The sequence below is a fragment of the Athene noctua genome, chromosome 14 (genome assembly GCF_965140245.1).
Source record: "Athene noctua chromosome 14, bAthNoc1.hap1.1, whole genome shotgun sequence".
NCBI classification, from domain to species: Eukaryota; Metazoa; Chordata; class Aves; order Strigiformes; family Strigidae; genus Athene; species Athene noctua.
This window is the reverse complement of record NC_134050.1, coordinates 18,800,341-18,944,519: the sequence shown is the minus strand read 5'-3', so window position 1 is coordinate 18,944,519 and position 144,179 is coordinate 18,800,341. Positions and strand designations below refer to the sequence as shown.

General features: G+C 40.3%; 2 protein-coding genes across 2 annotated transcripts; both read left to right on the top strand.

Annotated features, from left to right (window-relative positions):
• Positions 1–31,288: 31,288 nt before the first annotated feature.
• Positions 31,289–82,931, top strand: MUC2 (mucin 2, oligomeric mucus/gel-forming). The gene is made up of 51 exons (XM_074918645.1): positions 31,289–31,358; positions 32,995–33,259; positions 35,723–35,837; positions 36,536–36,626; positions 37,027–37,136; positions 37,375–37,591; positions 38,045–38,170; positions 38,886–39,003; positions 39,321–39,459; positions 40,104–40,214; positions 41,236–41,305; positions 44,457–44,594; positions 45,196–45,360; positions 45,964–46,058; positions 47,010–47,136; positions 47,804–48,059; positions 48,896–48,948; positions 49,227–49,336; positions 49,769–49,920; positions 50,375–50,513; positions 51,083–51,193; positions 51,472–51,651; positions 52,684–52,923; positions 54,167–54,323; positions 55,602–55,730; positions 57,500–57,647; positions 58,568–58,611; positions 59,161–59,358; positions 59,746–59,775; positions 60,148–60,633; positions 63,177–63,623; positions 66,699–67,145; positions 69,942–70,642; positions 71,800–71,974; positions 72,404–72,651; positions 73,751–73,934; positions 74,066–74,270; positions 74,887–75,065; positions 75,308–75,310; positions 75,711–75,780; positions 76,101–76,201; positions 76,367–76,398; positions 76,574–76,751; positions 77,357–77,461; positions 78,054–78,094; positions 78,742–78,864; positions 79,312–79,410; positions 80,066–80,194; positions 80,820–80,859; positions 81,151–81,280; positions 82,685–82,931. The coding sequence occupies exons 1-51, from the start codon at positions 31,289–31,291 to the stop codon at positions 82,929–82,931; spliced, it is 8,274 nt and encodes a 2,757-aa protein (XP_074774746.1).
• An 11,594-nt stretch (positions 82,932–94,525) lies between these two features.
• Positions 94,526–140,263, top strand: LOC141965789 (mucin-5B). The gene is made up of 47 exons (XM_074917781.1): positions 94,526–94,607; positions 96,171–96,426; positions 97,889–98,003; positions 99,471–99,558; positions 101,504–101,637; positions 102,040–102,265; positions 103,015–103,140; positions 103,854–103,971; positions 106,023–106,161; positions 106,763–106,864; positions 107,898–107,967; positions 108,229–108,366; positions 109,060–109,224; positions 110,088–110,182; positions 111,706–111,832; positions 114,925–115,177; positions 116,214–116,266; positions 116,652–116,752; positions 117,046–117,197; positions 119,049–119,187; positions 119,922–120,032; positions 120,801–120,980; positions 121,378–121,614; positions 122,524–122,680; positions 122,867–122,995; positions 123,435–123,519; positions 123,721–123,758; positions 124,820–124,975; positions 126,187–126,279; positions 126,967–127,208; positions 127,685–127,862; positions 128,066–128,307; positions 128,718–128,901; positions 129,454–129,646; positions 130,322–130,500; positions 131,004–131,073; positions 131,221–131,342; positions 131,713–131,744; positions 132,171–132,348; positions 133,280–133,384; positions 134,686–134,726; positions 135,272–135,394; positions 136,324–136,419; positions 137,589–137,717; positions 138,590–138,629; positions 139,382–139,505; positions 140,089–140,263. The coding sequence occupies exons 1-47, from the start codon at positions 94,526–94,528 to the stop codon at positions 140,261–140,263; spliced, it is 6,318 nt and encodes a 2,105-aa protein (XP_074773882.1).
• The last annotated feature ends 3,916 nt before the right edge of the window (positions 140,264–144,179 follow it).

The following is a 144,179-nucleotide window of genomic DNA, read 5'->3' as shown; positions in this document are numbered from 1 at the left end:
ATGTCATGGGTTTAAACAAAAAATATGCTACTTGTCTCATGGGTGAGTCATTTCTTTTCGTGGTTTCAAGAGCATAAAAACAGCACTAGGTATCTGGAGCTGATACTGAGTCAGGGTTTTAACCTCTTCCCCAAGTGTTTATCTCTATTGCTTTAACAGACAGCAACTGTTCTGTAATCTTGGTGTCAAACATGATAAGATTCTTTAATTTTCCCTAACCACCCTAGTCATGTAGCCTGCAAGTATGATTTAGTGTACAGAAAAATGAAAAAGAAAAATATAAGAACTGTTCTTGTTTTCATAGTGATAAAGTTTTATGGATAAACTCTTGCTGTGTGTAGAGTTCGAGTGAGCACACTGTATGTGTCACGCTTTTGCAGAAAATGGGAATGGGCTCTCCCCTGCCAAGGAGTACAGCAGCTCAACAAATACTCTGCTCATTTATCAGAGCTGGAAATGCAAGTGAAGGAATTTACAACAAGAAACTCCCAAACGTAGGCCAATGAGCAGTCTTACCACACCTAGAAGAGACGGGTCACAGATGTGTGTTAACACTTCTCTCACTGCATACCATGTGCATGGAATAAATGGGGAAAGCTTAGTCTGAATCAGGCAAGTTGCTCTGCATTCTTACTTAGCGTTTTTTAAAAAGGCAGTTTACAGCTTCTCAAAAATGTAGACTGTAGATTTCTGTCAGCTAGTAAGAATTGTGCTATTACTCATTAACTAAAAAACATTTGGAAGTTAACTTCAGCTCAGCTGAACAGGATTTTAATTGTAAATAGTATTTCTAAATAATAGAAATAACAATATTCTGCTATTTCTGTTTGTGGTTTAATAGGGCCAGTAATCCACAGCAGTATCTTATTTTCTATGTGATGGCAGTTTGGGAATAATAAGTATGCAGGAAAAGACAGAAAAAATCATTTTATCCAATTTTTATAATTACCCCTAATAGATGAGCAGAATGACTGTTCGTAGTGTCAAGCAATGCCAGGCAATCTGTTCTGGGACATGGAATAACCCTTTGTTGTTTTTTACTGATGGGAACATTTGTCATTTGCAATTGCCAGACTGTACATATGTTGGCATTAGATAAATTCTCAGCATGTTCCTTGCATATTTTCTGCCTACTGAACGATTTGTGACTGAAAGCAAATCTGAGGAACTCCTGTCTTCTCTAAGAAGTTAATCAGAAAGAGAGTTCTGTTTCCTCCTGAGCCTGTGGGAATACAAATCGTCACCTCTTACAGTTCAGCGGGGTGCCCTGCTCACCATTGCGCTGCCTCCTTGCCTGTGGAGCAATACCCCTTTTTCCTGTCTTATTGATGCTGTGACACTGTGCAGCAAGAGTCATGGCAACAGAAATAAAACAAATGAAAAGGAGCACAGTCCTGTAGCTTCCTGAGATAGGGCACTCACCTGAGAGGTGAAAACATCTACATATTTGGCCCTGAGAAATTCTAGTTTGTTATGCCATCATTGACACCTAGCATTAATTGGGGAATTTGTACCCGTTTTACAGTGTCATCGGCATTATTATAATTTCACACATCTTTGGATGCAGTTTAGAAAGGATTGAATTGTACGTCCTAGTGGACTTCGCATAACCCCAGAGTAGGGAGGTTGATCAGCAGGGCTCATGGCCACATTCCTGTGTTTGTTGCAGTCCTTTGGAAAAACAGAAATGTTAAATGCTTGCAGATCTCACTGCTTAAACCCCCAAACCAATAACTTGAAAGATGTGTTTACAGATAATTTGTCATTGTGGATGACTCTGAATGGAGGCAGTGTTTACTTTTATGTGCATATCTCTTTTCCACCAATGCTTACCTCAGGAAACTGGAACTTCAGATTTCTGAGGGCTACATTGTAAGAAATGACTTGTGTAATTAAATCAATGCAGTTATCTTGGTGGGTTTTCTACTATGGCAGGTTTTACTGACTGGCAAAAAGAAAGGGAAAACTTATTCCTGATAGCTATGTGAAATAAATGATCTTTTTCTGTGTTATTTAAATAGTCCCACTGTGATGTCTGTGACTTCCACCTGTAACATGCCAGGGCAAGCAGTACATGCAAAAAGTGTGGTAGAGTTTTCTTCATGCCATTTTCTTTCCATCTTCATTCAAGGTCAGCTGCATTTCTGCCTTCTACAGCTCACTCTCTGAGCTAGTTCTGCATGCTCACATTGCTTCTAATTTTCTAATGATTTTTAATTATAACTTCGTTGGGTTGCTGTAGAGTTCCTACCATTTTGGAATTGCCATCGTGTTGCTACTTCAGGCATGTCACGATTCCAGAAAGTAAACCCTGTGCTTGCTTCCCTCTGGGAGTAGCAGCTCTTTCCTGTTTTGGTGCAAAGTCAGTCTCACCTTTAACATGTACAGTAGCATCGCATGATTTTCACAACCAGCATTATTTGTTTTTACACTTTGATGGCTCTTTATTTTTATTTTTTTTTTTCTTCCTCTGAGACATGTTCATCTCTCCTGGGAAACAGCTATCCTATATTTCTGCCTACTATGTCAGGTAGAAGGAGAAATTGAAAACCTTCCAGTCATCATTATTCTTCCATGTATCTGGGGCAAAAATACACTGGAGTAACTTAAATTCTATAATATAAAGAAAACACTCCAAGTTAGATCATGATTTCTCAATGAACACTAATTAGGTGTCTCATCGCACTGAATCATTGCATGAGGAAATGTCTGCAAAGCTTAATTCTGGATCCTTAACAGGCCATATTTGAAGCCATCCTGTTACTCTTATTTCAAAGAAGTCTGTGTAAACCAGCTTTCTATACTGGTAGTACTCCAGACTAACTTCCTGAGATAAGCTGGTTGCTGGTGATTACAGCAGGCTTACAGCAGTTTGTGGCTGTAGAACTGTGAACAATGCCAAAAGAGAAAGTTGGTTAATAAGTTACAGTGCCCTCAGGTTAGTTTATTGTGAGTGACCTGGATCATGGTGCATGCTTTACAATGCAGCAGTTCTCAGCGTCTTGTTTTGAGTGCCCACTTTGAAGTATGTTGGAATATATGCAGGGAAAACCCAATGGGAAACCAGCAGTTCATGCACTGCAGAAAAGTAAATAGCAAACTTTTTGGAGGTCACAGACTGTTTTATTGGGGCTTTTTTTTTCAGTATTCTGGAATTTGGGCAGCACAATTGGCTGACAGAGGAGCTCATTTGAGGTCACACAGGGCATGAGACTGGCAAGTGTCACCCTCCTATGGGAACAAGCTTGGGTCTGTATTCTTTGGGCTTGCCCAGGAATAAAGAGAGCAAACATGATGATGAAGAGAGACTAGTATTACTGTTCACAGACTTCCTGTCCTTTCCCTCTTTCTTTGGTCAAAAAATTCCTACCGGGGGAAGGTCCTTCCTATTATTTTCCATTTCCTGAGCAATGCCTCTATTTTTTCAGCCCACCATATGTTAGCAGTGAATTTTGACAGGATTATGACAGCTTAATGTTTATTCAGTTTGTTTCATCTTTGAAACACAGTATAAAGGCTGTCTGCTACTTGCACCTTCTCACAGGGCTAGGGAGGCAAGTGGTATTAGTTTTGCTGTAAGAAACAGAGAAGTAGTGACTCATCCAAGATTACAAAGCTTGTTGGCATTACTGCTAGAGAGAGAGCTCTGTACAGAACTGTCTCTGAAAATGGTACCTATAGGAGAGGAATTTACCTTTTCATTAGGAAAGTAATGGAGTTCTGATCAGTCCCTTGGAAGAGCCTTTTCAAGCTCCTCCTCTTCCCGCTAATCAACTCCATCCCCACATGGCAGACACGGGTAATTCTCTGCTGAAACTGAGGACTCTGTCTACAGTGGTGCTTTTGCTATTTGTTTTCTTCCAGTCAACCTTTTCATCCATCTTGTCTTGCTCCATGAGCTCATTTTCTTCCTGTCTTGTGGGATGAGAGATGTGCACTGCAGAGCAGGTAGCTGCCCAATGGGAGTGCTGGAGTGCATCGGGTGACACGGCTGCTTGACCTGCGTTCTTGGAGATTGGGTGCCAAGATAGGAAGAACTTCGTTCTTAATTTTACAGTTTAGAAATAAGGTTATAATTTCAGCGATTCAGTGGATTTGCCAACATCGGCTGATCTTTGAAAATCATGTTCCTAGTTTGAGGCAGTGCAAGGTAAAACAGATTAGCTTAAACCACTGCATAAAGTGTACAATTTACTGTATAAATTATAATATTGTATAAATGGCTGTGTATTACCTATGCTTTCCATCAGACAGTTACTGTGGCTTCACTCAGTCAATTTGTCCTGTCACCTAGCACCTGTCCTTCGCTGGTGGTGTGTGTGGGAGAGGCAGAAGAGCACAGCGGAGAAGTGGTGACAGCAGAGCTGCCTATGGAGCGAGCACAGCTGCAGCGAGGAGCTGAAAGCAGCTACTGCAGCAACCACGGTGCTGCAGCGAATCAGTGACCTGAGCACAGCTAATCACAGCGAAATGCTGTGTTTATGGACCATGAGTAGGGACACCCTCACTCTGCCACCGTTGTTGAGGGACTTGTAGTTCTTACTCAGCAGAACTGGGAGTCCCAGCTCTTGCCTCCACCTGAGCAGTGGGTCCTCTCAGTTTGCAGAGAGAAACCAGGGTGGTTGCAGGAGGGTTCAGTTGTGAGGAGGCTGTATGGGCTTTGAGAACCATTTCTTTGAGCTCGGGGCTGGAGGCAGGAGGCCCACGGAGGAGCTGCAGAAACTCATGCTCTGGTATGCGGAGACAGATGGAGCTGATTGCTCAAGTACCTTTGGCCTGGAATGATCTTTAAACATCACAAATAACATGTTTTCTCTTTGAGTAGTGAATTAGTGTCCTGGTGTAGCGAAAAACATGCCTGATAGGGTTCTGTCTTCTGGGGCATTGTATTCTTCTGTCTAACTAGTCCTGCAGATGGATATATATTTTCATATTACTGCCAGAACTGTTTTGTATTATTGTTCCTTAGGCTTGAATAGCTTCTACATTTCATAATGGATCTAACTATGTCTCAGTGGTGGGTAAATAATCATTTTATAATACAGAAATTACTCCTAGCAGGAAGTATTTTAAAAAATATTTTCTGACTTCCTATTTGATAGTTATTCAAATATTTCTAAGCAAAAGTAATGACTGTAGTACTAGTGAAATAATTCCAGCTATCTGAATAAAAGATAGTATGTAAAAGGATTTAATTGAACATGTCTGCAGGAATATGTGGGTGTGTACACATACACACTTCTAAAGAAAAAAGTAATCTAGGAGCTCATCTAAGAAAGACTCATGATTTCCCTTGTATTAGCTGAATTTATTGGCCCCACCCAATGTTGAGACATAGTAAGCAGAAAGGTTCATTGCATCTGTGTGCATCCAGCTTTGGAAGTACATTTCTTCAGCTGCGTGCATGCGTGCAGGCTTCTTCTGTATTGTACAGTTGGGAAATTATTTCAGTGCTGAAAACCAGAAAGGTCTCTGGTTGTTTGTATCAGAGCAAATTAGATGCCAGCATTAATATAAAATGTTTTTCTGGAGAGCCTGACATAAAAGCATAGTTCTCCCACCTCCTTTTTGTCCAGGCTGGCTTACTAGTTTGTTTTTATTCTGTCTTTCAGGGAATTTGGCAGGCTCAGGTCTTCACACCTCTCAGCCAAGTATTTGAATAGATTCAGAACAGTATTGTCAAACAGTCATTTTAGAATGGCTTTGTGTATTTTCACAGGCTCGGTTCCAGTAGTTTGTCTGATCAATCTATGGTAGAGGAAAATTAAATATAAGGTAGTAAAATGTGTGCTGATCTCCACTGGGTTTTGTTCCTGGAGATGGAGAGGGCTCTGAAGCAGCAATGTATGTTTGGTATTTAAGCAATGCTTTGGAACAGATCCTCAATATTGCAGGAATACTGTGAGGCCACATCCCTAACAAGACCTTAGTTATTCCCAATGTTCAGCTTAGTCACCCTCTGTTGCCGTTACTGAGATATAGGATAAAACATAGGAGCTCTATGGGCCTCAGGAAAAAATGTCAGCTGACAGTCTGTAGATGTGGTAGTTGCTGCAAATAAATAAGGCAGTTGAGATACTGGATGCAAAATTTGTGGAGATATGAGAAAAAATGGGGCCTTTTTTTTAATGAACACTGACTTACAGATACGTTTTTTTTTCTCTAACCACTGTTTACAAGGATCATTTAGGATTACGACCTCTCCTAAATCAAGTATATTTCTTACTCTTTCTCTGTTTGTCGTTATGCACTGAATATCGATGTTGCTGTACAGAACATCACTAAAGTTTGCTTAATTTTATGTAGTGAATAAAACAGGAAATAACAGACTAATGATTCTGCAATGGTACAATAAATATGACTTTGTGTACAGTATGCCAACTTTAAACTGTCTGTTATTGTCATGTAGGGGTCAAGACCCAGAACACATTAAAGAATTGCTATCTATCAGGTATAAGAAAACGTCGAGTTTCAGATGGAGCGGCAAATACCTTTATGCTAAAATCTGCAGTTATAGTATATCTTCTGGAAAGTAGCAGAGAAAAAAGAATTTAAACCAAAAATTCCAAAACAATGAGACAATAAAGTACTTTATGCACCATAGTTATTTTTTTACCAAACTGATTCTGACATCCTATTTTATTTCAGTGATACATGTATATAAACTATTAGTATAGAATTGTAATTTTTGTTTGCAAAAATACTTTCCTAGTGTGCATTTCTTTATAAAATATTGTTTTATGCAGAGCCAAACCTAGAAATTTCCAGTTAAAATTAACTTATACTAGAAGATTGTTGCAACCCTTTTTAGATGTAGAGAGCTGTAGTTGTTTAATATGTAATATTAAATTTTAAATAGATATTCATACAAATCATAGGATCATAGAATATCTTGAGTTGGAAGGAACCCATAAGGATCATTGAGTTCAACAGCCTTCTCCTTGCATGGCTACCTAAAACTAAACAATCTGACTAAGGACATTGTCCAGATGCTCTTTGAACTCTGACAGGCTCCATGTCCTGACCACTTCCCTGGTCAGCCTGTTCCAGCGACCGACCATCCTCTCAGTGAAGAACCATTTCCTAATGTCCCATCTGAACTTCCCCTGGCACAACTTCATACTGTTATGTATTATGTAGGGGCTGCAGTTCTGTTTAATAGAATTAGTCGTGAATAGTTGCATCACCACCTATTTGTAAAAACAGAAGAGTTTAAAATTATTGTGATTCAGGGCCTGAGTCCATCTTAATGGGAGGATTAGAAAAAAAAAAAGAGTACAAAATAGTTTTTGTAGGTGAAGACGTTGTAACTAATTGTTCAGTATCTAGAAATATGTAAGGGTTTTGAATTAGATGCAGGACTGTTTCTGCAAATTCTCTCTACACACCTTTTTCACAGGCACAAAATACTAGATCTTTAGCCTGCCATTACAGTGAGATTCAACATTTTCTGTGCCTTTCAGCCTCCTGGTGTGGTCAGGTTGTGTATGGTCTTACTTTTGTCTGTTGCTGTCCACTGGAATACAAAAACAGCACCTAAGGCAAAGGATTCTATTTTATGTGAAAATAAAAGAACAGAAATATCTACGTAGTGGCTATAGCTTTTGTTAAGAACACGGATGTTTTTCCTTGATCTCTTTTCCTAATGAGAAGTAATGATGCCATCTCCTGGCAGACACCAGACTGCCTCTGGATTCTGGTACTTCCTTGATACAGCCTGTGTCTTCCCCTGGTGAGCTACAAATCCTTTTTTTCTTCATGTTTAATTAACTGATCTTGGTCATATATACCACACCAAGGCAGCTATTTCTGTGTGATGTCTGTGGGTTATGAAGAGTTGAATCAGAAAACCATACACACAGAAACTTTTCCTTCCAAGTACCCATTGGCCTTGTCTTAATAAAGGAGTTTAAGAAAACATTAATAACATAATCCTCATTATAATTTAATGAATGTGTGAAACAGTGTGAATGCAAATTTTCCTATGACAAATGGAATAAACTTAGGCCTTTGTTGTAAAGCCAGGAGGTCTTTTTCATTACTACATAGATAGTAAACTGAATTTCCAAACTCTTCTAACCTCAGTCAGAGGTCTCAGCAGTAAAGCCAAGAGGAAGAGCCAACAGGACCCTCAAACCCTCCTGGTCTTTCTTGTAACGCCTAGTTCATGAATGAATATCGTAACATAACTCTCCAGGAAGGTGTGACTATGTGGCTGCTTTGCAAGGACAGGGACACCAGAACAAGGTACTGATCCAATGGCAGATGTCATGTTCTTCTTTGCTGTTGAGATATGTACTCTTTAGATATGCCTGACCCATGGCCCTGTCTGGAAAGACACAGGAAAAAAAATTACTGTCTCTCTGACTCTTAATAGCCTGATGCCACACCTGGCCGGTCAATCCTAGGGCTTTTCTTAGTTTATCTTGGAAGAGCAGTTCACAATCCTCTTCTCATTGTGAGTCAAACCTCTTGAGACTGACTTCACTTTAGTTTACAGAAAGCATTTGATATTAAATATTTTCTTTCAAGTCCTTTGCAAAATGACTCTGTCTTTAACTCGTAAACTTGGATCCATTTTATAATCCCATTCTGTTTATTTCCCCAGGTATTAACTGTTACCTCAGTACAACTCCTGGAATTGGAGAAGTGAAAAATCCTGTGAATGCACCAGAGTACTGTGTCACCTGAGGACATCTGAAGTTCTGTTCATAGTATGTACTCAAAATGACCAGGTGAATCTGGGAAACATTGAAAATGTATAAGAACTATATTAAAAAGAAAGGGATTCACTAGAATAAGATTTATAAACAGCCTTTTTTTCCTTCTCTGAAATATATTTTGCTTTGTTATAGTCCCATTTGTCTTTGCTTTCTGCCTTCTGAACACAAAGTAAATGATACTCTTCTTCCTCTTTCCTGAAAACTGCTGATCCTGAGGAGACACAAGGTGGAAGTTTCCTGTTTTGACCTTGCTTAATGTTACAGATTTTATTTAGGTCAGAGGATGCTGGTGGTTGAAAATCCAGGCCTTTTGAAGGTTTTGGGAATGCTTTTTCATGAGTAACCACAGAGGGGCTCTGAAGATCGTGTGATGTTACACCATTCTCTCTGGAAAAGAGCAGTATTTCTGATGTTGATCGTCTTCACCAGCTTCAGGGTGAAGCAAGGTGCATGATGGTTGGAAATGGAATGTTATACCTTTCTCCTCTGTGTAAACAAATGCTATGTCTCATGCTAAGGCTGTTAAGAAGTGTTTTATTTTTGTTGGAGATCAAATGCTGTGGACTAGAGGAAGCACTTTTCAAAAAATAGAAATAATCTCATTTGTATGATAAAGTTGTTTTACAGGATGGTAAATGCACAGATGTCTAGAGAGTAAAGATTCTGACTTCCTGGGGTTTTGGCAATTAAAGGCCAAGTTGTGGTAAACTCTGCTTAAGTTCAAGGAAGGAGGAGGAAGGAAACCTGATAAGAATTTGCAAAGAACCCTCTATAGTTTAGGCCTAAACTGATGTCAGCGTAGCCAGATCTTGATAGATCTCAGATCTCAGCCTTTGCATGACTTGCAGGCATTGTTTGTATTGAAAGCTTTCCTCCTTCCCTGTCTCCAGACAAAAGCAACCCATTGGGGTTGTTGCAGATAACAGAGCATATTTGACATGCTTCTAATGAACAGACCAGTGTTTGGATGGGTGTACATTGGAAAGTATTTGTCAAACGTCCTCTAGAAGAAAAAGGGATTAACGCAGAAACTGAAAGGTAATCCTACCTGCCCCAGTGGCTGAAACTGGATCAGACTTCCCATTGCTTCTTCATCCTCTCAGTTTTATAACCCAGGAAGAGAAAGGGGAAGAGGCGACTCCCGGGACGTAGTTGAGGCACAGAGCTGTCTCCTCCCATTTCATACCTAGGCCCAGGAGGAAGGTTAGAGGAAAATAGGAGCATGCATCGGAGTTGAAGCAGGAAGCTAAAGCATGTATAGTTAATTTGGGGGGTTGAAGGAGTGGAGTGAGGTGAACACAAAGGGAATGAATTAGAACTTGGGGAATGGGAGGGACTTGGATGCCCTGAATCCTAGGGCAGACTTTTCTGTAACCTAGGTTACTCCCTGTAACCTAATTTTATATTGAGAGCTCTTGTATTAAAATCCAAATCACCTTATTTCTCTATGTTTTGGAGAATTGTTTGTTCTGCAGACATGTTAAGTCTGAGTACTGGGGACTTGGGAAAAATAAAGATAAACCAAAAGAGTGATTAAAAACTCTGTCCATGAACTCTCCATGCCTTGGGTTTTCAACAGGTTAGACTGACAATAACACATACCTCTGTGAAGTGATACTGCAACTGAAATTCTTGTAGAGCTTTATGGTTATTTGTTTTTTTTTCTGATTATTTTCTCACTGTCTCAGCTGGAGGCACAGCTGTTTTGGATTACTGCTTGTCACTCAGGTTTGTTCAGCTTGTCTTCCCGTTCAAGCACAGTTAAACTTCCAGACACACTCACTATTAATTCACTGAAGGATGTGACCTTAATGTAAAGTCTAATGGGATTACTTTTATGTATCTTTCCAACAGCTAGCAGTAGTAATATCTATTACATTAACAATAACATTAATGAGGCTGAGAACTACAAACTCAGTGAGAAGACTCCGCGTATTAATCTTTTGAGAAGGACAAATTCTTGTAAGAAACAACCCAAATGTCTTAATATGAATGAATGACAGTTACATATCATATTACATAATTTTCTTGCTTTTTATCTTACATCTCATGCCAGTGCTAGCAAAGCTAGGGTGCATACTTAAGCTTTTGGCTCGACTTTGTTCCTGTTCTGTCTGTGTCTTTCAGAATCATAGAATCATTTAGGATGTAAAAGACCTTTAAGATCACCAAGTTCAACCATAAACCTAACACTGCCGAGTCCACCACTAAACCATGTCCCTAAGTGCCACATCTACATGTCTTTTAAACACCTCCAGGGATGGTGACTCCACCACTTCCCTGGGCAGCCTGTTCCAGTGCTTAACAACCCTTTAGGTGAAGAAATTTTTCCTAATATCCAATCTAGACCTCCCCTGGTGCAACTTGAGGCCATTTCCTCTTGTCCTATCACTTGTTACTGGGTAGAAGAGATGGACACAGAAGTGAATCCGTAACTGACCACAGCAAGCATGTTTAATACATGAACTCTTCACCTACATTTAGAGGACACTGTACTCAATAAAAGCATCCTTAGTATCATCCACTTCGTTAAAACAGTGTTGGAACTTGTTATCACTCAAGTACAACACTTTAAATGATTCTTTCATGGCAGGCCAGCAAATAGGTTTATTCTCTTCTGGGGAAATAATGTACTTGTTGGAGTATAGAACTGCATCACCCCGAGTTTTTTAAGGTTTGTTGCGATGTTAGAAAATAGCATTAGAAAGCAGATGAACTCTACAATAGCACTGGGGCATCTAAATGAGATCAGTCCAAAAAGTGTTGCCTGAAATGCTGTGTTGTGCCTGAGATTTCCAGCAGAAAATTCCCGAAGTGCCTAAAGATATTTTAATGTGCATGCTTCATGAAAGCGACTTTGCTTTAAGCTGTCTACTACATGTCCCATCTCCTTCCTTGGCATTATAAATCCAGGACCTAAGTGACCTTGCATTTAAACTCTCTGAAGAGACTGGCATGTTTGGCATGCTCTGAACACACCTAACTCCATCTGACTGCTGAGTCAGACTTAGGCCAACACTGACTTCAAACATTGCTGCACCCTGAAAAGGTTTAAATGTGAATTTTAAGAGTGTCTTCACTACCAAAGTTGTGGGAATGTAGGGGTGGATATCCTTCCTTTCCTGCTGAGGCTAAATAACTGTGAGAAAGTCAGCTAGTCAATCAGAGGGAGCCCTGATAGGAAAGAGGGAGCCCAGACAGCTGAGAAGTGGAGGGACCCTGAACACAAAGCTTACATTGTTTTTTGGATCTAATGCCTCCTGGTGATTGTAATGTGATGCACAATAACCGCACGTGCCGAAGTGACTCTGTGAACCCATCAATATTGTGATTTATGGAAAATAATCTGAAACAGCTTAGTTTCTATATCAACTTGAATGTATTTCTTAATCATGTTAAATCTCTGTGTTTGCCATCACACTTCTCAGATGCTTAAAAACAGTTGTGACCCAAGTGGGACTTCAGCGGAAGCATAGCTGTGGAACAGTAAGCTTTACTTTTCATGAGTATTTAATTACATTGCATGCAAACACTCAGAGTGCTACCTCAAGGCAAAGTCTACAGAAGAGTGATTTGAAATTGGCACTAACACTTTAAAAAAAAAAAGGTGAAACAAAGTGCTAGAGTAAGTGTACGGCTGGTTAAGAGAAGTTTTTCTTACCAAAACTGTCACTTCTCCAAATGACAGATGTTCTTTTTATATAAGATGTGAGAAGTTCCAAAATATGTTACATTTTTATTAGGGACATTTCTACCACAACTCCTTAAATGCCCTTAGAGTTCCAGTTTTCTTCTCTTGTTGCGTTCATCCTGAATCTTTTATGAAGTTTCTCAGCTGTCAGTCTTGGCCACAACAGCTAAGCTGCCTTAGGTAGATCTAACCAAAATGCAGCATTCATTCCTACTTGAGCAAAATAGTTTGTTCTAAAAACATAAGATTTTTGCTGGATTATTTGGAATGTGTAAAAGTAATTTTTCACTCAGTGGTGATAATTGCCATCAGATTAATGAATTCACATTTATAATGAAAATGTTACGTTTGTATGAATGCCATTAAGGTTAACATTGAATTAAAAGATTTTTGAGCTGAGGAATATAATTGCATGAGAAGTTATTTAGTGCTCAGCAAAAGAGGTTCATGTCTGGGTGGACAGATCTATGCTACTGCTATAAAGTGAGAGAGCTAGACCTTTAAAAGTTCTTTGTCTTGGTCTAAGTCTGCTCCCAACAGCTGTAGTTACAAAGCATTCATTAAAAAATAATGGGAAATCTCCCATAAACTTAAGGATATAAATTATTTTAAATTAATAGCAGTAAGGCACATGGATTAAAATGTTGGAAAATAAAATATATTTATGCACTTAATTAGATTAAATAGAATGTATTTAAGTGGACAATATATTGTACTATAAAGCCTAAATGTAGAAACATAAAGTAAATAATATTGGGGGTTTTTCCACATTTTAAAGTTATGTTTGTAGCCCTGTTTTCAATTCAGATGCTTTAACAGTCACTTCATTTCAGTATGATGATTATAACAAAATATACCATGCAACAGAATATGTGGCATTTTAGTGTACGGTCACAGTCAAAACTCACTGACCTTCTCTGTTGCATGCAAACATGATATAATATCACCATGTTATCATGTATGAAAACTGTCTATTTTTATGTTACAGGAAGAGGCTAATTTTCTTAGGAAATGGTTAGTAGAATCCTATATTCATACAGTTGTAAAAAGGGCATTTGTTTACAAAACCGGAACTCCCTTTCCTCGCACCAGGAACTTGCCATATGTAAGGTCACAAATGTGAAGATGTGTGCAAACTCCACATACATGCAACCTCATAATCGTTATTTTTTTATCAGCCGTGGCAAGCAGCTGTTGTTAATTCTTCAGCTCCTCCCAGAACGTTTATTGTTTGTTCCCTTCAGAAACTGGGCAAAGATTAAATAATGACTGTCCTTACTGGATGTTTATCTTGGGCCAGGCAGCTACTTTAATGAGCGTGCTGTTCTTTCTCTATGATAAAAAGAGTTTTCATTTTCAGTATCTCCTTATTACTACAGTGTTTTGAGAATTTAAAACTACTTCTTCAGATCCATCATCTTCTCTTCAGTGTTTTTTCCCAGAGCCGGTCTGAGTTTTCTCTGAATCAAACTGATCCAATTTCAAAGATGCTTTCGTCCACAAAGAGCAATCACTGACTATTAATGGCCTTATCTTTTGACTGAGGATCCAGTTAATAAAAAATAAATGTGCTATGTCCAATAAATTGAAAGTGTATGTCTGTGTTGTGATGAATGACTTGTAGTTCACCTGTTGAGCTGCATGTTAGCACAGCTTGTTGCAATACAATTCTTTAGAAGGTAGAAATTCCTTATTGAGGATAGACTTAAGGTGTTTGGTAAGTTGTACAAGCAGCAGGCTGTATTTGTGGGATTGGAAGAACACTCAGTGCACAGAGGTGGTAATTATTTTCTAATTTTCACTGTTCTGAAAATGGATGTGTGCACTGAAACATGGTGTGAAGTATCTATTTTTAAACTGAGAAAAATACTTCAGTACTTAAGGAGTAGAATAAATGTCTACACCTGGGGCATAAAGTACTTAATATAACCACAGAGTTGATATAACTGTCAGTACCAGTTTGTGCTGATTCACCTTGTCTCATGACAGTTTTGCTGATGCAGAGTGACCATTGGCAGTAATGAAAAAGATATGAATTATTGCTGCATTTGATTATGATTTGAGTCAGATGAATGCCTGCCTACAGAAGCTATATAGAAAACAGCACCTTCATGTGCGTACTACTAAAGCTATAGTGATTTCACCTCAGTACCATTATCTAAGTTTGTTTTCAATTTCTGGCCAAGTTATAAAAAGGCTTTAAATCCCATTTAAAAATATTAAGAAGATTGTCTACAGTGTACAGTACTATGCAAACCATGATACCTGTTTCACGCTTCATGCTTTTACTTCCTATGTGCAACCTTTATTTTTTGACCTTTTTTTTTCAATCGTGCTTACTTTTATGTGTGATCACCAGAAAAGTTACCTTACTTACGAAGGTTTCTTTTCAAACTGGGTGTGTGGTGACTTTGCTGTGACTTTAAGATGGCATATAAAAGGAAAAGGCTAAGCTGTAATGACATGCTTTTATTTATTACCCCTTAAACTCTGCTTCCCACATCAATGTATTTCCTTCTCTTTTTGATGAGGAATATTAGATTGTCCCCGACGATCTATTGCAGTGCAGGTATTAACAATATATGTTAGTTTTGCTACTGTCGAAAAGCGTGTGTTTATTACACACTAAAGATGAACATACATTTAAGAAGGGCATAACTCATGCATGTTTAATAGTTGTCAGCATGATTAACACATGAATAAGGAAAAATTAGAACTGTAGATAGCTACCAAGGGAAACCTAATACTTCCTCACACTTGCTCAAAGCCTATAAATGTCAAGAAGGGGAATATAAATTATTTCTGGAATTTAAAAATAAGAGAAGGAAACTGTACAGTGGAAGCTCCTGGAAATGTAATCATTTGAATAATTTACAGCTAGATTTAAGAAAATAAAAAGTATATTCCAGAAGCAAACATGTCTGCAAAAAGCAGAGACAAAAAAAGTGTCTGTCTCCACATTCAAATAAATTAGGCAATATCTTTGAATCGCATCTGACTGTATTCTTCGACAGGAAAAAGCAACATGTGCATGATTGATCAAATACAGTTTTATATTCACTCTTTCTTATTGTGGCTTTTATTTGTTGGCCTTTTTTTTTGCAATACCTTGAAATAACTTTTATGACGTAAGAAGGAACTAGAACTAGTGTCTATAAAACTATTGTGTACATAAGCAAAGCAGTTTAGTTTATAAAAAGGATACATTTAAATAAAGTAGGTAAATAAAGGTGATAAGGTAAGTCTTGTCTAAGAAATGAACCCTGTAAAAGAAGTCTACCAAGTACCCATATATTACATCACATCTTACTGCAAAACTGATAGGAAGAGACAGTAATAACCAGCCAAGCCCTCAGAGTGAGAGGATTAGTTAGTGGTTCTTATTTTGGGTCAATTGGGGGCTTTTATTTCACAAGTTCAGGTATTTCACAAGTACACTTGGTAGAAAGTGTAGAATATTGGTGTATCTTTTCCTTCCTGCATAATACATTTTCCTGATAATGGCAAAGAAGAATTCAGAGCGTTTTCTGCACTGAACAGTGTTTATAACTGAGCAAAAAATCACTGTACTAGCATAAATCACGGTACTAGCTGTAGACACAGAATCCTATCTTACTTTAGGAAAGCTGCTGGTTACATGTTAGGACTATGTTAATGCACTTTTGACTATACATACAACATAGGAAGAGGCAGAAGTGGAGGAAGGAGTGAGAAGAAGGAGAGAAAGCAGATAAGGCCGAAAGAACAGAGTATGTGCTTCTGCACACACACAAGTTATATGTTCAAAAGAACTAGCACTGGTTTCTCTCACACTTTTTTTTTTTTTTTTTCCCCAAAGATTGTGGACTCTTGAAAACATACATGTAGGAAAAAAAACCACCACCACCCCCAAAACCCAAAAACCTTTAAAAGTAGTTTGAGAAATGAATTACTGACTAACATGCTTTCTGCAGAGTGCTCTCTGTGAGTTCTCAAGACAGTCAGTCTAACTAGTTATGGAGCTGTACTGCAAATACTAAATTGCTGTATTCTGGCTTGCTGAATAAAATACTTGAAAGGAATACTCATCAAAGATACCATTGTTATGTGAGATACGACTATCCCAAATATTATGTTACCCTATTAGGGTGTCTGTATTCATCACCACCTTTATTGAGAGGCTCTGGGGGTTGCATAAATAGAATTGGCCAAGATAGGGTACTTAGAGTGTGTTGACTTACCTCTGTCCTTGAAATGTATTATTCGTTATGTGCCAGTGACTGTACATCATTCTGAAATCTTCCTTCAGAAGAATATTGGTTACAGAGGAGTTAATATACTTAAGGCCTTTGAATGCAGCATGTTGTGGAACAGTTGAGGTCCAACAAACTTTGCTCTTTTACTTCAGCTGAGATTTTGGCCCCACACCACCGCAGGTGAGGAAGTTAAGCTCCACTCTTGCAGTAAAGAAAACCCTGAACACACCCGCCTGAGCTAGTTTTTGTTTTCAGCACCACGGCCAGTGCATGAGGCGAGGAATACGTAATACTAGAGCTTTAACAAGAACGTGTAAAGCATTTGTAATAAAAATAAATTTACCGTGGAAATGTTGGCTGTACTTTCAATGGATAATCAATAAGATATGGTCAGCTAGATTAGCCAGGCATGAAACTGCTTGATTTCCTCCTCCTCCTGATAGTCCACCACTAACAGTGTGTTTCTTTCTCCTGTAAATCAGAGCAACCAGCAAGTAAGGTAAATTGCAACATTATTTGTGATCTCTTAATCAGAAATGAAAGATGTTATTGATTTTTCCAGATTTTAAATCAGTCCCAAAGGGAACTACAATCATGTCCTCTTCAGTGGTGTCTTACTTGGTTTCTTTCTTAGCACCACAAGTCAGGAATTCAAATGTTTATTCTAGGAAATATATGCCAAGTGTTGAGAAAAACACAAACTAAGCATAAGAAACTCAAAACTGGATCTGAACATATAGTTTAGCTTCAGGGAGTGAATACAGCATATGAAGGATGTGCATGACTGTGCTTCTCTTTCTGTCTCTGAATTGCAAATATAAAAATAGTCGTCTTAACTTATGCTCCCTGCCCCCAATCGGTTTGGATTCAGCAGCATATCACTCTGTAAGAAAAATTGTGTAATAAAATTAAATGTGGGATCTTATGGTAAAGGAGAGCAATATTTATTTACAAAATATCTAAATTAGTATATTTTATCTTCTTACATTCCTTCTCTCCTAAATTTCACTCATTTGCCCTTGCACACCCACAGAGTTACAAGCATCGAGCCTGGGATACCAAGTCTGGCCAGGATTGTTGGTGGGCTGAGGACAAGAGACACTGCTGTCAAGTCCCCATTGCATTTTTTTCTTCTTGGTTGGTCTTGACAAACTACTTTGGACAGATCTTGTAGTCATTGGCTGTTAAGATGTGGTCCTTTGCCACAGAATATGGCTTATTTAAGCTTTCATAAATCTTAGATCTAATTACTGCTCATTGCCTGTTTTTCTCCATTTGAATGATATGTTTTTAATCTTTTTTCTTGGTGAACTAATGGGAAAATGAACGGTATATGTAACATGCTGCTGCTTCATTGCCATCCTCCTGCTATCAGGATGAATGGTCTTCCTCTTCCACGGTCATCCGTGCTGTGGTCTTAAGAGAGTGCAGGCTTTTCTGGATGTAAACAACACTCTTCCACTTTATCCCTGGGAGCCGTGTCTTGGGAACAGTGTTCTTCATTATAATTGTATGCTGTTCTTTCAACCCTTGTTCTGCTGATTCTTCCAGTACTTAAACACATACACATTTCCATTTGTATTACATTCACATTCATACCAGTCCCAAATCATGTGCCATTAATTCTGAAGAAGTTTTCATAGGCTGAAATGAATCATTACTTTCATCGGTCATCTTGAACGGTTTTTTTTCAGAGTCATAACTAGTGACTGAATGGACATTTCTGGTTTGGTCAGGCTGTAGAATTCATCTGTCTCACGTACATTGATGTTAATGTTAGCTGTCCATGGCCAACAGAAGCAAAAAGCTGTGTGAACAAATACAGTGTCACAATTGCAAAAGCAAATCTGAGGAATGTGCTGATGCTCTTATGATACCTTTCAGGATAGAAACATCATTTAAGCATCTCAGGAGTACTCAGCAAGAGATGATCTGTTTCATGGTGAACAAGCCAAGCACATAATAAGATTTTCCAAAGCTTAATGCTTTACACTTCCTCATTTTAAATATATTGTTTAATATGCATGTCTTGTCCTAGTGGCATTACTTGATGAATTAGTAATGTTGTTTCAGACACATGATTGTGCCTCTGCCTACTAGCCTGCTGTGTCCTACGCTAAAGTGAATTTATTCAATTTTCAATTTCTTTAAGAAAAAAGTCTTTAAAGACCAAATTTGTGGTTTTTAGAATCGACTACCAGAAAATTAGTGGATCTTACCATTATCTAGTTCTGGAAATCATTGCCTTTTAATAGTTTAACCCTCACACAATGGCACTTAATATATAACATATACACTTAGCAATGGAAAAAATGGGGTAGAAGAAGACATGCAACCATAGTCGTCCACATTCATAGCTGTCCATATTTAGTCCATCAGATGTATCTGAAAACATCGAAGGTCCTTGTAAGTGGTTAACGGATCATCACTAGAACCTCACAGGTGAACTTTTTGATACTTTCAGGAATGCATCCCATCCTGACTCTTGTTTTTCTTCTCTGTACCCTTTCTAGTTTTAAAATATGCTTCTTGGAATAGACTGACCAGAATGGGAGGTAAGGGTTTTTTTTAAAATGTAGTCCCTCCATGAATGCATATAGAGTATTACAGTGTTACTTTGTGTTTTGTTATCTATGCCTTTACTAACACTATATTAAAGTTTTGACTGTCACTGGTCACTTAGATGCTATTATTCTGATACATGTCACAATGGTTTCAAGATATTTTTCCTGAGAGCTGATGACTAACATTGTGCTTTTTTGTGTGTGTGGGTGCGTGTGAGATAGATTCACTGCTTTATACTGGTAGTCACTGACTTTTTTCTATTGTTTTATTCCCTCTCAGTATTGCAGGCCAATTCTGCAGTTCTCTTTTAGTTTAGTTTCGGCTCACCTGGATACTCTAGGATCTTAACAAATCATGTAACTTCACAGTTCACTGCTCTTAAACTTTGATGGAGCCCATCGGTTAATTCTATCTATTGTGACAACTGACTTTCTTACAGTTTGTTTAAATCTTTAAGAAAGTTGCTAATCCAGGAGTTGACCACCTACAGGAGCTTGTCCTTTTAAGAGCTTTTGTTGAAGCAGTTTTAGACTTGAGCTTCTTAAAAACACAAGGAATGCCATCCAGCCTTGGCATTTTTTTTACTGTTCATTTTGTCAATTTATTCTAAAAATCTCCTATTTTCATACCCTGAATTGCAAGAATACCTCTGACTCATACTCCATAAAAAGTGGCCGTTATGTAGTACTATCTCTGTGTAGCGAGTTATCACCTATGTAGTGAACAGTGGTAGAAAATCCTCATTTAACTACTGTCATAGTTTCTTCCTTGAACATTGTTTTTGTCATCTTCCACTTCATTAAGTAGCAATTCTCCTGCTTTTAATAGAATTGAATATTATGTTATTGTTTTCTAATGACTCAAGGAACTAACTGTTCCTTAAAGCCTTTTTAAGCCTGTCTTATGTTAAAATTCATATTTTTGTTATTATTTGGGTCTTACTTCCTTGTATTTGTTTGTACTAAGAGGTTATTTTGCCTCTATTACTGTGTTGTTTGGCCATGCTGGCTTTTGTTGTTACTTCTAGTCCTTTTAGGTCTGTTTTGACTGGTGCTATCCACCTATTCTGAACCTCTAATACGATGCCTTTAAACAGTGACCAGGATACTCTTTATTTTGACTGTTTCACTTGTTCATGGGCATTTCCTATTTTTAAAGTTAATTATTAATCTGCTATTAATGGCTTTATTATACCTATAAGTGTTGAATTATGTACATTAAAGCATTATTATAGCATCTCATATCTCCATTCATACCTATAGCAGACAAGTCCCCACATAAACACATTGCAAACCCCATTCTCTCTTCACTTGATAGTCAGATTCCCAACGTTGTAGCTCTGGTTGTCTCTGCCTTATTGAAAATCTTATTCTTAGCTAATGTCCATGTGCAAGAAAAATAAAAATTCCCCCCAAACAACCCTACCCCTTAACATTAAAAAATAACATTATAAATGTGTCACAATAGAACTTGTGAGTCTAAGCAAAAAAAAGTCACCTTTAAAAACACATGTTGATAATGTAGACAAAAATGACTCCTTGACTCAAAACTGCTGCTGTTTTAGTACCTGCAATACATCCCACAAGGATAACCCATAAGCCTGCAAAAGAAAGAGGCTACTGTGTCAACTTTCTGAAAAAAACATGTAGCATATGGCTAGAGGTATTAGGCCTGTGGGTGCTCTAGATCTGTCTTTTCTAATATTGTGTCCGGGACCTATGTTACAGAGGAGATACACAAACTAATGAGTAGCAGCACTGGGGAGATATAGAGAGATGGGGCTGTGTCCCATGGAAATCTGTTTGCAACTAGCAATGCTCAGAATCATTTGAATATTTTCGTTAGGTTTTCTAAGAGTCAAGAAAAAGGCTCCTGGGAAATTGTGCTGTTTTTTGCTGGGATAGAGTTAATTTTCATCCTAGTATCTGGTATGGGGTTGTGTTTTGGATTTGTGCTAAAAACAGTGCTGATAACACAGGGATGTTTTTGTTACCGCTGAGCAGGGTTTACACAGAGCCAAGGCCTTTTCTGCTCCTCACCCCACCAGTGGACAGACTGGGGGTGCACAAGGAGTCGGGAGGGGGCACAGCTGGGACAGCTGACCCCAGGGAAATCCCACACCATATGGCATCATGCTCTGCATATAAACCTGGGGGAGGAAGAAAGAAGGGGGAACGTTTGGAGAGATGACATTTGTCTTCCCAAGTCACCCTTACGCATGATGGAGCCCTGCACTCCTGGGGATGGCTGAGCACCTGCCTGCTGATGGGGAGTGATGAATGAATTCCTTGTTTTGCTTTGTTTGCTTGTGCAGTTTTTGCTTTACCTATTAAACTGTCTTTATCTCAACTCACTAGTTTTCTCACTTTTACCCTTCCAGTTCTCTCCCCACCCCACTGGGGCGGGGGAGTGAGCGAGTGGCTGTGTGGGGCTGAGCTGTCAGCAGGGGTTAAACCACAACAGAAATACAGCTTGAGTGCTGTATTTTACACAGTATTTTACATGGTATTTTACAGTACTGACCAGACTTTTTTTTTTTTTTTTTAATAGATATTGCTTTTTTTACCCTTTTTTTTACAAATTTTGACTCATATTTGTTTAGTGATTTTTGCATTGAAGCAGTTCCAGACATGTGAGATATATTTGATTACTAATAGGAAATGAGAAGATGAATGGTGGCACTGAAAGATATGAAGGAACTAAAACCCTGTGTATTTTTCTATCCAAATCACAATATTTAGGCAATCATTATTCTGACATGACTTTCTTGGATTGAATGCAACTATCTGTTTATAGATTGTGTAGAAAGTTAGAAATTTAAATCTTCTATTATTTTCAATTTCAGTATGTATCCTTGTCTCTGTTCAAATAAGAAAGCTTTTTCCGAAGACTCACATAAGACTGTGCACATACTCTTACTTAACTTATGCTCAGTGACTCAGTAGTATAACTAATCTTATGTTCACATCAGATTCCTGCTATATTTTTAAATTTACTTTGTGAAATGGGAGTTACCAGATTGTATGGTAGTGTCTCAGCAATCACACAAAGAGGATACACCTTCTTAGTCAATTAGAGAGCTTATTGTGAAGGTAAATACCATAAGTTAAGCATCAATCACTTCCAAGTTCATTCAGGTGTGCTTTGTTTACTGGCTTATTTTAATATTATTTATATAACAGGAATCAAGATAACATACAGGATTATTTAAATACTGTTTGTCTTCATAAAACAAAAATCTGTTAGTTCAAAATTACTGCCTGCACCCTTCATGAAAATCTCATCTAAGCATCCCAGTTTAGGATGAGGTGAATTGTTCTTTCCAAGTTCACTGAATTCCCCTCAGATAAAAACTATTTTTTCTCTCTGCAATTTATTTTGGCTATGTTCCACATACTAGCTTGCATGAGAGAGATCTGGCAAGTTCAGGGTCACACCATGAAAATGATGGTTTCATCAAAAGAGGAAGTTTTTCCTACAACAGTTGCAGAGTAGCTCCTCTTAAAACTCAGATAATCCATGTTTTGTAATCTGTTTACTCAGATCATATTCTGTGTTTTTGATATAGTTTTGTGTATAATCAATACTGTCCCTTGTACACTTAGTAGCAAATTAAAATCTCATGCACCCTCAGGCAATTTAGGGGGATTTTTTGCTTTGATTTGTATGACCCAATCTGAAAAGATTCCTGTGATGACAAAAGGCTTTCAGACAAGAGGTGAAAGAGTCGAAAAATGAAAAATTTCTTTAACATATTTGTATTACCATAAATTTCTTGTGAAGAAAGGGAAAAGTTTACCCCGAAATGTATTTAACATTAACAGAAAACAATATTTTTTTTTAGATGATGGCTAGAAGTATGATTTACACTCTGTAAAGGAGGAAGAAGCATCCTATTGAGGAGGGGGAGTGTGAGAGCTGATGGGTGTGAGAGAGCTGATGGGTGAGGACTTGCAGCCAGCCAAGGTTAACCCAACACAGCAGGAAAAATACTCCTTTTATCTAATTACAGGTTTGCCTGACTGGAGCAAAGCTGAATGCAGTATTGATGAAGTACTGTTCTGAAGTGGAAACTTTATTCTGGTCTCTGTCTTGGGAAAGTACAGAGAAGATATTATCACTTATCTCCTGGACCTGCTTTCAATTTAGCCTTTTTATTAAGCTATTTGCTTACAGCAAACATCTCTTACAGAGTTGTTATGAAATAGTTTCTCTGTAATGTTTCTAACATACGGAAGCATTGCCGGAAAAATAACTGTTCTTTAGACTGGGCAGAGAAAGAGGATTTCACTCTGTTATCTACATTCTGCACGCTCTTACACATTCTGTTGTGGTATGTTCAACTAAGTCTTACTGTCTCGGTCAAGATAAGAATTTAACTTTTTTATTTTAACCTTTGTCTTTGCATAAACTGAGAAACATCTTTGTAAATGACCTTAAACAATTTGGGCTTATATCCATACCCAAGATCCTATTCCAAGGACATGAGCTGTATTTTGTATCAAATGTTTGGATTAACTGAGACCATGCCCCTCCTCCCTCTTCTCAACAGCAAGTCCCTCTAATTTCTGCACTGTAGAGCCATGCTCACTCCTGCTTTCCTTGTCTTTGGAACACTGAAACTCTTAAGTATTCTGTGAAAAGTTGAAGAGTTTCAAAAGGACAAGGGAGTCTTAAGCCCAAGGATTCAGGCATTAGAGTAGAATTGTTTAGTTGGAAGGGACCTACAACAATCATCTAGTCCAACTGTATTCTCACAGGAGATGGGAATGTGAGTCCCCCAAGACAGATTTAAATATGTCAGCCCTCACGGAATGTGAGCTGTAGAATGAAAAAATGAGTCCTCCTCCGGCATCATTTTGACAAAAGGATGGGTTTTGACAGGCACAAAGCACTCATGCTCATGAAGAGAGTCATGTCTATGAAGGTATTTGTCATGATCCACAGAAAAGAGATAAAATTCAGATATAGTCCTTTTTCCAAGATCTTCTTTTTGCTTGGTCCAGGCAGCTCCTTGCTCAGAATGATGGATGCGTACATCTTGTTCTGAGCTCTTGCTGCATAATGCCTAAGTACTTTTGTGGTTCTGTATCTTTGGCTGTGTGTTTAATTCTGCAGTTGTAAATATTGGGACAGGAGTTCTGTGGAGACACATACAGTAAAACTGTGAGGTATTCTGATACTCTGGGAAACAGTTCTTCTGGACATCAATTTGAAATTATAATCAGAATTTTTTTTTCCAAATTGTTTTTATCCAGCCCTTCCAAAAATTGAATGTAGGTAGTCCTAGTAGATGCAACATATCACTGTATGACATGGACTGTCAGTCTCACTGCTGGTGTTTTATAGTGCAGATGATCTGCTTCTGACAATTGACTTCTAAAAGAGCAGTAATTGAAAAGAAGCAGCATTAAGGAATGCTCAAAAGCATTTTTTTGGTTTTCCACCTGGTTCTGTTCTCTATGTTTTTTCCTTTCAAAAGGCACCTTAACAGATGATCAGATTCAAGTTTTGAAAATGAGTGGAAAATAAACACAAACAGTGAAAAATGTCATGGAAGTGTGTAAAGGAAAATATTTCTCAGGTTGTCTTATTCATCTTACCCTCTCCTTTGCTGTGTGGGAGGTAGCAGCTCTCAAAGTGTTCTTCAGTATACACTTATATTCACAATACAGATTTCTATATTGACAGTGTTGTCTTTTTGATGATTCAAAAGTTAATTATAAAGTAATGTTGTTAGAAAATGTGCATGGCAGCTGGAAGACTTGGATATGAGTCAGATGTATTCTTGCATTTGACGTAGTTTTTCCCCTCAAACACAACAGAAGGCATTATTAATTATGTAACTGCTTGTTTAACATACAGAAAAAAGTTAGTTTACCATAACTATGGCAAGTGTAGTAAATTGTACCAGTAGAGTCATAATATTTGATGGTAGGAGGAGGAAGACTAAAGATTCTTAGCTAAATGGTCATGCAAGTGAACTCAAGTTTCTGTAGTGTCCTGTGGAACCATCACCATAGTTATAACATGGCTCAAAATATTGTGTAACTCAGCTATTTGATATTAAATATTTTAAATTTATGAAATTCTGCCAGATCAGTTGAAGTATTGGCTGCATGCCATTAATTAAGCCTTTCCATCAAGAGTCGAACAAAATGGGAAAAGTTTATTCTATCAGCCAAGTGCCTAGACTGGACATTTTGTAAAATAGGAGGATATACTATATTGAGCAGACATTCAGAGTAATATTTGGAGGGTCATTCAAAAATTTTTGTTTTGAAAGCTAAAAAAACCCTCATAGCAGGTCTTGACTTGGAGGCCATATCTGTATTCTGATGCAAAAAGGAAGGGAAGAGTGATGGGTCTGCTCTCTAGATTTGTTTGTGACAGTAAGGTGAGTCTGATTTCCCATATGGCATCTGAAAATATTAAATAAATGCAAACTTACTTCATTTCCATCATCAGTGTCAATAGGAATTTTGGGACAAGGAGATGGTAGAATATATTAATAGAGGAAAATGGCAATAAAATCAAGTATGCTCACTTTGTTTCATCTTCACACTCTCTCTAACATCTCCTTGATATGTGAACTCCATTGAGAGAACACCTGTTTAGGTACACAAGCTTTGCCTAAAATGTTTTCCAGCTTCTTAGAGAACTGTGTTTTCAGAAAGAAAAACTTCTTCAGAAGATAGAGAAAAAAAATGCACATTTTGCTAGTATCTTTCTTGCCAGTGTTTCCTACAGAGAAAATAAAAATTTTGGAAAATCCCACTCCACTGGGGCAAAATTGCCAGAGAAAAGGGAACGTAGAGTGCAATTCCCTTGATGCCTTTTCCATGTCATCTTTTCTTGGCTCTGCTCATTGCCCTATAGTAAATCCCATAGATGCCTGAGCAAAGAACTGTTCCAATCTTTTTTTTAAAGAATCAAATATTTTTCCATGTGTATTGATATAGAAACTGTCGTGCTGAGGCTTTTTGCAGACATTTTCTAGATTTTTCTAGAAGGTAAGTGTTAGTAGGAAAGTTTACTAAAGTTATTACATTTATTTCTGATCTCCAGTAATTGTGTGTCACATGTTTATCCCCATTTGTACTTAAATGGAAGAGAAAGAAATGTTTTGCAACCTTAGTCTCAGAGTATGAGCTACTGACAAAAAGAAGGAAGTATTATGAGTGGAAAATGGATGCTAATCTTAACATTTCTGTGCCAAACCATTTAAGGAAGGGCATGTGAGAATGTTATCCTCCAGCTAGCAGCTAGCATCAGCAGATACCTTACAGTATTGTATTTGTCTGAATAAAAAAGAACGCAAATAACCCAAAGACTTGCTCAAGGTCATAACAATTAAATTAGTGGTAGGGCTGAGATTAGTCCAATCAGAAATTGAATACCTTAGGGTAAAACGATAGGATAGAAAATTACACGATATCAACGTGTTTCCAGAAGGGACCTAGGATCAATCAAAATTATGTGGATTTTTGTAACATCTCCTTAAATAAAAGCTTGACTGTTGAATACCTTACTTTTTGAAAAAGTCCTTTTTGTAAAAACAGTGATTAGTGACTTCCCACTAGAAAGTCTGAGAGAGCAATAAATTGGTTATAGCCATGGGGGTTTTGCCATTTTTTTCTAACTTTTTAGTACCATAAAACCTATAAATTAATAGTTTTGGTAATTTTATCCCAGTTGCACATCTATATAAACACTGGCTCCTTTTGTGTTGATAATTTTAGGTTGGTCTGTTGGCAGCATACATACCAAAAGGAAATGCATCCTCATTACTTCTACATTATTGCTTTGAAACTCTCTTTCCTGTACTCTTCAGCATTCTGCTGCTTGTCTCTGTGCTTTCTTAAGATTTTGTCAAGGTGTATTATGGAGTGCTTACTGGTGTCTCAGTCAAGGAACTACCGTGATTATGTGTCAGACATCTCTTAATTCATAATCTGCCTATATTTTGCCAGAGCTCTTTTAGAATGGCTGCAGGGGAGTTCAAACAACCCATCTCTGTGCTTGAGACAAAGGGAGTGATGTGTATATTGTGCAGTTGGATGGTCATGTGGAAGGCTTTGTGTGCTCTGGTGAAATGCTGGCATGTAGAAGAGTGGCAGAACAAAATGCAGTGGCTACTTCTGCAGAGCAAAACCACCAACAGAACATTGCTTCTTGGTTGAAGAGCCTGTGATCAGCAGCAAGTCAGGAATACACAAGCAGATACGGAAAAAATTTCAGTCCCCAGGTATAATTGTACTTTCTGAGGTAGTTGTACAGTGGTCATGCTGGGATTGCTGTGATAAGACTGCAGTGAGTTTTCCTCTTGGTATATTAACAGATAGAAACAGACCCCAAATTCTTGAAAAATATTTTATTCTTCCTAAAACAATAAACATAGTCAGGCCTCTGCTTTATTTTATTTTAAAGTAATAGAAATTTTCCATCTAGGCCATTTTCTTCTACAGTGTGAGTCAGAATGAAGATAATCTTCTGTGTAGGTTCTTTTTTTAACAGCAAAATAAATTTACATTGTAATTAATATGAACATTAAAAGTTAGTTATGCTGATCGAATGGTTAGAAATAGTCTCATAAAAGTTTAAGGGTAGGGAGGCATTGAATGCATTGACATAACTATGACTCAAAATACATTTTTCATCTCTCCTTCTGCATCTGCTGCTATAACAAACACACTTGCCATGCAATCAACTTTTTCTTTTAACTCTGAATTTTAGCATTGGCTGCTGTAGCACTGGTATGGGGGCTCCGAGGTCAGGCATATAGTGAAAAATTATGGGAACGTGTATTTCTACTCATGGACTTTGGGAACTTTTAAAAAACTATCTCTGTTAAGACTCAGCAGTAGGACCTAAATATGAAAACATTCCTTCTCATCTCATTCTGGTGATGCCACTTGCACAGTGAGAGCTTTTACCCATTTCAGGTTCCATATGTTTTCAGCTGTGGTGTTCCTACTGGGAGAGGATTGAAATGCATTCAGAATTAAGAAGTATCATTGGTATTAAAGGCAAATGAACACCTCGTATTGGAAAGAGGAAGATGACTTCTGATTAAGATGACCAGAAGCAAGGAATGGCATGAAGGTCCACAAACAGGCCAACTCAGATGTAGAGAACTGATGTAAGCTTAAAGCAAAGATGTTAACGTTAAAGCAGAATTATCATTGTTCCAAAATTGATTGATTACTTCATATTGTCAGACAATTTATAGTAGATAAATAATGCATACATACGGATGCAGAGTTGTCTGTGTATTAACAGTAAGATTTTTCTGAATTAAAATTTGTAATCAGATAAACTGTAAGGTAGCTGTCTACCTCAAAGACTGATTATTCCTGAAAGTTATATAAAGCAGATGGTAGACAGGATCATTACCCTTCTGGCAATAAGGAAACAGAGATGGTATAGTTTAGGACACTTTCTAAGGGAGCAAAAGTACAAATACTTGTGAATTCTGAAGATAAGGGTCTGTACTTGCTTCTCCTCAGATCAGCACAGCCATGTAAGCTTGAGTAAAAATTCTGTAAGAGTGGTCTCAGTGCTCAAAGGCATGTTGCTTTCCCTTATTCTTCAGTTTGGGATACCACAGCTATATGTCAGAAGAAGGGTCAATGATAGATGATGGTTGGTTATTCTGAGAAGAAAAGACTGGAGAAGGAAAATAGTCCTGTTTTATAGCTCAAGAAGGAATCATAGTCCCTGTAGGGAGGCCAGAGCTGGAGCAGAGAAAATCAGTCACTAAAATTTAGCAGTGCTTGGCTAAGAGTAGCTCTACAAGGGGTTAGGCCTATCCACATCACCCAAAGAAAGGTACATCTCTCACCTGCATAGGAGAAAAACACCAGCATATTGAACTGCGGGACGGTGCATCTTTAGGTAAAGGATGATTACCTTGCACAGTCCCAGCAAATGGTAAAAAGGCTGGTTCCAGACCCAGAAATTTCATGGCAAAGAAACCTGAAAGGAGAATATGCAAGCTTCCAACTTACACCTGTGAGCATACACATCCAATTTAATCTAAAAAGGGGTCAGGTCTGCTGTGTACATGGAGTTGCTGTTACAGTTTGCAAAAACTGTATATGAATTAAGTCATGGAGACTCTTTTTTCTGGAGCAGTAATTGTTTCACACAGGAGACTATCTGGAAAAACATGAAAGGAAAAGAAAAGCTCAAAATAAATTCCTTCAGGAATCACCTAAATATTTTTAGAAAACATTTCTGAACTAGGAGTTTTGGTGGCATAAAATACAGAAAATTCCAAGACAGCAGATATCTCTGAGGTATTATAAAAAGGTAGACCTGTGAAAGTAACCATGGGGGAAAGGTCTCTGTAGACAGTGTTTCTTCTTTTTTACTCTATTTTTTTCCCCACTGGTTATTACTGGTCTTATTTTCCAAGAAGGAAAATAAATTTTTATTCTTCTAGTGGTATACTCTCAAAGGAGAAAAGGGCAACTACTTAGTTTCAGACATGAGTGTTGTGTGTCATGAGTTCTCCCACCTATGTAAGAGTGAGATTAGTGCAAATCTGTATCCTCAAATAGAAAAAGCAGAAAGTATAAAAACTTTTGAGATGTATTGAGAGATAACAGGAATATATTCAGGTTGAGGCTAAAAAAGAGATAAAAATAGCAAATAAAAGAAAACCGCAGCTAAAGACGATGCCTTTATAAGAAAAGGGTGTTTCTAGTTGGGTAGAGCCATCAAAAGGGCTAAGTGAAGAGTTTCCTTGGTGTTTTGCAAAATATAAAAGTTCTACTTGTAATTTGAGCAATGAAAGTAAGAAACACTCTGAACAATTAAGAGGATTAGAGATTTCTAGACACTGCACTGAGAAACTTTTTATGAGAAAATACAGAACCTGGGCTGGGAGCTTTAAAAAGTAAACCCTGTCAGTGTTACGAAGCAGCCGTGTTAAAAGATCTGTTGAAATAAGTGTCTTTTACCTCAAGGAGTCTGTGTTTTGACTTTCTGAAGAGAGCTGCAGAAACACCTTCTCAAAGGAATTTTTCAGAGTAACAGTGCGTGTGGAAATCTTGTATTTCTGAAGCAGCATTCTGAACTGGTTCTGTTTTGTGCTTCTTCTCCCAAAGACCCTCATCATCTTTCTCTGCACAAAGCATAGCTGACCCTATGGCTTTTGCAGGATCTGACATGGAACAATAGACTGTAAATTTATCATTCGCATAGAAGGTAAGCAAGAATGAGCTGTTTAGGGGGATTCTGTCTCAAAACAATTGTTATTCAGTCTGAACAGCGATGTTTTCCCCTTCCCCCCACCCCCCCCAAAGCTTAATATGTTGTGAGAATCCCTACAACTTTTTTGATGGACATTCTGTTGCACCGGGACATTGTTTGATAGAACATCTCTTTTGCTGTGGATTCCTTGAGCTTAACTTGTCACCCCATCTCAATTATCGTTTGGGCATAATATGCTGGGCTATACCTTGTTTTAGATGCTCCCCAGTGATTTACAAATGAAAGGAATTCAGCAATTGCCTGTAAAATAACTTTACAATGATGGTGTATAATTTTTTATTTCTAAGAGTTACTGTTGTCTACGAGGAGCTTCACAAGCATCATTTAATTTTTACAGAAATCATTCTATGTGATGGTGAAAAATGTAAAAATCCTTTGTCTTTGAAGCCATTGTTTGAGGGTATCATATCCTAAGCTTCCTTCAAGGGATTTCTTTGTTCGGCCACTCCAAAATTCATTATTTGTTATAGGAGTTACTGAAGGTTAAACTTGACGTGAGCATTTGAAGGATTTAAAAGCATAGCATCCTGTAGATGAAATAGAGCAATAAAAAAATTGCATGATTGCTGAATCAATATTATACCATTTCCTGTATACTGAATTCCTTAATTTATGGTTAAAAATACCTGTCTGTTTACTTCTTATCTTCTGTAAATATCACGCCTATTTTTTTTACCCCTCCTCTTTCTTCCTCCCTTTGTATCTCCTCCTCTGTGATAGAATCAATTGCAGCAGTGGATATTATATAAAGAAAAGTTTTCAGTGGAGTTCCCAGTTCACCCACCTTAGCCACCATGGGGCTAAGAGTTGCCAGCCTTATTATGCTCTGGCTGGCTCTTTCCTATGCAAATGAAATAAGAAAAGGTAAGCTCTAGAAATTAAATGGTAGCAGATTGCCTCCTGTAAAAGAGGGAAAGAATTAAAATACCACTGCAGGGGTAGAAGGAGACAGTGCATTTAAATAATGCACTGGATTTTTAAGGTGCCTTCAATTTCTTAAACTTTCAAATGCTGGGGCTACATGGGTGGCTCAGCCAGCATAGATAGATACTGCTCTCTTTGGAGAAATTAGTACCTATAGCTACTGCATTAATCTCTAGTTTGATGCGTTTGGAAAATATTTTCAGTGTTACTTTTCTTTCCATGTGTTGATACGTTTCTAGGTATGGCAACTACTTGGCAGAAAGCAACTATAGGAGTTTGGGAGGTTCATAGCTACAGCAATGAAGAAAGCGGATGATTAAGCCTTCTGTTACTTTGGAATGTATAAATACTTTCTTCAAAAGTGAATGTAGTAACATTGGACAAAGCCCATTTTGTCATTCCAGACTTAATAACCCTTCTGTATAGAAGCTCTATTTTTTTGGTTATCAACTTTGTTTGAAATGTTGAAACGGAGCTCTCATACTGCAAACTATTTTTGGAGGAATAGGTGATGAATTTTGTGAAGTGATCAGGTCTGGGGTATTGGTCTTGGTCTGCTGCGTCTTGAATTCAGCAAAGGGAGGAAAGCATTTGTTATCCCAGCAGTGAGCTCTGGGAGAATCCTGATGTAGCCTTTTCTCTGGGGACACAAGCATGCCAGCTTGGCTGGATGTGTCTGCTGTGACTGATACCACCGATGCACAATAACTTAGAGGCCCACTTGGTAGTTTTGTCTTCTCAAATTAAACACTGCAAGAAAACCTTGTGAGGATGAATGGCACGTGTGGTTTTGTACCTTAGCAAGCTTCCCAAGTGTGCTCAGGTTTTATGTTGACCCCTAATTTACAGCACCTTGAGATTTATCAGATACTGTTAATTTGTATTATTTGTTGGTATAGATGTCTGGGAAGGGAACAAATATCATTATCTTCACCTTTTGCTATTGCAAAAAAAATTTTAAAAAAATATTTTTTTTTGCTTCTACCATAGCTATTTTCTAACCTATCTTCTGAAGAATTTCTATTCTGTACTAATTCACTGTTAGGAAAAGAAGGAATTCTTTAAAAACTCCCGTTGTGCACAAGTCCTTTCATAACATTTAACCTATTTGTCTTCCAGAGTAGAAGTGGTACTTTCTTGGTTTCCTAACTGTTTCCTTTCTAGTGCATGTTGCATCAGGGCAGAAAATAGCTCTTAGAAATATTTAATATTGCTAAAAATAATACTGTGATTCAGATAAATTCATGTTTGGCAAAGCAGCTCCATTGCACTGATGAACCCAGCTTGTAAGTGATCAGAGGGTTGTTTCCCCACCTCATGCAGAGAACTTCCTTCACCTCAGTGAGGAGTATGAGACATATCTAGGTCTCAGCCGTTGTTAATGTCTTATTTTCCATCAGAGATTCACATCTCTTCTGCCTAAGAGGCAGATACTTGACCAGGCTTGAGATGTGTGGAATCACTGTGCACATAATTGCAAGTGGATTCTACTGTAAAATATACCACTTACTTTTTCTTGATGTTAGCTCATTCATTTCACTTTTTTTATGCCTTTATCTTTTTCATCACTTAACAGGAAGGACAAGAAACCATGGCCACTCTGTCTGCAGCACTTGGGGAAACAACCATTTCAAAACTTTCGATGGAGACATCTATCAGTTCCCTGGCATTTGCGAGTATAATTTTGCTTCTGACTGCCGAGAGTCTTACAAGGAGTTCTCTGTCCACATTCAGCGTGCTCTGAATAGCAATAACCACCCTGAAATCCAGTATATTCTGATAACAATCAAGGACTTTACGATGTACCTCAGGCCAAAACTGGCTGTGGTGGATGGGCGGATGTAAGTACCTTTAGTGCAATAGTATTTCAGGGAAATGTGCTGCGAAGATAAAAGCAGGATTGATTCTTTACACAAGTGTCTGTCTACCATTAAGGTAACTGCTACAAGCATTTTCACAAGGAAAAAAAAAAAAAAATCCCTTTGAAATCCAGCATAAAAATTGCTTTGAGGAGGAGCTTTAGTATTAATTGTCATTTCTACACTGATATAAGGGATTATTTAAATGCAAGTCAGGAAGAGATTTGGGTGAATTGTTCTTCTGATTGTGCAGGAAACAATGCAGCTAATGAAGCGGATCTTTCACTGACATAAAATGACACAGCTTCATCTGTTTTATGGCATCACCTTGAGTTTACCTTAGCAGATGGTCTAGAAAATCCTCAAAAATGAAGATGCATTTCTCCAGAGTCTTTTTATGTTATGTTGTGGCAGAAGAGAGGTGTTTTTTTCTGATCTTCATAAATAATTATTTAAGGTCCTATGGCCATTCCTCAAGCTATTATAATGTAGGTCAAAATCGACATTCATTTGTGTGTGGCAATATGTACTTTTTCACAGTGAGCTGTAGTGGTTTTGTCCGCCTGTAACAGGGTCGCACAAGGAACTAGTACTGGTGCTAAGTAGTGTCTTAACCTAACCTTTCCTATTGCTAACCTATCCTTTCAGTCTGTGCATATATATACACACTGAAACAAGTGAAGTAACTCATAGCTTTAGACATAGTTCTGAAGATGGAATTGGCTGTTAGTCTGTCTTAGCATAATTTAAAGAAAAATCCGTTCTATTGTCATGGTAAGACTGGGTGTTGCCCATAATTCAGCTTTTACTCTGAAGTTTGGAAGATGCTGCAATGAAAATCTGTTCATATATAGAAAATAACATTCTGTTTTCCGAGGATCAAACCAGAATGCGTAACAAAATGACATGAAGTTATAAAAAATGCATTCTTGCCCCAAACTGAAAAAGTGTACTCAGAAAAGAAATCCATGAAAAAAAATATAGAAATTGTTTTAAATGGTTTTGCTTAAACCAATCCTCTTTTTTTCTTAGGTAGTGTTCACAAAACAGTAGATGCCTTCTGAACAGGTGTTTGCTGCATGAGGAATTTAGTTTTTTTGTAGAACTTAATTTCCCATATTAAATCCCATTTAAATGACATATGATCCATTGACATATAAAATATTATTTTACCCTTCTGAAGTGAAAACTGTAAAGTAGAAAAGTGTATGAATTTGCCTTTTGATACCTGATCCACTGATTGATTGAATGTCTTAGTATTAGAAAAAACCACAAATATTCCATGTTGTGATAGCTGAAAGATGAAAGGCTGACGAATGTTTTATGATCCTTCTCCAGAACAACGATCTCTCAAGGTCTCATTGTCCAGAGGATGAACAATGCAGCCAAAAGTAACAATAACGGCTTCTGAGTCCCCACTTAGTATGTAGATGTATAAGTCATTTGGCCATGTGAAAAATGCCTGAGGTAAATAGTTGGAAGAGTCCCAGTGACAGGAAATTAGGAGATAAAATTCTCCCAGCCAGATAGTAGTTAAGAGAAGATGTGCGTAGACAGACATGAATCCTGATAGGTAACAATTATATTGGCAAATCTGTAGAAAATGAACTGGTTATTTTGACTGGATTCCAGTTTACACTACTTCTGTTTGAACAGACTCTAGTTTATTTTATAAGTTGAGGCTGCTTGCCACAATCCCTCTATTGCTTTCACAAATTTGACTTGTTATGTAGTGCACTGTAAGACAGACGTACAAGAGCAGGAGAGAGATCTAGTGAGTTGATTCTTTAGCAGACAAAAACATTTATATTCAAACTTCTGCAAAATACCTTCTGTCACCTTAACATGCCTTGCTGTCACCATTAACAAACTTGGTCCTGTCAACCCTAAACCAATGAAACAAACTACTGAATTCCTCTTCACATACTGCTTTCTTTTCAAAATTTTGTTGGCAGTCCCTGTATATGCTTGTGCTTTTTGAACTCTCTCTTGAGAAGGAAGATACTTGCAAAGGAACATTCGTTCTTTCTGAAACGGTTGTCAGAACTTTTGGTAAAGAAAAGCTTCCATTTATGTTGTTACTTCTTTCATGGAAGTAAATTATTAGTGAGTGTTTGAATGTCCTCTGATAATACAACAATGATGATGGAATTTCCTTTGATTAAGTTGAAGACAGCTGAAATTTTGCCTTTTTTCTTGAAGAACCCATATCCTTGAGGAGGTTTGGCTTTTGAAATTGGTTTGCCTTTTAAAGGCAATGAGTTATTGCATGAAGTGTCAGAGAGAGAGGATTTTATGCCTCATTAGGACACGGCATCCTGTGCAGGTGGGATCAGGTAGACAGAGCCTGATTTCTCTGTTCAGTAGGGTATTTGGCTCATTACAGACATTCATGTCACCTCTTATGCTTCTGTACTAAAGCAGAGTGTCTGAATTTCTTCCTAGTGTGAAGACTCCTTACTACAGCTCTGGTGTGCTCATTGAGAGCGATGACATTTACACTAAGGTTTATGCCAAGTTAGGCCTGACTCTGATATGGAATCAGGAAGATGCACTGATGGTATGTATGATCCAAGTATTTTTTTTTTTTTTTGGTGTTCCCTGGGTTTAACAGACTGCTGTATACTGAACAGAAGTAGAATATCACAAACCGAACAGAGCTAGAGTGTTAGGCTGACTCATCCAGCTGACACTAATAGTACCTTATTTTTAAAACCGAAGGTGTCTTTCTCTGCAGTGTGATGGAGTATGATGCAGTATGGCATGCAGATGATCTTACTGCTCTTAAGAAAGGGAAAAGGAGCTTTCTGAGAAATAGCTAATGTTTTTGCTATAGTACCCCTGAAATCCAATCTGCATTTTCCTTCATTTGTCTTTTAAAGGACTGCCATCATCGACTTTCCTAATTCACAGCCTTAAATTTTGTCCTAGAAGGGAAAAAAGGAGGAAAAAAAAAGTCCTCAATTTTAAGAATGCTTTCCTTTTCATCTTTATCACCATGATGGTTACTGCCATCATTGAAATACAGGACCTCCAGTCACTTATTTCTATTTTCCATGTTACTTTTTGCATCTAACTGTGTACTTATTAACTATGTTACAAATTCCCTTGCAATAGCTACTTCCCTAAGAGTTTTGGGTTCACCATCACTTCTGTCATTTAGTGACTTCCCTTTTGAGTAAACATACTTGCTTTGGAAAGTCTTCATGCTCCAGAATTTATTTTCCGGGTTTTTTGTTTTTTCTTTCCATTATCTAGGTGGAGCTGGACAGCAAATTTAATAACCATACATGTGGTCTCTGTGGGGATTACAATGGAGTTCCAATCTACAATGAGTTTATCAATGGACGTGAGTTATCCTACCATACTGACAGTTATCACAGAAGATAGGCTGATAAGCATTGTGCATAGGAGCATCACAGGAAAGCAAATTTCACCTGAGAGATTTTTGTGATTGCCCCAGAATAAACGTTATACTCCAGTGCTGCAGTCCTGGTCTAAGGTTATTTTATTTCAGATGAATCATCTTGGTTTTTTTTCTCTACTAGCCTTCTTTTCTTGTTACCACTTTAAATTTTTAAGCACACTTAGACATAATAAACATATTTCAGAGTAGAGATCTATGTCTCACAGGCATAGCTGATACTATAGTAACTGTTTTCCTTGATCAGTAGAGTCCCAGGAATCAGATGCTCCTTGTTGTCAGTTTTTGGGGCTCAGCAAGACTTCTTTGTAATTTTTTCTCATAGTTGCAAGCTACAATTCAATTACATACGGGAATTTACAGAAGATCAGCAAACCCAACGCCAAATGTGAAGATCCTGATGAAACTCAGGCTCTTCCAAACTGTAATGAGCATGTGAGTATTCCTCGTTGTGAACTTCACTTGCACAGACACATAGAGATGTCCTTGTACTATGGGGAGTTAGTGTGTAAGGAGCTGAGAAGATTTTGCCCCTTCCAGGGAAAATGGTTTCTTCTTCCTGTCTTGATTAACTGTTGCTGTTCAAAAGATGACAGTTTTTATGACCAGACAGGAAGCATCTAGAAGCTTACGTGCTTACGTGCTCTTAAATAATATTACTCTTCCTCCTTAGCGTGATGAGTGTGAGAGGTTGCTGACTTCCTCTGCATTTGCTGATTGTCGGTTACGTCTTAATTTGGAAATATACATCCAAGCCTGCATGCAGGACAAGTGTGCATGTAATGGACACGAGGACTCCTTCTGCCTCTGCAGCACCATCTCTGAGTATTCTCGCCAGTGCTCACACGCAGGTGGCCGGCCGGGTGAATGGAGGACACAGTACTTCTGCCGTAAGCAGCTATATGAATTTTACAAAGAAACAAATATTTCATGGATGTGAATGCTGTGAAACATTTAAATTCATTAATTCTTTACAAAACTATAGGCATATGTTATACATTTCATACCAGTAGTGCGATAAACTACATACTATGTTCTACCTGTTTTCTTCTATTACCCTTGTTATTAAGAAATTTTTTCATGAAGGAGAAATTCTGTTCCCATTGAAAAACTGTGAGGTCTGATGCTGCATGTGGCTGGGATAATCTGATCTATTCAAAACCAAAAGAAGAAAATATAAATGACAGAGGAAGCAGTTCAGAAATAGACAAACATGCTTTACCAGATGGAGTCTGGCTTGGGTTGCTACTGCCTTGAGGGGAGTGGGAGATACGATCTGTGGTTTCTCAGGAATGATGGACTTTACACTCAAATAACTGCTGGTGTCTTTCTCATTCTTTCAGCCAAGTCCTGTCCCAATACCATGGTCTACAGAGAAAGCAGCTCACCCTGCATGGACACTTGCTCACACTTGGAGATCAGCAGCCTGTGTGAGGAACACTACATGGATGGTTGTTTCTGCCCCGAAGGCAAGTGTTATTCCAACTATTGTACATGGAACAAAACCAAGAGCCCTGGCAGAGGAGATCACGGTTAAAATATCAAACGTAGTCAAATTAAAAATTAGTACTGTTACTCATTATTTTCCCCTCTAGGGGAACATAATTATAAGGTGGGTTTTTTTTAAAGGAGGTCATAATTGATTAATTAATCAATGATTTTATAGTTAAATCATATTAACACAATGACAGGTAATAAATCTGCTTTTTACTTCTCAACAAATGGACTTCTGCTAATATATAGAAAATTATGCTTTCTAGGTTGAATAGTTCTGAGACAAAGGACATCATTTGCTCAGAGAGTGATAATGAGGGACAGCGAATAAAATTCTCAGACTTGCTGTCAGCCTTAGGAAAAAATGTTACAGTGATAGTCTACAGAGTATACCAGAAGGACTTAATATCTAAACATGCAAAATTCTAAGATTGTTCTTGTATATTTATATTAAGCTTTTCATCTGTGCATGGTTATATAAATGGATAGATTTAGATTTTCAAAGGTGGATAAAGGGTTTTCCAGGTATTTTATGTTACAAAAGGTAGAAACTGTATTCTTTACAGTTTTGATAATCTCAGTTTCTGCTTTCTGTGTCAAGTTGAAAGCATGCCTCCTCTGAGAGTTTATCCTCTGAGGAAATTGCTTATTTCAGAAAGAGCTGGAGTAGTTTACCGTTGTGCTTTACAGGAACTGTGTATGATGATGTTACGGAAAAAGGCTGCATACCTGTTAGCCAGTGCCACTGCAAGCTCCATGGAAAGGAGTACTCACCCGGAGAAAGCATTACCAATGAATGTGAAGAATGGTAAGAATCATGGTTGTTTATCCACCTTTCTTTGAGTGACTGTAAATGCGTCTGCATTTTTCAACCTTCCAGTTAGTCATAGGAGACTTCCTGAATACATTCTGAACTTAATATTTATGTTGCGTGTCTACACAACCGATTTTCTGAAAAGTTTTCTTATATCTATAGTAGAGGGGAAATCTTAAAGGAAACAGTCAAAGATGCAGTTTTAAAACACCTGGGGATATCTTGCTTTTTGCTAGGTATACGGATGCTTTCAGTGCTCTAGGATCCTGTAAAATCTACAGGCATTTATTTAATTATTTGTCTGTTTATAGCACCTGTAATTCAGGCAGATGGACGTGCAAAGATTTACCCTGTCCAGGCACATGTTCAGTTGAAGGAGGTTCCCATATCACCACCTTTGATGGGAAGAAATACACCTTCCATGGAGACTGTTACTATGTGTTGGCCAAGGTACTGTGTACTGTAGGGCTTTTCTCTTGTAAATACAAGTGTCTGGGTGCTGATACATAGCAGCTGTGAAATGCTCTTTTATTCCATTTTTATGGGATGAGGGAAGCAGAAATGTTAAAAGCTCTACTGAAAAATTCAGGATGGGCTGTCATATCCCTGGGGGGAGTCGGGCACTTACTGCAATGGGTAGTTAACTTAGAAGACTACGTATGCTGCCATTATCCAGTGGAGTCCTTCATCTATAAGAAATCAAAGGATCCCTCTGGCTTCATGGATAGGTAGACTGCAAAAATTGGCAGTTCTCAAGATTAGAAGCTCTCAGCCAGATCTGTAATAGCTGTTTCTGTGTCTGAGTGTCAAAGTCAGCTGGGAAAAGGAGCCTAGGCAGCTATTTCATTCATTCGTCCCTAAAATATCTGGTGCCTGTTCTTCTGGAGAATGGCAAAGATCTTGTTGAACTAGAAACCATACCACTGAAATTGTATGAAAGATGGTTAAGCTTCCAGAGCTAGTGCTGAAATGGTGGTCTTAATAGCTAAGTTCTATAGTAATTGTTATTCTAACTGATTACTTGTCTTCGTTTTGGAAACAGCCTGTGAGATTTTTGATTCAACTAATGGACATCTATTTCTCTGTGACTGTAGGGTACTGTGAGTGACAGTCATGCTCTCCTGGCAGAGCTGGCTCCCTGTGGCTCCACAGACAGGCAGACATGTTTGAAGACTGTTGTGTTGTTGGTAGATCACAAAAAAAATGTAAGTGTTCTGTGGGTTCTGCTAGCTGTGTTGAAAATTAGCATATTTCCCTTACCGTGAAGCAATAACTAATTCTTATGGAATCGCTATTGTGGATAGATAAGGCACCTCAGACAGGCTGAAAACCAGCTCAAACTTCTGCCTCGAGCACTCAAAATAGACCTGAACAAAATATGAGATTCAAAAAATCTGACATTTTCCCCTCTTCACTTCCCTGCTCTGTGCTATATGATTATTCTCAGCGTATTCCAGCCTAACTGGAAGTAAGAGCACCGTTCTTCCTCATCTCACAGTATTTTACTTTATTCAGAATTAATTTTATAGATCTATTTAGGTATTTTTGTACAATTTAGGACTTTTTGTACAAATTTTTTTGGTACAATCCAACCTTCTTAAATATTTATATTTGCATTCACTTTAGTATTCTGTTTGGTTATGGGAATATCTAGAATACATTTATAAATAATTTTACATACATACACATAGTTTCCTTCTGTGATTCTGGTCTTCCTTGTCCTTGCCAGCACAACTAGAACCAAACCAAACCAAACCAGAAATCCATCATTTTACGTTTCTGTATGTACAGATTACAATTTTATGAGGAAGTTTAGCAAACTGCTTTCTTCCCATGCCAGAGTCATACTAAACCATTACACTGAAGGTGTGGCACATGCTTTTATAGGGAATAGGAGCTTGCTGTAGACCCTGAAGGCCCAATATTTTCTTTTACTTCCTGAAATCAAAGTGCCCAATACAATGAAGCTTTACATTTCATTACTGCTATAAATTGTTGTAGGCAGGTATAAGTGAAACACTGAATACCAAGGTGAAACCTTACTTGTATCCTACAGGTCTACTGCCACTTTTCATTTTCATACTGATTCTTCCTTTCAAAGTTTTAGTCACAGTCCAAATGTACAAAATGTCTCCTCTCTTTCTTTTTCTTTTTTTTTTTCTTCTTCAGTAGTTCCTTTTCCTCCCAGTACCTGGAGCCTCACTGATTCTCTTTGCTGTTATACAGGTGGTGGTTTTCAGATCAGACGGCAGTGTGTTACTGAATGAGATGACAGTGAACGTGCCTCATGTGTCAGGTAAGGGACATAGCCTTGTGTGTCATGTGTCACACACCGGACCTCATGTGGAGGTGTACTTTTTCAGAGGCAAAAGAGGAAGAGAGGCATATGAAATTTGTTCAGATTTTGGAACACTTCGGGGATTAATGTGATTTAATAGTCATCACTGAGAATTTAATGGGCAGACAGGCTCTGTATACAGTGGATGACTGAAAAAAAATGTCCCTTCAGGTTTTTTTATACATTTTGAATATACTTCAGCACATAGCCTGGGAAAGAGGAATTGTCATGGCTTAAATACAAAGTAGATAACCTGCCTATAAAGAGGGGTATTTAGCACTTTCCAAGTCTGGCTACATGATATGGGCATGCCCTGGCTCTCAGTTATGGTGAGGCTTGGGCATATCTACCCCACCTGACTTCTCCATGTATTTTTTTTTCCTGTGGGAAGAAAGTCTGGCAGAAAGTAACTGCTGTATTTTCTGGTCAACCAGGGCAGGAAAGAAAGATGTACCATGTAGCACCCTCTCATCTCTCAGATCACTTGAGACATCAGCATCTTTTTATATAATTAGTGGATTTAGACAGACACTTTCACAGGCTGACTCAGATCACCTGATTCAGAAGATTAACTTGTGGTGGAAGGTTGCTATCAGACAGCAGCTGTGAGCTCCGGGAATGCCTTTTGAAAGGAATGTAGAACCTCTCTTTATCACTCCTATTTAGATATGTTTTGGCACCATACTGACGCAGTATGTGTTGCTTCTTATTTACTGGCTTATCTGCAGATGGCAAATTACTTGCAAGAAAATAATCCTTTATCAGAAAGGACAATTATTCACGGGATGATACATTCATGAATGCTTGTGCAAAACCAATCACAGTGTGTAGCTGATAGTTTAGATAAGTTAAAGTGTTCTAGGCAATAAAATAGACCATTTAATAGTGGATTAAATAGATAAATAGAGCATATGGTAATAGATTTCTAAGACATTGGTTAACCAGTACATATTTTTTGGACATTAGCAAAGCTTTTGATACTGACTCTCAGAGCATCCTTCTGGACAAAATATCCAGCATACAGTTACACAAGTCCAAAATATGTTGGGTGAACAATTGGCTGATGGGTCGGGTTCAAAGAGTTACAGTAAATGAGGTTACATCAGGTTGGCGGCTAATCACCAGTGGGGCTCCCAAGGGCTCAATTTTAGGGCCAGCACTCTTTAATATTTTTATAAATGGCCTGGATGCAGGAGTCGAACGTACATTAAGTTTGCCAATGATACTAAATCAGGAGTAGCTGTGGACTCCCGCAAGGGAAGAGACATATGGATAGACTGGAGAGCTGGGCAATCACAAACCGTATGAACTTAGCAAGAGCAAGTGCTTCATTCTGCACCTAGGATGGAGTAATAATGGTTATGAGTACAAACTGGGGGATGAGAGGCTGGTGAACAGCTGCAGAGAATGAGATCTGGGGGTTTGGGTTGATGGCATGTTGAATGAGTCAACAGTGTGCCCTGGCAGTCAAAAGGGCCAACCATGTCCTGGGGTGCATCAAGCACAGTACAGCTAGCTGGTTGAGGGAGGGGATTGCCCCACTCCGCACTGGTGCGGCCCCACCTCAAGTACTGGGTGCAGTTTTGGGAGCCTCAGCATGAGAAGGACATCAAACTATCAGAGTGTGTCCAGAGGAGTAGGGAGATGAGTCCCCCTGTAATTTGCACTGGTGAGGCCACACCTTGAGTGTTGTGTCCAGTTTTGGGCGCCTCAATACAAGAGAAATCTTGAGGGGCTGGAGCGAGGGCAGAGGAGGGCAACGAGGCTGGGGAAGGGCCTGGAGAATAAATCCTGTGAGGAGCCATTGAAGGAGCTGGGAGCGTTCAGTGTGAGGAGGAGAAGGCCGAGGGGAGCCCTCATCCCTCTCTGCAGCTCCTGACAGGACATTGCAGAGAGGCTGGGGCTAGGCTCTGCTCCCAGGGGATCAGGGACAGAACAAGAGGGAACGGCTTGAAACTGCAACAGGGGAGGGTCAGGCTGGGCATGAGGAAAAAATTTTCCCAGAAAGAGTGGTCAGAGAGTGGAACAGGCTGCCCAGGGAGGGGGGAGTCCCCATCCCTGGGTGTGTTTAAGGGCCGTTTGGATGAGCTGTGGGGGGATGTGGGGTAGGGGAGAACTTTGTAGGGCTGAGGGTTGGACTCGATGATCCCAAGGGGCTTTTCCAACCTGAGTGATTCTGTGATTCTGTGATGGTGACCAAGATTGTGAAAGTTCTCAAGGGCAAGACTTGTGAGGAGCCATTGGGATCACTTGTCTTTTTCAGTTTAGAGAAAAGAAGGCTGCAGGGTGACCTCATTGCCAGCCTACAACTTTCAGCCTACAAGAGGGAGGTGCTGATCTCCTCTCTCTGGTGACCAATAATAGGACATGAGGAAATGGTATGAAGCTGTGTCAGGGGAAGTTCAGATGGGACATTAGGAAAAAGTTCTTTACTGAGAGGGTGGTTGGTCACTGGAACAGGTTCCCCAGGATGGTGGTCAGGGCACCAACCCTGTCAGAGTTCAAGAAGCATCTGGACGACGCTCTTAGTCATATTGTTTAGTTTTAGGTAGTCCTGTGAGAAGCAGGGAGTTGAAGTCAGTGATCCTTATGGGTCCTTTCCAACTTGAGACATTCTGTGATTCTAATTAGGAAGCCTGGTTCCTCCTCTCTGCTGATTTTGTATGTCAGTTCTGATGATTTTTCTATAATGGCTTGATTATCTTATGTATAAGCATCTAACATTTTATTATTAGTAGTATTTAGCTGTGTATTGGCGTGTAGAGTCACGCCTATTACTTATTGCATTCAACAGTGCTGAGATAATGTTTTCTCAGAAGATCTCTCGCTCTTCAAATTGCTCAGAATTAATGAGAACACTGAAGCTGTATTGCAGAAAATATGAATTTGATTCTGATCCCAGGGATGGGTCATTATAGATAATCAACATGTTAAGTAAGTGGGGACCAGCATTGTATCTAGATGGCCAGCAATCTTCAGAAGAAAATTAGTAATTTGATCCTGATCTCAGGGTTTTCATGGCAGGTGATACCTTAGAATCTAATAAAAAGTGTTTCTTTCAGCAGCTTAAGGTATGTTTTTTCTACACAATTCATGTTTTGTTTTTCAGCCAGCTTCTCAGTATTCAAGCCATCTTCCCACTACCTTATCGTACAAACTTCTTTTGGGCTTCAACTGCAGATCCAGTTGTTTCCAGTCATGCAGCTGTTTGCGACTGTGGATCAATCAGTTCAAGGAAAACTTCAAGGCAAGTGTCTATTCAAATGGGAAGCAAATCCATGCTGTTCCCAGCTGAAGGGTCATGTATTCTTTTCATGAGTGATCATTTGTTCTACTTATTGATCCAAGAGGAGGAATCTAAAAGCAGAAACCAAAACATTGAAAGAGAATTGACTCAAGCAAGCTAGAAATCCTTTGTTATTATTTCATATTGGAGTGACCTATCACTCTGATGCCAGCACATGAATATAAGTATTATATATATATATAAAATATTAATATATATTCAATATTTTTTACTTTTTAAATCACTTTAATTTTTAACTATCCACAAACTCAGGCATTCAGTGCATTTTGTGGTTTTTGTATTGTCATAAAACAAGAAATACAGATTAGGTCAATGATCTCCTGAGGCAGAGATATCTTCATAAAGACTATTCTCAGGAGGTTGAAGATTTAAAACAGGGTTGCTAAATCTTCTGTACTCATAGTGTGCATTAATAGTGTGGAATAATCAGCTGTATGAACTTCTGTTTCTAATGATTGTGATCAGTTGTCCCTTTCCCTTTAACCTTTTAAAATGAAAATGAGTAATAAGTGGGTAAAACTGCTACCCTCTTTTTCAATAGGTCTTTGTGGAAACTTTAATGGAATGGAGGGTGATGACTTTAAAACTACTAGTGGGCTGGTAGAAGCTACAGGATCTGCCTTTGCTAACACATGGAAAGCTCAGTCCACCTGCAAAGACCAGGCAGAAAAGCTGGAAGACCCCTGCAGTCTCAGCATTGAAAGTGGTAAGCACACTAATAAGTCAGATGGTTGGCTTCTGCCAGAATGAGTAGCATTTGCTTTATATTTCTGCCACAAGTGTATAACAGTTGTAGTGTGGCATGGAAGTTTTTTTAGAGGACTGTCAAATTAATAATTTCTGCAAGTATGTACACAGATCAGTACTGATTTCCCATCAAACTGAAGTGAGAGTTTAGAGGATGATTGTAGAGGAAGCCTGAGCTGGGAGATAGGGAAGCGAAGTAATTCATTTGTATTATCTAGAAAGGCAGCTTGTATTTCCTAGTATTATTTATCCCTATGTTTAACTTAACTTTATGGTCCCCAGACGGAAAGAGCTGTCACAAGTCCATGTAGATAAGTTACAGCAGTAAGTTATGGTTTTTGATTTTATGGTTGCATGTCTACTGCTAGATAACTGGATTAGAGAATAGAAATGTATGTACAGTGATTGCATGCAGTTTCTTCACTTCCCAAAGTGCACACAGTTCTCTCATTTGTACTGTTGCATTGCAATTTTCTGACAACTAACTAGACATGTCACAAGAAAGATAAGTGAATGGAATGAATATAATGACATAGTTTGATTTTTCTCCCTTTTTTTCCAGAAAATTATGCTGAGCATTGGTGTTCTTTGCTGAAAAGACCAGAGGGTCCATTTGCAAGATGTCACTTAGTCATCGACCCTTCAGAATACTATAAGGTATTGTACTCTTGCATCATTTTCAGTACTGCTTTATTTCAGATGGATGACTGTAAACATTTCTCATTCTTCAAACATTTGAGACATTACTGAGTAGCTTGCCCATGAGAGCTGGTGAAGTTTTTGCCGTGATTAACTGAGGCAGCATGGCATGCATCCAAAGATTCTCCTATGATGAGATTCTTATGGAGTGCTGCTGAATAAAAAGGTAAATTTGTTCTGGTTTCTTATGTTTTGTATTTAGAGTACATTTTTATTGGACTGGATATTTGAACTGGAAAGATGATTCAAGAGATTAAGGTGTGCACAGAAATTTTAAGGTTACCCTTACACATTAGTTGCTATTAAGTCAGGGAAAAAAAAAAAATTAAATTTCCCGGATTGGTTGGAATGTAACAACACCAAATCATTTTTATGATAGAATCTCTATGTTTTTTTTTTTTCCCCTGTGCTAATCACTGTTGAGTGGTAAGCGAGGCTTACCTGATCAAAAAAGAAGAAATTCCTAAGACTTTGGTCATACCTAGAACTCAGTTTGAGCTCAAATTCTGTGAAGATCTTCATAGATCTGGTTAATATTTTGCCATTATGATTTTTAATATTTTTATTTTTTAAAATGTTTTTATTTTAATTTTTAATTTTGATGGTTCTCTGCATTTCTAAGTTGTAGCTAAGAAAGAATGGTACCAAAATCCTTTAAGAAAGTTGCTGTTAGGAGCTTGGCTACTTTTTAAAGGTTCAAGAGGCTTGGCCTAGGTTAGGATAAGCATCCAAACATTTTCATTGTGTATGAAATGAAGAAGCACTTTCAGTCTCTGCTCTTTGGCTGTTCCTTCCATTGTTCTCTGATTATAGCAATTAACATCAGAAAAATGGACATTTCATAGCAACTGAGTTACAATTGCCCATTGGTTTCCCGTGGGCTTACTGACTCTTTTGTTGTTTTTTCAGAAATGTAAATACGACACCTGCCTCTGTGAAGACAATGAAGAATGCTTGTGTGCTGCCCTGTCCTCTTACTCAAGAGCCTGTGCTTTCAAAGGGATCATACTGGGAGGCTGGAGAAAGAGTATCTGCAGTAAGTAGTGGAACTGTAATCCCTATGGAATTAATTAGCTATAAGAAATAAGAAAGTTCCTTCTGAATTTGGTTGTCAGTGATCTCAGTGTTAAGGGATTTGGAGTCTCTTAGAAACATTTAATGGATCTAAAAGAGACAATGCTTATAATGGTTACTAGCTCACGTTATATTCTTTAGTTGTCATTTGTTCATGACATATTTAAAATTAGAAAGCAGTATTTTTCACTTCCACCTTCTTTCCCCAGTTTAAATAATAATGCTGTTTCTATCTTTGACTAATGGAATCCCAGCTATCATAGCTTTTACATTGTCTTTGCTTATCAGTGTCTTTGTTTATCATTGTGCTACCTTTTCATGAGCAGTACAATACTGTTGAGACTGGGAGTTTATTATATTGTTCTCTCTCTCTCTGATTATTAGTATGTGAAACAAATATGGCTATGAAAGTAGAAACTGTTAGTAGCAGTTAAAAAGAAGTCTGCAGCTGGAAAACAAGGTTAGGCTATCTTTACTTGTGACTTGTGATATTTTTGTACTTTAATAAAATCTAAGGGAGTATTTTTACCATTACATGCTGCACAGCCAGAGAAACAAAAACGGAAATGTCGAGGTTAAATTGTCCATCCTGCATCCCTTCTTTATCAGTTTGTTTATTTTCCTTCCAGCTAATGAAGTGTCTGCCTGTCCAGGAAATCAAATCTTCCTTTACAATCTTACAATGTGTCAGCAAACCTGTCGTTCCCTTGCTGATGGTGAAAAACATTGCTTGCAAGACTTTGCTCCTGTGGATGGCTGTGGCTGCCCATATAATACATACTTGGATAACCAGGGTACCTGTGTGCCCATCTCCAAGTGTCCCTGTTACTACAAGGGATCATACCTGGAACCAGGGGAATACATCAGAAAAGATGGAGAACGTTGGTATGTTTTATTGTGGCTCCTTGTTTGTGGGAAAAAAGTCCTTTATAAATTTGCTTATTAGGTATAAGTGGCTTAGCTTTTTTTTTGTGTGCTTTAATGGGCATTTGTAATATGTTTCACAACATCTTCATCCTGTTGCAGGATAATTTATTAATAGTTGGGAAGTACAGCTTTGTTTGGAGGTGTGAGTACTGGCCTTCACAGATAAATGTTACCCTGAAGCTGCACTGTTAATAGGGCAGAGGGCTAAAAGGAAGATAAAAGACCATCTATAATGTTATATTGCTGTTTCCTTTTCTGTAAGAGTCAGATTGCTTGTGTTTTGCACTGGAGGCAGGTCCCCTTGATATGTACTTACAGTAGCATAGGTGTTTGAAAGTAACTTTCACAGTTCTGGTATTTTTTATCATGAATTCTTACAACTGTTTGCTGCATGAATCATCAGTACAAACCGTGAAATTCTTCCTTCTCTCATCTGGCAGATGAAGCATACAGGCCAATAAATTTGCAGCATGTGAACTGAACAGGCATGAAAATACACTATGTATCTAAATGAAGGCTTTGATTTAAATTATCATTATTAACTGTTTCATTATTATATGTTTCCTGAGTCATCAAAAAGCATAGTATTAAGTATTAATAGCATAGCTGTCATTCCTTAAAACATAAACTTTTCTCCAAGTGAATATTCATGAGTGTACCCTGAAATATCAGTAGAAATTATGAAGGATCTCTCTGATAAATACTTTCGAATTTATATAAACAAATCCTTAGATTTAAATTGAAGACACTGAACTTACTTTTTAAAAAAATTTCTACTACTTCTTCTTTTCTAGTGTTTGCCGAAATGCAAAGGTCCATTGTACTTCAGTGACAACAGGAAAGAAAAGTAAGTGAAATTCTATAAAATAAAACAAAAACCATAGCCCATGCTCCAAAGCCAAACCTACACTTTCCATTTGAATTCTCCACTTACTTGTTTTGCATGTTTGTTTTTTCTCTTTATGCGAAACAGTTAGGCATTTTCACTTTCTTTTGTCTTCACTGATCCTCTTTTTTTCGTAAGGATATACATACCCTGAAATTTCTGTCTCAGTAACTGCAACTTTTCATGCACGTTTCTTTTGTCTTTTCTTGATGCATCTAAACCAACAATGTACCTTTCAGGTACAACAGTGTGTTCTTCTAACAAGAGGTACTTTGACTGCAGCACATCCCCAAAGTGGACTTCGCAAACACCTGTACAATTTAGCTGTCATACTCCTCGAGCTGATCATGTAAGGATTCAATTTTTCTCCATGTCATGTTTCCTTTATTCATTTTTTATGCTTTAAATGACACAGTGCAACACAGAAAATGTTGTTGTAACTAACAGTTTATTTCTCTTTGGTAAAGTTTCCTGTATTTTCTCCCCAGTGATATTACTCTGTTGCCAATTTCATGATGATTCCCCTTATGGTCTCCTTCTCCTTTTTCTTTTTACTGTGTCTTCAGTAGAGTTGTACCTCCCAAGTGGAATATGATTTGGGTTCTTAGACAATCAATAAAGAAAATAAAAACATTAGAAGCTTAGAAAGAAGAATCTTATAAAACTAATCAATATTATTCTGTTTGGTTATAAATGCAGTTTTTACCAGAATTTTTATGAAGAAGTGGAATTAAAATGCAGTGTTTTTCGTAAAGTAACAATTTCTCCCTATATTCCCTAGTTCCAGTCAGAGTGTGTCTCAGGCTGTGTGTGTCCTGAAGGTCTATTTGATGATGGCAAAGGCGGCTGTGTTGAGCAGAAAGACTGCCCATGCATTCATAACAACCAGTGGTATTCTCCTGGACAGCAGATAACAGTGGACTGCAACACCTGGCAAGTTATAATTTGTACTCTCTTCTAGAGTATTCTCTGCAGTAAATTAATAATCGTGTCTAAGCTTATGTACTACAGTGGCCGTGATAGCTGCAATTATAAACATTTTCAGACATACTTTTGATACCTGAGGAAATACAGATTGTATTGAAAATATTGGGATAATAACTACTTCTGTTTTAAGTAGGCATCTCATATTGGGAAAGCGCACTCATTTTTTAAATATAAACACTATCAGATCTAAAAAGCATATCCAGCCAGATGTAAAAGGCATGTTATAGGTTTCAAAGCAGGCTAAACTATTGAAGTTAAGACTTAAGACACTCTGTAACACCGAAATGGATTTTGTGCACATTATCACGTTGTGTTATGTAGCTGTTGGTTTGTTCTGCAGTTTTCCAAACAGTACGCTCTTGGAGAGACATGAAAATAAAATTCGTCTGCTCTCTTCTAGTGTCTGCCAAAAAGGGTCTTGGAGCTGCACTGAATATGTGTGCTATGGGACTTGTACAATATATGGAAGTGGCCATTATATCACCTTTGATGGAAAATTCTACGACTTTGATGGAAGATGTGACTATGTGGCTACTCAGGTAATGCTCATCAAGAGGGCTGAAATGGCATCTGATTGCCCTGAAGATCTACTTTCATCTTTGGTTTTGTCATTTCTTACTGCTTGTCATCACTGTTCCTGAGATGTTTTCACATTCTGCCACGATAAATTTTGTATTTTCAGTGCAGGCAAGCTGTGTGAATGTGTTGGTGGTTTTTTTGACACAATGGTCATAAATTGTATGTAACAGGACTATTTTATAGTGAGAGCTAACAGTTCGTTATCAGTTCTGAAATAAATGAAAATTCTAAGTTTACAGTACAAATATATTTATATTTAAAGATATATTCCTCATTTTGTTTTACTGTCCCCCTTGTTTCCCTGGTTTTGCCACACACGAGACTGTATTAACTGTCTATGTGTATGTAGAGATGCATGTGTATATATTGGTGTGTCTGTAAAAACATGTGTATGTAAGATTTCATATACGAAGCAGCAATAACAATTTATACATTGTGGAGATTTAATTATTTAAAATTTTTAAAATCATATTTAAAAATTAAATATTCTACCTAGTTTTCTTATGCTCACTTTTATCTTTTGCAATAGGATTTTTGTGGTGACAGGAATTCCAGTGGCTCGTTCAGTATCATCACAGAGAATGTCCCTTGTGGAACTACAGGAGTCACCTGCTCAAAGGCTATTAAAATGTTTCTAGGGGTGAGTAATGATGCTCAGTAAGTATACATCAGTATTCAAGTACTTCAGAAAAAGTAATGCTCCAAAGCCACATCCAAAAAAGTAGGTATAACAAGTGAAGGTTAGAGGCCCTATCAGACTAATTTGTAAATGTAGAGATTCTCATTCTACCAAAGGTGTTACACCACATTCTGTCATCTTGGCTTTGCATTCAGAATGAGTTGTATTTGTACGAGCGTCTAATATTTCATCTCAATCATAAAAGTTAGTGTTATAATATTTTTCTTTTTATCTTTCAGAAAACTGAACTGAAATTGGAGGATAAAGATTATAAAGAAATTCAGCGAGATACTGGTGATGATGTGCGTTATTGGAACAGGACAGTCGGCCTCTACCTCGTTATTGAGGCTAGCAACGGTGTGATGCTTATCTGGGATAAGAAGACTACTGTTTTCATCAAGCTGACCCCTGATTACAAAGTTAGGACCTGTCTGTCTTTTTTTTTTTTGAAGTAGTAGTATGAATAGATAAATGAGATAAGGAAACATAAATGTTCTTTCATTCTGACTCTGTTTAATTCCTATATCCTCTGCACATTAATCATTAGCTTGCATCATTACTATCACAGCTTGCAGAGCTGCCAGAGCTCCTTACAGTCTGTCACAATGCATTGCAGAGGATGCATAACATATGTTTGCAGCAAAGCTAAATGTCTAAGGCATTCTGAGTTTGTGAGCATTAAGAGCCAAGCATCCAAAGTAATGGAGGGGATGAGAACTGACTTGGAAACCTGCATGGAATCTCAGCTCTGAGTTGAAACCAAACTCCGTGTGCAATGTATGGAGGTGGTTCTGATTTCTGAAAATCAGCATGCTGAATTATAGAGTACTGAATTCACTGGGCTGAATGAGGAGCTGTGGGGTTGTATAAACAGGGACATGCTGTTGCTTGACGGGGCTGATGTACCTTAAATACCACTACCAAAAATTCACTATTGTGGGTAAGCTGCTAAATTATTTCTTTCAAGAAAAATGAGTCCCTGTATTTTATTTTTCCCATGGGTGAAGAAAAGGCACTCATTATGTTAGAAGCTTTTAATAAAACCATTTTTAATCAGAATGAAATTTCCTCAGGCTTATATTAATAGCTGAGTTATGCTAAATTGAGAAGAATGGAAAACAAATCAATTCTTCTCAGCTGAAGGATGCTTAGCCACCCTTTAGTGTTGTAAGTTGAATGAAGGGCCACCACAGAAACATGGAAATACACTAGATATAATTGGTTTCAAGGAAGGAAGTCATGGGAGCTGAATAGTTCACTGAGTACACAGACAAATAAAGGTTTGATTTCTGTAGAAATTATTTGGAAGTAAAATGGAAATATGTAATTTAAATGGAGAGTCAGTTTTCCTTTTAAATGTCAATGTTTTGCTCTTATTTACTAGCCTGTTTCTCACTTCCATGGTATATTTAAAAGCTGTGGATTTAAAAGCTGTTAATTTTCTTTTCCAGGGCAAAGTTTGTGGTTTGTGTGGCAACTTTGATGACAAGTCTAACAACGACTTTACAACAAGGAGTGGGGTGCAGGAGACTAATGCTCTGAAGTTTGGGAATTCCTGGAAACAGTCTGCCACGTGCCCAGATGTCACAGAAGAGATTAAGCCCTGTGATGTGAAACCACACAGGGAGTCCTGGGCAAAGAAAGAATGCAACATCATCCGGAGTGAAGTCTTTGAAATTTGTCACTCTAAGGTTTGTAGAGGGCAGCAAATGATGGCACAGCACAGTGCATTTCTGCTACTACAGAAGCAGAGGGACCCTCAGAAATGGATGAAGAAATGGTTAAATAGAGTGATCTTCGAGTCTATAGGTGTCATCACATTTCATCTAGCCTTAGTCAAAGGAGTTTGAGTATCTGTGGCAATGGGACTGTGTCAGTGGTGGTGCCAGCCACGGCCATACAAGCCCATACTCAGTTTCAGTTCTACTGCTGTGCAAGCTATCTTCATAAATCTACCCTGAACAGATCTGTGTGTGCTGAACAGGTCTGCGTTGTGCCATTTCTTGTTGAGAGACTCTCACTACTTTAAGTTCTAAATTCTTGTGATCATGAGATCGCACTTCTGACAGAAATGCATACGATAATTGGAAGATGGCTGTTGAACAGACCACTGCTCTTTGTAATATTCAACCCACAGAAGGGATCTTCTTGGCAACCACTGACACTGCACAGTTTAGACAGGCTTAGCTGCTAGTACTGCGCCTCCAAACTGCGATAGCATACACTATGCCAGGCCCACAGCTTTCAGAGCACAGTGCAGAGAGCACTCCTCTCTTTCCTGTCTCTTTACTAAAGTATGGTAATATAACAATTATTATATTATGTTTCTGTTATATATAACTATTCTTAACTCACAGTGGAAAAGTCACAAAGAATGATTAATTTAATTTAATTAGCATGTGTTTCTATGTTGATTCCTTCAGCAGCTAAAATCCAGTCTCAGTTTCTCCTCTTGCAATCCCAAGCAAAAAAGTGGATTTTAAAATATTTTTTTTTGCTAATGTGTGATTGGATAAACTCCAAAACCTGGCAAGCACAAAATTATCTGCTTCATATTTGCTGTGAAGTGCAGCCTTTCACACTTGGTTGTTCTTGCTCACCACTTGGTTGACAAAGCTTGTTGGAAGATAAGTCTTCATTGACATGAGAGCAGTAAAATGGAGCTCTGTTAGAAATTGTGGGCACTTCCAAGAACTCTTATTTTATTTTTTCGGTCACAACAAATTACAAAGGTAGTATATTACTTTAAGTCTATTATTATCCAAAATACATGAAGCAGCTTCAAGCGTATAATGTTTGTCTGTGATATGGTAATCCTTAGGAACAGCCTCATTCCTGCTCAGCTCAATTCCCGTATCCCAAGAGCTCTCTCAAGCTTACTAGTTTGAAAGCTACTTTGGAGATGAACTGGGGCATCATTTCTTTCCCCAACAGGTGGACCCAAATCCTTTCTATGATGCCTGTGTTCATGATGCCTGCTCTTGTGACAGTGGTGGAGACTGTGAGTGCTTCTGTTCCGCGGTTGCTGCATACGCTCAGGAATGTACCAAGGCTCAGGCCTGTGTTTTCTGGAGAACTCCTGATATATGCCGTGAGTAACAGTTAAACACAACTGTATCTTTCTGGCTGCTATCAGAAAGTCTGCCGAATAAAATAATACTATAACTGCAAGGTTATGCTGGCAATTAAATGCAATTTATTTTTGGAGCCTATCAGGGAATAATGAGAACTAGTAAGTTTGTATATTTCAATTATCTTTCATTCAGACTGGCTTTTTCTTTTTTTTCTTCTTTTTTTTTTTTCCCTTTTTAAATTTTTCTCTTTCTTTTTCCTTTTTTTTTCCTTCTTTTTTTCCTCCTTTTCCTCCTTTTCCTCCTTTTCCTCCTTTTCCTCCTTTTCCTCCTTTTCCTCCTTTTCCTTTTCCTTTTCCTTTTCCTTTTCCTTTTCCTTTTCCTTTTCCCCTTTTCCCCTTCTCCTTTTCTCATTTTCCTCTTTTCCCATTTTCCTCTTTCTTTTTTCCTTTTCCTTTTTCCTTTTCCTTTTTCTTCTTTTTCTGTTTCTGTTTCTTCCTGTTTTTTTCTTTCAGAATTTAATTTTAGCAAAATTATATAGAAGTACTCCTGTGTAGATTAACTCAACCAGTATTGAGTATATTAAGCAGTGTCCATTAGCAGTGCTAATGCTCATACCAGTATGTCATATAATAATGTAAAATAAGATTTAAATTAACATTTCTCAAAGAAGTGCTCAAATCAAAATTTTGAGATTCTAAGTGGCAGAAACGTAAAATTTTTCTTTAAAAAAATTCATTCTGATTTGGAATTGACTACTTTTAGATTTTAAGTGTAAGAAGGCAGTGAAACAGAAGTTATGTTTCAATCAGTTCTGATACAAGTTTATAAAAGCTCCTTCCTCTGTCCGTAGTCATCTAAATGAATTATGCTTGCTCTTGGCCTGTCCATGTGATACAGCCCGTGTGATACAGCAAGACAGAACCATTTTGAATGTACTGCAAGAGCTTTTAGGTGTTTGCTAGTAATTAAGGAACAAAAATGCTCTCAGAAATTTACCCTTAATTTTAAATTAAAATAAACATTTTTTTTTTTTTTAATTTGTGTGATTTGGATCAAACATTTTCATCCTGAAGCTTGAGTGTTTAATATGAAAATCTTGGGCCCCAGAGTTTTGATCCTAAATTCTGATGAACCTTATGTTTAAGTACAGTAGAAGAAAGTCGAGGACTCATATGTCATGAGAAATTTTGCTGTCTTAACATGTCGACTCACATAGCTTGTACCTTTAAAGACCTCATCAGAGCTGCATTCTGTCAACCATGTTTTGAATCAGCTTCTCCTTTTTTTCTCTTCAGCGATATTTTGTGACTACTACAACCCTCGTAATGAGTGCGACTGGCACTATGAACCTTGTGGCAGTAATGTCACAACCTGCAGGATGATTAATAATGTCAGCACCAACTTTACAATGCCATACCTGGAAGGTAATAAATTCCTTGTCATTTTTAAAATTTTATTTTGTATCACTTTTTCCACATATCACTTAATGAATATAGAATAGTCAGTCAGCTTGACAAGTTGTTCCTATATCTGTTATGTTGAATTTGTCTCCAGTCTTAGATAACTGTTTCCTATAATATAATTTATTATTTATTAATATCAGTGACTGATGGTTGCGTTATTGTGAGCCATAAAACTAGGTCTCTGCTTGGATAATATCCTGAAACATGCAAGATTATTACACCATTCTTATTTTGCATCCCATCCCAAGGGCATTTCAGGAGAAGGAAAACCTTTTACATGGCAAAGAAGCAAGTTACTGATAGTTGAGGGTTTTTAACTTTATCATTCTTTATGTATCAGATCCATCTTGACTTTATTAATGTGCAACATCCTCCTATCTTTACAATGGAAAATATCTTTGATATCAAACATACTGATGCTGCTATATGTTGAATTCTTTATGGAGACCACAAAATGATGTCAGAGGGCTACAGGGAGCTACCTGTATTTTTAGTGTATTTCATTTGTAGATATGATATTAATAGGTTCAAGTTCTTGTGCTTGATAACTGAAAAGGAATCTCACGTCATAACTGCATTGCATAACTGCAATGATCCATTCATTGGATGGAATGACTTTATAAACGTATTTCATTTACCACATGATAAAGTTGGAGAAAACAGCCATGGTTTCAGCCATGCAGTCTTTTTGGTCTTGACTGGAAGCAGTTATCTCCAGTTTAGGGACTGTAAAGAAATGCCCAGAGTTTGACTTTGTTATTTTAATCCCCGATCTTCTGGTAACAAAACAAAAATACCCCCAAAACCTAGCCAAAATATTTTTTAAAAACAAGTTAATTCTGTGTTTTCAAATAGATTGTCTTAGATTATTAGAAAAATTTGGGAAGTATCAGAAGGCAGATTATTATATAACTAATTCTCTTTCTAAATTATTTTTTATTTTTATCTTCAGTGGAAATATAGATCATGCTTACTTTTGTTAGGACATCTTTAGTACAGTCTGGCAGTGTGAAGTAACTTTTAAGTACCAGTTACTTAGAATGTCATTCAGTTCATAAGCTATTTAGAGTTCCAGTACAGTACAGTTAGAGTAATTAAGAACTGGATTTCATGAGAGTTTATTTGGAAGCAAGACACAATCATTTTTTTAAAAGTGTGTTTACATGAAAAATGGAATGAGAATTGACAGGTGGGGTTTGGGTCACTGGCCAAAGGTATGGAAAATGCAGATAAAATTATCTGTTTGGGTGGAGATACCTCATTTATTAAAGGCACATAAACAAGGTCTAGTGTTCCAATAAATGTAGTGAAAAACCTGTTTGTTAATGAATCCAATTCCACATTCTTCACAAAAGTATTATTGATGTAGTGATCACATTTCAATATCTATAGAAAAATAAGGAAGTTTCTTTCTCTTAAATTACTAGCTGCCCATAGAAATTAATACAAATTAGGGCTTTCTCCAAGATCTTAAACTAGGAAAAAACAATACCCTAGTTTTCATGACTAAACTTTTATTCAATCCTCCACACTCCAGCATTATAAATGAGAATTCTGTGATTTTATGTCTTTTGGAAAGACTAATTGTCCAATGATTAATTTGCACTGGAAATTCTCAATTTCTTTCACTGTGCTTGATTCAGTGAGAATCATTTACCTTCAGAAGCTATCCTATCAGTTAACTCTGTACACCTTTTCTTCATCCTGTATTCTATTCTTGTCATCAACAGGTTGTTACCCCAGATGCCCTCCAGACAAGCCTTTTTATAATGAAGCGACAAAGGAATGTGTGCCTGAAGATCTATGTTGGTGTTACATCGATGGAATTCACGTGGCCCCTGGGGAGCAGATACCCACAGAAGACAACTGTACACAATGGTATATAAAGAATGCAAAAACATTTGCAGTAATTAAGGAAAGAATTTATGTATGCTGAGCCCTTCGTTTACTTTATTGGGCCTCAGGCATATAGATGTGCAACTTCAGCTGAAGAGCTGGTGTATTCATTCTAATAACTGTTTATTCCAGTTGAGAACTTGAGTTTATTCCAGAACTATTCATTCTAATAACTGTTTATTCCAGTTGAGACTTAAAAAATGCTGCACTTATGACATGTATAGATTCTAAACTTTTCATTCATAATTTTCCAAATCCATAATAATCAAGATTTCTAGCTGATAGTGTTGTCATAATAAGTGTATTAACAATTTCATTTTATATATATAGTCTTTGAAGTGTCATAAATTATATAATGGCATGGAACCTGGGTGTGTCTCTAGAACAGCCTTTTGATTCTCATGGCTCTTTGGGAAGAGAGGGGCTACTCTGCCTTGCATTCTCACTTAAAACTGGGATTTCAGAACCATTGTTATCTGAAATGATCTGTACTAGCCCTGAAAGATAGCTGACTCCTAACTGCTCATTCCTAAAGCATTTCTAATGATAGCACTGACATCTGTGACTCTGCATGGTGACCAGAGACAAACACTCCACCTCCCCACCCCGATCTAGCTATAAATTCACTGCTCTGAAAAACAGTTTTTATTATTGCACTACTGCAACTTGCAACACAAAGCAATTCATGATAGTTTTAAGGTGTTATACTTAAAGAATGAAAGTGATGGCTTAGTCTGAATGAAATAATGATAGGCAATATTGGAAAATATTACACCCAGAAAAATATCCAGTAGTGTGACTGAAGACAAGTGACAAATTTCTACATTTCTGTGCTCTTGGCTCTGCTAACAGGTGCCATAAAATATCTGTAACATTTTAATTTTTGAAAATTTTGCTTTTAGTGTCTGCGGCCCCTCAGGATCCATACAGTGTACACCACTCCCAGGTAAATAACATTTGTTTTTTTTCTACAAATAAAAATTAAAAAATGCATGGAACTGCTATGTTTGTCTCTACAAAACACTTAGTACTGATTTGGAATAATCCTTTCCAGTGCAAATGAAAGTTGTGACCGAAGAAAATTGAGCAGCACTTTTGTTGAACCTTACTGTTAGTACTTTTCAAACATTTTTCTCATTTCCTTTTATTCTTTCTCCCCATGTCCCATACATAAACTAATGGAATTAGCTACAAGACTTTGAATCCCAGAACATGTAGTATTATAGAAAAGTGTCAGACAGTAAATTGCAGTTGTTATTTCTCTCAGAATGTTTTAAAACCTAGTTTGTAAGTCTGTTCTTCCAAGTGTTTTATGCAGGTCTTTATTAAATATGTTTTATTGTTCCTCTAAATGTAAAGATAAATTAATGTGATGTATTAGGTCTAACTCCAGGTATAGCTCTGAAAGCTATGATTCCTGCAAATGCTTCCTTGTCCATAAGTATTCTGCCTTTGTCTCTTACCTGATAATAGAAAAATTGCTCTTTTTTTGCAGGCTGTCCTTGTGTCATCAATGGAACAAGTTATGAAGTGGGTGAAGTTGTGGCACAAATACAAGATGGCAACATATGTATAATATACATTTGTGCAGAAAATGGTTCTGTAATTGTTGGAAGTACTTTTCCTTGTCCGACATCTACTTCACCTACAACCCTTTCAACCCCCTTTCCTACCAGTACTCTTACCACCACAGGTAAATCTTCAACAGAGATGCACATCTAAAAATTATTTCCTTCAAGGAAAATACTTTAAAGATAGGATGTAGAAGTATAGGGGCTTATGGCTGACACAGATAGAGCGATACTTATGAATGGTTTTATCACAACACACCAAGAAAGATTTTTAACATTTTGAATTTATTTACTTATCATGGAAGAAATTTTAACTATAAATGTACAGGGTGACTTTTTAATTCTGTAAAACAAGTTAACATCTCAATATCCTGCTGGGATAGTAGAAATTGTCTCAGTAGTGTCAGCAAAAAAGATAATTAAAATATTTAAAACTATTATTATGTATTTTTCTAAAGCTTGAAGATGATGGATTAATCTTTCTTTTTTTTTTTTTTTTTCTATTTCAGTGACCACTACAAGACCTCCAGTAACTATAAGTAAGTTTTAAATATAAAACTAAGTTGTTAAAGAATGTCAAAGGAACATTTAAAGGAAGAGTAAATTAAAGACATCCACTACAGAAAAATATATTTAAAACACAAATAAATACATTTTTTTAAATTGCAAAAATATGTTAAGTATAGAGAGAAGAAAGAACCTTAAAGGCTTCAGATTGATGATTGTATTTTGATGCAAAGCTTCCTCTTGAAAAACCTGGTAATATAGAACCAATTTTAGAACTTTTTCTCTTGGTAAAAAGAACAAGTTACAATGCATTACCCTAGTCCTTAATGGAACAGAATACAAAACTAATCTTCTCAGAATGTTGTCTTTAAGCTCAGATGCTGAATTTCTGTCTTTTCTTTCAGCTCCATGCTTTGGATTAATCTGTAACTGGACTGAGTGGTTTGATGTTAGTAAACCTGAAGAAGATGGTGGTGACTATGAAACCTATGATGCAATAAGAAATGAACATGGAGACAAAATATGTGAAGCTCCTGAAAAAATTGAATGCAGAGCTAAAGAAAAGCCCGATGTGAGCTTAGAGGAACTTGGCCAGAAAGTAGAATGTAATGTTACATATGGACTTATCTGTAAGAATGAGGAGCAAGATCCAACTATGTGGCAACTTTGCTATAATTATGAAATTAGGGTAAACTGTTGTGAGTGGCATGAAATTCCTTGTGAGACTCCACCAACTCCAACACCATCTTCAACAACCACCAGCACAACAGTACTTACCACCACTACCACCAGGCGGCCAACAGCAAGTACCACCACGCCCATACCCACCCCAACCATCACAAGCGAATTCACACCATCAGTCACCACCCCAGTAACTTCAACCTCTCCAGGTATTTAGCAGACCAATAATCTCTGCTCTTGCTTTGCCATAGGAGAAATAAAGGCCTGTTGGCTCCTAAAGGCATGTCATCTCCATGACAGATATTGAGCTGGCAGGAAGTCTTACTGATGCTGGTTTGGAGCTCTCTCCTTCTGCTGGAGAGCAGATTCCTAGAAGGACCCGTTGTACAAGATTAGCGTAGGCCTTCATTAAGAGTACCAACATTTTAGGCATTTTCTGGGCAGGGCTATACAGAATTCCTTCTCTTTCTCCTTCTTTCCCTCTGTCAGTGCTAAAGTTTGCATGTGGTTATAGATCTAGGAAGGAAGGATTCCCCTGGCAGGCTTTCAGGAAGAGTTTCACTCTGCAGGCTGCTGCTTGCTGCGAAGTGTGGTCTTCAGGTGCCGAGGTCAACGAATACTCTGTGAACCTCTTTATCAGGCCAACATTGCACCACAGGGAAATTACATGACCATCAGGCGGGAACATATTTCCATACATGCTTCCTTCCCAGACCAGAGCATCCCCTCTCAGTTCTTACTTCATAAGACAGCAAGGTACTCTAAGTAATAAGGTAGAAATAGAAAGCCTCGGAGCCTTACTCCTCCTTATGTCTTAAAATTAGTAGGTATTTTTGCTTTAGTGAGAAGCATATTACAACATCACTAGTCTCCTTGCTATGAAAGGATTGTCTGGCACTGTCTGGGCACTGATTTTGAACTAGTCTGCTTTCCAGGGGCAAAAAGGTAGACCTAGTGATTCACTGTGGTAAGACTGGACAGACAGCTTTAGTTTTCTGGGAGCTACCTAAGGCGTAACTTGTATTCAGTGTATATTACATCTAACTTATGCATCTTGCACCTCTGTTTTCCCTGTCCCTGTTGTTTCTAACAGCCCCATCTTCGTCCACAACGAGCACAGTGTCCTCTACACCTGTATCGACAACCACTCCCCCGCTAACACCACCGGAGATTCCCAGCAGCACCACAATGCCCCCCAGCAGCACCACCAGCAGCACCACCAGCAGCACCAGCAGCACCACAATGCCCCCGAGCAGCAGCACCACCACCACCGTGATGCCCCCCAGCAGCACCACCAGCAGCACCACGGGGACAGTGACAACTGTTACTGTCACAACAACACGACCCCCAACTACTCCAAGTATGTTCCCAACACCAGTAATAATCACTAAAACCCCGCTGCCTCCAACTTCAGAAGCAGAAGCAATAAGCAATAAGCAATTCTCTGGTTCTTTGTCATCTGTTGCTCTGCCATGGGAGAAAACGAGGTTTATTGGCAGCTTAATGTGTGTCTTAAATTTTTCACTTTGAGGGAGTGTAGTTAATGCATGTTTCCAAAAAATTCATAGCATAGTTTGGGTTGGAAAGGACCTCTTTAAAGATCTTTTAGTCCAACTCCCCTGCTATGTTTTAGCCATCTGACCATTTTTGTGGCCTTCCTCTGGACCCTCTCAAAGAGTTTCATGTTTTTCCTTGTACTGGGGACCCCAGAGCTGGAGGCAGTATTGCAGGTGGGGTCTCACGAGAGTTGGAGTAGAGAGGGTCCTGTACTGAGCTCTCTGGGGGAGAAAGTGCACAACATCTTTCTGGTTCTTGGTTCTATGCCTTTGATTATTGGGAACATTAGGAGGTTTTCCATCCTTTTCTCTTTTCCATCCTCTGCCCAGCTTAGACAGATACTGAAGTGATGAGAAAATCTTGCTTTTGCTGCTGTGGGACCTTGTCCTTCATCTGGAGAGAATGCACTCAGTGGGACCCATGGTGTGCAATGGGAGTGGGGCTTGGGTTTTGGCACTGTCATTTCAGACACTGTTTGAGCACAGGTCTGTGGACTGCCTCCCCGTTCTTCTCTTGCATCGCCTCTGTGGCCACTGCTGCCACTCACCTGCAGTTCTGGCTGTAGGAAACTTTAAAACTTTTCCCTGGCAGGACTTGGGAAAAGGTTTCAGGGTATGTGTTGCCCCTTGCTATGGACCAAGGCTCTGGGCAGCCAGGTTCTCCCAGTGTTCCCACAAGTGTTGTTCTCCAGCGGTCTGAGCACTGCTGGGAAGCAAGCTGATGTTTTGGCAGCACTGTGTGTCCTGTGCCTGCTTGTTTTGTGGTCACGGCCTTCCCTGGTGTTTGGTTTCTCCCTGAGATAGTGAGGGGGTGTGAGTGGCACAAGAAAGTGAGAGTGTGGTGGGAGTCCCTGCTTAGTCCTTCTCCACCTCGTGTATTGCCGTTATCTGAGTGGTTTTGCACATGGGAAGCCAAAACAGCATCGTGCCCTAGGTGCAAGGGGGAGACACACATGGTTTGGCAGCGCCTGCATCCTCATTTGGCCCTAGTATGCTTTGTAGGGTCAAGAAGGGGAGGGCTGCACACACAAGTGAGCTTTGCTGTGGCCATGGTTGGCTGACGGGTGTAGCAATGCACGAGAGGCACCCTTATGTGCAGTGGACGCCCAGAGCACCACCCGCGAGCGTGCTAGTGCCCCGGCTTGTTGTCTCTCCTCTGTCTGTTCCTAATTGTTCCTCTTGTTGCTGTCCCCCAGACTGTGAATGCATCTGGACGGACTGGATTGACGTGAGTTACCCAAATAGTTCTGACAAAAACAGTGGTGACTATGAAACCTTTGAGAATATTCTGAAGCACAACTCCTCCTGGGTATGCGCGAAAGCTGAGAATATTTCATGCAGAGCGGAGCAATTCCCTCAGGTTAACATTGAAGATTTAGGGCAGAAAGTGGAGTGCGATGTTAACACAGGGCTCATCTGTAACAACAGTGATCAGGTCATGGGAGGTATAGTACCAATGCCTGTCTGCCTTAATTATGAGATCAGTCTCTGCTGCGTTCCTGACATACCAGAGTGTATTACAAGTACCACCACGAGTACCACGACAGCACCACCTTCGTCCACAATGAGCACAGTGTCCTCTCCAACTGTATCAACAAACACTCCCACACCAACACCACCAGAGATTCCCAGCAGCACCACCAGTACCGTGATGCCCCCCAGCAGCACCACCACCACCGTGATGCCCCCCAGCAGCACCACCAGCACCGTGATGCCCCCCAGCAGCACCACCAGCACCGTGATGCCCCCCAGCAGCACCACCAGTACCGTGATGCCCCCCAGCAGCACCACCACCACCGTGATGCCCCCCAGCAGCACCACCAGCACCATGATGCCCCCCAGCAGCACCACCAGCACCGTGATGCCCCCCAGCAGCACCACCAGTACCATGATTCCCCCCAGCAGCACCACCAGCACCGTGATGCCCCCCAGCAGCACCACCAGTACCATGATTCCCCCCAGCAGCACCACCAGCACCGTGATGCCCCCCAGCAGCACCACCAGCACCATGATGCCCCCCAGCAGCACCACCAGCACCGTGATGCCCCCCAGCAGCACCACCACCACCATGATTCCCCCCAGCAGCACCACCAGCACCGTGATGCCCCCCAGCAGCACCACCAGCACCGTGATGCCCCCCAGCAGCACCACCACCACCATGATCCCCCCCATCAGCACCACCAGCACCGTGATGCCCCCCAGCAGCACCACCAGCACCATGATGCCCCCCAGCAGCACCACCACCACCATGATCCCCCCCATCAGCACCACCAGCACCGTGATGCCCCCCAGCAGCACCACCAGCACCGTGATGCCCCCCAGCAGCACCACCACCACCATGATCCCCCCCATCAGCACCACCAGCACCGTGATGCCCCCCAGCAGCACCACCAGCACCATGATGCCCCCCAGCAGCACCACCACCACCATGATTCCCCCCAGCAGCACCACCAGCACCGTGATGCCCCCCAGCAGCACCACCAGCACCATGATCCCCCCCATCAGCACCACCAGCACCATGATGCCCCCCAGCAGCACCACCAGTACCATGATCCCCCCCATCAGCACCACCACCACCATGATTCCCCCCAGCAGCACCACCAGCACTGTGATGCCCCCCAGCAGCACCACCACCACCATGATTCCCCCCAGCAGCACCACCAGCACCGTGATGCCCCCCAGCAGCACCACCAGCACCATGATGCCCCCCAGCAGCACCACCAGCACCGTGATGCCCCCCAGCAGCACCACCAGCACCGTGATGCCCCCAAGCAGCACCACCAGTACCGTGATGCCCCCCAGCAGTACCACCACCACCGTGATGCCCCCCAGCAGCAGCACCACCACCATGATGCCCCCCAGCAGCACCACCAGCACCGTGATGCCCCCAAGCAGCACCACCAGTACCGTGATGCCCCCCAGCAGTACCACCAGCACCGTGATGCCCCCCAGCAGCAGCACCACCACCATGATGCCCCCCAGCAGCACCACCAGCACCGTGATGCCCCCCAGCAGCACCACCACCACCGTGATGCCCCCCAGCAGCACCACCAGCACAGTGATGCCCCCCAGCAGCACCACCGGTACCATGATGCCCCCCAGCAGCACCACCAGTACCATGATCCCCCCCATCAGCACCACCAGCACCGTGATGCCCCCCAGCAGCACCACCACCACCATGATGCCCCCCAGCAGCACCACCAGCACCGTGATGCCCCCCAGCAGCACCACCAGTACCACGATGCCTCCCAGCAGCACCACCAGCAGCACCACGGGGACAGTGACAACTGTTACTGTCACAACAACACGACCCCCAACTACTCCAAGTATGTTCCCAACACCAGTAATAATCACTAAAACCCCGCTGCCTCCAACTTCAGAAGCAGAAGCAATAAGCAATAAGCAATTCTCTGGTTCTTTGTCATCTGTTGCTCTGCCATGGGAGAAAACGAGGTTTATTGGCAGCTTAATGTGTGTCTTAAATTTTTCACTTTGAGGGAGTGTAGTTAATGCATGTTTCCAAAAAATTCATAGCATAGTTTGGGTTGGAAAGGACCTCTTTAAAGATCTTTTAGTCCAACTCCCCTGCTATGTTTTAGCCATCTGACCATTTTTGTGGCCTTCCTCTGGACCCTCTCAAAGAGTTTCATGTTTTTCCTTGTACTGGGGACCCCAGAGCTGGAGGCAGTATTGCAGGTGGGGTCTCACGAGAGTTGGAGTAGAGAGGGTCCTGTACTGAGCTCTCTGGGGGAGAAAGTGCACAACATCTTTCTGGTTCTTGGTTCTATGCCTTTGATTATTGGGAACATTAGGAGGTTTTCCATCCTTTTCTCTTTTCCATCCTCTGCCCAGCTTAGACAGATACTGAAGTGATGAGAAAATCTTGCTTTTGCTGCTGTGGGACCTTGTCCTTCATCTGGAGAGAATGCACTCAGTGGGACCCATGGTGTGCAATGGGAGTGGGGCTTGGGTTTTGGCACTGTCATTTCAGACACTGTTTGAGCACAGGTCTGTGGACTGCCTCCCCGTTCTTCTCTTGCATCGCCTCTGTGGCCATTGCTGCCACTCACCTGCAGTTCTGGCTGTAGGAAACTTTAAAACTTTTCCCTGGCAGGACTTGGGAAAAGGTTTCAGGGTATGTGTTGCCCCTTGCTATGGACCAAGGCTCTGGGCAGCCAGGTTCTCCCAGTGTTCCCACAAGTGTTGTTCTCCAGCGGTCTGAGCACTGCTGGGAAGCAAGCTGATGTTTTGGCAGCACTGTGTGTCCTGTGCCTGCTTGTTTTGTGGTCACGGCCTTCCCTGGTGTTTGGTTTCTCCCTGAGATAGTGAGGGGGTGTGAGTGGCACAAGAAAGTGAGAGTGTGGTGGGAGTCCCTGCTTAGTCCTTCTCCACCTCGTGTATTGCCGTTATCTGAGTGGTTTTGCACATGGGAAGCCAAAACAGCATCGTGCCCTAGGTGCAAGGGGGAGACACACATGGTTTGGCAGCGCCTGCATCCTCATTTGGCCCTAGTATGCTTTGTAGGGTCAAGAAGGGGAGGGCTGCACACACAAGTGAGCTTTGCTGTGGCCATGGTTGGCTGACGGGTGTAGCAATGCACGAGAGGCACCCTTATGTGCAGTGGACGCCCAGAGCACCACCCGCGAGCGTGCTAGTGCCCCGGCTTGTTGTCTCTCCTCTGTCTGTTCCTAATTGTTCCTCTTGTTGCTGTCCCCCAGACTGTGAATGCATCTGGACGGACTGGATTGACGTGAGTTACCCAAATAGTTCTGACAAAAACAGTGGTGACTATGAAACCTTTGAGAATATTCTGAAGCACAACTCCTCCTGGGTATGCGCGAAAGCTGAGAATATTTCATGCAGAGCGGAGCAATTCCCTCAGGTTAACATTGAAGATTTAGGGCAGAAAGTGGAGTGCGATGTTAACACAGGGCTCATCTGTAACAACAGTGATCAGGTCATGGGAGGTATAGTACCAATGCCTGTCTGCCTTAATTATGAGATCAGTCTCTGCTGCGTTCCTGACATACCAGAGTGTATTACAAGTACCACCACGAGTACCACGACAGCACCACCTTCGTCCACAATGAGCACAGTGTCCTCTCCAACTGTATCAACAACCACTCCCACACCAACACCACCAGAGATTCCCAGCAGCACCACCAGTACCGTGATGCCCCCCAGCAGCACCACCAGCACCGTGATGCCCCCCAGCAGCACCACCACCACCGTGATGCCCCCCAGCAGCACCACCAGCACCGTGATGCCCCCCAGCAGCACCACCACCACCGTGATGCCCCCCAGCAGCACCACCACCACCATGATGCCCCCCAGCAGCACCACCAGCACCATGATGCCCCCCAGCAGCACCACCAGCACCGTGATGCCCCCCAGCAGCACCACCAGTACCATGATGCCCCCCAGCAGCACCACCAGCACCATGATGCCCCCCAGCAGCACCACCAGCACCGTGATGCCCCCCAGCAGCACCACCACCACCATGATGCCCCCCAGCAGCACCACCAGCACCGTGATGCCCCCCAGCAGCACCACCACCACCGTGATGCCCCCCAGCAGTACCACCTCCACCATGATGCCCCCCAGCAGCACCACCACCACCATGATGCCCCCCAGCAGCACCACCAGTACCATGATGCCCCCCAGCAGCACCAGCAGCACCGTGATGCCCCCCAGCAGCACCACCAGTACCGTGATGCCCCCCAGCAGCACCACCAGCACCATGATGCCCCCCAGCAGTACCACCAGCACCATGATGCCCCCCAGCAGCACCACCAGCACCGTGATGCCCCCCAGCAGCACCACCACCACCGTGATGCCCCCCAGCAGTACCACCAGCACCATGATGCCCCCCAGCAGCACCACCACCACCATGATGCCCCCCAGCAGCACCACCAGTAACATGATGCCCCCCAGCACCACCAGCAGCACCGTGATGCCCCCCAGCAGCACCACCAGTACCGTGATGCCCCCCAGCAGCACCACCAGCACCATGATGCCCCCCAGCAGCACCACCAGTACCGTGATGCCCCCCAGCAGCACCACCAGCACCATGATGCCCCCCAGCAGCACCACCAGCACCGTGATGCCCCCCAGCAGCACCACCAGCACCATGATGCCCCCCAGCAGCACCACCAGCACCGTGATGCCCCCCAGCAGCACCACCACCACCATGATGCCCCCGAGCAGCACCACCAGTACCATGATCCCCCCCATCAGCACCACCAGCACCATGATGCCCCCCAGCAGCACCACGAGCACCGTGATGCCCCCCAGCAGCACCACCAGCACCACAATCCCCCCCAGCAGCACCACCAGCACCGTGATGCCCCCCAGCAGCACCACCAGCACCGTGATGCCCCCCAGCAGCACCACCACCACCATGATGCCCCCCAGCAGCACCACCAGTACCGTGATGCCCCCCAGCAGCACCACCAGCACCGTGATGCCCCCCAGCAGCACCACCAGTACCATGATGCCCCCCAGCAGCACCACCAGTACCGTGATGCCCCCCAGCAGCACCACCAGCACCGTGATCCCCCCCAGCAGCACCACCAGCAGCACCACAGGGAAAACGACGGCTGTTACTGGCACAACAGCAGCAACCCCAACTACTGCAAGCACGTTCCCAACACCAGTAATAAGCACCCAAACCCCGCCGCCTCCAACTTCAGAAGCAATAAGTAATTTTCTGGTTCTTTTTTATTTGTTGCCTTGCTATGGAAGAAATTAATGTTTACTGTCAGCTTAATGTTTGTCTTAATTTTTGTATTCTGAGGGTGTGTAGTTGATGTATCTTTCCAAAACACTCATAGAATCATAGAATGTTTTGGGTTGGAAGGGATGCATTTAAAGATCTTTTAGTCCAACTCCCCTGCTATGAGCAGGGATATCTTTCACTACAACAGGTTTTTCAAAGCCTCATTCTTCCTGTCCTTGTATGTTTCTAATGTCTGGGCATCTACAACTTCTCTGGGAAAGCTGTTCCAGTGTCTTACCTCTCCCATCATAAAAAATTTCTTCCTTAAGTTCAATCTAAAGCTACTCTTTTTCAGTTTAAAACCATTGCCTCTTGTTCTGTAACTACAGACCTTGGTAAAAAGTCTCTCTCTGTCTTTCTTATAAGCTCTACTTCTATACTGAAAGGCCACAACAAGGTCTCCCTGGAGCCTTCTCTTCTCCTGGCTGAACAACCCCAACTTTCTTAGCCTCTCTTCATAGGGGAGGTGTTTTAGACATCTGACCATTTCTGTGGCCTTCCTCTGGACCTTCTTAAAGAGTTCATGTCTTTCCTTGTACTTGGGACCACAGAACTGGAGGTAGTACTCCAGGTGGGGTCTCACAAGAGTTCAAAACTGTCTTAGAAGGAAAAAGCAGAAAAGTGAATATGGGGTTCCTAGCATTCCAGAATAACTTCTGGGTGAGTAATCTTAAAGGCCTGGGCATTAGATATGGAACACAAACAACAGTTGCTCCAGCAGCTGCTCAGTTTCATTAGAATCAAATGACTCTGAGCACAATAAATGCTGGTATGAACATGCCACCTGAACTACCACAGGGAACAATGGTTTATCTATAGAATACAGCACAACAGAAACATAGTATTAAGGAAAGAGTTCACTGATCAACTCAATTCCTTAGATTTAGGACTGCTGAACTCTTCTATGCAGTACAAAGTTTTAACCGTACACAGAGCTGTTCCATCTGGCATTAATGGGTCATAAAGTGTTTACATCAATATCTCCCATGCAAGACAGGAGATTTTTAAAAATAATCTCTGTTATGCAAAAGCCATTAGTAAAATACTTTCTGCTTTATTCCTATCTAAACACCATATGCTTAGGTTAGTTGAATTTTATTTTCATATTAGAAAATGAAATGAAGTTAATAACAAAAGCAATATGTCTACTAAAACAAATTATTGTGTTTTCTCTGTCTTAAAGAGGAAACAACAACTCAACCAGGAACACCAACAAAGACGACTACTACAGTTACTCCTTCATCTACCCCATTGACAACAACTAGAACGACAGAAACTGAAAGTACAGTGTCCACGAAAAGCACCACTAGTCAACAGTCAACACCACCAGGACCAACAACCCCAGTGCCAATCACCACCACTGGAGTCACTGAAACGGGATCAACCACCAAAACCACCCCTTCGACCCCCACACCCTCATCACCCACACCCCACAGCACCACAACAGTGACGCCAACATCTACCCAGGAGACCACTACCACCGGGACAGGGAGCCCTCCAACAGGAACACCTACTGCCACCATCAGCACCACAACCTCTGCACCATCTTCCCCAGGGTCTACAGCCAGCACTACCCTAACACCACCACCAGGACCAACAACCCCAGAGCCAGTCACAACCTCTGGTACAACTCCAACACAATCTTTTACCACTACTTCAGGAACAACCTCTGTTAGTGTTACGACAGTCACTGCAACCACTACCACCTCGGAAATTACTTCACCTGTCTCAACTACTACTTCTGGCCCAACTGCTACTTCTAGTGCAGTCACTGTTGTAGGAAGTTCTACGTACAGCACAGTTACTCCACCTGGTTTAATTACAAGTCCACCATCAAGCACTCCTGGAAAAAATTGTTCTATTTTACCTAATGAATCTTATGCAGTGAGTAGATTTTATGCAGTTTTTTTAACCTTCTTCTTTGGATGGAAACTAGACAAATAATTTAATGTTAGTAACATACAAAGTCGGTGTTAATCTGGATAGAAAATGAAGTATCAGTCCATTCTATTCCCTTCTGTTTTCTTGGTTATTGGCATGACTTCCAATGATCTTCAGTATGATAGCTTATATACTACTATCAGTTCTTCGGGGATATTTTTTAAAAGGCTTTCTTCAAGAGGTTGTATCACTGCTCAATATTTCTCTTTATTCTAGTAAAGCTTTGATGAAGAGGTAACCATGGGTTAAGTGGTTCTAAAGTATCATTTCTATTTCTGCTTTTGAATAGGTTCAGAGTGGGGTAAAGTTGTTTGTGTGTTTACAGTACCACCCAACAATAAACCACTGGGCTATACTAGTTGAGTCTGGAATGAGGTCATACTTCATCATAGTCTGGTTTCAGGAGAGGACTGTGAAACAGATCACTATATTCAAATGCTCGTGAAATTTGATTTCTGAGGTTTTTTGAACCCTCCACATCTGAGACAGACAAGCTAATGTTTTCTATATTTCTAAAGCCTCCTCACAGTTTGTCTATCAACTTGTTCAGTAGATCTGCAGGGATAAAAATTATACATGGCTGAAAAACTGGTGGAAGATAGAAAAATTGTGTACAGTCAGAATGCATGCACATAATCACCTTAGACATTACTCCCCAAATAGCTTTATTTTTCTGTGTCGCTTTGGCTGTTAATCTGTTCTAGGCAATCATGGAAGGGGATTGACCATATATTGATCACTGATATTGATTGGTGTCTTTCACTGTTGATCAGAAAGGGATAAGATTAGATCAGACATTTAACTTTTAAATAGCTGAAACTAAAAATGGCAGTTCCCACTTCAGTTTACTGGCTTGACTTTTGTAAGTAATGCTTTTCACTCAGCAGCTCTCCGTAGAGTGCTAGTTTATTTTGCAGGCCTTGATGGTGCTGACTGCTGCACTTCCTTCCCATTTTCAGACTTCTGGTGGGCAAAAAATTGTCAATAAACATATGGCATTTTAAAACTCTGCAAAAGATATACAGGCATAACTGTTGTCAGTCCCACTGCTTCATAAGATTTCTCTCTCTCTTCCCCTTCCCTTCTCTTTCCAAACACAGCCAGGTGAGTCGTGGTGGCTCTGTGACTGCTTTCAGGCAATATGTATAGAGGACAATATAATCCAGGTGGTTCCCATAGTCTGTAATCCACCTCCTAAACCTACATGTGCCAATGGGCTTTCTCCTGTGCAAGTCATTGATGAGGATGGATGCTGTTGGCACTGGGAGTGTGATTGTAAGTATATATTTTATTGAACGTTTTATCTCCTGTGGGAACAATATTACTGTCAAGAGCAACAATATTTATTAAGGGACGAGTATCGCACAAGGCTGTGACACTCAGACTTCCAGTGTTGCTCTGTTTGGTGTGCTTAATTGTTTCTTTTTATCTAATCAGGATCTTAAATTACCATCATTGCTACATAACTGGAGTGAATTTAGTCTTAGTTGTCTATCAGAAATATCAGATGACCTGTGCCCTGAAATTACCTGCTTTTCTCTGTTATTGATGAGTTCTAGATAATGAGCTCATGCATTGACATATACTCTCTAAAAATCTAAATATTTAAGTTAGATGAGATTAATCCCACACAGATTTTGTTTGTAGTCTGATCTGATCCTGTAAGTTGCCATAAGAAGCTAACCTAGCTGTACATTTTTGTAGGCTACTGCACTGGCTGGGGAGACCCACATTACATGACTTTTGATGGACTGTACTACAGTTATCAAGGGAATTGTACATACGTCCTTGTGGAGGAGATTAATAAGAAAGTTGACAACTTTGGTGTCTACATCGATAACTACCATTGTGATACACGGGATGTAGTCTCCTGTCCTCGAACACTCATTGTGAGACACGAGACTCAGGAAGTGCGCATGGCAACAATCAAACCAAATACTCTACAAGTAGAGGTATTGGATAATGTTACCTTTGGTTTCTTGATTAAGAACATATTCACAATGTTAGAAAAAAAATTAAAAGGAATCCGTGGTTTAGATTTAATACCAGTTTGGATTATAAAATAGGACATCTCTGAAAGTCTGCTTTTTTGGCTCTGAATATGGGGGAAAATTTCCACAACTTCTTCCCTTTCTAAGCTCAAGTATTTGCAGTGCCTCATCTCTCCTAAATATAAAAACATGGACAAATTGCTAAGAGTTAAGGATATAAAATAAATTAATTTATAATTAATACTAATGTAACAGAAGAAGAGAATAAATATTGAATGGGAGTATACAATGTAAACTAGGCATAACAATAAAGTACTGGGCTTAAACATTTTTTAGAAGTACCATTACTAGCTTTGATTGGTGTCACCTTTTTAATTTTTCAGAATAGGGGCACTTAAGCATTCGTTTTGTTGATAAATATGATGGCCTGTCTTTGGGGCTTCAAAATTGGGTGAGAAGAGTTCATTTTCAGGGTTTTATGGGGTTTATTTTTGTACGTTACTGTGTGGGAATATTACAAGTTAAATTGCATCATATTTATGAAAATTTGCAACATTTAGACCTCTACAAAGCAAGGAAAAGTACCATTGCTGATTGAAAGTAGTAGTGTTAGGTCCATAGACATGTCACGGCTACTGTATTTAAATAAATGATATAGATTTTGGCTTATTTCTTTCATTTAATTTTCCTACAAGTGTGTTCCCTTTATGCCAAGAAAATTAAAACAGTGTGCACAAGGAATTTAGGAGAATTTTATATCGCACTTTCATAGGGTGTCCTCAATGCCATAGTCACTCTAATAAATCTGTTGAGTGTCGTAATTTAGTTGGTTTAAACTCTGAATTTTAGCCTGGTTTATCAGCGGCTCATAGGCCTATTCTTTGATTCAGAAATTTTGACTTTCCAGTAACATAAAAAGAAACACAGGGATACTTTTTACAAACTTAAAGCACATTATTTGCCTTTACATTCTATCTCTAATGCAAAGCAGTGAACAGTCAATCGTTTTCTAAAGTCAAACTAAATGTAAGTCTCTTTTCTGTTCTCTTTTATTTACTAGGTGACAGTAAACAAACAGGCAGTGGCTTTGCCTTATAAAAAATTTGGCTTGAATATCTATGAGTCAGGCATAAATCGTGTAGTGGAAATCCCTGAACTAAAGATGAATGTGACCTACAACGGCTTGTCCTTTTCCATCAGAATGCCCTACAGCCTGTTTGGTAACAACACTCATGGACAGTGTGGTAAGGCTTACTCTTGTAATATTCGTTCTCTCAGAAAACCACAAACAGATAAACGACAGCCTTGCCACAATGATGAATGGAATTTCATAGCAAACCTGTGAGTGAATTCTTTCTCCCATTACCAATTTTAGGTACTTGCAATAACAACACGGCAGATGACTGCATGTTGCCGAATGGAAACATTGCAGAAAACTGTCAAACCATGGCAGATCATTGGCAAGTTGTTGATCCCTCCAAACCACAGTGCTCTCCAGGCCTAATTCCTACCAAAGCACCTATCACAACCCCAGTGAAGCCTTGCAAAGAATCTCTCATCTGCGAGCTACTTCTGGGAAGGTAGACATTCCTCTGGGGTTTATAAGGCTTTGATCTTCAAATTAAGGGGCAATCTTAGGATTCATTTCTCAATAAAAAGTGTTTTTAACTATTGCTCCATTTCTTGTAGCTTTGTGAGTTGCTTCCATTCTTTTTACTGTTTCTAGATGTCACTCTTTGCTGACAGTTTGCTTCCAACCCTCTGGCTGCTACATTAACCTTTTTTGATGTTCTCATATTCTATGCTGTCTGCTCTCCATTGTCCTGTGCTCTTGCCTTTTCCCACACTCAGCAGAAACCAGAGTCCAACTGAAAACAGAGGTCTGCATTTTTATAATGTTGTGTTCGAATTAAAAAAAAAAAAACAAACCCACAAATATCTTTAGAAAAGTAGTTCATGTTTACAGTTGATAATATTCATGTAGCTCCTGGACAGAAAATATTGGTGCCTGAGTGTTTTGTAGGTGAGGGGAGAACGTTCTAATCTATGTTGAAAGGCTACAATCTAGATAAGTGCTCTTAGTGAAAATGTCTCACTAATAGTCCTTGTTCACATCTCCTTAAGCACCATGTTACGTACTTTGAAGAATTTATGGATTATTCAATAACTAATAATGATAAATATTTCTACCTCTAGTGTGTTTGAGCCATGCCATGGCTTTGTCCAGCCTGAAAAGTACTACGCAGCCTGCGTTTTTGATAGCTGTGTGCTTCCCAACTTAGACCTGGAATGCTCAAGTCTGCAGATCTATGCTGCCACCTGTGCTGATCAAAGTGTGTGCATTGACTGGAGAAGTCACACCAATGGTGTTTGCTGTAAGTATTTTGCTGAACTATTAGGGAAGCTTATGTGGAACTTTTTCGGCAATAATGCCCTAACAGTAAGTCATATTGCTTTCTGAGCAATGAAGATATCAATAAATCACACCAGCTACTATCCTTAACTAATTTTATAGGTAACATTTTTAACAATGGAAATGATAAATGAGCCTGCAAAAATATACATCTATTGACTGTGCCAGAAATACCTGTATCAGTAGATACATTTTTGTACATAGGCAGTTTTGTGCTTTGCAGGCATCAGCAGATCACTCTGTATTTAGTGCGATATGAATTCTTTTTCAGCTGTAGCAAGATGACAGAGAGTAGGAATACACTACCCTCTGAGAACTTGTGCAAAAGAGACTGAAATGATGAAAAAAATTGTAATCAAGATGTAGACTCTTGGCTTTATCTCCTTAATGTAAAGTATGGTGCTACATCTCTATGGCTAAATGGAGTAAGATAATTTCATTCAGAATCATGAGTCTGATAGCTGGTTTTTTTTCCTCTTTGCTTCTCAAGACTGTCAAAGATACATAGGAAAATGCGTAGTCAGTGTTTAATTTCTTGGCATAAGGTCAAGGGCTTTTATATTATATTGTTATTGAGCTCTTCCTCCTTTTTATTCTCCCATTCCAGCTTATAAATGCCCCTCAGATAAAGAATACAGAGCATGTGGTCCTCTTATAGAGACAACCTGCAAATCAAGGTAAATAATTTCTTCACTGTTAGTTATAGTTCATACAACTGTTCAGTCACATGTAATGCACAGGTGGATGAGAGAAATCAGCCTCCTGTCATGTCTTAAATTGACTGTCAGATTTGGTACCACTGTTCTCTTGGTCCTAAATATGTATGCCTGCACTGTTTATGTTGTTTGGCTACGCCAGACATGAACACTGACGATCCCTAAATCACAAATGTGTGGATCATTTGCCCCTGTATCTCCAGTGAAAAGTTATTTGGCACAATCCTCCTCCCCATGCCTATGAAACTCTTGGTGTTCATCTGACCTTTTGTCTCATGCAGTCAACAAAACGAAACTTCAACTAAACAAGTGGAAGGCTGTTTCTGTCCTAATGGAACAATGCTGTATGACTCTGGTGTGGATGTCTGCGTGAAAACCTGTGGTGAGTATTACTGCTTCACTTGGATGCATGTTTGTTTCCTCTTTGTTGTTTCCTTCTCAATGTATGCAACATAGATCTGACTGCATGCAGTACTCATACAACAAATAGTAGAGATGTCTACTGTTATATGAGTGGTAATGGAAATTTATTTTTATATTTTCACAGGCTGTGTTGGAGTGGATAAGATACCAAGAGAGGTACGCTGCCATATGCTTTTGCATTTCAAGTAGAGGCTGGGAGTGAGGAGAGGAGACTGGTCTCCACCGATGAAGCCTTGTTTTGTGGTGTCCCAGCTTTTCATTCCTGTTTTTACTTCTGTTCTTTTTAATTGGTAACCCCATAATCACTCACTTTATTTTTCTTTTATGACAGTTTGGGGAAAGGTTTACTATAGACTGTCAAGACTGTATTTGCCTGGAAGGTGGAAGTGGCATTGTGTGTGAGCCTCATGAATGTGCCAAACAAAATAAGACCAGTTGTGACGGAGAAGGCTTCTATGAGGTCAATGAAGTCAATTCTGAAGACTTCTGCTGCCCCATCGTCACCTGTAGTGAGTTTATGCTTTTGTTTCTAATCTTTCTATATCTTCTAGGAACAGAAAGAAAAAGAGAACTGAACTAGCTTAACACCAGAGACCTGCAGCAGGGAGTCACAAAACAGTATCTTTCCTCATGTGTTCCTCCACTGTTAGGAAAAACATGTTTTAATATCGCAATGATTCGGCATAACTGAATTTACAATTATGGGATTCAAAGTAACTGAGTATAGTTACAGAGTTCAGAACCACATTTTATTCAAGTAAAATGCAGATAGATTATGGAATTCTATGTGGATATTCATTTTACAGCAGTTGCCTATAACCTTGGAGACAGTAACTGTTGTCCTCTTCTATTCTGCAAAGAATTGTGATACATTTTTACACTTGGTTATTACACAGTAGAAAAAGTTTCATAAACTAGTGCAGTCCTCCAGTCCAGTGCCTGAATTTGCTAGGAAAAATATGTTTTCTTTCTGCAATTTGTTTCTTTGAAGAGGATCTGGACTGTTTTCTAGCAATGGAAAGTCTATCCTAAGATAGAGGCCCATTTCTAGTAGCTGTGATTTAGTGTACTTTCTGACTTAATCCTTTTTTCTTTTTTTTTTTTTTTTTTTCAGAATGCAATACAAGCCTGTGCACAGCTAAAGCCCCCAAATGTAAACTGGGATTTGAAGTTCATTCTCATATTCCCAGTGGTCACTGCTGTCCTGTGTACGAGTGTGGTAAGTCCCTCGGAAATATACTACAATTATTAGCATTATATATTACATAATTTAGTATCACAGTAAGACTGTATGCAATAGCCTATTGAAAGAGGAATTATACAGTCAGATTCTACAAACTGGTTACTATTAACATTGGTTGCTACTGCTGTGATTATGAAGGGCAACTATGAAATCAGATATAGTTCAGGTGGCTCAAGTTCAGTTTTCTTGATTGTAAATACATGGGAAGAAAGCTACAGAATTAACTAGGACTGTAGTCTGACCTTAATCTAGCAAAATGTCCCTGTAAGCATCCCCAGTAGAATATAGCTTTACAAATTGTAATTAAAACAAGGAACTACTTGTACCTTTTAAGTGGACGTTCTTGGCTATGAGTTGGATTGTGTATACTGGGACAAATCTTCCTCCCTTTTTGCACATGCAGTATTTACATATGTCATACCTGCTCCCAGAAATGAGGAATAACCAATATATTTGACCATATTCATATATGATTCATTGTGGGAGAAATTAGTTTGACTAGAGTGGGGTGAAAATATTTTCTTATTTTTTCCCCTATGTAACCATCTAACTTCTTGTTTGTTAACAGTTCCCAAAAGGGTTTGTGTACATCAGAATGCTGAGTTCTTGGTAAGTTTCTTTTTCAACAGTCTTCTGAAGATGCTTAAAAGACCAGTTAATACACTTTATCAGAAGTTCTGTGAGGAGGGTTATCTAGTACAATCAATATTTTAGAATTTTTAAAATTCCTGTCAGGAGTTCATCAATTTTACAAAGCCTGTATCTTATCTGAAAAGGTTACTGTGTATGAAAGAGACCAAAGAGTTGTTTGTATATCAGTATCAGAGAGAGATTTGGGTTTAGAGTTAGTGTGCATGCATTTTTAAAAGTCAATCCACATCTGCTCTTAGCACATTATTGAAGTTTTAAGACTCTACTTTTAAAAATGAGAAGATTTGTAAATAAGTATTATTCTAAACAGTCTTAGATTCCTAATAAATTTTGTTGGGTCTAGTAATTGTTTTATTACAGATATTCGTACACCTGTCTTTTTTAATATCTGAGTTCATCATTGCTATACAGGACTTCAGTAAAGACACATGATAAATTAAATCCAGTATTTCAAATGTTGTCTTCATAAATGGCTAACCAAATACATATCCAATAGTCTTTATGATTGTTTCCTTTGTTATTGCTTTTTTGAAAAGTAAGAAATGTCTGTCACACATGTCATATCTCGTTAAAATAGGAACCATTTTTTTTCTTAAAATTTATAGCCCAATTCCTCAGTCTTTGTGGATAAATGTCAGAATTGTTTCTGCACTAATGAAGTTAATGTCAGCACTCAACTGAACATAATCTCATGTGAACATATTCCGTGCAACACATACTGTGAACCGGTAAGTGACAAACTTAAGAAAAAAAAAAAAAAAGTACACATGTACATTAAAAGTAGTTTGATCAATGAGTGGTATAAGCAAAGGACAGGAGCAGAAATTCAGAGTCCAACTCCAGCGCTGATGCCAACTGTCTGTGAGCAATCTGTTGCTTGAAGCTTGATTGTGTAACTTAGAGTATTTAGTTCACATTGGGATGATTAGCTGGGAAATTTCTGTGGAGAAATTAATGGAATGATATTTAATTATTAGGAATATTTTTTATAGTGCTTTAATTTATTCCATCCATAGCCTGCTTTTATTACTTGTCTTCCGTTGTGTTGGAACACAGAAAAGCACAAATCTAGAGTGCATGTCAAAGCATAATCAATTAATTCATTAGTATGTTTTCATTTATTTCTCAAAAATGAATGTATTTTGGTTTCATTTTTAATTAATTTTAATATCTAGGGATATGAACATCAACCAGTGAAAGGTGAATGTTGTGGAAAATGTGTGCAGACTAAGTGTGTTATACGTACAGCACATAATTCGCACCTCATTTTGAGTGTAAGTACGCTCTACATCTTACATCTCTACCAAATTTGTAAAGTTTCCCCTTTCAGAGAGGGAACATCTCCTTGTCAGAGGTAAGGCTTATTGTAAGTTTGCACCTGAGAGGTCAGAGGCTCACCTAAAGCAAAGCCTATCTACAATTTTTTGGCCTGAAGGAAGGACCCATTAAATAAAATTTTCTGGAAGTCTCTTCCTGTAAGAGATGACAAATGCAATGCTATTGGAAGGATTTTTCTTGCAATGTCTGGAAGCTTGTGCTTTTTTTATATTATTTGATTTCTGTGTACTGAAAAACACTGGTAAAACTTGCATATGAAACAATTTTATTACCCCTGTAGGGTGAAAGGTTAGAATTGTTCTTAATTACCATATAATAGTTCAGCTTTCCCTAGGCAAAATCCATTGATGAGTTTTTTAATAACTCTAAAGTTATACTTTAGAGGGGTTTTTCTTTTCCAAGGGAAATCCCATGTAAAATTGAAGATTCTATCCACATACTGCAATACAAGTAATAATCTGTATTCAAAACAGTCATTAGCCTAAAAATAATTGTCTGGGAAACAAGAGGAAAGTCATTATCAGAGGACAGGAAAATTTCTGTCTGAGCTCCCTTCAACTTTCCTTATTATATTTTGTATTTTGCTTGCAGCCTGGAGAGTTTAAAAATGATCCCTACAACAACTGCACCATTTACAGCTGTGTAAAAGTCCACAACCAATTTGTCTCTTCCACATCTGAGATTACCTGCCCAGCATTCAATGAGGAAAGCTGCAAACCTGTAAGTAAATATGGAAAACTTACCCTCTACTCAATGTATAGATCACTTCATTTCAGCCATCTAACTAGAAACAAGCATCAAATTAAACTCTGACGACCTTTCACCAGTTTCTCAGTCCCAAGGGCAAAAGTTCCTGCTGCATCCAAGCACAGACCTACAGAGAGTATAAAATAAGGTATCTGGGTGAGAGTTCAAGGCTTATAACTGCCAGCTGTCTCTCAGTAGCCAGGCTCTGAGATATAAAGTCCTCACTGACTGCTCTGTGTGGTGTCCTGTCAGAACAAGAACCGTGTGTGATGAATGTGACAGAAATACAAATCTTCAGTCAGTAGGCTGCTAGTAATATGGTGCATAGTCCCTGAGAAAACATTTTTTGGAATTGTTTCTAAGAAAAAATTGTATAATGTTAAGTGTAGACTTCCTTCCAAGCATTATCTTTATTTCCAAAATCGGTAGATTTCAAGTCTTGAAGAGAGCATTATCTCCGTTTATTCAGATCAACACTACAGTTTTTGATGGTTATTTCCATTCATTGAGAAATTGCTCTCCTCAGTTATTGGTCTAAAAGTCTCTTTAATATCATAAAAGAAAATAATATTTTTTTTTTATTTCTTTGTTCTTTTAGGGAACTATTTCATTCTTACCTAACGGTTGTTGCAAAACCTGTAAGTATGCCAGTGTACCTGAATCAACAATGCAGAGAATTAATTTTCCTCTTAGATCACCCTATTGTCCAGCCATAGAAGCTGATATGTTTGTGTTTAAATAGATAGTTCTATGTTTATGTTTGTCATTCCAAGCATTCACTGTCCAATCTCTCCGGGAAAGTTTAAACTGAAGCAGAATGACCACTTAAGACAATTCTTTGAGTGCGCTAGTGAAGCCCAGAGAGTACTGAACTGCAAGGAACTTCGGGAGCTATTTCACTGAAACTATTTTCTAATCTTTCCCTACAGGTGCACCTCTGGATAGTACGTCACCATGCACTGTCCGTGAGAGAAAAGACTTTATTGTCCATAAGGGCTGCCGTTCTGTGGACAGAGTTGTCATGACTGAATGTGAAGGAACATGTGGAACCTTCTCACTGTAAGTAAACTGATCGGACAATGAGATTTGAATTCTGCTGGCACAGAGTTTGTTTATATTAAAGGGACAATAAATAGGTAGACCACAGAATGGTAGAGGACCTGAAACTATCAACTCTCTGAACCATGGGCACAAAATCATGAAATCTGTGGCTGAACAGTTGATTCATCCTAATAGAAAGCAGAAAAGTGTATTAACTCACCTTGGAACGCAGACAGTTATAATAAGGTCTATTAATCTATTAAGAGCTGGCTTGGCTGTCATTTGTGTCAGACTACCTTGATCTTCATCACAGAAGAAAATGGATTATTTCCTGTAATGGGAATGAGCCCAGAGATCAGCCAGATCTGATGCTCATAAGCTGAAAAGCTGCTTCTCAGTATTTATTGTCTGAAATGAAATACAGACACATCTTTCAAAGGAAGAGTCAAACATGCACAAATTTTATACAGTAAAGAAATTAGAAAACAAATGCTTTAGGGGTGGTGATAGTAGTTTCCCTGTACATTTTTCTGTGAAATGAGAGAATCTACAAAACAGTGGCTAGTAGGACACGTGGTACTGAGCTATTAAAATAGTGGAAAAACATAATTCTAACCCCCCCAAGAAACGGTGACATGATGCCTACCATTGAGTATGGCACAGGGCACCTTACATGGGAGAAAACTGATCTTTAGTCTCAGATTGAACCCCAGTTAGCAAGGGGGTTTATTAGTATTTTGAAATACCTTATCATCTTAGAACCTCGCTGTGGTGACCTCTGCACACAAAAAGAAGAAAAAGATGGCACTTGACACAGTTTATAGCCTGATATTGACAGATTCTTCATGTTAGGAATGGTGTTTGGGAAGCTGTTGAACACAGGGCTTCAAAAAATACTTTGCTGTGAGATAGGAATAGAAAGAGCTGCTGCTTCCCCTTCCTGTTAACACTGCCTGGCTTGGGACATGCATTTTGATTTACATGATGCAATTGTAGCCCTTGTAGCAAATCAATTGATGTGATGCCATTGTAGGTGGAATTGTAGCCACTTGTCTATGCAGTTTTCTTATTCAGGTCAGGGCATTGTCCTTAATTGTTGATCTGGTGTATTTAACATCCATCAGCACTGGGATGATGAGAGGAATCTAAGAAAGCCGGGCTCTTTCAACTCACCCATTTTTTTTACTAGGACTTTGATACCAATTGTTTTACCAGAAAAAAGTCTCAGCAAATGCAATGAATTTTAAAAGCATATTGTTATAACCACTGCTCTCTCAGATGAGCTTAACACTTCCATTAGCTACAACTGTGACTCTTCTACATATTATTTCAAACTTCTCCCAGGAGTTTTGTACCTAACTTCACCCTCTCTGTATGCTGGCTTTTGGCACAGAGTAATGTTGCCATTTTCCATGTTAACAGATATTCTGCTGAGGCCAATTCCATGGACCACAAATGTTCCTGCTGCAGGGAATCAAAGACTACTGTGAAGAAAGTGAGCCTGAAATGCCCTCATGGGCATTCCATTTCCCATGAGTATATATATGTGGAAAGCTGCAGCTGCCAAGACACCACATGCAGCATATCACAGTCTGGAGAGTCGCAGAGCAGAGAAGAAAATGACACTTTGAACCGTATCAAGAGGGCCATCAGCTTAACATCACAGTGAAGGGGAAAAAACCTACCAGCATTCAACTAAAAGGACTATGCACCATTCCCATCTTCCTTGGCTGCTTTTGAACTTTGCTTTTCCCAGTTCATTTATCCTGTTTGTTCTCTGATTGTTTTTAACAGTGCTCTATTTATTTGTGGACAAAATAAGAACACAAAATTGTATTCTTTCAAGTGCACAGCCTTTTGGATCCTTTTATAATCAGTTTATTTTCTCCTAGTGATTAAAAGCACATTTCAAAAAACATGGCGTTTGTACTTATTCACGTGCTGTCTTGATGAGCCTGAGTTTTAAAAAAGAAAAGTTATTTTTCAAGTTATAGGAGGTCAGCTGACATACTTCCTAAATTTTGGGGGCATTTACTTCTGGCTCCTTAAAAACTGAAATATCAGAAGCTGTCTGGAGGACCCAATGTGTAAGGTGGGACAGATTTGATGCTGTCTGGCAGAACAAAGCCAAAGATGAATAACGCATCATGAAGTGATTCAGATGACTTGGAGAAACTTCTAGTTCAGCACCAGATCTCATTTTAGCAGGGCTGAGTATGTTAGAAGTGTCTCAGTTCATCATAGTTATGTATTTTCACTCAGAAAGTAGTCCCTCAACTATGAGAATATGAAGTTCAGTCAGTGTTTGAGTGATGTATAGTTAGTGCTACAGTAGGAGGTCTCCAAATTCCAACGTTTGCAAAACAAATGTTCATCGCCAAGTTAATAATACAAGGCTTTACAGGAAATGGAGACAAATAGCCATTTTCGACATTCATTTGTCTCACAACAAAGGACATATCCAAAGGAGATTAGCTGAACTGCATTCTAAAGTGCCTGTTTATCTCATCTTACTGTAAGGGGAGATGAAGGAGATTAGCTGAGAGATGGATATCTCTCTTGAATCTTCTGAAGTACAATGAGGGTAATCCACACCTTCTGTTGCGTGTGAAAAATGCTTCTGGTATTATTTTGGCTCTGTTAATGAACACTAATTGTGCTTTATCCTTCTGAGAACTTAAAGTAACTGCTTGATGCACAGCCAACTTTGCGACCTAAAGGATTGATGGCACCATTTTGTGCTACTGCTAACCCTGCCAAATGTGTTGCAATGTAGAATGCAGACACTGGTAGGAATGCACAGGAAATGAAACTACAGAAATTTTGCATCTTTAGAATATTATGATTAGACAGCTAATTTGGGGGGTGGGGGGTGGAGGGGTGAGATTTGTGAGCTTGCAAAGCAAGCTTCAGAAATAATGAAGTCTGGTTTCTGCTTTAGTATGGGTTTCTAAGGATTTCTATCTCTAAGTCCATTGTGAGATGTGATTGGGACTTATCTCCTGGGCCACTTAGCAGACGACTTTCCTCTGAGGATTCTTTCAGTGTAACAAATTCTGTGCTGACTCTACAGCCGTACTTTTCCTTGAGTTGTTTGTAAAAACCACTTTTCTCAAAATCTGTTGACATTTAGCTGTCTTTGAGATCTTAATTTTTGCAGTTAAATTTGACTGATGGCAGCAAATACCTTCTGGAGACAAGGAGATACAAGGTGTGATCAAATCTGTCTTGTTCCCTATTAAAAAGAGTTAAAATATTCCAAGTCAGTGGTGGCATTTTGCTGCACACTGTATTTACACTGAAGGCTAAAATCTCCCTTGCTTAATATTTTTCTTTTGTTCTTTAGTTTGCATGGTCTCTTTCTGTCCCTTCTAGTGCTGGACAAACTGCTTCTAAACAAGGAAGTTGAAAGATCCTGTATAAAAGTCAGTAAGGCTGCAGATTTTGGCTTCACCACTACAGGGCAGTCTATGGCTAATAATGTAGAATCCCTTCGGACACAAAAAAGCAAGCTGCCTCCAAAAGGGAGTTTGTACTTCCTCAAGTACAGGGTTTTACCTCTGAGAAAAATGAATGTTGGTATTTCCCCAAGACAGTTGTATGCTCTTAATAAGCACTGAAGAAAAATTATTCTGGCAGGAATTTACAGGCATGCACAGGATGGTGTTCCTTGTGGTGCTCTGGATTACAGCAGCTGCTTCAGTTTTGGTGCTGGGTCAGTGCTGCCCACAAGCAGGCTCCAAAGTGGGTGCTGTCAGAGAATTCTTGCTTACAAGTGTTTGGCAGTTCCAGGTCAAACTGTACATGTCAAACCTCCACCCCTTTCTGCACTTTTAATCACCTAGAACTTTGCAGTTCAGTTCACACCTGTTTTTCCTTTGGAACTAGATGACAAAATTGAACAGATTAGACTTTTTCCAGCAGAGAAATCCACAAATCATCTTTTGGAGAGAAGGAAGGAAATAAGTTTTAACTGTCTGTGTCTACAAAGAGAGTATTTATATTTATATAAAACCCCAGAAGTGCTACAGGCTTGGGGAGGAGTGGCTGGAGAGCTGCCAGTCAGAGAGGGACCGGGGGTGAGGGTGTTGGGGGGGGGTTGATAATGAGCCAGCAGTGTGCCCAAGGGGCCAAGAAGGCCAATGGCATCCTGGCTTGTGTCAGCACTGGTGTGGCCAGCAGGGACAGGGAAGGGATCTGAGCCCTGGGCTCGGCACTGGTGAGGCCGCCCCTCGATTCCTGTGTTCAGCTTTGGGCCCCTCACCCCAAAAAGGCCATTGAATGACTCGAGCGTGGCCAGAGAAGGGCAACGGAGCTGGGGCAGGGTCTGGAGCACAGGTCTGCTGGGGAGCGGCTGAGGGAACTGGGGGGGTTTAGTCTGGAGAAGAGGAGGCTGAGAGGAGACCGCCTGGCCCTTTGCAACTCCCTGACAGGAGGGTGCAGAGAGGAGGGATGAGTCTCTGGAGCCAAGGCCCCAGCGCCAGGCCCCGAGGGAATGGCCTCAAGCTGCCCAGGGCAGGGTCAGGCTGGCTCTGAGGAAGGATTTCTGTGCAGAAGGGGCTGTTGGGCGTTGGAATGGGCTGCCCAGGGCAGGGGGGGAGTCCCCGGGATCCCTGGAGGGGTTCAAGAGTCGGGTTGACATAGCGCTGAGGGATCTGGTGTAATTGGAAGCTGTCAGTGCTTGGTTAACAGTTGGACTGGATGATCTTCAAGGTCCTTTCCAACCTAGATGATTCTGTGATTCTATTAGTGACAGTGAGCAGCACTATTTTTTGTTCCCACAACCCTCTTGGAAGTACATGGAGATCTGCCCTACCATTTTCTTTCTTAAGAAAGAGCTGTTGGGTCTGCAGGTCACAAACAGAGATTCATCTGGAAAACCCAGGGGACAAACTGAAGAAATGTCTCACAAGGCAATGTCAGCCCTTCAGGAGCTCAGAGGAGATGGTGGAACCTTCTGATCCCATTGTGTCCCAGGCAGGACCTACTGCAAAGGACATTGGCAGCTTCATAAAAAGCATTGGTGCTGGAAGAGAACAGACTTGACTCCAACTGTCCTTCAAGAATGACTCCATTCTCCAGGAATTTCCTTGTCTTCTAGAGTCTAGCAAGAAGGGAGCAGTAGCAAGAGCCCCAGCAGAGTTCAGCTGGGTGGCAGAGTAGTTAACACGTTGTCATGTCTCCATGCCCAAGTCCTGTGTTCATCTCTTCTTAGACGTTGTCTAGCCTCCTACTTTCATTGATGCCAAAGGTTTTCTTTTTGTTTTGTTTCTTTTTCTCCAGTTACTCCAGTTTCTTAATCTCCAGTTACCCAACAATTTTTGTTTTGCCTAGAAAAAAAGCGAGAGGCAAGTGGGACTTCTAGACACACAACCTTTGAAGGCACCAAAAGTCAGGGTACTAGGTCTTGCTCTCCAAGAGCTGCTTGGTTTGGCCTCACTTTGTCACATTGTCCCTAAGCAACAGATGAGAAGAGTTCCTCTAAGCATGGGGTTTGAACATGTCCCTGATGCCCTCAAAGAATAATTTGAACCTGCTTGGACATTCTGGTGAACAAAACAAAACAAAATCATGGCATTATTGCTTCTTTTCCTAAGGGAAGGAAGGGCAGATACAGGCAGGCTGAAATTCCCAAGTACAGGCTGAAGCTGGGATTTACCTGAGCATGATTATTGCCTTGATCGCCAGAGGTTGTGATTTTGAGTCCTTGCCTCAGGTGCAGACTGCTCTAAGGCATCTGGAAGCTCAAGAAAAACCTTCCCAGGCAGCTGCAATCATGAAGGAAGCTCCTCACAGCATAGAGCTAGCTGTAGGAGACCACTGCCAAATGCTGGACCAAACCCACGTGGGTTGGCTGCAGCTCAGGGAGGGTGCGTTGCCACACGAGTAAAGAACACTGCAGCTGAGGGCCTCCCGTGCAGCTCTTGACACACTTGGTGACTCTGCTAAGCAAAAAGAAAAAGCTCACTGTCCTATTGCAGTGTGGGTTCTTTGGGGAGATACACACAAATATTCCCTTAGATGCACCCCAAGCCTTCCTTATGGTAGGTTACATGCTTCCCTGGAAGCAAGGCAATTGTGGCATGCACTGTATCTGTGGAAGTACATGAGGTTTGTTTCCAGTTGTAGTCTTCGCCAAGGTAGACTGAAGCTCAGACAATTTCTTCTCAATTACCTGGAGTTGCACTGGAAACTCAGTGTTGTTAACATAAGTCTACAGTAATACAGTGAGAACTTACGTCTGGAGTTAAAAAGGAGTTCTCAGATTTGCTGATGAAGTGAACACAGCTGTATGAACTGTTACTGGATAAGCGTTTTGGGAACACTAGGGGTAGAAAGAAAAATGTTAGCAGTATGGAGAAATCACTGCTGCTATCTGAGGTGAGGCAGATGGGCTTCAGAAAGGAAAAAGATGCAAAACACAAAAAAACCTCCCCAGTGTAATACAAGGTAGAGATTTCTGATCTAATAACTACCTTGTTTAGTGATGTAACTATGTATTATAACGTTATCACTTTGTGCTGTAGAAGAGGAAGATGAAGATAAAATTTTCTGTATGTTTACTGTTGGACTGTATTTTGCTAAACCACACTTCACTGAGCTAAGCACATGTAAGTCTGCACGTAAGCCCCAATGAAAGGACCAGCAAAGGCAAAACCCAAAGTAAATAATCATGTAGTTACTGTGCTTGTTATTTGAACTTGTGGAGCAAAGCAAACTCAGATACTGGGAAAAGAGGCAGAAATAGACTTACAAACTCTAAGATCATAGGAAAGAAAATACTTGTGAACTTTATGTCCTACAAAAACTGAAATAACTAAATAACTGTAGAACTGATTTATAATTTCTGAAATTCCATCTTCCAGAACAAGCTTTGAAGGGTAGGGGCATTTTAAGGCAAAACAACTTCTTCAAGTTAAGTAGCACTCTTCCTAGGCCAGATTTACTAAATTAACTCAATCTTTTCAGGCTGTCACAAACAACTGCATTCTTAACTGGCAGCCTCCCAGACTATCTTCCAACTAGGCTTCGTAAGTTATATTTCCATCAGTAACATAGAAAATTATCTTTCTTTTTCAGTGCCAACCTTTTAAAACCTGAGATGTTCAAACTGGACTTCATTTAATGTTCCAGTTTTTCAGCACTCATGTGATGTTCTTGAATTTCTTTCACAAATTTGTCTCTAGATCAGTGAAAAACACTACTGTAATTTTTTCCTTATTTCAAGACTTTGAAAAAAACTCACCAAACATAGTAGAACTCATAATGTGGTTTTGATATTGCTTCCGTGCAACAACTTGCATATCAGAATGTCTTTCTGTTGCAGAGTGGTTTAAAGACAGAAGACACTGTATGTTACCTTTTGCTGTGCTTTTGGCTAGCCTCCTCTCTGCATCTGGCGAAGAAACGGGTTCTCCCACCTGCCACTGAGTTTCCTTCATTCCAGGAAGTCATGGATCTTCCAATGATAAGCAATAGCTTACAAAAAGCAGCTGGTAAGAATCATTTGGAAGTCTGTTCCTGGTCATATTAAATTGTATATTTGACAGGTGAAATCCTTCTCATTTGCTTGGAAGTCTAAATAGAAGGACTAGTCATGAGAGCCTAATTCAGTTAGTCTTCACACATATGTATGTGTGAAGACTAACTGAATGTATACACATATATGTATCTTCACACATAGAAGCAGCTACCACCTGATTATACCAAGGCTGTTAATCTCAGTCTGACCCAATGATAAGAAAAACATCACAGATTTTCAAATCATGCAAAGATTAGCATGTATGTCGGGGGCAAGGTAGAGAAATAACTTTGGATACTGAGTTAAGCAAGATGCATACAACTACCCTAACTGGCAGAAATCAAGTAGAGAGTAAGTATGGCAGAGCTGAGGTTGAGAAGGAGCACCTTTGGCTCACGCAGCTCTCTTTTAAGCAGAAACAAAAGGCAACAGGAACTGTGATCAAGGAACACGGCTTTACACGGTGCCTGTGACCTGACACAGCACTGAAATTTCCATAGACTCTATCTTTGGACTAGTGCATTTGGGGATTTTTTGGACCTATGAGAGCTGTACACTCATTCTTCTTAAAAACACAGGGAGCCTGAGCTAAACACAGCACACTAAGGGCAGCTAGTTATTGGGTGGCTAAATCTGCAACATGCTAAGCAGAGGCCTGAGGAAAGACTGTGATCTGATTAGTCTGTTTTTTCCTCTGTCTGGATAGTCATTTGAATTTAAAAGAAAATTGATATTCAGCTACCTACAAAACTGCTTTGGTTTTACAGTGTTCAAGAAAAGGCAAGCTCTGCAACTTGGATGACATAAAAACTCCAGTTGCTTACTGCAAAGTGCCACCGTTCATGTTGGAAGGATCATAATCTCATGAGTCCAGTAGAAATGCTCTGACAGAATTTTAAATCAGATCCTTAATAGAGACACAGTATAACTCCAGTTTATAAGAATAACAGGCCAAGGTTGCTTAGCTTCTCACGTCATCCTGTTCTCTGTCCTATCTCTCTGCTTTTCTTTTGTCTTGCCATAAGTTCTAGTCATGGTGGATGTGGTTACTGCGTATGAAATTTCATGTACTTTCAGGGTCATAGAGACTTCAGTATTAAGTATGCAGTGGCTTTTTCTGAATTGTCTTGGCATCCATGAAATAAGAAGTTGCTTTTTAAAAAAGGGGTGGAATCTGCCCTAGATTGAAACCCATAAAGCTTAAATTCTTAAAGCAGAATGTTCATACCCTTCCCCACACAGGGCCCTGGGTTCCCTTTGTTCTGCTACTCATATTTTTCACCAGGAAGGCTCTTTAAGAAAGAAAAATCTTTCAAGTAGAAAAAGCTCAAGGACCCAGCCTTCTGATGAGATGGCTTTCTGTGCAGGGAGTCTTTCTTACGTGAGGAAGTGCCAATAGGTCAATGAGACCTGTGTGCACAAACACAAATCAGACATGTCATTATTCCTTGTATGTGGATTTTGAAAGATCTACATCTTAAAAAAAAAACCAAAAACAACAAAAACACCAAAAAAAACAAAAACAAAAAGCCCCACCAGAAACCAGAAAAGAGCAGTTGAACTGATTCCTTGCAAACAGGAGTAACTAATGTCCTTGATTAGTTCAGGAAAAGTCAATAAATCCTATGGCAAGATGAGAGGTTAAGGAGCTTTGTGTTCATTCTAAGTCAAAATGTAAGAAAACACTCAACCATCTCCTATCAACATTAAAATACTGAAGACATTTTTCATATATTTAAATGACATTTAATGACAGAGATCCATTCCTGGCTTTTCCTCTGACTGTTACAGATCACCTTATACTTACTGCCAGTCATTTCAAACTGAGGGGTGAATGCATACCTGATGGATCAAATAAATTTTGATGTGAATTTGCTAAATTTTATGTGATTATATCATGGGTAAATATATGATCCATGTTGTTCTTGAATTCTTCTGACAATTTAGAATGTGCAAATTAGTATTGTAACCATCAATCATGTAAAATATTTTGCTAAATTAACTTCAGATTCTTTTTATCATGTGAATTATCAACACAAGAGGGCTTGACACCAAACCCAAAATATTGTTTCCCTAGCCAGCATTATCTTGTTAATGAAGGAGACAGCATTTCTCTAGAGTCATTATGTAGGCATTGCTTGTAGAACACCATTTTAATGTGGATTGACATTTTAAGAAGCAGTATCAGCTTTGCCTGAAATGAACTAGAATATTAGAGAACTTCCAAACTAAACCCACCAGTGCTTGGACTGCCCCAGGATGGTATGTTTGAAAAGTCTTGGTCTCTTAACACTTTACAGTACGTATGGGATCACCGTTTGACAGAGGGGTATGATACAAACGCAACTGCCAGGCTTCAGTATGGTGGCTGGCTATGAATGGCATTAATTCACCAGATGTCCCCAATCTGAGCGACTCTTTACCAATTCTGTATTAAAAAATATGAGATGTGAGTCACTGGTGTATTGCATTAGCTTCATGGTGGCTTATCTCCAGTGAGTCAGTGGTGATAAAGAAGCTGAGTTAATATTTACCTATTGTATTTACTAAAATCACATACCCTTTAATGGCAAATGATCCATGAAATGGGCTGTAAAGGGGCCAAGAGGAATTGTTCTTTTTGCTAGTACAGCTGCAGCAGATTGAAGGCCTCTTATGCTGCAGGGCCCAATAAAGGGAGGAGTTATTTATCCCAGTATGTCACTGCGGGGGGAATAGTTATCATCTGCGTGCCTGCAATATCAATGATTCAGTGGTAAGTGATCAACATATTTACAAGCTCCCTTCAATCTGAATTTCCTTCTGAAAAACGACCATGTTTTTATTCCAAAAACCTCAGTGTTGCCACACTTTAACATAAAAACATAATTTGAATGCAAATATCCTTCCCCTGTCAGTAGCCCTGAAATCATTGCAGGGGATTGAAGCATCTGGTGATTTCTAAGGAGTGTAGCCAGCACTCTCTGTGGAGAAGTCAGAAGCAGCAGCTCTGGTTAGTCACTGAGAGGAATTGTTATCCCCAAGAAATGGTAAAGGAATGAAAAAAATAACAGAGCAGACAAGCAGAGGTAAGAAAATGGCTAGATACAGAGCAAGAGGACTGGTTTTCCTGTTTCTCTGAGCAGCAAGTGATGTACTCTTGCTTTTTCTCAGGGGAGGATCTCAGGTGACTAATACTCCTTTTTCTGATGAATGGATGGTGGGTCGATGAACTATTTATTTTATTCTGTCTGTTCCTTTGACACAATTTTAACATGTGCTGTTCATGTTTTTCCCAGACTAAACTTGGAATGTTTTTCCTAAGTGCTAAGTGGGGCTTGGAGGGGGAAATCATGCCTTAGCTCACCCCTCCTGCCCACCCTGGCTTTCCCCTGAACCACTCCACATGTAAAAGACAAAGGCCTGGGAGTTGCAGTGGTCAGCCTCACCGTGTCTTTGTTATCTAAGGACTACTCCAACTTACAGGGTGTCGTTGGCAAGTAGTTCATATGTGGTTCCCGCTGGTTTTGTGCTGCCCACTCAGAATAAAGCGATTTTTTTTTTTTTTTCTAGGGTCAGGAATCACACTCCTAGAGTTCTGTTCTTCTTTCTGCTCTCATATGAATGAAATAGGTGTCTTGATTTACTGGGTGGGAATGGGAAAGCAAGAGGACCATGATTAAAAAAAAAAATGACTCTAACTCAACAGAGTTCTGCATTTGGATTTTGACACTATCTTTGATTTGGGAGAATTAATAGGTTTCATCTTTTTGTCTTTATCCTCAACTAAGCTCTCTTTGTCAGTGTCCGTGGTCTGCTGACCCATGTTCTTCTCCCTTCCCCACACCTGCCATTAAAGCTGTGGCATGAACAAGAACTCAGTTTGAAAGGTACCATGGGGAATCTGCTAAATTTGAGTGTTACTATTGCACTGTACTCGATTTCAGATCATTCTCCTATCTACAATGTCATATTCTCATGGTTCAGTTTATCTACTAGATATTCTGCTGGTTTACTCTGTAACTATTCGGATGGCGATCAGCAGGCAGATATGTTGTGATTAAAAGGAAAACCAGCAGAAGCCTATTACTTCCATTACTGGTGCCGTAAAGGTTGTTCATTCTGTATTCCAGCCAAATTGGCAGGGCTTCAAGAACAGACTTTACCTTCCAGTAGTGCCCTGCCTCAAGTGCGACTGACAATGGAATTAATGGGGCACGGACAGTGGGAAAGGGGTAACACGAACTCATGTTTCATGTACGGCACAATGCTCTCACCTGTTAGTGCAGGATTTTCTTAAGGGCAACCGCAGCAGCAAATCTTCATCTGGCAGATGTTTGCACCTGCAGTTCTATAAGTCACTTGGTAAGCAGGTCATAACTGCGTAGGGGGAACAACTGAAAGAAACAGTGGGCCAGCTCTGGGACACAGTAAATGCCAGAAAGCTTGGTAAAGCAGTGAGCAAGGCGCAGTCCTCAAGGACCAGCTTGCTGTCTGCCAAGCAGATAAAAGGCCATGCATATTCCCCAGGGAGTGCACAGAGACACTCGACCTGAGGACTTGCAACAGGGGTGAAACTACTCCCACTTTAAACTGTATATGTGCCCACTTACTACTGGCAATCATTCTGGCATTAGTGCATTCCCAAAGGGGCATGGAAGAGTTGAAAGTGTGGGAAGGACTGTTACCTGTGTTTGATTTGCAGGGAATAGGTGAGAGGCTTCCTCTGCGTCAGGAGCAGCTCCCACATGGCACGAATAAGGTGAAGGAACACTAGGTCAGCTTGCGCCAACAGAGCAAGTAGATCTCTAAAAGAGACCCTAAAATTACTGACATCAAACCACTGTGACAGGGTCTCTAAGAGCTGTCCTACTGTGGAATGTAGATGACTTCATGACTAAGCCCACTGCATTTTTTATGGGTATGAGATAGGGTATGAAAGCACTCGGATAGCAAGGGTGTAATATATAATATAGGAGGTGAAGGAAGGAATTGTGGTCTACATTTTGGTGGGACTTGGTCCCTGCTTTTTGGAGAAAGTGGTGTTTGGAGAAACCACCACTTTTGTGTGCTTAAAGAATAAATTAACTTTCCATGTCTGAGTGATGCAGTTGAATCCCATTCGTGCAGCAGAGGTGAGAAGTTTGCACTTTGTGCACTAACGTCACTCCTAGTCTGTTGAAGGAGTCTCTGGCCTTTGTGGTAAGATATTTTGGATACACTTCTTAAAGGACGTTGCCCTCCTGCCAGAAGTTTTTGCTCTAAATAAACTATACATTATGCCTGACCTTTACAATATTTTTTGCTCTAACACTTCGAAGTTGCCATCAAGCTAACAGAGGCAACACTTTTTCTTGAGCTGGGGGACTGTGCTGACATACAAGCCAGAGAAAAGCCCTGAAAGAAGGCAATGATTTCTTATTACTGATCAGACAAAAATAAGAAAACTATTGTTGCCAAAGAAAAAACAACACTGTAGAGGTGGGGGGACCTGTATTAAAGAAAGGGAATAAGAAAAGGACAGCTCTCTGTCTCCACATAAAGCAAGAGCAAACTCTATGCCTGTCTTGTCTGAAAGACAGGAGGTTGCTGGGTGCTAAACGTGAACCACTGAAAGAAAATTGAATGAAGCTCCACCTTTCAGGGACCCTGCCGTCAAGGTTTTGTTCTCACGCCAAATTCCTGGACTATAAAAAACTGCCTATAAGCCAAGAAAAAAACACTTCCCTGGAAGGATTTTCAAGTTACTGCTTCATGGCAAGATGGAAATAAAAAAGGGGAGGTCATTTTGGATCTTCTGCCTAATTTGGAGTTGTTGCAAGGGCAAAGAACCAGTTCAGATAGGTAAGAAAAAAATCTCATTCTCAGATTTTTTGCTCACATATTGCTCTCCTTAGGTGAGAAATAGAGCTGTCAAATGAAAATGTGTAATTTATTCATGTAAGATCTGTAGGCATTCCAGATACTGTTTAACATTGTACACTGTCATCTTTAATGTCAACCATTTAAGTATTTTAATTTTTTTCTTTCACTACTATCAACTGGTTTATGTCCTAAGTGACTAATCTTAAAGAGGAGACTCTCTGGAAGAAGCCTGCCTTATAAAAAAAACGGTGACACCCTTTTCAACACATTTCACATATATTCTTTATAGAAGTATGTTACCGTAATTCCTGCTAGGCTTGATTGACCAGTATGAAATACTGCATTAGGAGTAATCACATTTTTTGTGGTCTGCTGCACTGTTACCTCCTGCTTTGGTTTCGAATGTCTTACACTTCTCCCAGTTGCTTAATACACAAAGAATTGATGTGATAATTATTGCAGTTTTAGTAATTTTAGCAACTCCTCTTCCAAGAATAGCCAGACTTTCTCATTTCCCCTCCTTGTGTAGAAAAGTGCTAAATTACCCTACTCCATTTTAGTGCTGTCAATGTCTATGGCAAATGACAGTCCCTCTAAATAGCTGTTTCTGTAAGGACTTCTTGGCACTTGTGTTATGCATTTCTAACATCAAGATCTGAATTTTTCAGTGTTCCCCTGCTGGTTCTTAGGTAGGAGTATTTAATAATATTCTAGAGTTCACTGAGTACATTAATGACTGGTTTTGATTTGATCAGTGATGGATGTTGCTATGATGATTTTCCTGAATGTGCTGCAATAAACAACACAAAGAATTTTGCCCATTTTCAACCGTTTTCTGAAGTCATGTCTTACATGCGCTTAAAGTATGTATCAATGCCTTCGACAGATGTACAAGTTAGACAACCCAGGCATGAGTTTTTGTTGAGATGAAAAACAAGTATCTCTGAGCTGACTGCTGAATCTGGTGGCAACCTCAATTGCTGAGATCAGCAGCTGCCATTTTACCGAATAGTTATGCCACCTGTGCTATCTCCTGAAAGGGACTCAATTTAAGACTTTGGACCAAAGTCTTGCCTGTGTTAAGAAGCATGATTTCAAGAATAGAAGTGAGATTTAGGCAGCCAGGAAGGGATTCCCCTCACTTCACTTTAGACATCTAGAGTGGAAAAGTATCTACAATGTAAATACTGGGGGATGTCATCTACATTGGCACCCCTCCACAACCTTTATAGACACTGGAGAGAAACATGCACTCTTGGATCATATTCGTCCTAGGTAGATATGTAAGATAGGGAAGCTGAACCTCTTCTACTTCTCATTTAACTTCAGAGGAGCCTGGGCTCACCTGCTCACATTGGAGGTATCTCTGACATGGACTTCAAAAGTTCAGTGAGGTGAAACTCCTTCACACAAGGTAGTATCTTCCAGGGGTTAACATTTTTGCCTTTGAAAATATCTCCTTTAATGTTTTTCAACAAAAAAAAGGTAAGCACTTCATGTGTGGTGAATTACTAAGCCTCCTTCCTATGACTCTGTCTTTAGTCCAGGTCTCTACTGTCAGTAGGAGTGAATGTGCCACCTGGGGCAACTTCCACTTTCATACATTTGACCGTGTTAAGTTCACTTTTCCTGGAACCTGCACATATGTCTTTGCTTCGCACTGCAATGACAGCTACCAGGACTTTAACATCCAAATCAGGCGTAGTGCCAAGAATAGCTTCCTGATCTACTTCACTGTCACTATTGATGGAATGATCTTGGAGGTGAAGGAGACAGGCATCACAGTGAATGGGAACAAGTGAGTAAAGACCATGCTGTTGTTTTCTTGTACAGGAGTTCTATTGCTATGTATTAGCAACAGGTGGTCTGTCTAGAAAGTGGTCCTGTGCTGCAGAGATGCAAACGGCTGTGTACGATATGTTCATAGCACTTTGAACAGGGTATTGCAAAGAGTCCACCCTCAGTGGTGGAGGAGGCAAGAAGCATGTAAACTGCATCTCCCAGAGATCAACACCAACATGTTAAGAAAAGGCAATGTGTATGTTATAAAAACAGAAGGTCTAGGTTTCCTGATTTGGGAGGGAGGGTTGAAGGGAAAGAGATTAAATCAACACTTTATTTATAGAAGGTTTTGATTTTGTAAAACCTTCATTTATTTTTTTTTTTCTCAGAACATTATTTCTAACTTACGCTTGTACGTTGTTGTTCAGGAACAGATGGTCCTTTTAGAAAACATTTTCTGTTTCCAGATAGATTATTCTAGAAAATTGGACTGCTTTGCAGATCACAGCTTGTCTTGGGATCCTCTTACACAAAAGACAGAAGTTTCAAGAAGTCAAAATCTACGCTTTTAATTCCAATATGAAATGAACCAGAAAGAGCATTGCAAACAGAAGGGTAAAAATACTCCACAAGTAAAATGTCATATGCAACAGTAGTTGAAAGTTGGGCACAATTGTAAGGGTAGTCCTCATGAGAAATGCAGTGACCTGCTTCCAGCATATAGATAGGTATGAAGGGCCAAGACAAGCTTTGACTCTGGGAAAAATCCTCACAATCTTGTTGGAGAGAAAATTGCAAACACATGGGCTGTCTTCTCTTGACATCCTTCTAGAAACAACCAAATATAGAATAGTATCACTTAGATGTAATTGTAGTACCAAAGCCCACATGTATCTTCTAAATAAAAGGAGCAAGAAATCTATCTTTAAGCCATTTTCTGATTTTTCTAATTTTTTCAGACTCTGGGAAAATGAATGGTAAGTGCATTGGTGAGATAAAAAAATAATCTAGGTCTGAGTCATGTCAGTACCTGAGTAACAGAACAGAGCTCTTTTCACAGCTCTGTGAACCCCAAATGTCAAGGAAAGGTTGTAGGGATGATGGGAAGCTGCAGTATCCTCATGTGGAGGGTCATTTTCCCAGTATCATGATCTTGCTCCTTATAGGCTTTTGGGTTAGGTCCTCGGGATATGTAAACAAACAGAGCTGCATTGGTATCAGTCAGGTGACTAATGTAGTGTTGACACACTCATGACCATACTACATTGTGTCGTGGATTACGGTTGTTAAAAGGTCATAGTGGACAAAGTGATCATAGCTAAATTTAATGCATTGTGTGGATGAAGGCTGACCTTGGAAAGAACATATCCATAGCTTATTTAACTCCTTTTGACTCTAGTTTTTCTTCCTGTATCTCTGATAGGATTTCATCGGTCTTTTTTTTCAATGCAATCTGTTTTGTTCCCTCCAATTTCCAGGATCCCCATGCCCTTCAGCTTGAAGAGCATCCTGATTGAGGACACCTGTACTTACTTCCAAGTCACTTCCAAGCTGGGCCTGACACTCAAGTGGAACTGGGCTGACACTCTCCTAGTATGAACAGCCAGTTAGTTGTTTTTCTCTTGGTGAACCTCATTAGTGATGAAAAGCAGAGCTGGATGCAGGAACCATGCTGATAGATTGGGGCGGGGGGGGGGGGGGGGGGAGGTATCACTGTATCCACAAGCTGATAGGGACATGAGTTTTGGTTGAGATGAAAAACAAGTTATCTCTGAGCTGACTGCTGAATCTGGTGGCCACCTCAATTGCTGAGATCAGCAACTAGGTAATAGTTTCATGGGGGAGGGGCACGGAGTCACAACCTCCAGGAATTCCCAACTGATTTTATGTGACAAAAGGTGCCACTGTTAACCCTGGAGATAGCAGCTCTGTAGTTATCTTATTCCTCCACGGGGCCCTGGCAGCAGCACAGACAGTCCCTCCAGCTCTGACTTGTTACTTACGCTCTGTCTCGATGCACATCCTGTGTGGGAAACCAATCTGTGTGGCCAGTTCGGACCTTGGCCTGTCTCATTCCAAAGTCTTGCTATGTGGGAATTCCCCTCTGTACATCCCTTGCTAAAATATCCTCTTTTGCAACAGCGTATTTACACATTTGGGTGTGAACACTTATCCTCCACCATCAGAACTGAGAATGAATAAATGAAAGTTGTATATCATGTTTTGCAGTTCAGAGAGACAGATAGAGGGCAAAAGGTGAATGGAGAGGGAAAAAAAATCAGAAAGCAATCAAGTGGTATTCAAATTCTGGTTTCATTAAGTGTTTTCTTCTCCCCTTCCCCTGTACTAACTGATACCTGAAGTATTACAGGCCCTATCTGTAGAGTGGACACAGTTTTAGGGTGACACACATGTAGGAAAAGCACTGCCTCTTTTTGGTGGACCTGAGTGATGCCAGTACTAATCTCCAAGCATGTTGGAGTGATTAGGTGCAGTAGTTTTATCTGGCAAGGCAATAATGTGCTAATCTGGCTCTTTACTGCCCCCGAGGATGGACAGAACAAGTTATGCTGGACAGACATGCCCCTGAAATGCTGTGAAGTTTTCCATTTAGCCTATGGACTAGAAAAAGCCTTAGATATGGCTAGCAGCTGACCAGAAGCTGCTTCTTTGCAGCATCCAGCATTAGAGCACAGTTATCTGACCTGCCCAGAGTGGAGCTGTAGTACCTTGCAAGAGGTACCACATGTCTATATGCCAGTTACTTTATACTGGGAGACACTGGTCAAAGGATTAGCCCAGTATTCAGCATGTTTCAGTTAGCTCTTTAGTAGATAAGAATGACAATTGCTAGAAGATTATCTTCCTATTTAAGTCAACTTGTCCGCAGGTAAGTTTTCTGGCAGTTTTGTAACAGAAAAGGAGACTGCTACAAATTGGTAATGAGCATTTCTGCTACCACGCTCTTCTATTGTGAACCACTTTGTAACGTGCTGATGATGAGGGGAAAAGCCTTTAAACTCTGGGTTTCCTCTTTCCTTTTTTTTTTTTTTTTTGTAGCTGGACCTGGAAGAAACATATAAAGAGAAAATCTGTGGTCTGTGTGGGAACTATGATGGCAGTGAGAAGAATGATTTGATTTTGGATGGTAGGCCACGAATACATCGTGTTCCACATAGAACAGAACTGTTAAGACCTGACACAAAACTTGATATCTGCTTCTCCTAAGCAGGGTTTCAGATTTCCTGACAGACAATTTGAAATACATTAACATTTCCATGTACAGGAGATGTATTTTAAGAGTTTCTGGGATGATTTGGATTCCTCTGTTGTTTGCAAACTTGCTAGAGTCTCAAACCTCTTTAAACCAAATTAATTGCCTTACTATCATGCAGCAATTTTGCCAGGTTTCCCACTGATAGTAGCAAACTTTAAGGACCTGGTAGGCTCAAATGCGGCACAAGTGCATTTTCTGTCCTTCCATTTTCATCATTTTACAGTTGGATATCAAGTGTGATCATTTTTGCTTCTGTAATGAAATGCAAGTATCATCACTGAGCCAGGGAGATTTCACTGAGCATCTTTGCAAAAACCGTGGTGCCATCCACTGACACCTTCAGATATTGCACTGAACTGGAAAGAGGCCAACACAGCAAACAGCTGAGGCTACAATTCTGCAGCAGATTGCATGAGCTGAAATGAAACCTGCATCCTGGGATATTAGCTGCAGAACTGAAGCCATCATCCCTTCATATAATACTTGATCTTCTTAAGTCACCAGAAAAATTTTATCATCTATCTCACCCATTCAGAAAGAATCCTGAGATTTCATTAAAAGTACCACTTGTAGTGGGGTTCATTTTCATATTTCATATTAAGATTTTTAGATACGTCTTAGTCATGGTTCTGCTCTTCACAAGTGCAACAGATGAAAACTGAAACTGGCTCAAATTTATCTGGAAAAAAACAGTTTGCTGTTGAGAAGCAATGTTCTAAGAAAAACAGGCTCTTTTTTATGTATCTGGTTCCCCATCCGTGGACCAGGTGGCCTCCCGTATCCCTCCTTTCTGCTCTGAACACATTCTTCTCCCTGGGTCGAGCAGGCTGTAGTCATTCTGCCTACCCAGGCTAAGATCTACTGCACATAAAAGTCCAAAATTTATTCTCACTTTCACACTCTTTTGTCTTGAGGAAAATAATTTTCAGGAAGAAAAATCCTGTTTCTGCATGGAGTATCTCTTCTTGAAACTTTATTCGTCATATTATTTAGTATCAATTGAGAGCCTTGGCAAGTCACATGGCTCCTAGAGCTGAGGGCTTTAGAAGGGCTTCTGTTTCCAGAAAACCTAGTGGTAAAGCACCTGAAAACAATGCTTTTGTGGAAGTCATTCCCTCAGGCCTGCTCTCAAGGGACTGAGTCATTATAGGACAATAGACCTGGTCAGAAATCTGTCTATTAAACCTTTTTTTAAAAAAGAAAAATAATCAGAGAATGGCAATTAATGCATACTCTCCATAAAAATTTATAAATTTCAAACTTTGTCAGAAAGATTTCTCACGTCTGGGATCGAGTTTCTGGTAATGCACTGGGAAAATGCACTCCTCTAGCTAGTGTAATTGTTACATACATGCACTGTGTGCCTGTCTTCCTCTTGCTCTGTCTTCCCAACTTCTCTAGCCTGTAAAAAGTAATAGATTTCCAGATGATTGCAAACATACGCACCTAAGGCACCCACTAGGTTGTGATAGTAGAAGGCAAACTAAAATGTATGATCATTACACATGCAAATACAAAACTCTGTAAGATCAAATACACTCATAAAAACCAGAAGTCTTTCGAAGTGATATGGTGGAATAGAAAGGTTAAGGGACTCATGCGATTGATACAAGTGTGCAAGATTCCTGGCTTTAGCTCAGCAGAAGTTACATATATGATGCTGACATCCTCTACAATATGGATGCTGTGGTTAAATTGGGGCATTTGCTGAAGAGAATACTGCCTTAGAGCCCAAAGATTAAGTGCATCTTTATAGCCCATTGACTGATCTAAAGAATTGCAGGCAGTTACTCAGATGCCTCCGGGGATTTTGCAGGGTATAAAATGCATCCGAGGCAGTTTGGGAACTTCCACAAAGTAGAGGATCCATCAGAAAAGTGTGCTGATGTGAGTCCAGATGACCACACTGGAAGACATCCTAGGAGGGAAGACAATAGATGCAGTAAATATGTAAGTATAAGTGGCCAAGAAGTATAAACCTTCCTGAACAACAGCCCTGGAGAGGCTGTGTTGAAACAAGCGTTAATTACAGAGCATGCACTGAACAGAATTTTTTGGGAGTCTACCCATGAATCTGAGAAAAATGTTGATCTTTTAGATTAAAGAATATACTATTAAAGTGTTAAAGAAATAGATAATGGGAAAATGCACGACTGAATGACAGTTTACAGTCCAAGAAAAAGGACCTCATGACAGAAAGTAAGAGTGGATAATCTCCCAAGGTCCCTTCCAACCTGAATTATCCTGTAACCCTGGAGTTGCATCATCAAGAATTGGGGTGTGCATCCTTAAACCCGAAAGTTGGTAAAATGACAGGTATTGCTTTTATTGTCATTCTTTTCTTCTTTACAGAAAAAAAAATGCAAGAAACTTATGTCCCGTTTCGGCAATTGCCCCAGAGTCGTTGCATTTGATGACTATGTAGAGACCTGCACTGAAGACATGTGCCACTGTGCAATTAATTCTTCTCACTCTGATTTGGTTTCCAGCTGCATATGCAGCACTTTAAACCAGTATTCTCGAGACTGTGTCCTCAGGAAGGGAGACCCTGGGGAATGGAGAACCAAAGAACTTTGCTGTAAGTAACTACTGCTCTGGAGATTTCTTTCAGGTCAGGCATAAATGTATGTATTCTGATCCCAGCAGAGCAAAACCAGGAGATCTGTTAACTATTGTGAATCAATCTATAGAAGTACTTTGTCCAAAATATTGTTAACGAAAAAGCTCCTACAAATTTAACTTGATTTTGCTCCTTAAATTAGAACTATAACTTAATATTATCCCCCTCCTCCTTATGGCTAAGTTTTCTCCAGTTCTGTTTTGAATTTTACCATGCATTTAACTCATGAATAGCCTTGTTTTAAATGTTGACATCTAGTCAGAAGTCACGGAGAAGTCTAATGTGTTTGTCCTTAGCTTACCCTGTGTTTTCGTACTCAGTAAACCCAGGGGGAAGACTGCAAGTAATTCTCCCAAACTGCTGGTGTGGATTGGGATAGAAAATTAATGCCAGAATGACTGATGCTTCAGGCAAGAACAAACTATTATCCGGTGTTCTGTGCTTGCATCATGACTTCAGCCAACCTTGAGCTAGTAAAATAATGTGAAATAACATATTTTCCAGCAGTACTGTTTTCTCCAAAGATGAAGTAAAAGTGACCATAAAAAGTTCCTTTAGAGGTTAAACAAACATGACACATCTGGATAGAAAGTTTAGCAAACGAGATACAGGGGAAAGGAGGAGGAAGGATTTGGGTGGTGATACAATGATTTGAGGGGTCTTATAAATATATCATTAACATACCCTATTTTCTTTTGGTCTTGCAGATCAGGAATGCCCAGACAACATGGAGTACATGGAATGTGGAAACTCCTGTGCTGACACATGCGCTGACCCAGAAAGAAGCAAGATCTGTAAAGCCCCATGTACAGATGGCTGTTTCTGTCCTCCTGGTAAGGCATTGCGCTTCTTCCAATGGGTCACACACATCAAGGGACAAAGAGGGAGTTTGTTCCCTTTCAGTTAGTGGCATTTTTTTTTTCCTTTAACATTTTACACTAAAACAAATTAATAAACTTTTTTTTCTAGAATGATTTAACAACTTTCTTATTGGAAGATCCAGGTCTCTAAAGAGTCAAGATCCTGACACTGGAGGAGGGAAGGGAAAGGTTTCTGAGGACTAGAGAGAAAAACGGTACAGATGTGGGAAAAGGAGGGTTATTCTCTAGACAGTAAGAATGCAGGTGAAGATGTGTGAAGAGGCGCCTCCCTGTTATGGCGCTGGATCTTGCTGTAGGTGAAGTCACATGTAATAACGCATTGCCAGGTTTGTGCATGTGCAAGTTTGCACAAGAAGTAGAAGCTAAATGGGGGTCTGATCTCTGTTAGATTCACTATTAGAAAAGGATGGAAACTGGCTCACAGTGACAAATTTCAGTAGCATGAAGAGATATTCTTTGGGTTTTGCACCGTTTTCCTATGAGGTCTGGTAAGAAATGTTTCCCATCCATTAACACCCGAAAGGGCCTAGTGTGGTGTTTTCCTTAAAACATATCCCCATCCAGAAATGCTCAATAGTCCAGAGTTTTTTCTTTACTCTAATTTTCCTTGATGGTGTTTCCCAGACTTACCAAAGACGTATTAACTAGCCAATGTGTCTGAACAGGAACCATCCTTGATGACCTCGGTGGCAAAAAATGCATCCCCAGAGACAGCTGCCCCTGTATGTTTCAAGGCAAAGTCTACTCATCTGGAGGGACTTACTCCACTCCCTGCCAAAACTGGTACTGTTGCGGACTTGATTGCACTAACAAGGCAGAGGCATTTATTTCAGAGTGTTCATGAGTTGTATTCTGTTCTTTTATTATTTTTTCCCCCCTTATTACTAACATTTGTCTTTAATAATAATGCAAAACCTGGGTCTGAATTTCAACAGTACATGAAACTTGGGGGAGTCCACAACCTCACATAATTATCACCCTCACTTGGAACTGCCAGCAAAAACTGAGATCAAGATTTCAGAATGCAGAAGAATGAGACTCTTTGATGATTAGTTCAGAGGCACTGGTCCCTAAAGTGAGGCAAGGAGCCATACCATGTTAACCAGTTACAGTTCCAACCACCTCTAGATCTACAAAAGGCTGTTTCAAGTCCTGGATCTCAGAAGTCCTGATCCTTGAGAATGATTTGTTTTAGAAAAAACCCTGTAGCTTGAACCCATCTCCACTCTACACTACTGAAAGGTGATAAGACTTCAGGTATATTATTCTCAAACCAGTTTTATTTCTTACTGTGAGTTATCCAGTGAATGAACAGCTGTATGTGTTATTTGAGCTCCTGTGACACAGCATCATTTCTTGACCATAGCCTAACCTTTACTATAGAGAGGAATGAAATACGCTGTGCATGTCGGGGTAGGCCAGGTGTTCTGCAAACCCCTCTGGATCGAATATTTCCTGCATTTTAAGGTAATACTCCACAAAACCTGCAGTTTTGAGGAACTGAACTTGATTGGCTCTGGATGGTTTCCGTATAGCCACATTCTTACTCCTCACAAAGCCCGAGTTAACATGACTGGGCTGTTCTCTTGTGTGCACTGCTCTAAGAATTCTAACTGCTCATTATCTCAGGTTCTCCACAATTAGCTGCTGAAATGTTGCATCAACAACTTGCTGAACAGTGTCATCAGCAGCTTAAAATGTTGCAAGATCCTGCCTGAAGCAGTTTGTTCTTTCTTTAAAAAGTCAAGTAAATGATTTAGGCCCTGAACAACATTTCTTGCTTAATCAACTCAGTATCCCTCGGAAGGATAATCATATTCTATGATTCTCCTGAAGGATTCTGTGATTCTCTGGCCAATTTCAATTCAAGATGAACTTTTGCTTTTCCAGCTGCATCCCTGCACACCCTGGCAATGCCCTTGTAGTTCTCAGTGGATATTTGTCTGCTTTTCCATCTCTGGTTCACTTCTCTTCTGGTATTGAGCAGACTCAGAAGCTCATAGTTAAGCCAGTGGGGTCTTTTGCTCTACCTACTTCCCTTAACTTTAAAGGGGATGAACTGTTTTTGTGCTTCCAAGTGTGCATTTGTGAAAAACTCTCAGCACTTGCTAACTCCTCTATCCTCCATGGAAACTTCCCACAGAATCCCTCTCAAATGGGCTCTGAGCAAGCTGAAGTTTTCCCTTCTAAAATCTAAAATCCTTGGTCTTAGTACTAACCTGCAGTGTCCTCAGCAGGTTCCCAAACTCCACAATATTGAGATCACTACAGCCAAAGCTATCACTAGCCAAGATACTACAAACCAGGTTTATTTGGTTTGTGTGTAGCAAATCCAGCAGTTCCTCATTCCTGGTTGGCACAGCTAACATTAGTATGAGGAAGCAGTCCTCTAGGCATTCCAGGAATCTGATGGATGACGTGTGAGCTGCTGTATTGTTCTTCAAGCAGACACCTGGACAGTTGAAATCACTCAGAAGAATCAGGTTCTGTTGACCCAAAGCTTGCTTAAGTGACCCAAATATTGCTTTGTTGGCCTTACCATCTTGGTTTGGAGGTCGGTAGTAGATGCTTACTGTAAGATTTCCCTTGGAGGTGACCCCATAGCTAGTTCAAAGCCCAGTGCAGTTAACTCTCTCACTAAGAAGCATTCAACCTTCACACTTTAAGGGACTAATTGAAAGTCTTCCTCTCACAGAGATTTAATAAGCAGCCAAATAACAAGTTAAAAAGACAAAGAGGGTGTCATCTGTGCAGATTGAGATCAAGATGTTGTCTCACCTTTGCTCTTTTAAAGCTATGTTTATTCTAACTGCTCCTTTTTGGGATTTGTACAGTACTTGCAAAGGAGGTCACTGGAGCTGTATCTCTCTGCCCTGTTCCGGAATCTGCAATATAGATGGAGGATTCCATATAACAACGTTCGATAATAAGAGATTCAATTTTCATGGCAACTGCCATTATGTCTTAGCCAAGGTATGAACAATCTCCCGTTTCATTCCTAAATCTCTTGAAGAGCATGAGGCATTAAGCTCTGCTGGAGCTTGATATGGCTTAATTTAATTAAATGGCACCAATCCAGCAAAGCACTTCAACACAGGCTCAGTCTTAAATCCCATAAATTTCCCCATTTGTAATGGATTGCAAGTCAATTGCTTGATGCTTAGCATCAAAGTTTTGCTGCTTCAACATAATTTTACATCTTTGTTTTTTTAATGAATTTGTTTTCTTAGTGGTTGTATTAGCGTAGATTTAAACATTTCTTCTGAAGCTTTCTTCATGTATGACTGTTAAAAAGAAGTGGATGAGCAAAAATTCCTGCAAAAAGGTTGAATTCCACATGACATTCTGGAAATGTGATCTACACAGGTTGATAGCAAGGAAACAGGTGCAGAGGAAAGGCAGTGAACATCATTGATTTTGGCAGTAAAATAAAGCAGTTTGCAGTCAGAGAGTAAATGCCCCAGTTCTTGCATTATTCCATTTCAGCTCTTTAGAGACACATTTTTTCTCTTCTAGCTCACTTCCTCTAACATACTAACAATGCCTGCACATCCCTTTTCTCACACGTTTTCAGAATACTGATGACACGTTTGTGGTGATTGGAGAGATCGTTCAGTGTGGGACATCAAAGACAATGACTTGCTTAAAGAATGTATTAGTCACACTGGGAAGAACTGTAAGTAACTTCCTTTAATTAGTGACACATAATATGACACTTTTATTTAGGTTCAAAGATGGGATTTCTCTAACACTATGGACTCATTTTGATCTGTTGCAGTCCTGAGACTGCAAGATTAATGCCAGCAGATGATGCAGTGCATGTGTTTATTCAGTTTTGTTCTACAAGAGTTCTTTCAAGTTTTTTTGGATTCTGATTTTCCCATTTTCTTTAGAGGTATATGACTAAAAATTATCCCTGTTGACTTTCTCTCTCTTTTTCACGAGTTCGAACTTTTTCACTTGTTTCTTTTTGAAAGATTGATAATTTTATGAGAAAAGATCCCCTTTGTTTACAACTGATCTGAGTTCAGAGGTTTTTCCTAATGCAGTGAGTGAAATAGCAGAATTTTCCAAATGAAAGCCAGAAATTTCTCCTATTGAAGATTATGCCATGATTCAATTAATTCAGCGGAAGATGAGTTAGGGCTGGTATTTTTGCACTCCTAAATATATACAGATACATTCTGTCCAGCTGGTGCTTAACTGGTGCAGTCCTAACCTTGTTAGGAGATCCATCATCTTAATCTCATTCTATAATCAATAAAGATGGAGATCTCCAAAGGACAAGTCGGCCCAAGGTATGACGAGTTCTTCTGGAGGGGCTTGTCTCCCTCCATTGGTTACTGAGGGAGTTTGAGTCGGGTAGCTCTCATTTTGGGATTGTTACATTTCCAATGGGGTGGATCCAAAACTTCACGTAACATCTCACATGTTGTGCTGAAAAAGTTAACTAACCTCTTAGGTATGTGAGAGCACTCAATAAAAACTGTTGCTTATGGAGAGGGTTTTTCATTTTTAACAAAAATGGAATTAAAATGGCCTAGAGATTTGATCTACGTTACAGTATGGCATCCAGACACTGAGCTATATTGACCCCAGGGGTGATCATGTTTTGAAGACGCTACTTCTTAATGCTTAATGAAGTGTTGCTATTATCTGTCTCATGTCATATGCATTCACTACTATGGGCTTTTTCTTTTTCCCTGCAGACTATAAAAATATGTTCCTGTGGAAATATCTACATGAACAATTTCATTGTGAAGCTGCCAGTAAGCAAAGGTAAATGTCCTTCACATCTCCCCCAGACTAGCCTACACCTATTTACACAGGGATTCCTATCCCTTTCTCTGAAAAGCACACGATCCTGCTCATTGTTAGGTCATTTGAATTAGGTGGATACTAGGTCTGGGACTCCGTGGGAATTCCTGCGTTACACTGGATGCACTGGTAAAGAGGAGTTCCTATTTACTCAGCTTCATAAAGATTTGCAGGTGCATGCATCTTTTTTTTTTTTTTTTCTTTTCTTTTTTTCCTCTTTAGATGGCATCACCATCTTCAGACCCTCTACATTTTTCGTCCAAATATTGAGCTCAACTGGAGTGCGGATTCAAGCGCAAATGAAACCTGTAATGCAGCTCTCCATAACAGTTGGTCATTCTTATCAGAATCGCACATCTGGTAGGACATATCATCTTCCTTCAGTTTTCTATTAAATTGAGTTATAGCTGCTTGTCTATCACCTTAAGTGAACAAATTATTTGATTTTATATTGACTTTGGTATGTTAGAGCTAATTCTATAGTCTTCCTGAAACAAAGTGTTGGCTAAACCCTTCAGTTTCCTGAAGAAAATTAGATAATCTCTGTGATGTTTAGTGTGTCTAGGTTTTTTAGACTCTATCTGTAAAAGCAAACCTTCATCAGAGACTTACAAGATGCCAGCTATGCTCTTGTTTTTTCCATCAATCTCCTGTTTACATCATTTAAGCTTTTTGTGCTTCTGTTTGCTATCCCTGTAATGGGATTACATCCTGCCTCTCCAACCCATTTTGGTTTGCTTTTGCAATTTCCTTTGCTTATGATCTTTTCGGGAAGGCACGTGTTTTTGTCTGCCAGTGTTTACTGAAGCACATTTAAGCAGCTTCTAATCTCTGTGCTATCACTAAATGCTACATAATGCAGAAAAAATAATAATTACACTCTAAAGACATGATCCTGTCTGATTTGTGGGAAAATCAGGAAGTCTGACAGAAAACGAGCTTATCTCAGGCAAGGTCCATTATCGAGTTAAGAGTGTTCATCTAGAAGCCATTCCTCTTACACTCACGAATTAATTTCTTTTTTTTTTTTTTTTTTCCTGCTACCCACACAAGGTCTTTGTGGCAATTTCAATAATATCCAAACTGATGACTTCAGAACAGTCACTGGAGCTGTGGAAGATTCAGCTTCTGCTTTTGGTAACTCATGGAAAACTAGAGCCAGCTGTTTTGATGTTGAAGACAGCTTTGAAGATCCTTGTTCAAACAGTGTGGATAGAGGTAGCAGACTTCTTGTCCCTGGATTACTAGTGCTAAATAATTTTCACATGACAGATAACTAAAAAAGCTTTAGAAATCTCACAAGCATCAAAAGCCATCACCATTGAGGCTGTTACTAGAGAGAACACATGGGGTTTTACAGGTGTTCAAGGTGACAGCTTTGCTTTTAAAACAAAGAAACCTTCACTGCTGGAGAAAGACCCAACACCTTCTTCACTGATGACTTGAAAAGCACACACAGCATCAATGAGAACAATTTAGGTTTAAGGCAGAGCATATTTGGTTATCAATATTTGGGCAAGATCTTCATCCAATCTAGGTTGTTACAGATGTACTGAAGTCAAAAGGAGTAAGTTATCAACAGTACTGACTTCAGCAAGCGTTGTACTATACCTGGTGCCCTGTCTGATTTCTCACTTTGGCTGGGTTTGGATATATATAAGATTCAGACTGGTATTCTCTAGGTATTGCCACATGTAATTAAAGCTGCAACTCAGAGCCACACAGCTTACTGATTATTACATGCTTGGTATTATTGCTTGACTATAAAGAATTTCCTGACTGCAAAGAAACAGGAAAGTTTGATGGAGAATAATGAAAATGGGAAGTTTTTGCGGATGTTCTGCAAATCCAGACACAGTAATGTGTTAGTACTTGGAAGGTGAAACCTTTCTCTTAGGGAGATGGCTGTTCACCCATCCAACTGTATTTATCACCTTGATATGTTATTGCCCTGTATTTCCTTCTGGCGTTATCTGAACACTTCAAGACATTCTAGTTCTGTGTGATACCTGAAGAATATTGGTTCAGATATTAATGTGGTTTAAGTGACTATGGACAATGATATTTTTTTCCCGCTTCAGAAAAATTTGCCCAGCACTGGTGTGCTCTTCTGTCTAACACAAGCAGTGTGTTTGCTGCCTGCCACTCTGTTGTAGACACTTCTGTGTACATCAAGGTAAGGCACTGGTTCAAATGGGTGGTTTAATCTAGTTGAGAGACTGATCTGCCACGAAGGTAGTCTGGCCTAAGGCAGTGAAATAGGTTACAGTAATGCCTTTTTACAAAGAAGTTCACTGATGCTGATGAGAAAAATAGCAAAATGAAAGTTTATGCAAGATACGATGGACCTTTTTGGCTGCAGCCCTGAAAACGTCAAGTGACTGCCATCACTGACAGTTCTGTTGCATGATCCAGAAGCAGAAAAAAATGGGTTTACTGTTCTTGAAAACTGTTCACTCTTTCAAAGGCCAAATCAGTGTTTCTGCGTGGAATTGAACTGAGATTTTTTTTCAGCTCCATGGATTCCCTCTGACTTGGTTTAAAAGTCACATCTAGGGGGAGAATATATACTAGATTTACATTGTTTATATCCCATTTATTACTGTGGAATCATGTTAGTCTCCTCAAATTTAGAATGCAAGAAGCTGCCCAAAAATACTCTTGGTGTACAGCTCTATAATGCTGCTAAGGAAGTTGGCTGAACTAGAGAGTTGCTGCATTTATATGAATAGTAAAAAGTTTCTGCAAAACCACAGAAAATTCATGTAGGGGGTGTGTGTGTGATACAACTTACTGAGAAAATACCTGGGCCTGAAATTTTATCTAAAATTTAATATGTCTTCAAGCACTTTTAAAAATATGGCTTATGCTTTACCTCTCTCACGCTTCCCTCAGAAAATATGTCTGCTTGAGAATTCATCTTAACTATAAGTAAAATAGGAACTTGCAATTTTCAATTAAGGGAAAGTAAAAACCAGTTTCTTATGGACATGTCTGTTTTTCCCGGTGATCTCATCAGATTTTAAACCATCATTCATGGCAGCATTCTCCACAACATCAGTAACGGCAGGATAAGTCACCACCTATGCAGTATGACCCTACTGCTCTTGAGTGACTGGCTGTATCTGGGTTCTTCCATCCAGCCACACAATTAAAAGAACTTGAGCTTTGAATCTCCTTTATTCTTACCTAACTAGTTCATTAGATGTCATTACATATGATTTCCTATTAAACTGTCTTCTGTTATGCACCTGTCATTTGATTGGGTGTATCTTATCCACACACTCCATAGGTACACAAGTGCCAGTCACCGCTATGCAGTGTTTTCAGTTCTGTATATTTTCAGGTGACATATTTTGACATGTCCTAGATTGTACATCCTCATGAGAAGCTGGTATAGACATTTCTTAGTGCATTGATGAATTATAGGTGCCCTTATTATTCTTATTATTCATCTATTCACCTGTGTTAGGAATAACGTCGTTGCGGTTGCATGACTGTAATTGATTTCTTATTTCTCAGGTTTGCACAGTATTTCATTAGCATACACTTTCTCTTAGAGGTATTACAAATTAAGTTTCATTGGTAATAATGCTTTCTAAAATATATGTATTGGCTGGCTTCTCTTTGAATTGCTATATTTCCCTGTTTCTTTTGTGGACAGGGCATAATAATACCCATGTCCTTTTCTGTTCCTAGAAATGTATGTATGACACCTGCAATGCTGAGAAGAGTGAAGTTGCCCTGTGTAGTGTGCTGTCTACCTACTCCAGAGACTGTGCTACAGCAGGCGTGTCCCTGAAGGGCTGGAGGCAGGGCATCTGTGGTATGCATCCTAAAATACCTTGGGTAGGGATACTGGGATACTGGGGAACAGCTTCAGGAGAGAGCAGCCTGTGGCAGTCTGTATCTTTTGTGCTTAGTCATCAACTTAGTAGGTCTTTGAAAAACAGTGTAACATAGATTTTATAAAAATTTTTTGCCTGCCAAAAGCAGTTCATGTCCACTTAATGCGCTTATGATGCATGTTCCTTGTGTAAAATGCTAGGTGAATTCCGTAGTCAGAGAAGCAAAAGAATATGAAGTGTATTAATCAAATCACAAGAAGGAGTTGCAATTAGGTTAGTTTTGAACACGTGGACCTTGACATGTATTTTAATTCTGATACTTTCTTTGCAGTTTATGTCAGCCCTATTTCCCACGCAAATGGTATCACTCTCATTAACGATATTTTTCCATGTTACAGTAAAATCGTACTGATTTTTAGTAAATATATATTGGTGATAATCTGAGAATGTGGAAGTGTTTAAAGGCATTTTCAGCTCAGGAGTGGCTAACAAATGAATAAAAGTTTCTTGGACACACACATTGTCACTAAATTGTGGGTTCGGAGTCCACATGTGTGTATCTTTAGCACAGCCAGAGTTTATTAGGAGATGGCATCAGAGCTGAGAATAAATCTCACAAGTCCCATCTTCCGAATTTTACTTCAACATTTCCATTTTTCCACTGACAATCAGATAGTTCAAGTGAGATTTGCCTATATCAACATGAAAACAGATGTATTGGTTACTTGACCAATAGCATCTGAATAGGAAACTTAACAACAATTATTTTAATGCAGATTTGATGCAGGTATGATCTATTTAATTGCCTGATTTAGAGGCTAGCTGGGGTATTTAATGGAGACAAACAATGTAACCACTATGGTGCTTTGTCTAAGGCTTTTAAAATTGCAGTAAGAACAATTTAACAAATTTGTGCTGAAATAATTCAAAGGGAACACAGTGTAATCCACAGCAAATTGTCCTATAATCAGAAGATTTATGTACTAGACATAGTCTGTGTTTATTGAAAGCCTTGTTATCAACATAGAATTACTGACATTTTTTATGTCTAAACAAGGCTGGTTTGCAGCATGGGTTAGACTGAAATCTGTGGACTCATGGCTCAGTAGTTCATATTGATCCAAGCAGTACAGTAACCTTGGGAAAAAAAAAAAAACAAAACAAAAAAAACAACACAAACCAAACCACGCTAATGGCTTAATCAGTGCAAATATTTTAGGCCTTATTTAAGAAGAAATAATCTTTTGGGGACATGCCTGTGATAAGATTGAAGGTTGCACTATTCATGAGTGAAAGAATAAATAGGCCTGTGGTCTGTCCCATTGCTGGGGTTGGAAAGGCTCTTCCAGCTCCTGCAGCTGTGTCCAGCTGAGCCGGGCTGCAGGCAGCATCCCAGGCAGGTTATATCCTGAGGGCATGTCTGCCTTGCAGTCAGTAGAGTGTATGAAATCAGTAAATCCTACTAGCTAACTGTTGGCAGTGTGCTTATGTGACCCAATCTTTAGTGGAAGCATGAACCATTATTTGAGTTACTGGTTACCCAGAAGACCACTGGGGTCAGTTCCCTCTGTTAAGTCATGGTACTGGTTTTTTTAGTGCTCCTTGTGCTAGCTAGCTTGAAGCTATATTTGGTATGCTCACGTTCTCTGCATTTGCACCTCCAGCTCTATGTATGCAATCTAAGATTTCAAATCTGTGACCATAAGTAGTACCATCAAATAACCTTTTTCTTACCAGATCTTGCTTTACCAAAATTAATTTTTTTCCTCTATTAAAAATTAAAGGGAGAAAGTAAACACATTATTTTATTGTACAGCTAACAAATGAGACATCCATTCAGGTAAATCTTATGAAAACTCATGTTCAACATCTTTATTAATAACTTCCTTATTTGGCCTTTTTTTATTTACAAATACCAGTTGCTGCATCTTCATTGTATGCCTATAAAGCAGGAGAATATGGCCTGCCCAGTTTATACACAGGGTATTGTGTCTGCTCCAGCTAAGACCAGGAAACCCACCGGATTTTGTTGGTGGAGGTGGTGGAGTTGAACGTGTTCACAAACCTAGAACACTAATTAATCTAAGAACGTGTACTATGGTCATGGACTGGAAAGCCATGCAGAGCTTTGTTTAAGCATGGAACCTGTTGCTGATATGGTGATAACATTGCTGCAAAGTTGATTAGCACAATTACCCATGAACAACCGCCCTGTACTGTCTAGTACATGTGTGTATCTGAAGAACATCTGTGGAGTTATATCTATGGGGGTTAGTTAGTTAGAAAGCAGTCTAGATGACTAGATCCCCAGTTCTTGTTGAATTTCAAAGGAATCTGGATGCCAGGCTTTCTTGAAAACCACAGCCTTAATGTGGCTGATATTTCCTGACATTATTTGATGCTATCCCTATGGATCACTACTGCAGATTCTATGGCAGAGTTTTGAAGGTGTTTTGTGGTAGCCTGTGAAAATTAATCAGCTTTTCACTGTCTTACAGAGTCAGCTGAGCTCTTTAGATTTTGGTATTTAACCATTTGATCCACCCAGAAGTTATAGAAACTGTTGTTTCTTATTTCCCCAGAGGATGACAGCAAGAGTTTTGCTCAAGACACCTATGAAAATTCAAACACACTTTCTTCAGTAGCATCAAGCGATTAGCAGAGTTCCTTGGTACCACCCATTTAACGTCAAAATCTACCCTTTACATTTCTTTAACTATTCCCAGTCAAAGAAATTATTAGTAAAGGACAGAAAATTAATTTTTAACCACAAGGACAAGTCAGAAGCTATTTGTTTCAGTTCTTGGCATAAGAAAGAAATGTTAATTGTACAAATTACAAAATTTTACTGATTCCTTTATTCAGTCAGGATATTCCCTGCTGAGCATTTCAGTATTCAGTGTCACATAGTTTAGGATATGTGAGCAGACCTCACCCAGACCACCGGGAGACAAGATCTTCTAGTTTGAAAAAAGCACATTTATGGGTACCAACATGCAGAAAGCTGCATTAACAGCATGAGTGATGATTGCAGAGAAGGCCATACATCCATTTTATTTCTCTTGCAAAGATCCCTCTGAGGAGTGTCCTGAGACTATGGTTTATAACTATAGTGTGAAGTACTGTAACCAGTCTTGCCGCTCGCTGGACGAACCCGATCCGCTGTGTAAAGTTCAGATCACTCCAATGGAGGGCTGTGGTTGCCCTGAAGGGACCTACCTCAATGACGAGGAGAAATGTGTAACTCCAGATGAATGTCCCTGCTACTACAAAGGCAAGATTGTCCAGCCTGGCAACTCCTTCCAAGAGGACAAACTGATGTGGTAAGCTGCTCTGATGATGCAAAGGCTGCATACCTGGGGGACGTCAGCCCACGCTGGGGAAATCCCTGCTCTAATCCCTGAATGGTATCATTTTACCGTAAAGGAATGATGACAAATTTCTCCTAGATTGCACCAAAGCAAATATTCCCCTGGCAGGAAGTGCAGCCACAGCAAAGGTTAAGATTCTATGTTCCTGGTAGCAAACAAGAACCTGAAAACATGTTAAGTAGAGTAATGTTTGCAATCTATCTCTATGCAGAGTTTATCGTGTGTAAAAAAATTCCTTACACAGTGGGAGGAAGTTTTTTTGAAAACGGGGGACTTGCAGAAGTGTCTGGCTTTGAAATGAAAAACCAAAGTAAAAAAACCACAAACACACTATCCTGCAGACTATTTTAAAATTTAAAATGGTCCAGGAAAAAGCCCCAACATCTCAGTTTTTAAAAGGAGATTTTTAAAAAGAGAGAGAATTTTTGAGGAAAATACTAAAAATAACGTAATTCATTTTCATCTGCAGAGAAAAACAATTGTCATTTTCTCATTTTCCATCAGTTCAGGGCAACAGTGAAAACACACCAGAGGAAGGCTGTTTTTCTCAATTTATTTCTATCTTTAAATATCTACATATTCTCTCTCTCTTTCTTCCAACTCCTTTTTTTTTTTTTTTTTTTTTTTCCTGAAGATACTAGACTATTTTGTAAACACAGATTCACATAGTAATTTAAGAGGTCTCTTATTTAAGAAAGTATAAGATTCATTTCAGGGAGTGCAAAATAAGTGCTTAGAAAAAACTTGATTCAAGGAAAATACACAGTAAACCAGTGGCAGATGAAGGAAAAGCATTTAAGTGCTGGGTGTCTTAATCTTCCTTCTGGGGATCATAATTCATGTCTGTGAACCTGATAGCTGTAGCAAATATTCATTTTGATAGGAATTTGTTAATTTTGTGTTTAGTGAAGCTTTGCAGTGCATTTCTCTCTAGTGAGAGAGAAATGTGCAAAGAGCTGATGTGTTTCATTTTATGGAATCTCTTTAGCAAATGCATTCAAGGAAGATTAGACTGCATTGGAGAAACTGTCCTGGTAAAAGGTAAGATTTTGTTAAATAATGGCATTATGGTGCCAGCTAGTATTTATGATGTTTTTCTGTGTTATCTCTAACTTTCTGTAACATTTTAGTATTCTGCACATTTTTGCTTCTCCCTGAAATACGCTGGTTATTGATAACAGTTGTCTCTGTAAAAATGTCACCGGACTTGCTGAATTCTTTAAATGATGAAGATATTACCCAAAACTTAGAAGGTATCTGTCTCCTTCTCCCCACACTGTTGGTGGGCAGAGCAAAAGCTAATAAAAACTGTAATGGAGAGACACATGCTGACCTCTGAAATGCTCTGCTCCTGTTTACAGTTGCTGATGGCATCCTTATTCCTTTCACTAAATGACCTTTTTAAAATGTTTTCATCCTCCTATAGATTGCCCAGCTCCTATGTATTACTTCAACTGCAGCTCTGCGGGTCTTGGTGCGATTGGATCAGAATGTCAGAAAAGTTGTAAGACGCAGGACATGCACTGTGTAAGGACGTTGCCTCCTGGTGGGAACATGGGATGTGAATGCACATGTATGATTGTCCTTAACAAATGCTGATGGTAACGTTACGCTGTCCACAGACCAACTACTTTACTGATAACACAGCAGCTCAGCCATGTAGCTGTGATACTTGTAGTTTGACTGTCATTAACTTACAGTTATGGGATTTAAAAAGAAAAAAATTCAAAAGTTTGGCACTCAGAGTTAGCGTCTCTGCTGGTTCCCCGTAGTTTTTGTGTATTAATTAGTTGCCTTGCGTTGTGTCTTTATATATGCAGTATGTCACTGAATGTGTTTCTGGCTGCATGTGTCCTGATGGGCTGGTATTGGATGGCAGTGGAGGATGTATTCCCAAAGATCAATGCCCATGTGTCCATGGTGGACACTTTTATAAACCTGGGGAAACCATCAAAGTGGACTGCAACACATGGTATGTTATTCCAGGGAGCCTTTTTTTATTACAAAGGTTGTTAAAATTGTCAGTGCATAGTGCACCCATGGGGCAGGATGCATTTTGAAGCCTTCCTCTTCATCATTAGAGCCATCAGGCCTCTAGTAGAAATAAAAAAGTAAACATGTCCTCTTTACAACATGCTGCATGAACCTGTGCTTAGGGAGAACAAGTACCAAGATCTGACAAACGATTTCCAAGCTCTTCTGCAAACTGCTTCCACACCAGCTTTAGAAGTACCGCCCTCATCCAGGTTGGTCTGTGACTGGTCATTCTACAAGGGGAAATTGAGTCTGTGTCTGTTGGACACAGCTGAACCTCAGAAAGGGATTGAATTTAGAGGAGGAAAAAAATGCAACAATCTTCCAGTGACTTGCAGTGCTTCTGCATGCATGGTTCTCAGATAAGATAACTGAGTGCTCTAGTTGCTCCAATTGCTGGTATAACTCTGCCATAGCCTTCACTGTTACTACTGATCATGGTGGGTAAAATGCCTTGAACCCCTACCAATTATTTAGTGAGGATGAGACTGTATAGTCCTGCCAAGAGGATGCACAGACAATAAGGGGCAGATCACCACTTGTACGGGCAGTCAAGTTTAACACGTGAAGCCAAACCCTGACGAGCAGTTGTTGATATTGCAGAGACCATTAAGAAGTTTAATTGCAGTGAGGGCTTTGTTCTCTTATGAGAACAGGACACACATTGGAAAAAAACCTGCAGTCTCTGTGTCAGGGATATAACTAAAATTTTCTGTCTGTGGTCCCCCTGAACTGGAGGTTAAGTTTGTCAAGGTGTGGTGGGTTGACCTTGGCTGGATGCCAGATGCCCACTAAGCTGCTTTCTCTCTCCCCTTCTCAGCAGGATGGGGTGGGGATGGGGGCAGAAAATAACATGGAAAAAACTTGTGGGTCAAAATAAAAACAGTTTAATAAAACAAAAGAAAAGTTCACACATGAAAACAAAGACCATACACAGACGCAAAAGAAAACAGAAGATTTATTCTCTACTTCCCATCATCAGGCGATGTCTACCACTTCCCAGCAAGTAGGGCTTCAGTATGTATAGCAGTTGCTTCGGAAAAGAAAGGTCACAATACTGAATGCCCCCCCCCCCCTCCTCTTTTCTCTCAGTTTTTATGGCCGAGCAGACATCACACAGTACGGAATATCCCTCTGGTCACTCTGTGCCAGCTGTCCTGGCTGTGTCCCCTCCCAGGATCTTGCCCGCCCCCAGCCCACGGGTGAGGGGGGGCGTTGGAGAGACAGCCCTGCTGCTGTGCGAGCACTGCCCGGCAGCAGCCAGCACCCTGCGGTGTTATCAGCACCTGCCCAGCTGCCCCACGGAGCACGGCGCTGGGAGGGTGCTGCGGGGACAAGGAACTCCACCTCAGCCTGACCCAATCCACAGGGGAAGGCAGCAGTAATATTAGTTCACACCACTGTAGTCAAGAACAGAATGGGCCACATGGTACCTCATGGGTTAATATTCAGAAATGGTTGAAATATTCAATCCTTCAACTTGAATTTACCTCCTAAATCTCCACTGTCTGCTGCCAGGACTTGATTTAAAAGATATGTGAAGGAAAAGATAGAAGAAAAATAGACAAAGTTCAAACGTGTCTCAGTAGTAAACATGGACTTTCTGATTAGTAAGACATCTCATGGCATGGTCTAAAAACAGTTGAGAGGGTAAGCCTGGAAGAGTGAGAGATTGCTTCCTTTGATGTTCTGCAGATTACAAACCTTTGAATTACTCTGCCCCTATTTGGGCTCCAGGAAAAAACACGTTTCATACAAAGACTGTGCTTGTTTGCATTTTGCCTCCCAGCACCTGCAACAAAAGGCAATGGAACTGCACAGACAACCCCTGCAAGGGAACCTGCACTGTGTATGGAAACGGGCACTACATGAGCTTTGATGGGGAGAAGTTTGATTTCCTGGGAGACTGTGACTATATCCTAGCTCAGGTATCTTTTTTTTTTTTTTTTCACTTTCCTATCCATTTCACAGCTTACACTGCAGGCTTCAGTCTGGGTGACTAAAGGGATATTCCATGCAAAATAATCAACACTGGTGAGTAGAACCTACTCCCCTCCTCTTGTACCCAGAGGAGATACGGTGAGATTTTCCATATAAAGGCAATTCACCCTCAGAAGTGACACAAGAGGGCACTGTGTGATCCTAAACGATTAACTCCTGGGCTGGACAGGCCTTTCCTGATATAATTCCAGCATCTGCAAGAGAAAGGAATTGGTGTGGTGTTGAGAAGCTAAATGTTTCTCTCAGCCACCCAATACTGACAGTATTTTTGTTGTGACAGAAGCAGGTAGAGATTAAGGTGTCAGCCTCGTGTATAATAATTCCATGTAATGAGACAGTACTCAGTGAGACATTTTGTCATCCCTAATTTACAGTTTTGCTAATTATAAGAAAAAGTATTTTTGCCTTTCTGACTGTGCAGGAGTGGTGCTATGAAAATCTCGGGTTTTTTCCCTAGTTTTTCTCTGAAACTCCTGGTCAAACATAAACCTGCCACCTGGTCAGCTGCCACCAGATTCTTCAAAAATGCCCAGAGTTTTGGTGAACAAAAAACTGACAAAATAGCAAGAGTCAGATTGGATTCCTTCAGAGCCCCTGAACATGTTTAAGACTGGTCTAGTTGCTTGAAAAGATCTAATACAATGTTATCTATTTTTCTAAGGATTTTTGCCCCAATAACGTGGATGCTGGCACCTTCCGAATTGTAATTCAGAACAACGCTTGTGGGAAGTCACTCTCCATCTGCTCCCTAAAGATCACACTGATTTTTGAGGTTTGTTTAGAATAGGTTATAACCGAGGAGCTACAGTCTTGATTTTGTAGCCATTAGTGTAGTATCCCCTTATATTCCAACTCAGCTGCTGCTAGAGAGTACCTATGGAAAGCAAACAGCCTGAAAGCAGAGGCAGTCATGCTGGGAAAGGTTTTAGGTATTTGCTGTTAACAGGTCTGGACACTTCTGCAGGTGAAGGGATAGATGCAGGGATTCAACAGCACCCTATGCATGTGCATGTGTGTATGTGCATTTACATCTGTGCCATTAGTGGTATAGAAATGATGGTAAAGTTTTTAGAGGAGCATGTTTCTGTACCACGGTATGAGCACAGGGCAGATGTAACTACAGAGGGAAGAGTTTCTTCCCTCCAGCTCAGGCTTAGCATTTCCCCAAAGTGTACACACAGAAAAAAAGATTTCTCCCATAGTGGGGGGTGAGGGGATGGTGAAACAAAGCAGCATGACAAGGGGTGTTCTAGCGTGCCCAGTGGCCTGTGCACTCAGGAGCTGCTGTGCCAGCAGAACAGATTTCATCTAGAATGCAGACAATTTCTGTGGCCATGAGGTAAGGCTTGTCACGCAAGAGCAGACGTTTCCCATTGAACTCAGTGGGTCTCGTCTGTGGCTCACATGTCTGGTGATAGACTAAGATGTAGCGCAAAGACTACAGAAAAATTCAGATGAAGGACAAGAGGCAGAATACCAGTGCTGTTACACAAAGTTTTCTATTCGACTTCCTTCCATGAAATGTATCTGTTCCTTGTAGAGCAGTGAAATCAGGCTCTTGGAAGGAAGAATTCAAGAGATAGCCACTGACCCAGGAGCTAAGAAAAATTACAAGGTGGATCTCAGAGGAGGTTATATTGTGATTGAAACAAATCAAGGGATGAACTTCATGTGGGACCAGAAGACTACTGTTGTTGTTCATGTGGCACCATCTTTCCAGGTAAGTATGAGATGGATTAAGACCTATGATTTTAAACTCAAAGTTATGTATCCAGAACTGAAGTCCCAGTTTGAAAAGCAGGGGGTGGAAAAGTGTTCAGTTTGGTTGACAAAAGGAAGCAAGCAGGTCATGTCTTCTGTTTTATTTCATTGTTCAGTCAGTATGAAACTCTCCAGAATATTTGGAGCTAGAAATGAAGTCAAACACTTTGCAGTATATGAGGGTTAACAGAGTGATCTTATCACTTGAAGTTCAGCTTTTTCTAAGCCATATTTTGATGGCAGCTTAGAAATTTGCAGCTATTTTACCTTGGCCTGTTCTGTAGTGTATTTCTGTCAACCAGTGGGCTTCACTCAAAATAACCAAGCCATTTACTTTGTCAACACAAATTACCCAGGGAAAGGTTTGTGGCCTTTGTGGGGACTTTGATGGCCGCTCAAGGAATGACTTCACAACCAGAGGGCAGTCCATGGAGATGAGCATCCAGGAATTTGGAAATAGCTGGAAAATAACAAGCACCTGCTCAAATCTAAACATGACGGACCTGTGTGCTGATCAACCTTTCAAGTCTGCCCTGGGACAGAAGCACTGCAGCATCATTAAGAGTAACATCTTTGAAGCCTGTCACAGTAAGGTAATCCTGTTCTCTCATCCTCAGTGGTTTCACACGAGGTATTTGATGCTATTATGCAGCACATTTGCACACAAATTTTTAATATTAAAAGCTACTACACGGCATCGTCAAGTACAAGGGCTACCTCTCTCAGCTATACCAGTTGAATACTGTTGCACAGCATTGAGGAAACAACAGTGCCTCTTTTGAGCAACTGAAGACAAAGAGGATAATAGTTGGCTACTTTACTTTTAGAAGTAAAACATTAGGTATCTGTAAAATCTAGATATAAGTTAGCGTAAGACTGTTTGTATGGGTATCCTTGGGAAAATTTATTCAATTTACCTGAAGAGATTAATTATTTGTCTCTTTTTTTAGACAGAAATTGAATTAATGTAAACAGAAACAATGCTACTAGTTCTTAATGAGAATGTCTATGCATAGATTCAGTGCAATTTAATAAGCCATTTTAAAAGCAAACTTGGCTTAATTTCCTTGGTTAGTTCATGTTGGCACAGGTTAAAACACAACAGAAGTGAAGTTCAGTGGAAATAGGATTTCCTTTTATACTCACTTAATCACTGTCTCTCAATGATTAGAGAGTGCACATACCATATAGCTGTGCTAACCCAAAGCAAGGTAGTTCAGTCCTGCAGAAATTACACTGAAAAGACATTTTGGATGTAGATGCCCGTATTACACACATGAGAATGAGAAGATTTAGTCTAATTCTACCAGGCAGGTGAAAATAGAAAACTACCTGTTGTAAAATATGATAGCTCCTTCATGACAAACCCAGTCTGTCACAAACTCGGCCTGGTTCTGCCAAAGAAACTGCCATCTGATGGCAGAAATTCAGAGCCCTTTCTCTCATTAAAACACAGGGCACCAAGTACCTCTGTGGTAACAGATCTGTTGGTATTCTGACAGGTCAACCCCATACCATATTATGAATCTTGTGTTTCTGACTTCTGTGGCTGTGACAGTGTGGGAGACTGTGAGTGCTTTTGTACCTCAGTTGCTGCTTATTCAAGAAGTTGTAGCAGAGCTGGTGTTTGTATTGACTGGAGAACGCCTGCCATTTGCCGTAAGTATTGCACTAAAAATGCACACAGACAAGCAGTGCTCCATGCATTCAGGCACATGGGAGATAAAGAGCAGAATTCTGACATCGCTATGTATGTGTGATTAAACAAACTCTTGTTTACAAGATTTAGAAAATAACCCCTGCCTGGTGTCTGAGAACTGGAGGTTATTTATTCTTCTGTTCCAGCCGTGTTCTGTGATTATTACAATCCACCTGACAAACATGAGTGGTTCTATAAACCCTGCGGAGCCCCTTGTCTAAAGACCTGCAGGAACCCACACGGCAAGTGTGGGAACTTGCTGTACAGTTTAGAAGGTAATTATTTTATTGCTTGACTTCTATGCAGTTTATGGGAGTTGAACATATTTGTCTGGTTTTCAATGTCTTAAGCATCAAGGTTGCTGAAGGGCTACCCGATTTGCCCCAGAAACTCATTGACCATTCATCACCAGGAATTCCCCATGTAATGGTGCCATTAATAGCATAATTTGCCTGTTGCCTTTAAACCTGCGATAGAAAAACAGTCATTCAGTCTAAATTTGCAATGAATCATTATCTACTGACAAACAGTTAATTAAAACTTTTGGGACAGAGGGAAAAAGAGGATGTGGAAAAATAATTGGTAGGGTAAGGAACATTCATCCAGGGACCGCATCCATTTGGGGATTAAATGGATCTGATAGAGGTATTTATGTGTTTTCCCTGGATCTATGTAAAGCAGACTAAGAATGCTTTGTTTACTTTAACTTTCCAGGCTGTTACCCTGAGTGCAGTCCTGACAAGCCATATTTTGATGAGGAGAGTAGGGAGTGCGTCTCCCTCCCCAACTGCACTTCATGGTAGGTCAGTTGATGGTGAGAGAGGTAGAAGAAGACTGGAAAGGACAAGATAGGCAATGTTTGGTTTATGTTCATAGGCAATGGCAGTTATAATTAAATCCTCCAGAAGTAGGCTTTTATGTAAAAGTAGATACCTTGGCGCATATTATTCCACATACTGATTCAAGTCAATAAAACAAGTTTTCTCCTTTTCATCTTCAGCGACCCTGAAGAGAAACTATGTATTGAAGACTCCAAAGGTAACTTTTCACCATCCTCACCTTTCACTGAGTGATAATAGGACTGAAACAACCCAACAACACAGTTACTGCAGGCGTGTTGGTAATAGGACTCCAGCTAGCTAGCTCAGTAGGTGGATGTGTGCACAGATATACTTTGATAAGCAAAATGCAGCCTTTGACCTGAAGAACTATCTAAAGGATAATCACAGAAAGGAAGCAGAGAGGTGCGAAGTGTGGGATTCATCTCACCCAGGTAAATGCCACTTCTCCAGGTTTATACTTCCTTGGTAGTCAGTGAAGATGGACAGAAAGTAGTCTGAAGCAGGCCATTCATGGTACCTGTTTTAATAAGCACTTTTAAAAGAGGACAAATCTTGTAGAGGTGCTATTTCCTGTCTATTAAATTCGTAATAAGCCTAGACAGCTAGCTCATGAGAGACAACTTTGTGTGCCTAAAGGGCACGACTCCTTAAGGTATGATATCAGTTCATTCCCATATCTGGGAGAAACCACATCCCAAAATGCAGGGTGACCCAGCAGACAATACAAAATCAGTTTTGCTAATTTTGTTACAGTAATAGATATATATTCCCTTGGGTTCCTGAGTGCACATTCTCCAAAACCTGGAGGGCTTCTTATAAATTTAAGTGAAATTGTTTATCACTGCATGTTCCTCATTAGTAGATGGAAATGGCTGTGCAACACCTTCTGAGCCAGTGTTTGATCACTCGGCAGGCAGCAATCCCAGTCACATTCCCTGCCAAGAGGGAATGGACCTGTGCTCTGTGCTGTGTGAGGACGGTGCCAGTTCTGATGCTTTCATCAGCCAGTAATTCCTCTATGCATGCTAACTCCAAGAAACACCACCACCAACAACATAAATCCAGCCCACTTTAAATAAATGAGGTAGACTCCCAGTGCAACTTCTCAAGTAGAAACTGAGAAAGTTTTTCAGCCAGGTAATTCATGTTGGATGATCAGTTACAGAAGGGTAAATGGAGAGTTTGGTTTTCTTTTTGTTTGTATTTACGTTACAAGTGTCCCCTGTTACCATGGCATTTGCTTTTTTGGCGCCTCAGATTGCCTTTGCTGCTACAATGGAAAGACCTATGCCTTAAATGAAACTGTATTCAGCCAAGTATATGGGACCGAGTGCGGTGATGCTGTCTGTGGCCCTAACGGAGAGGTCATTAAAACACCCATCCCTTGCAGAACACCATCCACACCAGCACAAGGTACTAGATTTATGAGAGGTTTGGTGGTGACTTTATGAATGTCTGTAATGGTAATGAGATTCCTCCATCTTGGAAAAAAGACTCCTACTGCATGTCTAGGATAAGCACAGAATTTAAGGAAGTTGAAGGTTCAGGAACAAGGGTCTCATGGTGTTGACCAAAAGTGTAATCTGTATAGTTTCTTACTGTCAATGGGGTAAAGAGAGAAGAGATATATTTGGCCACTTTTCAGCACAGCTTTTACAAAAACTTTGGGCATACCACAGTTGACACTGGTGGTGTTAGTCTCAGAATTTTAAAACCTAGTTTAAAAACCTTGGTTTTATCCTTCTTATCACCTATATCACACTGTGGTTCTTATTGTACTGTTTTCTGCATTGGAATAAGTCAGTCTCAAATGGGTCACTGAAGCAAGAAAATAAAACTGCCTTGGCTGTTTACTCCCTTCCCAAAAGAGAAGTTGCAGGGTGAAGGGGATGTGAATGAACTGAAAATAAGATGTAAAGAGAAAGGAAGAAAAGGTGGAATTTTGCCACATGATTATAGCAAAGAAAAATAAGTGCATAAGAAAATGTTTATTATCCCTGTACCAAATTATACAGAGGGGACAAGGAAAATTCAAAGTTATTTTCTCTACTCAAGGGAGTGGAAGAGCTAAAGACTTGATGGTGAGACCATGCGTTTGGTATTTATTAAATGTGTTAACAAGTGGAATAAGAAATATAATGGAGTAATAGGTAGGAAAGGAAGGACTACTGAAAGCAGAGCATAGGGGGCATAGTAAAATGTCTAAACAAACTGTCTGTATTTAAACCAACAGATTCTTCACAACAAGGCATTAAAAGGCAAAATGGAGTGTCACTGGAAATCACTTCTCCAAAGTCAGGTTAAATCCTGCAGGATTAGAAAGTTCAGAGAAAGCTTAAATTGAAATGAATGAGTGATAGTAGAAGGGTGATTTATTGTATTCTATATAGAAAAACTACAAGGGGGAGTGTGTGTACATTATTCTAGTAGCATACAGTGTAATAGAGAGAGTGTATACAAATACAGAGGATGGTTTTAGTGTGTACATGTACAGAATGTGGTGGGGGTATAAAAATGATTAATTTTTTCCTCTTTTTGTTATTGCAGAGAAAGTAATAGATGACGTAGAGCTTGAAAGTAGAGTAGCAGAAGATTTGAATATTAATTTATTTCATTTCCTGCAGAACCACATATGCAACCTGTAACATCTGCACCTCCATCGTCAGTGGTAGCCACTCCCTGCTTCTGCAATGACAATGGACAATTGATACAAATGGGTGAGAAACCAAGCAAATTTTTTTCTGCACCATTGCTGTGGGAAGATGTACTGTTAGATAAAGGTGCTTCAGCAAGTGCTCGTTCAGCTTGCTGCAGTTGCACTTTACCACAAGTTGTTATGACTTTGAACTGTATCACCTTCAGAGCTACAACTCCCCCATACCCTACAACTTTGTCCTGGTTTGGATATCCATGGTGTAAGGAAGCTTATACTAGATGCTACCTTTAGTGGACTCCAGCAAAAACCCTGAATTCCAAACTGCTGAACACGGGCTTGTAATCCACAGTCACATATCAAAAACAAAGGAGGGAAGACTCTTCTTCATCTCTTAGTAGCTCCTGAACTACCTGTCCCCTGCTCTTTGTGAAGACCAGATGCATGCAGTGATGTATTCGGTATTCTCTCCTGTTTTACAATTCCCACTAAATGCATTTAAGAGCAGAATTTCAGACTAGCCACCTGTGGCCTTCCCTCAGCCTTTGCCATTTGGATGAATTGAGCCCTGGTTCAGTCAGTGAATTCAAGGAGTTGCAGGCAGACAGTCACACCTCAATGTGGCCATGGGGTACAGGCAGACACAGTTAGTTAAATGCAGGGCTATGTGTCCAGTCTGTGACCCATAGCCCTGGACAGTTACCAGTTCCATACAGAGTCCTGCACTAACAGTTGGGTTTTGTCCTTGCAGGAGAAAATATTTCTCTGGCAGTGAATGTATCAGGTCATTGTGCTTACTCCATTTGCAATGCATCGTGTCAGATTGAATTAATTTGGGCAGAGTGTAAAACTGGTCATGCTGAGGCCCTCGAGATCTGTGATCCAGACTCCAAAGCCTGTTCACCAGTATCTGCTCCCAGTGCAACAATCCAGGTTCCTGCTTCCACAGAGGCTCCTGTGAGCGATTGTCTTGGGCTCATTCCTCCCAGAAAGGTGGGACAGCCAAAATTTGGTGTACTTTTCTGATGCTGTTAACTGTTGCTATAGCTGGACTGTAGGTGTGGTTGAATTAGATGATTTAGAAGTATACCAGAAGCTCCCAAATAATTGAGGGAATAAGTTGAAGATTATTCTGTTCTCCTAAAACATCTAAATGATTGTGTGTGGGCAGAACTACCTAAGCTGAAAAAAGGCTAGGAAACCACATCTGGCAGTGTTTTATCATCAGAAGTGGTCAGGACCTTAATATTGAGTCCTATGCAAAATATTGTAGAACAGAATTAGATTATCAAGGTTCTGTTGATTATTTTATGTATCATATTGCCAAGTTTCTAGAGAAAGAGTAGATAGCAAATAAAACCATGCTAGACAATTAACTGAATGGAGCGTAGTAGCTGTGTGTGATTTTACAAGTTGTGTTACATTAATTTGTTATGTGCCTCTCCTCTTCTTATTCAATCCATCAATAGTTTAATGAAACATGGAATTTTGGAAACTGCCAGATTGCCACTTGCCTGGGACAAGGAAATAATATTAAACTGTCCAGTATGACTTGCCCTTCTCAGCAACTGAAACTCTGTGTCAATGGTTTCCCATTCACAAAACACTACGATGAAACTGGTTGCTGTGAAGTCTTTGAGTGTCAGTGTAAGTACTGCCGCAGGAGACTTCCTGCAACTCGCGTTACGCCCAGCTGGGCCTCAAGAAACACAAGTCTATATGGTCAACATCTGTATTATGTTCATATTAATTCAGTAAGATGTAATGGAACAGAAATCCCATCTAAAACATTGGCTGTTAAGAGCAGATAGGTGTCCTTACTAGGCTAAATTTTTACCTTTGTCTTCCAGGTATTTGCAGTGGATGGGGAAATGAGCATTATGTGACTTTTGATGGAACATATTATCATTTTAAAGAAAACTGCACCTATGTCCTCGTGAAGTCAATTCATCACAACTTCTGGATTCATATAGACAACTACTACTGTGGTGCCGTTGATGGAGCGATTTGTTCAATGTCCCTTCTCATTTTTCATTCCAACTCTGTTGTTATTCTGACACAAGCAATGGAACACGGAAAAGAAACGAACTTGGTAAAGCATTGTGTTAAAATGAATTGTCAATATTATTTCACTGTAGTTATATTACTCTACTGCCAAATGTCCTGTCAGGACAAAGGATGAAGCTTGTAAAAAATGGAATGGGTAGGAAATGCAATTACATTGCGCTCTCTCTCTCTTTTTTCCTTTGTGTCAACAAAAATTTGTATATTCTAAGAACTTGGGAAATTATCACATAATTTTAAATTGTGTTTTTCTTCCTGACATGAGTATTCAAATATAAATTACAACATATTAAAAAGGAATCATACAGAACTGCTTAAATGACTGAATTTAACAGACTTAATTTGGTGCACCTGAGGTCTGAATTTTTTCTGCTCTGCTTTCCAATCGCACAAACTGGAAGAATGTCCATAGAAACCTTTTGTTTCTCTTATTTTTAGATTTTGTTTAATGATAAGAAAGTTGTTCCAGACATTTCCAAGAATGGTATCACGATAACCAGTTCTGGCCTTTACGTCATAGTTGAAATACCTGAATTAGAAGTCTATGTCTCCTACAGTCGACTTGCATTTTACATAAAACTCCCTTACAGAATGTTTTATAACGGTACCATGGGACTGTGTGGTGAGTGTCCTCATCAGCTGATGGTAACGAATGCAGTAAATTTTCCTCCTTCTTTCTCTCATCCCCTTGTAAACATCTCTAAATGCTTGCAACTCCAATGATTTCTATTGCTCACAAACTTTGATAAATTTATCTCTGTTTGGTGGAAAGATTGTCAGGAGACAGAGCTTTAAGTCACTTTCTTTTGTTCTGTTCACAGTCTGTTGGTGGATGGAGATAGGTTCTTTCTAAACCCTTTCTCTTGGTTATACCTACTCAGTATGGGAATATATGAAATCTGGAGAGTCCTGTGCTAGGCAGATCCATCTCAGTTGCTTCAGCCACCATGAGAAATGCATCAACCAACATGTCAGCTCTGGTTTTCATGAGTAACTAGCAAACTATTTCTTCTAGCCTTATCTTCCTACAAACAGTTCTTGTGAACTCATCCAGGACCCTACATGTTGCTGTTACCTTCCCACAGGGAGAACTTCCCTCCAGGTTTTCTCTAAAAGTGTCTTCATCAGCATCAACTGTCCTTGAACTGTCCCTTTGCTTCTATGTTGCTACCAGGTACCTGCACCAATCAGAAGTCTGATGATGCTATGAAGAGGAATGGTGAGGTTATCGAGTCCTTCGAAGACATGGGATTAGATTGGAAAGTCCCAGATCCTACCAACAGATACTGTAATCCAGGTGTTTTAGAACCAGATGAAATTGAGTATCATCAGCACTGTGAGCCTTCCAATCTGTGTAAAATCATCTGGTAAGACAATTCCCACAGGTGCCAGAAAAATAAGTCCACAAGATAATTTTGTGCTTCACTACATGACTTGGGTGAACTACTGATAGGACATGATGAAAATATGAAGTCTAGCATATCCTGAAAAACTGAGCAGCAAACTGATAGGTGCATGTTCCTGAGTTTGTCAGATATTTTTCAGCAGCATCATCAAAATCAGTCCTCCCTTAGTAGTGTGTGTTGCTTGGCAGTCCCTCTGCCTGCCAGTTCTGGAGAAGCAAACCAGGAACTAACTATAATTCAGTATCTGAAAGCTCTGGAGGAAAAGGAACACAGTCAGAATATAGTAAGCAAAGGTGTGTCTGTTTTTAAAATGATTTTGTGGTTTAAAACAGGATTGTCAAACATGCTGACATACAAATGTCAGCATATAGAATTATAGCTGTGAGCTGTGCAGGAGATTTTTCTTTGAAGGTATCAGACCGACATGAAATTGCTTGCTTTCAAAACACTGTAAGGAATGGGAGATAAAACTCATTCTTAAACTGTATGCATGTATTGCCTATCAGAGCAAATTGTAGCTCTATCTTTACCTTGAGGCTTTCTCTGGGTGGGGATGGGTTTGGTTCTGAGTTGAATTCTTCCTTGGAAGTAGCCCAAGGAAGTGAAATGCCATGTCTGTCTCCTTGCTTTGCAAAGGAACCTGACGCAGTGCCATGGTGTGATACCCCCCCAGCCCTATTACGAGGCGTGTGTGGCCAGCGGGTGCTCCAAGCGGCACCCCAGCACTGAGTGCCAGAGCATGCAGATGTACGCGGCCTTGTGCGGGCTCCACGGGGTCTGCGTGGACTGGAGGAGACAGGCCAATGGGCAGTGCGGTAAGCCTGAGAAAGACCCGCTGGTGGTGAAGAAACTCCGCTCTGTTCTTTCCTCACCCACACACCTGTTTGTGTTCCTCAGGCTTCAATCTTTCCTGAGCTGCTCTGGGCCTGAGAAAAAGCAAGAACAAATCAGAGAGGTTGTTCCAGTCCAGAACTGGTACAAAACCAGGGGAAAACAGGTCCAATAGTCCCTCCTGAGCGGCTCTGCTGAGGAGCCCTGTGTGCTACCTGGAGCTTCATCACTAGATGGCAACGCACAGCTTCTCTCCGCGTGCTTTGCTCCGCTCAGGGGGACCCAGGGATTCAGGGGTACTGTCGCAAGCACCTTGCTGAATCCATTGTCAGCTCTTGCTGAAGCTGCAGGGAGACCCTCTCTGGGCAGGAGCCTGGGCTGTGCGGACCCATGGGGTGGGCTGCGTTAGCGTGCGTGGTGCGTCCATCGTGCATCGAAGGGTACATGGGTCTGGGCTTTCTAACCTCGGCGTTGTAATGCTCCACAGAGGCCAGCTGTCCTCAGGATCAGGTCTACAAGCCATGTGGGGAAGCAAAAAGAAACACTTGCTTCAGCAGGTGGGTCATTTCCTAAGGCACTTTTCAAGTCCATAACTTGAAAATCGCCAAGGAAGACTGGAAGTTCACATTCGCTTGGGATGGGTGTCTGATTGCCCCTGTCATTTCTGCCTTTCATTCATTCTTGTTTATATTGTAATTGTGCAGAGAAGTCGTTATGGACTCCTTCACCTCCCAAAATAACACACCAGTGTTTGTTGAGGGATGCTATTGCCCTGATAGAAAAATTCTGCTGAATGATCATGATGGCATTTGTGTTTCTGTCTGTGGTAAGAAATAATGTAAATGGTGGGATGGGAAGGGGAGATAAGAGCTTGACTAGAATGCACATTAAGGCAGACTGCTCTGGGTACAGAGGAAATGGGGGAGACCTTGATACTGACTCTTTCTAGTTAGGCTGGGAATGTTTCAAATTGGCAGTTTCTGCCTGATCTTATGCATGAAGTGCAACTTTCAAGAGAATAAAGAGGAGGATCTTTTAAGATGTTTTGGGTACACAACCTGTGACTTTGCACTCTGGATCTCTCTCCTTGTGACTGTTTCTCAGATTTCAAGACCTTCCTTCTATTTTTGTCATCCTGCTTCTGTTGTTTTCCCCAGTTCAGTTGCCCCTAAAGTAATCTGTAATTTATTTTATAGGTTGCACTGCACAAGATGGGTCGGTGAAACAGGTAAGAAAAAGGAAAATACTGTCTTTATACGATAGCTGGGTGCTGTGACCTCCTGTAAAAATGACTGCATGAGTTTCTTCTTTTAATTCTAAGCTTCACTATCAATGAACTGCAATGGCAGTGGGGAAGAAAAGAGCAGATTTTTTAAACTCCAGAACTTTATTAATCACTTGAGGTACAGAAGCAGAAATAGCAGTTTGTGGGAATCACTGTTCGCTGGTAGGACCAGGCTTCCCTTCGTAAACCTGCAAGGGAAGGTGCCCGATAATAGCACTTTTTCTTCCTTCTCCTCCCTCTGGCATTTGAACTGTGATTTTCCTGCATAATAAATTAGGACAACCCAGCCCTACACTGTCTTGCAGCAGGCATCCATTAATATTATGCTGTTAGTTTTGGCTCTCTGAACAGTCCCTATTGTTTTCACAGCCTAGAGAGGCTTGGGAGCACAACTGTCAATACTGTGCTTGCGATGAAGCGACCTTGAATATCACTTGTTTCCCCCGCCCTTGTGCGCAATCTCCACCTATCAACTGCACTAAAGAGGGCTTTGTACGCAAAATAAAACCACGTCTGGATGACCCATGCTGCACAGAAACAGTCTGTGGTGAGTAGATAATTCAGATGTCATAATGCAGCATCATTTGCCTTTAGCAGCAATCCTCAAGTGAGATCTGGTACCCCTCAGGTACCAGATTCAAATAAATGCACTGGAGTGGTCATTTCTTCCATCTACACATCAGGAGATCTTGCTATCAGCAGAGATCTCCTCTGGTCCAGCTTGTATTCTAAGCTAGTGCCATGACCTGTCAGATATTTACATTGGAAAAACCCCCATGGATCACTGGGACCACCAGGTGTTTCATAGGACCCTTCTCCCTTCTGAGAGGAGAGGGTGATCCTTGCACAGAGATCTATCCCGTAAGGGAGGATGTGCTCATCTTCCAGGTTCCCCCAAGGCCTTCTGTGGAGGTTCTTGATATATGTTTGCCTTCACCTTTCCATTTGCACACTCCCAGTCCCAAATGTTCACCACAGCACAGGACCTCCTCATCAGCCTGCTCCTAACCCTGGCCATTCCCAGAACCTGTAGGAAGATGCAAGACAGGGAATCCTGGCAATGCTGATGGGATGTTTTTCTGTTCCTCATCCCTTTATGATGCTGGGCAGAGGTCCATTAGGCTCCTTGGATGCCTTGAGGGACCAGTGGGCACTGTCATGGTGATTTGCCTTGCATCTTTGGCTCTCATCTATTACCTCTTCATTTTTTTTCACTTTCTGAGTCATTTACCTTTACTCCAACTTGTATGTCTCGCATCTCTGAGGTGAGGGTGTTTGAGATTTATAAAGATTACACCCAGTGGGGAAGCAAAGCAGGAACAAAGGCCAGAAGTACATGTCCAGGGAAGAGCTTTACAATAGAGAGAGCTTAGAGATACTTCACCTGAACATGTCCCAAACTCCAAAAATGGCTGGTACAAGAGTCATCTATTTCTAGATGATGTTTTGGCTTACTTCATCTCTGTTGTCTATTGCAGAATGTGATATAAAAGCCTGCATTATCAACAAAACAACATGTGATTTAGGCTTCCAACCAGTGGTTGCTATATCTGAGGGTGGTTGTTGTCCTATCTTCTCCTGTAGTAAGTACCATGTTTCCTTAAGGTGTTTTATTTATTCGTTGAACCATTTTTTTCTAAATGAGTCAAAATCACAAGCAGTAGTCTCTCGCCTTCCCTCTCAGCCTTTACATTTGGAGCTTTTTGTTTTTTTGTGGAGGTATAGTAACTGCTGCAGGTTCTCTGTAGGTATTCAAAGTTATGGATCAGATACTGAATGTTGGTTGCATTGAACCCTTCCAGAAGTTCTTCTGCCAAACTATATTTCCAGATTGACATACCTGACCCAGCTTCCCATCGGCTCTGTTACTAGCAAGATGGTTAGCAATAAAGAAAGCCTCAACTAATTTCAAGTATAAGTAAGAAAACATGAGGTAAATAGATTTTTCTGTATGGAACATACAGGTTATAGAACTCGTCTCCACTTCATACATAACATAGAATCGTAGAATCACAGACTGGTTTGATTTGGCAGGGGCCTTAAACATCTTCCAGTTCCAACCCCCCTGCCATGGGCAGGGACACCTTCCACCAGCCCAGGTTGCCCAAAGCCCCGTCCAACCTGGCCTTGAACCCTTCCAGGGAGGGGGCAGCCACAGCTTCTCTGGGCAGCCTGTGCCAGGGCCTCACCACCCTCACAGGGAAGAATTTCTTCCATATATCTAATCTAAATCTACCCTTTTTCAGTTTAAAACAGTTGCCCCTCATCCAGCCCTACACCCCCTGATCAAGAGTCCCTCCCCACTTTCCTGTAGCCCCTTTCAGTACTGGGAGGCCGCTCTAAGATCTCCCTGGAGTCTTCTCTTCTCCAGCTGAACCCCCCAACTCTCAGCCTGTCCTCACAGGGGGGTGCCCCTGAGCATTTTTGTGGCCTCCTCTGGCCCCACTCGAGCAGGTCCGTGTCTTTATTTGGTGCCCTCAGAGCTGGACACAGCACTGCAGGGGGGCCTGGTGAGAGCAGAGCAGAGGGGTAGAATCCCCTCCCTTGACCTGCTGCCCACACTGCTCTTGATGCAGCCCAGGTCACGGTTGGCTTTCTGGGCTGTGAACGCACATTGCTGGTCACAGTCAGTTTTCCACCCACTACTACTCCTAAGTCCTCTGCGGGGCTGTTCTCTGAGCAGATGTTACATGTGGGCTTCCAAGTAACACTTAGCACCATGTACTAGTTACTTTTTCCCCTCCTTTTGACCAGGCTATTAAAGCTAGTGAATAAGCCTAGTTCTACTCTTTGTCTCCTCTTAATCACTCACAATTCAGAGATGAGTACAGTAACTGTTTATATCATTCCTAGCACATCCTTTTAATTTTATTTTTTCTTACAGTACCTAAAGGTGTATGTGTTTCTGAAGGAGTTGAATTTAAGGTAGGTCTTCTTCCAGACACTTCTTTCCACGGGTTAATGCTGCCTGAGACAGTTTCCTGAAATTGTTATTGTCAACACTCACATAAAAATCAGGATTTAGAATGGCCTGTAATTTTTTCCCTGCCAGTAGTCTTATGTACTATTGGAAACATTACTGAATAAATAATACTAGAGGCCAGTAGCTTGCTTAGAGATTTTACCTGTGTTTTAAAATTGAGAAGTCAGATTTGTGATTGAATACAAATCTTAAATCTCATTGGACGTTGCAAGATTAATTACTAGGTCAAACTGAGTGAAAATTGATGCATGGAATATATGAGATAACATAATTACTCAGTTAATGTGATTGATGTACTTGGGAGTGTCAGCCTTGTGTTTGCTTTGTGATACTGTCAGTGTGAGGTTTTAGAGATCTGGAGGTATTCATTTCAGGAAATCCTTCCAAAAATAAATCCCAAACATAAGCATTCATAGTCCAGCGGATCTACTTTTATTCTAGAACCCAGTGAATTCTTTCCTGTCTCTTCTCTCCTCTGTATTTCCAGCCTGGGGCAATGGTGCCTAAAAGCTCTTGTGAGGACTGCGTGTGCACAGATGAGCAGGACGCTGTGACACGGACCAACTACATCCAGTGTGTTCCAGTGAAATGCCAAACCACCTGCCAGCAGGTCAGCGCTGCGTGCTCAGCCTCCCTGACCACAAACAATGGCTGCTGAGGGGATGCACTATAAAACTGGGATAGTACAACTGATTCCTCACTGAAAGATAGCAGGATACAACATTCTACTATATGTTTTTGCAAATTCCTTTTTGGGGTGCTGGTTACTTTTGCTCTAGCAAATTTAGAGGTCACTCTTGGAAAGATGCCCTGAGGGTGAACAATTGCAAAAACAATTGTTAAAGAGAAGTCCAGCTGCTGACAGACAAAGTTTCTGTCCTTCTGTTGGTGTTGCCCATTGTCCACCCAAAAGTTAAGGTTGTGAAGAAACCACACGGTGGTTTATATGTTTCCAGACACAGTCAGCTGAGAGTCTGCACACAAGCTGTTCAGTCTATTACTGAATGTAAGAAAAGAGTGGTTTCTTTTCCGTTCTTGCCCATTTAAGGCCAACCCACCACCAATCCTACAAAAGGATAAAACCATTATTCTTTATCCTGAAGCCAGCCACACCCTCCAAGAGACCAATGGATACCTAAAACACAGGGGAGGAAAAAACTGATGCGTGATCTTCACATATCTGACCGCAGCAATTCTTGTGGATAATCATATCAGACCAAGCACTGGTGGTATATCGTGCAAGTAATCATCTGCTGAATTGATTTACTTGGTCTGATTGTGTGTTAGCCCAAAGAATAGACAATGACAATGTCTTCCTGGTAAATGAAGGGCCCAGAAGTCACTATTCAATCAGAGAAAGAAATTTTCATCTTTGATTGTCAGGCTTAAAGTTGTTCCAACAGGTTTCTAAAGACAACAGAAATGAAACCAGAAGGTTGGCCCGTTTCCTCCTGTCATCTCCAGCGTGGCTTTGATCCAAAGTTGCTTCATGAACAAGACATCAGGTAACATGGCTAAATGGAAACATTATTCCCACAGGGTTTCCGCTACGTGGAAGAGGAGGGTCAGTGCTGCAGCCAGTGTCAGCAAGTGGCATGTGTGGCAAATTTTCCGTTTGGCAATGTGACCATTGAGGTAAGCACTCCCTTGCCCTGCACAGACAGCTGAATTATCAAAAAGACCTCAGCATTTTTGAACTAGTGTCATACATTCTGAGGCTGGGAAGACCTGTAGGAGATTTTAAAATGTCTGTATTTCCAAAGTAAATGTAGGTGTTTATACAGCTGCTCTCTGCTGTGTGCATCTCACAGGCACCATTGTGTTGAAAATGATGCATCTCTGTCAGGAATGGAAATCATGTTACACCCCCACCTCCTGACATGCAGCAGAGGGAAAGAATTTGGAGGGAATGATGATGTTGTGTAGTACTGCTCTTGCAGAGACACGTGAGCTGCCTTCACATCATACTGCTCCGATCTGGAAACAGTGTCATTATCTTGCCCTGGAGATACAGGGCTGCGTAGTGTGAGCGAGCTGGTGCAGCTGTACTACCACTAGTTCTGAACCTGCTGAGGCAGAAATCAGCAGTGGCGTAGCTGCTAGAGTGTAGTGTGCCTCGGTAACACGCCCAGGTAATAATACATCGTCTTGTGAGCGTAGACATGGGCTGAGCCTCAGGGTAGCTCTCTGGTTTTATTACAGCCTGCTACTCCTCTCTCAACTGGTGACTACTGTCTTACATGCTGTTGCTTCTCTGGTAGCTCTTGTATCTTTTCTATTCTGTATCTTTTCTATTTTATCCTTTCATTCCTTGATAATTTATTGTGCATGCTAACTTCTCCCGTGCCAATATACAATTTTTATGTTTCCATGAGGAGGTTTTGCATTTATCCATTAACCTCAATGATGAAGACTTCTCTTTCACACTTCTTGCTTTTCTTCCACCTATTAAAAAATAAAACTGTTGAAATCCTTTAAAATAACTATTATTCATTTGTGTATATTTTATTCCACGTGCACTAACACACCTACCTTCTGGCATTTCTGTTCATACCTCTATGCTCATTCTGCCACCAGCTTTTGATTCTTTCCACTTAGGTGGCCACAAAAGGGATTTTGCATAGGCTGATAGTGGGTGAGCTTGGTACATAATTTGCAGATGTGAGTCCTACACTTCTCAGCACTTTCAGAGTTGTATGAACAATCCAGTCCGTCTGCCAGTTCATTGACTGTGTAACTATTGTGTTATTCTATTTTTCTGCTATACTATATTGGGTTGAGGGTTTTTTCCTGTTTTTATTCAGGTTGGAAAGAGTTACAAAGCTCCATACGATAACTGCACTCAGTACACGTGCACTGAATCAGCGGGACAGTTTTCCTTGACTAGTACAGTAAAAGTCTGCCTACCGTTTGAAGAATCAAACTGTGTCCCAGTAAGTATTTTAGAGCCACAAAAAGACTGATGGTCTGGGAGATTTCTCTACTGTTTTGAATGATCCACTTCAGTATTTCTTGGTCTTCCTGAGCTGATCATCCTTGTTTGAAGGAAATGTGCTTTTTCTGTCCTGAATGGAGTGTCCCATGGAAGTAAAACAAAACTATTTGCAAACAACGCATACATTTTACTTGTGGGATAAGCACTAGAACTTGAAAGAGAAGAATATTGGGGCAATAGCAAGATTGTCTTTTTCATCACTTGAAAAACACCAGTTACAAAATACAATGGACCAAATGGTAACTCACCATGGACGCCTGGGGGAACTGATGAACTCGGTGTCTTCTGGTACGTGGTGCATCACTAAGCAAAGAAGGTTTACACAGATGAGCAAGGGGCACCCTTCAAGCCCTGGGTCTCAGCCATTAGTGGTTTCCAGTAACTTTCAGAAGCTCTGTGGGGCTTTGCAGCAGATCTGAAAACCAAAGCAGGGACAAAGATGGCCATTGACTTGAATTAGCTTTGGCGTAGGTTCTATGCAGGTCAGGCTGTTCAATTCCTGAAGCAGCTGCCACTCTCTGGGGCTGGGTGTTTTCTGCTGGCTTCAATAGCACCTGCCTAAGGTCAGGCATGTGTTGCCGGACATCTTAATTGGCTTCTGAGAGGATATATAGTTTTAAGAAAATTCACTCCCTCCTTTGCTGGATTTTTTTTAAAGCCATTTTATAGATAATTGGTAGACAAATGGGTCTGATGAGGAATCTGTATTGGTTAGAGATGAGAGATTATACCTGCACTCTCATCATTGCTACTAGCTGCTTAGCAATATGTGCATCTGAACTGTTCTGATTACATTTGCTTTCAATACAGGGGACAGTTGATGTGACTTCAGACGGCTGTTGTAAAACATGTGAGTGCATTAAATCACTGATTCCCTAGTCCACTACTGTTACCTTCTTCTCTGCTTGTAGTTCTGTTTCTGCATGCACTGAGAGTCTTCAGTTTCCACAGACTGGAAGGCTGTTCTTAGAGCAGCAGTGCTGTTTTGTATCTCACAGTTGAAGCTAAAAATCCACTTATAGCTGAGGCGAAAAATCTGCCTCATTCTTCCAATCAGGACACTAGAATTCTTTGATCTCTTTTTCTATGTTTTTTAATAGTTGAAATACTGTTGGTTTGAACTATATAGTCCAGATAAGAAATTTTGTATCAAATATGCTCTGTATTCTTCCATCTGGAAACTGCATGGGAAAAAAAGGGTCTTTTCTTCTGTGACATCCACCTCAAAATCATAGGTTGTTATAGAGTCACAAATGCCAAAATTCTAGAGTCAAAATTCTAAAGCTTAAATGTCATTTTATAATAATTTCTAAAAAACCAAATCCTTCATGTCTCCTTTAGGTCTTGATTGAACAGTATCTTTTCATGGACTTACACATAAGTCTACATTTAAGCTGTTTTGCAAATAAAAAAGTACCTTGACCAGCAGGAAATCGCTTTGCTGAACTAGTGCCTCTTCGCCCTGTCATTGTTTTTTCTGGTTATCATTTGAGCTGTAAAAAATTTTGGTGGGATGATCTGCCCTTGGTTTCCTATAAGATACCTTTCAAAACATTTACTCCCCAGTCTGAAGAAATCTAACAGAAATGTTCTCCCACACAGGTATCGACCTGCCGCATAAATGCAAACGCAATGTGAAAGAGCAGTTTATTGTCCACAACAACTGTAAGTCAGCTGCTCCAGTCCCAGTGCCCTTTTGTGAAGGGACATGCAGTACCTATACTGTGTAAGTAGGAAACCTTTCTCTGTCCTCCCCCGTGCCTGCTCTTCCTGGGTTCTTGTCACCAGTGGGCTGCAGCTGTTTGTCGCCTTTCTGCTGTTTAAAAGAACCTCGTTGATGGAACCGAGTGTGCAGAACAGCGATCATTAGCAATGTGACTAAATGTCTTTAGTGTGACAGGAGTGCCTTATCTTAGGTAGAAAAATAGATCCCTTTGACAAGGCATCAGCTAAATTTATTAACTACCTGTTCTTAAACTTGTCCTTATGTGGGTTTTGAACAGCTCTGGTGTTTAGTGGAGTTTTTTCCTGCTCTTTGGTCTCTGCATGAATTGTTCTTTTCTGCCTTGCCAGAATGGGCCTCATCCAAAATCCACTGTAGTTACTGTGATTTTCCCCATTGGTGTCAGATGATCTGGCCCTGCATGGCTGATAGCATCCCGAGCAAAGACTGTTATGGATAAGCAGAAAAATGAATAGGAAATTTTCCGCCTCTGCTCCTTAGAAGTTCCTCCACTTGGAGCAGCAAATACTGATCAGTTTGAGAAGACAACAGGCACCAGACTGATGTGCAAATCTCATTTCTATAGGTATTCCTTTGAGGCCAATGAAATGGAACACAAATGCATTTGCTGCCATGAAAAAAGGAGTCACGAAGTGAAGGTGGAACTGGTTTGCTCTGGGCATAAGAAAGTCCATTTCACATACGTGCATGTAGATGAATGTGCGTGTGTGGAAACAAAATGCTCAAAGAGGAGAACATGAGCATAAAATAAACATTTCAGCTCCCATTTAATGCTTCCATAGCAAGTGAGTAGTTTAGAAAGCAACTGTGAGTAACCTTCAAATGACCATACTTCTCTTGTGCCTTTTCCTTCTGGTATTATAAGCACTTATGGAAATTAGCTAAAGATTTTACTCTAAATGTTTGTAGAATAAACTGCATTTCAAAAAACTGCCCTGTTTCAGTGATGCTGCTAACAGGGCAAGGTGGTTAATGTCTTTAATCCCAAGGTGGTGTATAAACCAAGGTTATTACAAGAACTCTAGAGACAGATGATGCCTTTCAAAAGTCGTCCCTGAAGAAAATGCACATTGTAAAACCATAAGCACAGGCATTGCTTCATTTCCCTTAGAAGACAAACAGCAATCACTTCCACAGCTGCACTTCGGTCAGCAAGGTGCTTTTTTCCTTCTGCACATTGAGCACAACATCAGGAGTGTAAAAAACATGTTTTACACATGCAGTACAAAATGATTATATTTGCACCCTTACTGTGAGCCCTTTCCTCACTGGTGTTTTTTATTATTTGCCAACACCAAACTCTGAGCTGTATGTCAGGTGACTGACGTTCAGTCTCAATGCTGGTTACATGACTATGATTTGTGTTATAAATGATTGACTCCCAGCTAGCATCTCCAAGGGTACTGGTGATAGTATCTTATGCGGACAGGGATCAGAATGGTCCAACAAAACCTTCAGAGTATGCAAGGAAGGCATTGCCTTGAGGAATTTGGTCTTTTGTAACCTGAAAGAGAACTGAGGACTGTGACTTTCTTAGAGTTCAGTGTCCTGCAGCCTGCTCTGTGTGGGCTTTTGGGAATTCTTTTGAAGGGAATACTTTTGAACTGACCAAATAGATATGAAGTGCATTAACCTTTAGCTTTCTGTTTTAAAACGCTGCGGGTACTGAGCCCCAAGTAATCTTTAATTTAATTCTTTTTCATAATAAATCATTTCAGCTGACATCAGATTACTTTCATGTGTACTGTTTCATTATGGTATCGCTAATCTTAAAACTGTGGGAATCCTTGACTTTGAATAGACATAGGAGTTGAATGGTACATGTTTTTCTCCACTCTCACCTGAGAGTTCCATCTTTATTGGGTCATCACTGTGATGCAACAGGGCAGTCTGTGCTATACCTATGCAGGATTCAGCTCAGCTTGTTCTAATTAACCCATTCTCCAGCCCCTTTCTGGAATGATTTGTCTCAGCCTAAGACTGGTGTAAGAGCCCTTGGGGAGATATCAGTTTCTCAGCACTGGGTATTTTGAGAGCTAGGGTAGCTGGCTTAGACAGCTGAAGTCAGAGGAGGTGAATGAATTTCATCCTTTGTTTTTATTCTGTTTCCTTATAAACAATAAAAGAGATGCTGGGTGTACCAAAGGATCACAGTGAGAACAGGTGCACTGCAGGTATCCTTGGGAAATATGGACAACAAAAGCCAACGAGGTGTTTGTGCTGAAGTAATGAATCACAGAATCATAGAATACCTCAAGGTGGAAGGGACCTATAAAGATCATCGAATTGAAGCAAGGCTCCCATTCCCAGACTCCGCACTAGTCAGTGGACCAGTTTTCTTGATTATAAACTATAGGAATCTGTGTTAACTGTCAGTGCAATGCAACTCCCTTGGAAGGCATGTGTTGCAATTGCTTGACAGTGAGTCTCATGTATAAATTTCACATTAGCCCAGAAAACATTCTTACTGATACAAATCAAGTGCATGCATGCTTTTACAATGCAAAGAACAGCAACAAAAAAGGACATTCCTTTCTTTCCTCTTTGCCTTTCCCTGAGGGGGGAGAAATCATTCCTGTGTGCTTTTGTCATCAGAAGAATAAACAGACTCCATAAGTAGTATCTACACACTCATGTAAACCCTGCAAATCAATCATTCTCGGCAGGATGGCTTAGTCAGAATCCTTTCCCATCTCTGCATTAACTTCAGGTGGGAGAAGGGCATAAAACACAATCTCAATTTACCAGGCATACTTAGACTTCTTGTCTCCTGTGTCTTTTAGTGATGATGAAACTGAGGATGACATCGACTTAAAGGAATACTTTCCTATTCAATTTTGGCATGCATTTTGCTTTTCAGGCAACTGAAATGCTGTAACCAAAGGCATATTCCCATCTCCAGATTGCTTTTGAACAGAGGATCATGTGAAACCTCACGTGCTCCTCCATGCCCAGTTACTCCTGGCACTTCATTGACTCAGTCAGTCCAGCATCTAACTGGCCTGTGCAATACTATTTGCAGCTCCGACGTCCAGGTATTAAACTGAACTCACTGGTCCTCTGTTTGAAGGTGCAGAGTCCTGCTTAGCTGAGATGCAGCCAGCAAGGCAAAGCCTCTTTAATGAGAACTGTCAGCCTCCTCAGCTCAGTCAACGGGCCAAACATTTCTCCCCGCCTCACACACACACAAATGCACAGAAACAAAAACCAGCCTGAAAGCTGCTCAATCTTGGGAAAGCGTTACACTGGGAATAAATAGACATAATGACCCACTTGCGAGCTGGCCCTTCCCACTGAATGTCTCTGCCTCTGCATGCAGCAGCGCTGTTGCTTGCGCAGAGCAAGCTGGACTGCAGCTAAAGTCTGTGTGTCTGTCTTTAGGCTGTTGTCACACGCCGCCCCCAGAACTGGCAAGGTTAAACACAGGCAGCTCTCCCAGGGAAAGCTCCTCTGTAAAAGCTTGACTTGACCGTGATCCTGCAGCCGCTGCTGTGTGGCTGAGTCTCACGTGTGTGCGGTCAAGCCCTCATCTGCAGCCCCAGGCCATCTCTTCCAGTTAGTGACTAGTCTCTGCAAGTCGAATGTTCCTCCCTGGTGTAACTCAAGAAAAATCAGTGGCAATGCTCCAAGTACTGTTTCTTCCTCTTGCGTGAATTCTTTACACCAGCATCCACTTCAATAGGGTAACCCCAGGAGAACCAGCGTTCAGCTGAGCCAGTTGGGCCAGGGCTCAGCTGGTTTTAGCCTGTGGCCATTCTTTTCTTATCATGCAGGATGGTACTCCCACTCACTGAACAGTTCTGAGGTAACACACCAGGAAGTACTGTCCCATATTGCAAAAATAAATATTTGCCAGAGATACTGCCTTGTGTCAGGTGAACAAGTCCTAGGACACTTTATCATTTCACCAGTGGGCTCTGAGTCTGAGTCTGACTCTGCCATTATGAGATGAGCTCTGACTTGCCTATTGCTTTGTGGCTTGGAAAGGTCAGTTCCCATCACTACTTTGACGTAGTTTAGCTAAATTTTTTGTTTGGTTTTGTTACCAATTATTGGTGTTTGCAAAGAGGAAAAGACAATTAAGGGTGTGCTCTGTATTTTTATTTGGGGAGAGGCACTGTTCTTTTACAAACTTTTCCACTGAGTGGATCCCCTGGCTGTGGAATCGGAACTCTAGTGTTATCTACGCTGTGCTGTATCGATATCAATCTATTCTGGTATCTAGAATCTTGAGCTGAAAACAAAGACTGTGAACTGTAAATGCTCTCTAATACAGAAGGGATTGTTTAAAAGAATGCTGCACCTATTTTGTTTCAGCATACTGGTTTAACACTTAGAAAGGCACAATGTAAACATGAAAAAATTTGTCTAAATAAAACTCAGGAAAGCTATCTTGATTAAAATAATCTGGCAAATTTGATGGAACGTCTTTCGCATAGAGGGGAGACCAAGCTCTGGGTGGTCTGAGAGCTGTGCCTGACTGTTCTACACATTCGTGTGCTCAAATACATGTTCTTGGCCTTGTTTCCTTTCTGATCTAAGATAAGGATGAAGGTGGGCCTTTGTTTCCTTTATGTGATTGTAAGATTTAAGTTCATAAAGCCTTTTTTGCAGTAGTGTATAACATGCTATTTGCAAACCTGAAGCGGCTAGACT

Bases quoted from the DNA above. Each gene is read 5' to 3' on its own strand.
- LOC141965789 (XM_074917781.1), top strand. From the start codon at position 94,526: ATGGAAATAAAAAAGGGGAGGTCATTTTGGATCTTCTGCCTAATTTGG. The intron at 131,343-131,712 runs GTAAGAAATAAT...TTTATTTTATAG, and splicing joins CATTTGTGTTTCTGTCTGTG to GTTGCACTGCACAAGATGGG. The intron at 131,745-132,170 runs GTAAGAAAAAGG...TTGTTTTCACAG, and splicing joins AAGATGGGTCGGTGAAACAG to CCTAGAGAGGCTTGGGAGCA.
- MUC2 (XM_074918645.1), top strand. From the start codon at position 31,289: ATGGGGCTAAGAGTTGCCAGCCTTATTATGCTCTGGCTGGCTCTTTCC. The intron at 31,359-32,994 runs GTAAGCTCTAGA...ATCACTTAACAG, and splicing joins TGCAAATGAAATAAGAAAAG to GAAGGACAAGAAACCATGGC. The intron at 54,324-55,601 runs GTGAGTAACAGT...TTTTCTCTTCAG, and splicing joins GAGAACTCCTGATATATGCC to CGATATTTTGTGACTACTAC.